The 144,179-nt window shown below is 41.6% G+C and overlaps 1 protein-coding gene, 1 long non-coding RNA gene and 1 pseudogene across 2 annotated transcripts; 1 reads left to right on the top strand and 2 right to left on the bottom strand.

Annotated features, from left to right (window-relative positions):
* Nucleotides 1–26,439: 26,439 nt before the first annotated feature.
* On the bottom strand, nt 26,440–38,196 carry LOC128444813 (uncharacterized). The gene is made up of 11 exons (XM_053427469.1): nt 38,088–38,196; nt 37,802–37,905; nt 37,417–37,689; nt 37,214–37,307; nt 37,051–37,118; nt 36,703–36,936; nt 36,297–36,440; nt 35,868–35,939; nt 35,606–35,704; nt 33,080–35,460; nt 26,440–31,900 (listed from the first exon to the last, which is right to left on the bottom strand). The coding sequence occupies exons 1-11, from the start codon at nt 38,194–38,196 to the stop codon at nt 26,440–26,442; spliced, it is 9,039 nt and encodes a 3,012-aa protein (XP_053283444.1).
* Nucleotides 38,197–56,926: 18,730 nt separating this feature from the next.
* LOC128445151 (uncharacterized) lies at nt 56,927–60,293 on the bottom strand. The gene is made up of 2 exons (XR_008339261.1): nt 58,660–60,293; nt 56,927–58,020 (listed from the first exon to the last, which is right to left on the bottom strand). It is a non-coding gene; the product is annotated as an uncharacterized LOC128445151 (long non-coding RNA).
* An 11,194-nt stretch (nt 60,294–71,487) lies between these two features.
* LOC128444982 (CTD nuclear envelope phosphatase 1A-like) lies at nt 71,488–72,222 on the top strand (annotated as a pseudogene).
* The last annotated feature ends 71,957 nt before the right edge of the window (nt 72,223–144,179 follow it).

Consider the following 144,179-nt stretch of genomic DNA (forward strand, 5'->3'; position numbering starts at 1 on the left):
GTTGATGACTAGATTGGTCCATGTCCCATCCACTAACCAGGAGGAGGTGGGATTTAGGACCATTATTGCACCCAGCCACCAGTTGATGATCAAAACATTTCAGTCATATCGCCCATCGTTGTATACAGTCTATGGTGTCTGATCTCAGCGGCCTGATAAGTGGCGGAATATACACCGCTGTTGTAACGACCGACTTATCCTTATCCTATAATAATCAATATTTGAATTATGTTCACATCTATCAGAATAAGGCTCATTTGAATTATGTTCACATCTATCAGAATAAGGCTCAATTCATACTGAGTATCCTATAAAAGAGCTAGTGAGGAACAATGTACAATAAAAAAGATAAATTACCAAACTTAAACTAGAACTGTTTATAAATTAGAATATACTTTCGAAATACTTCATTTACCACAATGATAGAATGACTAGTGTTCCTAAAATGAAATATATATATGATTTATTCACATTCGGAGCCTCAAGTGTGCTGAAATCAAATATATAAAGAGATGTAAAAGATAGTTATATAATACTTAGCATAAACTTTTAACTCAAAATTAAAGAAATTGGTCATCCAGGTCCTTGGATTCACATTCAATAGGAATGTGTAACACACAATTGTTATTTTTACAATGTATCCATACACTGTCAGAGGATGCAGTGCTAGAGAGGACTATAATTTCCGTGTTAGAGATGAATAAACTCAATCACTCAGCTAATTAATTGTGATAACAAACTGTCAACAGGGGATATTGAAAAAATGGTAAGCCTTGATTGCAAGCAATTAATCTAAATCATATAAAGTTTGAAACCCAACCCTCTCCTGTTCGATATCAATAGCTCGGAGCGTCTGTATTTTATTAATGGAGGGCTGCAGTCAGTCCACTTGGCCATTAATTATAATAAGGAGGCACACATTTCTCGTTGTATAAAGGGTACTTTCGAAGCACTGTAATATATTTCACATATAGAAAATATCTGATTGCAGCATTGTAAAGCAGCTGGGGTGACGTCAGCAGAGTGTGATGGGTAGAGCACCATGTTCCTGATGTTCTTCAAGCCCCATAACTGTCTTGCTTTTCAGCAATGATCCAGGGCACTGGCTTTTTGAATACTTCACCCTGTGCAACACAGAGTAAAACCTATAAAGTACAACATTGCCCTTTAGCCTAGTGTACAACATTTGTCTTCCTATTTCTCTCTCTCACACCAGTGAACTATGACTTACAAAACTCACACACATTTCTAATCGGAGTCATGAACGTATACTTGTACAAGGAATTGAATGTATAATCACATATGTTATGGGTAGAGGAGCCGTGATGGACATACCAAACTAGAATTATGCACACGCTGATGATTGCCTTAGTTAATACTTCTGTTGCTTATCAGTCATTTTAATTAGTGAGGCCAGTGTTAACAAGCAGGTTTAAATAGTTTCATGCTAAATTTCAGCCTCCACCACCATTAGCAACAACCTATAGGTAAATTATGAAGTGACAGCTTCTTATTTAACACAGTGCCAGCTCAGCCTATGTATGTCCTCATTTAGGACAACCATTGTCTATTTTAATGTGGGGATTAAGACAGTAACACATTCCACCCAACATGCTGCTCAAATGCATTACATTACTTTCAACAGTCACTTTTTCATTGAGACAGAAATGTAAGTAAATAAGTTAAATGCATTTTCTAAGAGCAATGTCCTGCAGTAAAGCAAAATTATACAATATCTTCCATGAATATAAGCATTCAATGTTACTTTTAAATGTTACATTTAAATGTAAATATTTTATATAAATCTCAATGTTAAGTCTAAATAAAAATATAAGAACCACATTTTACAAAGTGCACCCTACACACCTGTAGTTTGTATGATGGGAATTTTTATTTTCCCTAAAAGAAGGCCCAAAAGGGCAGAATTAATAATGAAAATATTAAATAGTGAAAAACAAATACCTTGGAATAAGACAAACTCGCTGGACACTTTCGCTGGTTGAGAAACAATTTCTTAGGAGAGCTCTAAGACTCACAGTATGACACACAGCCCCTTGTTATGTTCTGGATAAGTTGCCCGACAGAATTTCCACAGCTTGCTGCAAAAGCAAAGAGGTGTCTTTTGCCCTTTCCAACAACCTACATGTGTGAGAGCGGTTTTTCTACACTAGCGTACTTGAAGAATAAGTACAGGGCAAGGCTTGAACCAGAGAATGACATGAGACTGTCGCTGTCTACCATTTCGCCACGAATAGACATGCTGTGTGGACTTCACCATGCCCAGATATCACACTGATAGGTCTCCCCTCACTCCACACACACACACACTAGCAGTAGGTGTAATTTGCTGCTGGTGATCATGAGGTTAAACTTAAGTAGGCCTTAATTGTTGGTCTGATATTGTATGATTATCATTTGTGACATATTCTGCATTACTTTGTCAGCTTCCCTCTTCAGTTGTAGCCCCAGCTTATGTTGATTGTTATTGATAACCGTTACTTTAACATGCTCTCAACGTCATGTCATGTCAGCTACATGTCTGTACATTTAAGTCATGAACGTTATATATGATTGTACATATGGTTCTGCGAGGCAGTACAACTACAAATTGCATTTTAATTTTGTTTTCAATTCTTTAGCATTGAAAATCAACCGTTTTTGTTGTTGTTTACAAAGATTTTTCTAGATTTGTTTGAGGTTTTTAAATAAAACCAACATGGAAAACCAAATGTTAAAACTTCCTTCTATCCAAATGCACCCACGCACACAAGTAGTCATGCGCGTGCGTAGACCAGTTGGAAACCCCTGCCATAGTACCATGCCCACATTATAGACAGGATTTTTTTATGTGAACATTAACCATTGTAGGTTAACATCAGTAATCATGTTTAATGGGGTTGTGCATAATATTCCAATAGCAACGTTGTGTCTGGTAAGAGGGTTGATTGATGAACAGCAGCTGGTGTTGATAAAGCTGGAGATGAGCCTGTTATCTGAGATCGCTCACTGAGGCTGAGATGAGTTATGCAAAAGGGAAAAGTAGTATTCTCGCCTGGGAATGTAATTGGCTGGAGAGAGAATGAAACATGTGTTAATCAAGCAGAACTGGTTCAAACTACATTTTGTAAACCCTTCTTAAGTTTTTTTTATTCCGGAAGAACAATGTCTTGCCTGCTTTGTTTCATTTCTGAGGACAACGAGAGCATCCACTGTAACCGATCCATCTACCTTTAAAAACAGTACAGAGACAATGTTGAGGTGTATATAAATATATAATATAATTTGAAAGCAATCTAAGGCATAAGTGCACCAATGCTGCTTGCTTTCAAACCATGTACTTATATCCTCAGACAAAACCTTGTCCCATTTCATTTTGGGGGGACATTTTAAAGCTCAACAAGGTGTGCAAAAACCTGGGAGGAGCTAGTCAGGACTGTTCTCTACAAAACCCCAGCATTTTCTAGTGAGTGGAAGGTAGTCACTGCAAGTCAAAGATGTGGTTTTAGCTCTGCCAACTTCCCCATACAGCCACAGCATTGAGATCTCTTACATTTAATGATATTGCTGCCATGTCAGTTTATAAATAGTTCTGAGAGAGGTACTGGAATAAAAAGGTCATATACCTCCATACTTCTGTAGAAGATTTAGAACTCACCCCCACACTGAACACCTCTGATCCTCCTCTTTGCCCTCCTTCCACCCTCCTCTCACATCCGAAGACACTGAGTGCCAAACCTGCTTTCATGTGATCACAGAGAATAGAAATTGGTGTTGTGAGTGAGTCAATCCAGATGTAACCCCGGGCAAGATTGTATGTGTACTAAACAGCATCTGGAGCAAACAAAGGGATGTGCGATGTTGGTTGCATCCGTTTTATCACTCAATCTCGTCATTATTCGTACACTACTCTAGGCAAGAGAGACGGAGAGAAGACTGAACAGGGGGTTAGACTGAGAGATGGCTGTTGGAAGTAAGGAAGGTAAAAAGAGGGGGAGGTGATCAAGGCTTTGTAACTCGCTCATTGATCTCATTAAAACTCAAGCCTAAGACTGTTGTGTATCAGAAGTTTAAAAAAAATACACATTTCCCTCACTTTATCCTTTCATTGGACCCTAACGCCCCTCTCAAACACACAAACACACATCCCTCTTTACAAATCGAATTATGAACTTAATTAGATATTATATACAGACGTGTGTGTACGAGTGTGTTAGTTAGAACAGTCTGGAGCATGCTAGTGTAACTGTGAGACACATCATGTAAATACTTACTGTATATTTACAATGAGCAGCAGCAGAAGCCTCAGGGGTTGAGTTGTGGAAAAAAACCCGTCAAGCTGCAGGATTTAATTCTGGAGTAGAAACCACCTGCTCACAAAACAATGCTTATATAAGTTCATGCAATTTAAAAACAGGAAACAACATGATAGAGTAGAAGTTGTAGCATTTTTGGCGTTGAACTGTAGCATTTTTGGCTTTGAACATTCTATAACATGAGGTACCTTTGTGGTAACAAAGTACGTTTGCTGCAGGGACTTTGTTTCCACTTGCTACATCAGCTCCTAACTGCAGCCACCTTTACTTGTGTACTTTGCAGGAGGAACTCATTAAATAAATGGTCATTAAATAAATGATTAAAAAAATAAAGTTTAATTAAACTTGGGGATTCGCTTCAAACAGTCAAACCTGCAGGGTCCAATAGGATTAACTCGATTGGTGACTTATAGGGAAAGTTTCTCTCACCTGATTTAAGGGAGCTGTAATCTGGGGGCTGGTGATTTCAGCCCCTCCTCTGCACAGCAGTTAAGTGGTGCTTTAGATTGAGGATTATATTATCACTGACATTATTGACTCTTTTCTTGTCTCAATGCACAGGGACGTGAGCAATTGCTTCGCACGTCATTGATCTGTATAGACCTGCATAGGGACATGTAAAAAGAGACCGCCGTGTATGACTTAGCTTCAGTGTGTGTGTTAGATCATTGTCATATCTCCGGTTACTGAGTCATTCTCTGCTCCCTGTAAAAATATATAATAATAGAACAAAATATATGTTGTGCAATAGTAGGGGGACTCGACGTTGGCTAATTATCAATAATCATGGAATATGATTATTGAAACAATAAAGATTATTTATTAAACAAAATAATTAGATTATTAATTGAAGATGATCAGTAATCAAATAACAATAAAACCATTAATGAGTAAATAAGGAAGTTCAACAATTAAGAATTATTAAATCACTAATTTGAGAATGATAAAGTTTATTGATTAAGAATAATTAAATAATTAATGTAAACTTTAAGAATAATCAATCAATGAATAACAACTACTAATGAAAAACAAGTAATTATCAATTTAGAAAGTACAAGCTATCAATTAATAATGATAAGGTTATCAACCAAGAATAATGAAATAATTAGTCACAACAATAAAATCGTCAATTTAAGAATGCTACTATCTATATTAATACTCGAGAAGGGGCACCACCCTGGTTACAGGGACCAACAAGTCAGTCTATAAGTATCAGTCTCATCTGATAAAGTTAAATTAATAATCTCAATAGTTAATATTAGGGATTATATAATAAACGATGAAGGGTTTGAGTTCAAGCACTGGCTATCGTTATCCAACTGTGTTCACATAAACATGTACCAATAATCACAAGATTCAAATACTTTAAGTATAAAAGGGGTTTATTAAAAAGATATAAAAGTCAAAGTTGTTCCAAATGATTCTTCATTTAACACAATCCGCTATATCCAATACAGTCGCAGCACATTTATCACAATTGATCACACTGCAATCCTTCTGATAGGGCTGTGTGTGTGTTCGTGTGTGTGTGAGTGGGGGGAGGTGTATGTGTGTGTGAGAGAGAGAAGAAAAAGGGGGGTCGATGACTCACGAAGTTTAAGAGGGCCGGCTTAACCCTGGGGGTTTGACTACAAAATTGGTGATGTAATATACACCAGGACTACAACTCAAAATGGCGGAGTCGCCTAAGGAATTTAGAGTCCGAATGGAGGGCGGGCCTCGATGTGTATTGCAATCAATGGTCGAAGGACCACGTAACTTAGAGTCAAGATGGTCAAAGATGGCCGACTTAAACACACGTGGGACAAAGGTCGAGGGAGGACAAAGGGATTCTTTGTCTTAGCTTAGCTTAGCTTTAGCGCCGAATGGCGTCGAGGTGCGTTCAGGCCCTCCTTGATATCAGAATGACTATATGTAATGCGACTATGTGTGTGTGCGTGGGCGAGGATGTGTATGTCGGCGGATGTGAGAGAATACAAGAGAGAGAAAGAGAGAAACATATAGTAACACAGATCGGAGATGATCTTAAAAACGCCGTCAGAGGCGATCACACAGTGAGGCCGGCAATCCAGCTACGTGAGAGGTGTCTTTTAACAGATGCACGTCTTCTGTGAGATCGGCCTGACGGAAACACGAATCAAACAGGAAGCGCCGGATCGTCACCGCGCGCTTTTCACAATAAGATCGACACGGCGGTCTTTCTATAAAAGTACAATCATATAAAAAAAAACACGCTAAGTATTAAACTAGACTCTGCCCAGACATATGTCTCTTACTTCGTGTTGCTTCGCGGGGTTTCGTGCACGACCGGAGTAGCGCGAATCCCGGAAGGAGGAAGTGGATGATGTCCTGGCCTCGGGCCGCTGATCGCGGAGCCGCTGGGGGTGACGGCGAGATTGCGCTGGGCCGAATCGGAGAGAATTCTTCTCGTTCTCCTTGGCAAGGTCTTTGCCCGTCTCGGAGAGAATGCTTCTCGTTCTCCTTGGCAAGGTCTTTGCCCGTCTGCAGGAAGGAACAACCGTCACCGGATTGTCCGTGGATGGCGGGGAAAGTGTCTCTGTTCTCGGCCAGCGAGTGAGGGGGAGCTTCTGCCGCGCGCTATTCAGATTAAAAGCTTTAAGTAAAAATAGGAAAGAATAAGCTTACGATGTACTAAAAAAGGATAAGTTAAGCTTAAACTGGATTAGAAAAAGTAGCTTTAAACTAAAAGTGAAACTACGAAAAGATAAGTTTAAAATAAACTTATGAAAAATCAAACAGCTGTTAAGTTTGTTTCCTTTGTGTCCTGTGGATCACTGAGAACTAAACTGGAGATGCTAGCTCTAATGTGAGTGGAACTGGAAAGAACTATTTTCGGTGTGTTTGCCCTTAAATAGCACCTTGGAGGTGACTCCCGCCTTCTAGCAGGGTTAAGGGTCTTAGGCCAATAGGAGGGTCAGAGTTCAAAATCTGAGGCGCGGCTAGAGACACAGCAGGGGTCATTGACAGTTTCAACTGTAGCCTGCTCCCCCCCCGTACTTTAGGCTGGATTGGAATATTCCACCAGTCCTCATTTTATGGTTCTCTGTGGCTGTAGGTCCCAACATATATAAGCAGTACTGAAAATAGGAGATAATACAGTTAATTGAGGAATTTAAGCCGCCCCTCATTTTACTCCCCGCATCCTAATCTCGTAAACTTTACTCAGAGGTGATTTGGTTAAACATTTTCAAGGTCCCCTGTCATCTATTATTCAGCATGTGCGAAGTGTAATCGGTCAAACCAGCTGCTGCTTGAGGCACAATGTGAGGACATTTTCTAAGAACTTCAAATTAATGATGGACAGTTAAAACTGTGATTGATAGACTAAACCCAGCATATTGCTTCTCTAATTACAACTTTCCTCAATGTCAGATCTTTGAGAGGTGGGACCTTAATAATTGGATTTGGATTAAATTGTTGGTCCAAAACACTTCAAATCCAATTGGAAACATTTGTTTTCAGTATTGTAATCTACAAAAATCAGAATAAAAAAAAGGTCTAATTTCAACTGAGTTTATACTGGTATGTTCTTTGCCAGAGAGTCAGAGGACGTTAACAGCGCTTAACAAAATTAATTTGTTACGTAATTTATTGGATTCTGAACAGGCAAACTGAGTACCAACACTAACATTTAGATATAGGCCTAATGTGGTATTAAAGTGTGAGTGTTGACATTTATAAATCTCCCTTAACATGTTTTTGAAATAATTATTCTCCTCAGGCCAAGTAAATCATATAGCTCTGTATTTTCCTCCTCTCCCATGTTTATACTGTGTCCATAGTATAGGCAGTTCCTTCTCTGATATGTGTTCCAACACTTGGCAGTTTGAGTCTTTAGTTATGTGGTACTTTGTCAAGCAGAGTTAAATGTTTCCTTAATGGAGCTCCTACAAGTATTGCTATACACCATGCAGTTTTTAAGTATATTTGAATTTCTCATTGGTTTTATATGTTACTTTAATTGTTTGTCTTAATTATGCAGCTAGTGTGGGTTTCTGATCTGATCTATGCTACAGGTGCATGGAATATATATATCTTACTTTTTTACATCAAAACATTTAGTTTTAATCATGCAACCTGATTGTGGCACATATACCTGAGATTTTCTTCTATATGGTCTCCCAAGTGAACCATGAAAACTTAGCACTGTATCACACTGAAAAAGATCAGTGTTTTTTTTTAGATTGGAAATGTGTAATTTGTTTTTAAGGTAGGTTTATGATCAGCTGATGCAGGATCTGCTTTGGGACTGTTTGGGACCTTTGGGTTTGTTCACTTGTACTGGCCGTCACGTCTATAAGCCACTGCAGGAAGCCGGAGTTTCTTTTCATCAGTGTTGTTCGGAGCCTTTGCACCTGATGATCCACCACTATAAATCTTCCTCAGTTGGAGTGTAGCTCCGCTCACGCTCTCATCTTAACGTGTCACAGGCTATTAAACACTCTATTTGTCACTCACTCACACTCACTCATCCTCACCACATTTACAACCGTATCCCATTGTGGATGTTTGTCTTTTGTCTTATTGCTTTATGCTATTTCAATCAAACCACAAGTTAAGATGGATGCAAAAGCTTTATTTAGTAGACTTGATGTCGACACTGTTGATTAGTTAGAAGTGTGTGGAGTAGGGCCAGGTACGGAACATTGGTACTTTTAAAATGTATATGATACATGATAACACACTGAGTCAAATCACACTGTATATAAAGATGGATATTATGATAGTGAAGCCAAAGTTTTTGGCTGCAGTATGAGTCATAAATCCTGGCTCCACACCATGTTTGTGGATGGGAGATTTTTTATTTCTTATCACACTGATGTATGATTTTGTTTTAAATAGTTATGTGATGCTTTAAAAACAGGGTGATGCATCATGAATGAAACTGAAAGTGTATTGACAAGAAGATCAATAAAGGGAAGGTCCTGTAAGGACATCCTTTCTGCCCAAATGTTGAGTTAACATGGGTCAGGAGTGGTATGTGTCTTTCATTGGAAAAGCACTCGTCCAAGACTACGAAGTAGGAGGAGTTATGGGATTGGTTACTGATGAGCATTGTACAACATCATAAACTATCAAAAATAGCAGCATATAAAAGTATCTTCAAGTGCATCCTTGTATTCGGAGGAAGACAGTTGCACTCAATAAGGCCTTTGGAGCACAATCTTCTCTCTAAGTATCCTTGCGCACCTACACTTGCCAGAGCAACACATCTAACCTGTGAGAAGACACATCACATCCAATCTGACTCGTCTCTACAAACTTAGTATCACAATGTAACATCACCATCCACTGGCATAACTCTGAGAAATTGTCTATGGTCTCTATTTATATAGCGCTTTCTTGACGACCACTCAGAGCGCTTTACTGTTGTTTGCCACCCACCATTCACACAGTGCATCATGGGGAGCACTTTTTCCATGACAATGGCACAGTCGTCAAGCAGTTTGGGGTTCAGTATCTTATCCAAGGATACTTTGGCACGCGGAATGGGGACGACTGTGTTCCAACCGCTAACCCTCTGTTTAGACGACAACCCGCTATCCCCCCTGAGCCACAGCTCCTATATAAAATGTTATCTGTGGTGAAATTGCAATGAAATTACATTTGTGACTAAGCGAATGCTCAGGACTTTAGATGAGCTTTGAAGCAAGAAAACAATCAATGGGAAAGCAGCTGTTGACAGCTCTTACCAAATAAAGTGTCAGCTTGCTGGCTGTGTTTCAGAACAGCCACAGAGAGAGGATGAGCTACAGGACTTCTGAAAAGTCCATTTAAAGCAGACATTGCCCGGAGATTTGAAGCCCTGAGGTGGAGTTTTGTCTAGTTTATTGTGTATAAGCAATTTACAGCTATAGGTATGTGAAATGAACAGTGTTTCTTAAATCATAAGCATTCAAATATGATCAGTTTACTGTTGCGATCACAATCATGACTGATGCAAATAGACCAGCAGCACAAGCACAGTTTATTATTTAACATCAGCTCACCGTATTATGAACGGTCATCTCATCCTGTTTCAGTTAATATTTTAAAAGTTGAAGTTTTATTATGCTGCCTCTGTAGCAGGCCTTGTACATTATTAACTCGTGCAAAAGAAATTCCAGTGATTCTTTGATTTTTATGGGTGATGTTGTGTGATTGGACTACAGATGTTGCCATGTGCAGAAACCAGGGTAAAGCTGTAATAATGTACCATTATCGGACAATTGAGGAGCACATCAAATCAGCCCCCCCCGGCTCCTGGAAACATCCCCTCAGTGTACGTGTGAGGTTGTCAATGACACAAATTAAGATTAAGATTAAGATGCATTTATTCGTCCCAAACACATGCACAGTCATGCAAAGTCATGCAAAGGCACACTCATGCAGGTAGGGAAATTTAATCTCTGCTTTTGACCCATCTTGTGCAGTACACACAGAGCAGTGAGCAGCCGCGTACAGGCGCTCGGGGAGCAGATGTTGGGGGAGTAAGGTGCCTTGCTCAGGGGCACTAGACAGGGTAGGGAGACTCTTGGATTTTTGGACAGATCAATCCAGGTTCGTCTTTTGTTGTCTCTCCGTGGAGTCGAACCAGAGACGAACCAGAGTCCTTCTCTGCCCATAGTCCAAGTTTCTGCCACTAGACCACCGCCTCTCCTCACCTGTTAGACGGTATAACCACTGTCATTTCCTCTATATAGCCGTGAAACACACCACACAAGCAAACCAATCAGCTTGATATAGTTTTCGCTCATCCTCGTAATGTGTCTCTGTAGCATCTCTGGCGGTCAGGTTACTCAGATTGTGTGTGCTTGGTGGTAATTTTCCAGTCTTCTCTCCCCCAACCTCTCCACTGACAACACATGGGGCCGTTTACTGGGAGCGCAGCCAACCTGGCTCGTGGCTCATCTCAAACAAAAGGTGCTTCTCTGTAGATTTTGTAAAGCCCCAGGTGGAATTGACAGTGACGGTCACTTCGAATAGTCGTGACTGAGTGTGTGCTGTTGACAGAAAACCAGGGAAGTACAATGCTGTGATTTAATTTCAAATCTTCGAAACATGATTGTAGGAGAATGAGTGTGAACGAGAGAAAAAAACTGATTAAGTGTTTCTCAGTTTCAATATGAGGCAAGAATATATATGATAACTGGCAAAAACTCTTTTGGAATCCATTTTTTGTACTGGAGAAACTTTTGACTCACATGATAAAAGAAGCTTGTCGGACAGTGTATGACATTCAGGAGAAGATAGTGCTAAAGCTGCAAATATAACAAACCTGTTGTTATGAAACAAAATCAGGGTTTATTGCCAAGTAGGTTTACGCATGAGAGGAATTTGCTCTGGTGAGTTTTTTGCAAGCATAAATATAACAATATAAAAATAGTGAACAATATAAAATATAACATAAATAATCATTGCAATGCAAAATTGTGACACTGATGCTTTTCATGATCATTAAATCAGTAAATGTCAGGACCGATGAATAATTATGAATTTTACATGAAACAACTGGAATGGCTTCCTTTCATTTGTAGTAAATATATTTGTTATTTTCGTGTGGTTGAAACTCAGCATGTTGATGCACACAGCTGCAGTGTGCCTCCCTGACACACTGGCACTATGATTGATATGTCAGCGCCCTGCAGCCAGGAGAACTGAAGCAGTAATTGCTGTTCGAGTCATAGTGTTCCAGTCAATAATATTATTTTCACAACTCCTGGGTGTGCTTATTGTTTTCTAAATTATTTCAGGATAGCCTCATAGTGATGCAACTCCTCTCCTGCAGTTTCATCTGTGAAACCCGAGGCAAACTGAAACCGCGCCAAGGCAGATAAGACAGTATATCAAACCAAAGTGTACATTACCTTTCCACACAGTGAAGATTTTTCACTTAACTTTAAAACATGACATCTTTTACTAGAAAATAATATGAATTTGATATAATTTGATGGTTTATATCTTCATCTTCTTCAGGAATTTGTGTGTTTTTATCTGCGCTTGTCTTTGAACCCATTACATTTTGGTTTAGATCCGTATCAGGGGGGTGAACGCAGGATTTTTTTTCAGTTTCCTTAACATAGGGTTTTTTCCAACATATTGATGTCTCAGAGAATAATTCATGGATGCTGGCGGGGGAATTTAATTTTTAAGACCTGGGCCACACTGTGCAGACATGACGTGACTGTCTCGCCAATCTGTTGCATCTTTCAAGCGTGCCTGCTTCAGAGCTGCATGTTTCTGGTATATACAGTATTTCCTCAAATAGAAATGGGTCTAAATGCTCAATCACATACAGGACTGTATGGTATGAATCCGTTCATCTTCTGATCCTTCATTTACAATTAAAAACCTTGTTTAAACAAATGAATGGATTCAGACAACATGAAGGGTCAATGCTTTTACATTTAAATGGGTGCAGGAAGTGTAAGTGCAGGAATATTTAAGTCTGCGACATATTAAACAAACAGACACTGAAACTGTGGTGAAAGATAATTGTTACTGTTTATTTTGCAAAAGCAAGACCCAGGCTTCCAGTGTTGCATGGGCATTAGTTTCATTCTAGGTTAATAATAATAACATTTTTAGTATTTTTATATATCAACAAATGATGTGTCTTGATATCATCAAAATACACAGATCATTTTATTTAGGTTCAAAGATCATTAAATTGACGTCTGGGTAAGTTTCATTCTTGACTTCGGAGGCAGTAGTTTGAGAAAAAAGATGAACTCAAGTAACCCCTTTCAAAAACACCTCAAGCCCAGTTGTCAATTAGAGACCTTACACTGTAAATATGGCTTCCCTTTATCTTAATTATTTCATGAATACCCAGTTATATAAACCACACCAATAGTAATACAGTGTCATCCACATCATACATTGTCTCAAACCAAGGAGCAAGGAAGTGCCATCCTGTGCTTGTCTTCTCAAATAGAGATGATTGATAACCTCCTCAAATCATTCTTATAATTAATAGAACAAATGATGTCTTTCTCCCTCTGGGTGAGTTTTCTCAGGTTACTTCGGCCATAGTCCTGAGATACGTTAGAGACTCTTAAATAACCGTAGGTGTGATTGGTTGCTTGCCTCTGTATGCTGGCCCTGTGATAGATGAGCAACCTGTCCAGGGTTTTCTCCACCTTCCACCCAGCAGGGATTGGCCCCAGTGCCCCTTATAAAGATAAGCGTTATAGATCATGGAGGGATACCGGAGTTTTCTCATGAATTATTATTATTAGATTATAAAATCCTTATTCAGACGTGTCACATAATTATGAGATTAAAACTATTTATCTTTCTATTCCTTTGGTAAATCCATAGCACCTCCACATAAATGTTTATATTATAGCCTTTATTATTCTCCTATTTTACAAAAGCAACGAGGACACTTTAGCCAATGTTAATTCTCCTTTTTTATTTTATGTTAGTATTTTCAGCACAGGGTGGAGGTGTGTGAGATCAACTCTCATTAAACAACAAGTGGCTATGTGTCCGGTAGTGCAGCACTACAATTTGTAAATGTGTTTTAATGCAAGCCTATTTCATGCATGACTCTTATCTTCTGTTCACCGTACACCTAAAGGCTTCAAGCCCCAAAATCAGCTGATAGAGATAACTAAGAAGATGTTTGTTTTTTGTCACTCACATTTACCCTCCAATGGGAGCAGTGTCAATCCAAAAGGACCAAGAATCTTGCAAAAGTGTGTGTTCCATAGTATGAAACTGATGAATGCAGTGTTTTTTCTATACATCATCTTAAATTAAGCATTTTTAATGCACATGATATTGACTTCAATATGTGCATCTGTCTTGCTGCAGGGCCGTGCTCTTACAGGACCTCTCCATTAAAACAAAACCACTTTTAACGTCCTAAAATGAGCGAATTACAGGCCATGTTTATGGATGAGTGGGTAAGATGGCTGGCTGATTCACAGGCACACCGATTGGCTGAGTGCTTGAATGGATGACTGGCTAAATAAATTGGCCAGATGACTGAATTCCTAGCTGACTGTATGCATGCATGCTCTGGACAAATTGCAGAGTGGAACAGCGCACGGCATGAAAATACACCTTCCTCTTGGGACAAATTATTGTCCGTTTTTCATTCTCCATTTTCTACTTGGCTTCCTTGGAATTAGTAGGAATTTATTACAAGCTGAAATGTATCTGAGCCGCTCACAGAGCTATATCCTGAGACTGCAGAGATGCACCAGGTTAAAGTGCATGATGGAGTGACTGGCTCCCTTCCTGAGTGACTGGCATGACTGGTTTTTAGATTATAGCGCTCACTTCCCTGTGAGTGACGCAGCAGCTGGCTGCTCGATTGACTGTCTGAAAAGATTGACTAGGGGGACATTGATTGACATTTGACTGTTCAGCTTACTTGATGGATGAATTAATAGAGCAACACAACAGCAGTGGAGCTCAACTCTTTATTTACTAAAAAAATACTTACAACAATTAAAATAATTTGCTATTGGTTCTTTTGTTGCTGTTTAGACTATATCTGTTGGTGAAGATATTTCTGTGACCCGTGGTCTTTGCTGCTTTTAGACATGAACTAAAATCCGAATAATCTCCTCAAATTAACAAGAGGGGCTATACGTGAGAGCAAGAATGTCAGAGTCAGTTCTAATCTTTATGAACAGATTTTTAGGGCCCGAGCACCGAATGGTGAGAGGCCCTATTGAATCTGTAAGGATTTTTATTATTAGGGCCCGAGCACCGAATGGTGAGAGGCCCTATTGAATCTGTAAGGATTTTTATTATTATTATTATTATTATTATTTCCCTTCGGGGGGCTTTTTCAGGGTCTAGACATGCTCAAAAAGTTGTGAAACTTTGCAGGAAATTCAAGGTCTGCGGACAATTTAGTATTCTGGAGTAATTTGAATTGGGCGTGGCAAAATGGCTCAACAGCGCCCCCTGGAACCAGCCCCTAGGTTTCCACATAAGCGATTTTCCCCAAAATCTAGACACTGGTGTAACGTGACTAATCATAGAAAAAAGTCTATTGGAGCATTATGAAAAATGCAACAGGAAGTCCGCCATTTTGCTTTTAGTGGCCATTTTGGCAATATCCCACATTTTTACTTTTACGTACTTGTCCCAGGGCTTTCATCAGATCAACTTCAAATTCAGATGAGTGTCATCACAACAAGATGGAGATAAAAAATGATTGAGGGATTTTTTTTTTATCACACCGTGTGACCGTGGCATGGCGTTAAAAATTGGTTACACGCCATCAAAACACGGGCATCTGTATCTCGGACATACATGTTCCAATCAAGTCCAAACTAGACATGTAAGACAATAGTCCCCGCCTGATGACATCTATGCATAAATGATGACTTAAAACCGCAGCGCCCCCTGGTGGCAACAGGAAATGTCTTGTTTTTTGCTTGTCTTACACTTGGATGAATTTCTCCTCATCCACTGACCTCAACCATGTCAAACTGTATCAAATGGGTCCCAAGACATTGACAATGAAGACATAAGATTACCGTGACTTTTCGTCAAACGCCATATGAATGGCGTGGCATTAAAGTTCATCAACTCGCCGTGAAACACGAAATTGCTGTAACTTCAGTGTTCATGATTCTATCTCTCTCAAACTACATGTGTGTAACAACAGCCCCCCCCTGAAGATATTCATATGGTTTTAAGAAATGGGCGTGGCAAAAAAACTGACCAGCGCCCCCTATAGGGCAACCCCGGCACTACGATGGCCGACATTTATACAAATCTATCGGGACATGTGTCGTTTCATAACAAACAAAAAAATATCTTGGATAGGTATGCTTGACCAAACAGGGAGGCCGCCATTTTGGATTAAGTGGCCATTTTTTTTCCATATTCCACATTTTTACTTGATGCACTTGTCCCAGGGCTTTCATCAGATTAACTTCAAATTAAGATCAGTGCCATCACAACAAGATGGAGATAAAAAGTGATTAAGAGATTGACCTTTCGTCACACCGTGTGACCGTGGCGTGGCGTCTTGAGTTTGATTAAACGCCATCAAAACACGAGGTTCTGTATCTCGGACATACATTGTCCAATCGAGTCCAAACTAGACATGTAAAACAAGGGTGCCATCCTGATGACATCTACACAGAAATTATGACTTGAAATTACAGCGCCCCCTGGTGGCTAAAGGAAGTGACATGTTTTATACTTTGACTTTTCGTCAAACGCCATATGAATGGCGTGGCATTAAAGTTCATCAACTCGCCGTGAAACACGAAATTGCTGTAACTTCAGTGTTCATGATTCTATCTCTCTCAAACTACATGTGTGTAACAACAGCCCCCCCCTGAAGATATTCATATGGTTTTAAGAAATGGGCGTGGCAAAAAAACTGACCAGCGCCCCCTATAGGGCAACCCCGGCACTACGATGGCCGACATTTATACAAATCTATCGGGACATGTGTCGTTTCATAACAAACAAAAAAATATCTTGGATAGGTATGCTTGACCAAACAGGGAGGCCGCCATTTTGGATTAAGTGGCCATTTTTTTTCCATATTCCACATTTTTACTTGATGCACTTGTCCCAGGGCTTTCATCAGATTAACTTCAAATTAAGATCAGTGCCATCACAACAAGATGGAGATAAAAAGTGATTAAGAGATTGACCTTTCGTCACACCGTGTGACCGTGGCGTGGCGTCTTGAGTTTGATTAAACGCCATCAAAACACGAGGTTCTGTATCTCGGACATACATTGTCCAATCGAGTCCAAACTAGACATGTAAGACAAGGGTGCCATCCTGATGACATCTACACAGAAATTATGACTTGAAATTACAGCGCCCCCTGGTGGCTACAGGAAGTGACATGTTTTATACTTTGATGAACTGCTCCTGGCTGATTTACAATATACAGCTCAAATCAGATCAGTCAAGTCATTAGATCATGGTCAGAATTGTGACGTTTCCTCAAACCGTGTAAACATTGATGTGCGGCGAAGGATTTTCCTTCGCCAAAGGACACGATGTTATCATAACTCCACTGTGCATTGTCCTATCACTACAAAACTTCTGTCACATAGTCAGAGTCCAAGCCTGAACAGCTCTATGTGTCAATATTTCCTCAGTGTCATAGCGCCACCTACTGATTCGCCAGGAAACAGGAAGTACTTTGTTAATCCACTCTGCATTATCCAACCGGCTCCAAACTACTGACCTATGATCACAATACTGATCTGAACAGCTCCACATATAAATATTAGATCAGGGTCATAGCGCCACCTACTGATCAGTGTGAAAATTAAGTTGTGTTAACATTGTCCAATTGACACAAAATTGCTCACGCTACATCAGAGCGCCTACATGAACAGATATATATGTCTGTGCGTAATAATAGTGATGGCGCCACCTACTGGCAAACCTACTGCCGCAGAGCGCAAAACGCATGCAACGTGGAGAAGTGCATGCTCGATCGATGATGTGCGCTTGATCATCGATCGCTCTCTCCACCGACCGCAACAGGCTTCAACGTGCGGGTGCTCGGGCCCGCAAGTGCTACAACGTAGCCCTAGTTATTATTATTATTATTATTTCCCTTTGGGGGGCTTTTTCAGGGTCTAGACATGCTCAAAAAGTTATGAAACTTTGCAGGAAATTCAAGGTCTGCGGATATTTTAGTATTCTGGAGTAATTGGAATTGGGCGTGGCAAAATGGCTCTACAGCGCCCCCTGGAACCAGCCCCTAGGTTTCCACATAACGGATTTTCATCAAAATCTGGATATAGGTGTATCGTGACCAGTCATGAAAAAAAGTCTCATGGAGCATTATGAAAAACGCAACAGGAAGTCCGCCATTTTGCTTTTAGTGGCCATTTTGGCAATATCCCACATTTTTACTTTTACGTACTTGTCCCAGGGCTTTCATCAGATCAACTTCAAATTCAGATGAGTGTCATCACAACAAGATGGAGATAAAAAATGATTGAGGGATTTTTTTTTTATCACACCGTGTGACCGTGGCATGGCGTTAAAAATTGGTTACACGCCATCAAAACACGGGCATCTGTATCTCGGACATACATGTTCCAATCAAGTCCAAACTAGACATGTAAGACAATAGTCCCCGCCTGATGACATCTATGCATAAATGATGACTTAAAACCGCAGCGCCCCCTGGTGGCAACAGGAAATGTCTTGTTTTTTGCTTGTCTTACACTTGGATGAATTTCTCCTCATCCACTGACCTCAACCATGTCAAACTGTATCAAATGGGTCCCAAGACATTGACAATGAAGACATAAGATTACCGTGACTTTTCGTCAAACGCCATATGAATGGCGTGGCATTAAAGTTCATCAACTCGCCGTGAAACACGAAATTGCTGTAACTTCAGTGTTCATGATTCTATCTCTCTCAAACTACATGTGTGTAACAACAGCCCCCCCCTGAAGATATTCATATGGTTTTAAGAAATGGGCGTGGCAAAAAAACTGACCAGCACCCCCTATAGGGCAACCCCGGCACTACGATGGCCGACATTTATACAAATCTATCGGGACATGTGTCGTTTCATAACAAACAAAAAAATATCTTGGATAGGTATGCTTGACCAAACAGGGAGGCCGCCATTTTGGATTAAGTGGCCATTTTTTTTCCATATTCCACATTTTTACTTGATGCACTTGTCCCAGGGCTTTCATCAGATTAACTTCAAATTAAGATCAGTGCCATCACAACAAGATGGAGATAAAAAGTGATTAAGAGATTGACCTGTCGTCACACCGTGTGACCGTGGCGTGGCGTCTTGAGTTTGATTAAACGCCATCAAAACACGAGGTTCTGTATCTCGGACATACATTGTCCAATCGAGTCCAAACTAGACATGTAAGACAAGGGTGCCATCCTGATGACATCTACACAGAAATTATGACTTGAAATTACAGCACCCCCTGGTGGCTACAGGAAGTGACATGTTTTATACTTTGATGAACTGCTCCTGGCTGATTTACAATATACAGCTCAAATCAGATCAGTCAAGTCATTAGATCATGGTCAGAATTGTGACGTTTCCTCAAACCGTGTAAACATTGATGTGCGGCGAAGGATTTTCCTTCGCCAAAGGACACGATGTTATCATAACTCCACTGTGCATTGTCCTATCACTACAAAACTTCTGTCACATGGTCAGAGTCCAAGCCTGAACAGCTCTATGTGTCAATATTTCCTCAGTGTCATAGCGCCACCTAATGATTCGCCAGGAAACAGGAAGTACTTTGTTAATCCACTCTGCATTATCCAACCGGCTCCAAACTACTGACCTATGATCACAATCCTGAATAGAACAGCTCCATATATGAATATTAGTTCAGGATCATAGCGCCACCTATTGATCAGTGTGAAAATTAAGTTGCGGAAACATTGTCCAATTGACACAAAATTTCTCACGCTACATCAGAGCGCCTACTTGAACAGATCTATATGTCTGTGCGTAATAATAGTGATGGCGCCACCTACTGGCAAACCTACTGCCGCAGAGCGCAAAACGCATTTAACGTGGAGAAGTGCATGCTCGATCGATGATGTGCGCTTGGTCATCGATCGCTCTCTCCACCGACCGCAACAGGCTTCAACGTGCGGGTGCTCGGGCCCGCAAGTGCTACAACGTAGCCCTAGTTATTATTATTATTATTAGGGCCCGAGCACCGAATGGTGAGAGGCCCTATTGAATCTGTAAGGATTTTTATTATTATTATTATTATTATTATTATTATTATTTCCCTTTGGGGGGCTTTTTTAGGGTCTAGACATGCTCAAAAAGTTATGAAACTTTGCAGGAAATTCAAGGTCTGCGGATATTTTAGTATTCTGGAGTAATTAGAATTGGGCGTGGCAAAATGGCTCTACAGCGCCCCCTGGAACCAGCCCCTAGGTTTCCACATAACGGATTTTCATCAAAATCTGGATATAGGTGTATCGTGACCAGTCATGAAAAAAAGTCTCATGGAGCATTATGAAAAACGCAACAGGAAGTCCGCCATTTTGCTTTTAGTGGCCATTTTGGCAATATCCCACATTTTTACTTTTACGTACTTGTCCCAGGGCTTTCATCAGATCAACTTCAAATTCAGATGAGTGTCATCACAACAAGATGGAGATAAAAAATGATTGAGGGATTTTTTTTTTATCACACCGTGTGACCGTGGCATGGCGTTAAAAATTGGTTACACGCCATCAAAAGACGGGCATCTGTATCTCGGACATACATGTTCCAATCAGGTCCAAACTAGACATGTAAGACAATAGTCCCCGCCTGATGACATCTATGCATAAATGATGACTTAAAACCGCAGCGCCCCCTGGTGGCAACAGGAAATGTCTTGTTTTTTGCTTGTCTTACACTTGGATGAATTTCTCCTCATCCACTGACCTCAACCATGTCAAACTGTATCAAATGGGTCCCAAGACATTGACAATGAAGACATAAGATTACCGTGACTTTTCGTCAAACGCCATATGAATGGCGTGGCATTAAAGTTCATCAACTCGCCGTGAAACACGAAATTGCTGTAACTTCAGTGTTCATGATTCTATCTCTCTCAAACTACATGTGTGTAACAACAGCCCCCCCCTGAAGATATTCATATGGTTTTAAGAAATGGGCGTGGCAAAAAAACTGACCAGCGCCCCCTATAGGGCAACCCCGGCACTACGATGGCCGACATTTATACAAATCTATCGGGACATGTGTCGTTTCATAACAAACAAAAAAATATCTTGGATAGGTATGCTTGACCAAACAGGGAGGCCGCCATTTTGGATTAAGTGGCCATTTTTTTTCCATATTCCACATTTTTACTTGATGCACTTGTCCCAGGGCTTTCATCAGATTAACTTCAAATTAAGATCAGTGCCATCACAACAAGATGGAGATAAAAAGTGATTAAGAGATTGACCTTTCGTCACACCGTGTGACCGTGGCGTGGCGTCTTGAGTTTGATTAAACGCCATCAAAACACGAGGTTCTGTATCTCGGACATACATTGTCCAATCGAGTCCAAACTAGACATGTAAGACAAGGGTGCCATCCTGATGACATCTACACAGAAATTATGACTTGAAATTACAGCGCCCCCTGGTGGCTACAGGAAGTGACATGTTTTATACTTTGATGAACTGCTCCTGGCTGATTTACAATATACAGCTCAAATCAGATCAGTCAAGTCATTAGATCATGGTCAGAATTGTGACGTTTCCTCAAACCGTGTAAACATTGATGTGCGGCGAAGGATTTTCCTTCGCCAAAGGACACGATGTTATCATAACTCCACTGTGCATTGTCCTATCACTACAAAACTTCTGTCACATGATAAGAGTACAAGCCTGAACAGCTCTATGTGTCAATATTTCCTCAGTGTCATAGCGCCACCTACTGATTCGCCAGGAAACAGGAAGTACTTTGTTAATCCACTCTGCATTATCCAACCGGCTCCAAACTACTGACCTATGATCACAATACTATTCTGAACAGCTCCACATATAAATATTAGTTCAGGGTCATAGCGCCACCTACTGATCAGTGTGAAAATTAAGTTGTGTTAACATTGTCCAATTGACACAAAATTGCTCACGCTACATCAGAGCGCCTACATGAACAGATATATATGTCTGTGCGTAATAATAGTGATGGCGCCACCTACTGGCAAACCTACTGCCGCAGAGCGCAAAACGCATTTAACGTGGAGAAGTGCATGCTCGATCGATGATGTGCGCTTGGTCATCGATCGCTCTCTCCACCGACCGCAACAGGCTTCAACGTGCGGGTGCTCGGGCCCGCAAGTGCTACAACGTAGCCCTAGTTATTATTATTATTATTATTATTTCCCTTTGGGGGGCTTTTTCAGGGTCTAGACATGCTCAAAAAGTTATGAAACTTTGCAGGAAATTCAAGGTCTGCGGATATTTTAGTATTCTGGAGTAATTGGAATTAGGCGTGGCAAAATGGCTCTACAGCGCCCCCTGGAACCAGCCCCTAGGTTTCCACATAATGGATTTTCATCAAAATCTGGATATAGGTGTATCTTGACCAGTCATGAAAAAAAGTCTCATGGAGCATTATGAAAAACGCAACAGGAAGTCCGCCATTTTGCTTTTAGTGGCCATTTTGGCAATATCCCACATTTTTACTTTTACGTACTTGTCCCAGGGCTTTCATCAGATCAACTTCAAATTCAGATGAGTGTCATCACAACAAGATGGAGATAAAAAATGATTGAGGGATTTTTTTTTTATCACACCGTGTGACCGTGGCATGGCGTTAAAAATTGAATACACGCCATCAAAACACGGGCATCTGTATCTCGGACATACATGTTCCAATCAAGTCCAAACTAGACATGTAAGACAATAGTCCCCGCCTGATGACATCTATGCATAAATGATGACTTAAAACCGCAGCGCCCCCTGGTGGCAACAGGAAATGTCTTGTTTTTTGCTTGTCTTACACTTGGATGAATTTCTCCTCATCCACTGACCTCAACCATGTCAAACTGTATCAAATGGGTCCCAAGACATTGACAATGAAGACATAAGATTACCGTGACTTTTCGTCAAACGCCATATGAATGGCGTGGCATTAAAGTTCATCAACTCGCCGTGAAACACGAAATTGCTGTAACTTCAGTGTTCATGATTCTATCTCTCTCAAACTACATGTGTGTAACAACAGCCCCCCCCTGAAGATATTCATATGGTTTTAAGAAATGGGCGTGGCAAAAAAACTGACCAGCGCCCCCTATAGGGCAACCCCGGCACTACGATGGCCGACATTTATACAAATCTATCGGGACATGTGTCGTTTCATAACAAACAAAAAAATATCTTGGATAGGTATGCTTGACCAAACAGGGAGGCCGCCATTTTGGATTAAGTGGCCATTTTTTTTCCATATTCCACATTTTTACTTGATGCACTTGTCCCAGGGCTTTCATCAGATTAACTTCAAATTAAGATCAGTGCCATCACAACAAGATGGAGATAAAAAGTGATTAAGAGATTGACCTTTCGTCACACCGTGTGACCGTGGCGTGGCGTCTTGAGTTTGATTAAACGCCATCAAAACACGAGGTTCTGTATCTCGGACATTCATTGTCCAATCGAGTCCAAACTAGACATGTAAGACAAGGGTGCCATCCTGATGACATCTACACAGAAATTATGACTTGAAATTACAGCGCCCCCTGGTGGCTACAGGAAGTGACATGTTTTATACTTTGATGAACTGCTCCTGGCTGATTTACAATATACAGCTCAAATCAGATCAGTCAAGTCATTAGATCATGGTCAGAATTGTGACGTTTCCTCAAACCGTGTAAACATTGATGTGCGGCGAAGGATTTTCCTTCGCCAAAGGACACGATGTTATCATAACTCCACTGTGCATTGTCCTATCACTACAAAACTTCTGTCACATGGTCAGAGTCCAAGCCTGAACAGCTCTATGTGTCAATATTTCCTCAGTGTCATAGCGCCACCTACTGATTCGCCAGGAAACAGGAAGTACTTTGTTAATCCACTCTGCATTATCCAACCTGCTCCAAACTACTGACCTATGATCACAATCCTGAATAGAACAGCTCCATATATGAATATTAGTTCAGGATCATAGCGCCACCTATTGATCAGTGTGAAAATTAAGTTGCGGACACATTGTCCAATTGAGACAAAATTTCTCACGCTACAGCAGAGCGCCTACTTGAACAGATCTATATGTCTGTGCGTAATAATAGTGATGGCGCCACCTACTGGCAACAGGAAGTAAGCTTTGTTTTATAAATATCATCGATTTACTTAAACTTTTCATAAACGTGTGTCAACTAATGTTGAGACAAATTTTGTTCAAGATTAAGAGTAAAATCAGCTATGAAAGTGTATATTTTGTGTTTCACATTAGTACTTCAAATACTTCATCCACTATTAAGTAAATCCGTCACATTTTACTAAAGAATAAGTCACACTGGTCTCAATGGGTTTATTTAAAGGACACAAATATGCACATAATGAATCACTCAACACAAATGTGCATAGAAAACATTCTGACATTTGTGTAGTAGAAAATCAATGCACATGTGACAGCATTAAACAAACTTGCCTAAATAACATTTACGATGGAAATGATAGTGCACAATCAGCTGCCACCATGATCAGGATCCTCCAGAACATTCAGATGCCACCATAGCCCATCGTTAGATCCACTGCCACCATCAGGATCCAATTTTGTTCAAGATTAAGAGTAACATCAGCTGTGAAAGTGTATATTTTGTGTTTCGCATTAGTACTTCAAATACTTCATCCACTATTAAGTAAATCCGTCACATTTTACTAACATTCAACTAAAGAATAAGTCACACTGGTCTCAATGGGTTTATTTAAAGGACACAAACATGCACATGTGACAGCATTAAACAAACTTGCCTAAATAACATTTACGATGGAAATGATAGTGCACAATCAGCTGCCACCGTGATCAGGATCCTCCAGAACATTCAGATGCCACCATAGCCCATCGTTAGATCCACTGCCACCATCAGGATCCAATTTTGTTCAAGATTAAGAGTAACATCAGCTGTGAAAGTGTATATTTTGTGTTTCGCATTAGTACTTCAAATACTTCATCCACTATTAAGTAAATCCGTCACATTTTACTAACATTCAACTAAAGAATAAGTCACACTGGTCTCAATGGGTTTATTTAAAGGACACAAACATGCACATGTGACAGCATTAAACAAACTTGCCTAAATAACATTTACGATGGAAATGATAGTGCACAATCAGCTGCCACCGTGATCAGGATCCTCCAGAACATTCAGATGCCACCATAGCCCATCGTTAGATCCACTGCCACCATCAGGATCCAATTTTGTTCAAGATTAAGAGTAACATCAGCTGTGAAAGTGTATATTTTGTGTTTCGCATTAGTACTTCAAATACTTCATCCACTATTAAGTCAATCCATCACATTTTACTAACATTCAACTAAAGAATAAGTCACACTGGTCTCAATGGGTTTATTTAAAAGACACAAATATGCACATAATGAATCACTCACAACACAAATGTGCATGGAAAACATTCTGACATTTGTGTAGTAGAAAATCAATGCACATGTGACAGCATTAAACAAACTTGCCTAAATAACATTTATGATGGAAATGATAGTGCAAAATCAGCTGCCACCATGATCAGGATCCTCCAGAACATTCAGATGCCACCATAGCCCATCGTTAGATCCACTGCCACCATCAGGATCCACCATCACAAGGGATGAAAGACAAAGACGATGGATTACAAAAATGCTCTAATGCTCTTAACGGACAAAGACACTTACTTTGAATATATCACAGTGTACATTGTATTTGTGACTAATTAACTACCATTACTGCTAACTGTGCTAAGTGTAGATTGCAAAATGCATACCTTTGTTTAATCAGCTGCCACAACGATGATGATCCAACACCACAATCAGAAGCCACCATAGTCCACAATCCATCATCTTGATCCACTGTCACCATCAGGATCCACCCTCATGAGGGATGACAGACAAAGAACATATGAGTAGAAAAATGCTCTAATGCACAAAGACATGTAATTTTGCTATGCATTGAATATACAGTGGACATTGTATTGGTAACTTATAAAATACATTGACTGCTGAATGTAGTTTATAAAAATATATACACTTTACTTTGGTTAATGAAAGCAAATACTTAACTTTGTAAGCAAAGTTTTAAAATTTAAATAAAAAAAAGGCCTTTAATGTAAATGCCAAGTCATCAAGTCAGGACACCGCAGGGAATCGAACCCTGTCACCAGTAAACTGGGAATTCCATCCGGAGCCTTTTACTTTTTGACATCACAATCAAGGTATAGCAAAACCTGCATCATAAAAGCTTTTGTGTAAACATTGTTTATTACAACAAACCTACTAAATTTTTTCCAATAGAAGTAGCTGCAAACTTAGTGCAGTTTTTAATATGAGACTTTTGTTTGTCAATAAATGTTAGAAATGCTTTTATGATACAGGGAAAAAAACCTTCAACAATACAACCATTAAAATGACATGCAAACTACAAACTAACTACAATGCAACCACCTACAGCTGTTCTACTCCAAGGTCCATGTCCATCGACCTAGATGTAAAAGAACATGTAATCCCCTCGTGGTCACTAAAGTATGTTGGCGAAACTACAGTTTCTATGTCATAAAATGTAGTTTTAATATAGATGTGGTCAATTAATGTACCCTTCTCAGTTGTTGCTTGGGTGACATATTGGATATATCCTTTCTCTGCCATAAAGTTCGAAATACTAGAAGATTTGAAAATATTATCATTGAAATCTCCTATTACAGCAACTGTGGTACTTATTGGCTCTAACCAATTAATTAACTTGGTCAGATTGTCTTTTAATTGAGACATAGGATAAGATGGCGGCCGATAAACGACTGCTATCAGTATCCTGGATGTTGTGTAGTTGTACACTAAACATTCCAAACTCAAATGCGGTACTTTGATGACCTCATATGGTAAACTATCTAAACTATACATGCCAACTCCACCATGTTGTTGTTCTTGTATGTTTGCCAATGTGTGGTTACTGCTACTATAAGACGAACTACGTGGCTGGTTTTGAAAGCTGTAACCTTGAATCTTTACAGATTCGCTTGAGAAAGCTTCAGGCAGCCATGTTTCTGTAACAGCAATACAGTTAAGCTGCAAATGCTTTGTACATGACACCAAATCTGTAATATGTCGGCTTAAATTTTGCACATTAATCAAAAACAATGTGAAACTATGCGTGTTTGCATTTGTGAAGCTTTGCCTTGAAATACTTTCGACCAAGAAGGGAGGCATGTTTTTAATTGCATCTTTAATGTCATCCTTGCAATATATGACCTTATCTTCAAAATCCTGTATCACCAACCCTGACAAACTTCTAACACGGCTTAATGCCACATATGCCTGTCCAGGTGCAAAGATTCTTTTGAGACACACTACAGCCTCATCAACAGTTAGACCCTGTACTTTGTGTACAGTACAAGCCCAAGCAAGTTTCAGTGGAAATTGCCGGCGCAAACCGCCCTTAGTGGTTACTCTTTCCTCCTCTGGTCTAATACCAGTAGAGCCCATCTCAACTGCTACAGAATACGCACAGCGTTTCCTCATCTCTGCACCGACCTGATTGTCATCAAACTTAACATACACTGTGTCAGGGAAGTTTCTACTATCACTCGGGTAAACAATATGGGTTACAGTGCCACATACTCCATTTACCAGTCCGTCTGCTACGTCTACATTCTTAATAAGCATGACACGAGCATCTATCCCCAAAGCCAGTGATTCATCCAAACACGTGTTCTGAACTCGTGAATGATGCCCACTCATCAACTTCAACTTGCCTGTTGCCTTACAATTGACAAAATCTTGAGCCTTTATCTCAACAAAATCAGGACAAGTCTTTGCAAGTTGGACAACATTATGCTCATTTACCTGTTTGTTGGTAGAAAAAATGTGTAAAGCTGAGCTGACTTCACCAGTTTCACATCGTTTTAAAATCTCAATGTCACCAGCTAACATTGGGGTCCCTTTTGAACGAGTTCTAACTCTGTTCAACAACTGAGCAAAAGCATCATCTTGTTGCCGTACTACTGTATGTAACTCTACAACCTTGAATATGTTCATCCACAAATCAAAACCAATGTTGTTTACATACAGGGGTTTCCCTCTAACAGGAGGCAACTGGAAAAAATCTCCAACCACAACTACACTGACATTACCAAAAGGAGCTAAATCACGACTTTGTTTCATCTGACGTAATCTTCCATGGATATAAGCCAACAGGTTATGACTCACCATGGAAATTTCATCAATGATCAAAATCTGCAAACTTCTATATTTGGCACGCAAGGAGTTCACCTTCTCTTCACCTAGAGGTATGTAAGGTAAGCGTACATCCACCCCAATGCTTAAAGCACTGTGAATGGTACTAGCGTGTAAATTATGGGCAGCTATCCCAGTCGGAGCTGTCAACAACACACAAATATCATCTGGTTGACGACTCACTGTTGACAATAGCCTCGTTGCTTCGTACTGAATAGCCTTTATTAAATGGCTTTTACCAGTACCAGCACCACCTGTAATGAACACGTGTAATGGGTCTGGCTTCTCCCCCATTACCTTAGCTAAGCACCACTGCCTAATCTGATAAAAAATACACATCTGTGTCTCATTCAGAGATCTTATCAAAGCCAGACCATCATTTCGACACATGACGTTAGCTCTCTTTTCTAAATGGGCCACTTGCTCCCGAGTTACTGCTAAATCCGGAATAAGATCGGTGTGCTCATCCACTACCTGATTCTCATCTGCACGTAACTGCACACACTCTAAACGATCCATTTCTGCTTCTGGACACAATTTGCACCAGGCGTCTTCTATAATGCCATCCCTGTCAATGGTGTTTTGGATGTCGTCTAACACATCTGCATCCATTTCATACAACTTTCTATTTACATCAACAACTGACTTGACTGAATGCAGCCATCCATCATCTAACTTAACATGACCTCCTCTGTAAAACTCCTCAAATGTCACAAAACCTTCTGGTCTCAACTGCACATCCATCCGATACGGCAAAAACATTTGCAGAATGCTCTGATGAAACAATTCTGGACTCTTGGTTTCTGAAAATCGTACATAACGAATGACGGCCGGTTGGGTTCGAGTTCTTCTCAAAATAAACCCACAATCATTGCTCAATGCAATCCTATTTGGGGACCGTTCATTCTTTGACAATATGCGATACTCTGACGCAAATGTTGCCAAACACATGTCATTAAAAGTACTGTCTTTTGGTCTACTCCTATACCTGTCAACCAAGCTAGTCATCCACATGTCTTCTGTGCTGAGGTCCTTCGATGATGCCTTCTGTTTTAACACACTTAAAGGCAAACTCATTTTAACAGCATTTTCCCCTACTGGCACGAATACGACCTTTCTTGAACACTCCTTCAGATGCATGTTTGCTAACCTATATACAGCCTCCTGAGCACAAACATCTCTGTTGTGTAAATACACACTCCCTAGATTCTTTAACGTATCTTTTGCACTAGCATTCCCTTCCTTGGCTGCCTCCCTCTGTGCATTTGCCAGTAACATTCCCATTTCTCTTTCCCCTTTTGAAATATACGAAATGATGTACACAACACAAGCATAAGCATCAGAAACAAATTGGATGTCAATGTTTGCATTCCATATTTTGAGCAGTACTTTGCTGTAGTGATTAATCCAGATCGCATCAATCCGCCTCTTCAAAACCACCTCCGTTTTCCTACCATAAGACCTACAAGCAGCTTGCAAATCTGCTTGAGTTATACCTACTTGCGCAAACAACTGTTGGACAGATACACCATCTGCTTTACCATCCAAAATAGCAGCCTTCAGATCATTTAGGATTTTCACTGCATCCTCCTTTCTCATATCTGACTTCTCATCATCTGCACCAACACCACGAGATATAAATGTTTCTAAAGATGGCAACCTAGGAAAAGTGAAACGACAAACTGTACCCTTCTTCTTACACGTTTTGGAATGACGCTTTGAGTGTGTTTGCACAGCTGTAACAATCTCTAACAGTGTCTCATCCTCTGTAGGTAATTCACAAGTCACGTACTTATCAATAAATGCAACTACCTCCTCATCTGTGTTTCTGTCAATGACAGGTGCATCTTCTATCCAAAACAAACCATGAATGTGTGGTGAGCCACGTTGCTGGAATTCCACACGATAGTAATAATCGGTAATCTTACCAATAGGATTATATCGAGACATCAAAACTTCCCTCAAAAAACAATGCCATCGAAAATCAAACAGTCTTGCCGCAGTGACAGGATTACGACGTAAAAGTTCACACCTTTCCGCCCATTCTAGTTCCTCGACCGTTTCTGTTCTACCTTCCTGTGTCAAAATACTAGTCAGAAGGTTCTTCCACCGCATATCAGCACAGGAAAATGAGGCAAACCATGTAGGAATACCAAGTTGACGAACACAAGCCAACAGTTCACGTTGCGCTCCCTGCCAAAAAGATGGGGTTCCTCTAATCGGTTTAAGAAAACGAAACCCATCATCATATTCCAACAACCTCTTCAAACCCTCCTCATTATTCAATACATCTCCAGGAACTTTTTGGAATTTGCCACCTCGTCCTTTCCTCAATGCTATAGATACACACGAGACAACTTGTTCTACCTCTGACATATACAGAGCAAAAAAGATATACTCCACATTCCGCGCAAAACGACCATCAGCATGTAAGATGCGATTATTAAAATAGCGTGACGATGTCAATCGATGTTGACGAAAATCCCGATATGTAGGGCAGCCTTTTGGAAACAAAACAGGGAAACATTTGGCCTCATTTGTATCATCAGATAACAGTCGCACAGGATTGTTCCCTTCAGCTGGAGCCAAGTTCAAGACATTGTCAAAAGACTGATCCAGTGCTTCCTGACCAATGTCCACTGGCATCAGACATGTGTCCTGATACATACAATGCTGCTGTCTGTCATGCAGGAGCTCGTCCTCACCATTATCAGCAGATACTCCAGCACCATCTCCAGTGCAATCAGTGTCCTTTTCTGACACATCAGAATGTGTTTCCTTACAAAAATCATTCGACCAATCCTCATTGAACACCACATCTTTATAATGCACATTAGTGTCTTTTAACAACTTCAATGCCTTTCGGATATGCATGTCATCAACAAATTGATACTCGTAATGACCTTTGTAAGTAAGCTTTCGCTTCAACTTCACTGGCAACAATGATCCTTCCATACTAGAACGTGGCAACAAATTGCTAGTTTGCACAATATTTGCTGGAACACACGTTACAGGACCATGGACTCCATTTTGCCCTCCTTTGGGTAACGCCAACATCTTCATGAACGGAATATTTAAAGCGATTAAATGCTGCTCTAAACTGTTCAAACACGCCAACTCAGCCGGAATGGGATCAACAGCCATATTATTCATTGCACATTCAGGAGGCAATACACCTTTGTTAATCTTACCATGGCAAGTGTAACAGATCCACAACTGACTCCTAGGTGTATCCATCAACCGACATGGCAACACACAATCACCACTGCATTTGTGCACGTACTTCTCATTGATACATTTATCAGCAAGAGAAGCTATTGCAGTACTCTTATTGTAGTGCCCTCTTTTACAAAGTAAAACTTGATGACAAAATAACATCCTATGGCAGACGCAACACACAAAATCCGGTCCGTCTTTCACTTTATCCAAAAACTGCTGCATAACAAAGTCAATTTCTTCTGACTTAACTTTCTTTTCCTGCCTTTTACGTTTGTTACCTGCTGCAACACGCATTTTATATTCATGATTTACATGATATTCCCTTTGATTCCTGGTTCTCACATTTTGCCTATGCATTGGATTCAACCAATATTTCCTTTTGTTTAGTGCCTTAATCTCTAACCTATGCAACGCGTTGTCTTTATATTTCCCTATGCTTCTTTCCTTAACGTTCTGCCTATGAACAGTATTTATTTTATATTTTCCTATGCTGCTCTCCTTTGCTTTCTGTCGATGAACTACATTATCCCTATATTTCCCTATGCTGCTCTCCATTGCTTTCTGTCGATGAACTACATTATCCCTATATTTCCCTATGCTGCTCTCCATTGCTTTCTGTCGATGAACTACATTATCCCTATATTTCCCTATGCTGCTCTCCATTGCTTTCTGTCGATGAACTACATTATCCCTATATTTCCCTATGCTGCTCTCCATTGCTTTCTGTCGATGAACTACATTATCCCTATATTTCCCTGTGCTCCTGTCCTTAACATTTTGCCTATGTAACACATTTACTTTATATTTCCATATGCTTGATTCCCTAACTTTCCATCTATATGACTTGCTGTCATATTTCTTTATGCTCCCTTCCTTAACATTTTGACTACTATGTCTGCCATTTGAAATGCTGATGTCCCTTCTACACATGTATTTTGTCTCAGATGTACCAACGTCACACAACCCAGTGCAATTAAGCTGTTCTTTGCTTTTGACACACACAACTTGCTCATAATGATTATTATCGCACTGCTTCAAATATATCCCTTCATCAAACACTTTACTTTTACAAGTAAATGACTGCCAAGTCCCTACACCAAAGCAATGTATATCTAAACCAAATGCATTTGCGGTAGCTTGAATTTCCACATTCGTGGCACTATGTCCGACATATTTCACTTTTGTTTTGGTAATGTAATCTGACAGTGACTTATATTCTCTATCCACCAACTGCAGAAGATCACCACCATTCTTTTCCATATACTGTACTACAGCACGCCTGACCTTCAGGTGACGTTTCTGTGAGCCACTGATAACTTGTGCTACTGCCCTAAAAAAACTATTGCCATCTTTAACAATGCTTTCTGTCTTACAGACATCACCCAAGTACTCAGACACTTTCGCTCCTTGTACATCTGGTTTTTCAAAGTCTATATCACACTTGTTACATAATGTGCGTGCAACTTTTAATGTCAATGGCTTAAATCTTAAGTCGCTATAGTTACTAGCAGCCACTGTAGTTGGTTCGTGTTTAATCAAATCCAACGTATCAGCTGCATGTGTGAATGTACTAGTTGATGGGAAAACTGCATGTACATGCTCACCATCTACACAGTGATCTTTTCCCTTAGCCCGCTGTCTTAAAGCACGACCTGTGACAGAAGATATGGTTTCCTTGCAATAACCATAACAACTTTGCCCATGAAGCTGTTGAACACAAACAACTGTTTCATAATGATTGCCATTACAGTTTTCGAGATAAATCCCCTGATTTGACAACACATTATTCAAAGAACTGTATTTAATCCAGCGGTTGTCATGAAATGTGAAAACATGTACTCCAAAACAATCTGAAACAGCTTGAATCTCAATTTCTGTAGCCCAACTACCAACATACTTCATTTTAGAAATTTCGAGATACTGTTGCATTGAATCATATCCAGATCTTAATAAACTGTTATACGCCCCATCGCTGTTTTGCAAATGCTTACACACAGACGCGCGTATTTTTTTATGATGTAACTGTGTCCCACACACAGCGTGACTAACTGCCCTGAAAAAACAATTGCCATCAGCAACTATGTTCACGTTCTTGCACGGAACACCCAAGTCCCCAACTTGTACTGATTGTGCATCAACCTTTTCTGACAGTACATTTAACTTTGTACACAAAGTTTGAACAACATCACTGCAAAGTGGGTTGAACTGCAGTGTTTTAGTTATGACTTCACTGACAACAACATCATCTTCATCAGATGCATGTAGAGTAGCATCATCATGAATTGATTGCACCTTTTCAGAATCACAATACGCCATTGCTGCATCCTTTGACATTGTATTTGTGTTTTTGTGACTCTTAACAAAGACGGTTTCCTGAGCCAAAGTACGTGGGACTTCATCCTCATTGACTTGTGGAATGGTTATTGGATCAAAGAACATGCAAACCTCCTCACTTGACTCTTGCTTACTGACACAAGCACCTGTAATCTCAAACACTCTCTGACCTTCAGACAAATGTCTTGAAAACAGCCAAATGTGATCAAACAAAAAATCAAGACAAGAAAAATACACGACGACACTTTTCCCATCACCATCCATCATCCCATCTTCGTTGCGTGCATGAGAATCAATGACTGCATAACATCCATTGTGACCTATGATGGCAGATGTATTACCACCTACTGTGAAAAAGCATGCGTCATATTTCACACACATCTCTTGAAGTCCACATTTTAAAGGGCATTGCACACCGGCATCAATCAACTCTCCTGCAACAACATCAACATGGCCAGATACACAATCTCCATACACAAATGCCAAATTGTGTCCATCAACAGCAAACTGTTTTGGAAGATCTGGAATGCACAACAGCTCAGATTTCCCACTAATCCTGCCGCCATCCCTCAAATCTGTATACAGCTGATCACCCAAAAGTAAAACCTTGTCAAGCTCAGCCGTCGTCCACGAAAACACGCTGTCAAACGTATGTCTTGCTATTCCAACCAGACTGATAGCCATACACTGTTGTCCACCGTACATGAAACGATCATCACCCTGATGAAATGATCCAATGACAGGCAGTAAAAGGCCTTCCTGGGCAGCAACAAAACAATCCTCTACATCCTCAGATCTACTGTCAATGTCAATGATGCTGTCTCCACCAAATCTCACACTCTCTGTGACAACTGTCATTTCATCTGTGGTGACAGAAACGCTATTGTCCCTACACACTGCCACACTCTCTGCGACAACTGTTACGTCCTCTTTTGTGACAGAAATGTTGCTGTCCCTACACACTGTAGCACCCTCTGTGATATCAGTCACATCATCTGCCTTCACAGACAGGCTGCTGATTCTGTAGATCTTCGCTCGAAGCTCTTGTCTCACAGCACGGATATGGAGCATCAGGTCATTGAGGTTTGTATTAAAAACAGCCACACTACTGCCATTCCTCCTTGGCAAGCCAGACTCACTGCATGCTCCACAATCAACTACAACGTAGTAGTCTTGGTGGTGGATGATAACAACAGTTGAACCCTGAATTTCCAGCAGACACATGCCATCACTCAACAGCATTTCTTGCAGATCCTCATACAACTTACATTCTTGATTCATGTCAAAGACCTCCATCTTTGGTGGACCAACAGACACACTCTGCATCCTGCCAAACAGTCTTTGGTGTTCAAGTAGCTTGCAGAACCGTTTGCGGTTAGCTGAACTTTCCCACCAGTACTCAACAACACGTTTGCTCAACTTTATCCCTGTAACCTGTATCTCATCTACATCACTTTCATCCCAAGTGCACACAGGAACAGACACATGCTTCATAGCAGCCACAACACTACAAACAAGAGAACCACGCACTTTACCATTTGATGCTCTTGTTGCCCCAGCACACATCCCTGTCAGCACCGCCATCGGAGACTTAACAGCACACCTGCAATCAAAAGGGTTAGCAATAACCTCACCATTGTCGGATCTTGGCCTGCGGCGCTTCCGCACACCCATCTCTGGCACCTGCAATAAAGGGAGACTACAATTGAATAAATCCGTCATGAGTGTGATAAAGTCAAAACAAAATATGTTTGCTTTCACTACATGAATGGCAATACAAATACATCATTCCGCATAGAAAAAAAACAAAACAAACACTTTCCGCTACCTCATCCTCCACAGCAGGGGCAAGTGCAGACGCAGGGGCTGCCTCAGCAGACCCAAGCTCCGGCTCCACAGACATCGGCAGGCTCGGTGTAACTTCCATCTAAACAATAATTTCAAAAAACAATTAAATGAACTGCAAAGTGAATTAAAATTATTGTTTCCACCCATGGTTTCACAAATTAATACAGACACATATGCAAGTCTCAAACCTTACAAACAATTCTGAATTCTTTGCATGCACAATTCCATTAAAAAACACATACCCGGTCTGGAAAGTCCTCTTTCACATCAGAGGAGGGTGACGCCTTCAACACCTCCACAACACTTGCCTCCGCCTAGAAAATATTAAATAAATAAACAAACTGAATTAGCTGCATCCACTGAATTATTTTTTCCTCCATTGTGTCACACTAAATACTTCAAACATGAGACTTTGTGGCTAACTTTCATCAAGCTGTAAAAAACTATGAAACAAAATAGATGAAATATTGCATCAAACAAACCTGCCGCAAGGGCACTCTCTTCTTGGAGGCAATGGCTCTACGATGTTCCACTTTTGATTTCTAATGAAAGAAAAATAAACAAAATTGTTTTGAAGCCATTATCAAGCACAGCTCCTCATGGTCATTTTAACCAGTATTGAATATTTATTCAGATGGTATAACCAACACTTTAGACTTGCATGCAATTACCTTTGTAACTTGTGGAACATCTGTCCATGAAGGGCTGGAAAGATGCGATGGAACAACATGATCCATCGCATCCAGCACAGCACTGCTGAACCTGCGAGGATTCAGCGGGATGGAACACTCCTCCAGGCCTGAAGTTGTGTCCACCTGTGAAATGAAATGCAGAAGGCCAATCAGTGAAAATGCATCTTTTTAAAAAGGCAAACCATACACATACATATCAATAAGCAGCTATAGTTAAGAATGATGCAAACCTGCTGCTCATCCATCCTGCGCTTTCTCTTCATTGCACGGATGGACTGCTGTAATGAGAAATATTATAGATTGTATTAATTAACAATTGATGATTACTAAGAAATTGCTTAAGAAATATTACTTTTCATAGTCTGTACAAAGAGAAAATGATTACCTTGCTGCCATTCCCAACAATCGTCCATGCCAAAGGGTTTCGTCTTGGTGGAACGATGACCTCCCCCTTAACAGGCAGGCTAACAACCAGTCTTGGAACAATGCTGGAAGTAGGAGGAGATGATGCCCTCGGAGAAACCTGTGGCTTTGGTAGAGGTGGCCATACTTCCTGAAAGGAAGCATCCCACAGTACCTGAACCAGAATGCCCATACCTTCGCGATCGCTAAGGTGGACCTGTAAAAACAATTATTGAAAATGTGCTTAGAAAACAGAAATGTTAATCTATGAATTGTCCTGACAACATCAACTAAAAACAGTTAATTTGTCATTTCATAGCATCATACTTACACCATCTCTACTCCACAGGTCAGTGTAATCCAAAGGAAAGCGCTCAGCTATGGAGTAGTACTTCACGCCTTTAAATCAAACAAACGCACATTAACTACTGAAATTATATATTCAAAATGTTGATGCATGTAGCTAATTAGACCAAAAGCCTTTCTTTACATACCAGCCTTTGCCGCCACACGATGGAACTCTTGGCGATAAAATTCCTGCTGATCCTCCTCAATGGTAAGGCGTGGAGGAAAGTCCAGGACAAACACCTAACAACAACAGTGGTTATTTACGACAGTATTTTTTTCTTAAAAAATTATTTTACTTTGAAGAACAACTACACTAATATTAAATGATATTTTTTTTAATTAAACGTACCTTTGGCCAGCGACTGCGGACAGCATCCAGGTACAGGCCAAACTCAACACCTGCATCGCAAGGCGTCTTGCTGGCTGTCAAGTTGTTGCTAGGAGCCAGTACACACACAGCATCAGGGGACCGAGGCACTACAGCATGAAGCACCTCGGTCCTCAACTGTGACGCACAAGCCCCCGGCGTTGACATGACACCAAAGGAAAGCGGCCCCTCTGGCATCTTGACAAATCCATCTACGATGGCACGTAGATGGGAGTCCCCAACAATCAGAACAAACTGGAACAGAAACAGATCCTTTGATTATAACTATCCCTACTTATTAAAAAAAAAAATAAAAAAAAAAACAGAACACAATAAGTTTTGTTTATAAATTGTGAAATAGAATTACCTTCTTGTCAGGGCACTCAGCAGGAAGGACCAATTTGTGGCTTTTATCGGTATGAGCCGAAATCGGCCATTTCAGCACTGCATGCCTACGCCCTGTACCATGGCCTATAGGTAAAACAATCAAGAAAAACATTTACTTCACTTTTACAGATCTTCACAAAGTAATTTTGTTATTCACAAACAGAACAAAAACCTGATAAAACATTGCATTGAGGAAACCAATAACTGTCTTGCATAAAAAACCTATACAACATTAATTTGACACGTGAATAAAAACAACAACATACGTGTACAGCTCTCCGATCGCTGATTGTGTGGTCCATGAAGCAAAATGCTCCGCTGTTCCAACTGGCGCCTGGCATAGTCAGAACGCCACTTGGACTTGAGACGGGGCATCTAAAAATATGTAAGCACATTCAATTAGTAGTCAAAAAAAGGGAAGACTTCTAGCCACAACAATTTAATAACTACATTTTTTTAAAACATCTGTAAGCAACATCCCTTTTCAGGGCAACTGCACATATATTTGATGCAGCCAACTAAGTTCCAGCTGAAAATACATTACTGCTGACCATTTTAATTGAAATGTGCACATTTCATTATGCAATAAGTAAAGGACAACAGCAGTACTTTTGTAATTCATGCGTTTTATTTATTTATAGAAATCTACAAATCAGTTGAATAATATTATAATAAAAAATTATCTTTCATTCCAGTTTCCGATAAATGTTTAATTCTGACTAGTCTTAAATATGACACCATACAAACTAGTTCAAACTTGGATTATGACAAGTCAGAATTAAATTCTAGGTATCTGACGATGAAATTATAGTCATAAAATGTCTGTAATACAAGTAAAAACATCACTGTACAAGAGTAACTGCTGGAAAGGTTAAAAAGTAGCTTTCTGTCAATTTTTTTTAAACATATTAATCGATTATTATTAATCACTGTAAATCATGAAATGTAAAAAGGGGCTCATTTTACCCTTAACCCTTATCAGTGCTTCCAACACTATCATTTAACCATATGATTCACCCAAATGTATTTGGCGTTCACTCAGTCAGCTCATGTTTCCACTCACTCACACACACAGCTGCACCACGCCTAGCACGGCACACGCCTACGACACGTGGTAGCTGCATCACCTGACCTTCACACATCACACGCCTAATATGCGTGTGCTTTGGAGTATCTTTACAAGAAAAGTCTATAAAAAAATTGCGCAAAATAATAAGTGCACATTTAGGGTGTTATCAGCAACTATTCTAAACAAGTAAAGAAGACGCTGTTACATGCTTAGGGCGTCATGCTTCGACCTCCACTAGGCCGCTAGCTGTTTTCCCGGTCCAACCAACCCAATTGCGATTCTACTGAAGTCATGACCAGACTACAAACAGCTTAAATCCACAGCCATATTTTCTCAAAACTAGTAGTTGCAAATAACGTCGTAATCCACATAAATAAATGAAAGCCAGCTAAAATCGATGCAGGCAAGGAACACTCACTATAGGTGAAATACTGCCTCGTCACCATTACCTCTCCTCTGAGCACATAGTCTCAACAAAATTACATTAAAGTTAATAGTATAAAACCCTTTCATTGAGCCAGGGCCAGGTTTTATTAGTCATTTGTTAAAAGATAGTTATACACGCATGCATACTGTTCACGGCTAACGGCATTAGCATGCTAACAACGGCATTAGCATGCTAACAACGGCATTAGCATGCTAACAGGCGAGCCCCTCTCAACACTGAATAAATATAGAATAAACTCACCGTGTCCAAAACAAGTCCTGGACGATGTCTCTCTCTGTATCTCTGTATCTCTCTCTCGCTGTATCTCTCTCTCGCTGTATCTCTCTCGCTCTTTCTCTCGCTCTCAATGTACCTCAGACCTCACGGTGACCCAGAAGGCAGAAGTGAGAATTTCGCTTCTCACTGCGTAGTTATACCATGCATCAGGTGCAGATTCAAATCAACCAATCAGAGCGCCGTTTCGGAACTGTGGCTGTTGAAATGATTCAAAGAACCGAAGGGTGAAAAGAACATTAACACATTACTTCAGGTATCGGAAATATTATGTATTGCCATATTAATAATTTCGACTTTTTATATTTTCAGATATGAATTTATTGTGTGTTTCGTTTTTGTTTTTGACGGATAGCCTATCCGATATCGCACACTAAATGGTCCAGTCCTATTTACATACACGGCATCTGTAGAATCAAGGTAAAACCAGTCTATGGGCCAGAAAAAGGAAGTTGTCAAAATAAGAGCGATTATATTTTCAATTATAGATATAACAGGAAGTGAATTCAGCGTCACTGTGGGGAGGTGGATGTGAACGCCTTACATTCATCTTTCAGAAAAGATGAATACAAAAGAGTCACAATAACAATTGAACACTTTAGAAAAGAAGAATAAACATTTCATTTGATTAAATACTAACACCTAGTGGTATAAAAAAAGCATGACAGGTCTTACCATGACCAACTTCAACAAAATGGCATCTCACTCATTATCAACTTTTTGTGAATGGAAAAAATGACTGTAAAAGATTACTTAAAATACTTTAAGATAAGCCATTTTCATAAGAGAGACTGCATACATTTAAATGTTTTGGAATAGAACATTTTCATAAAAAGTATTTCTTTTAAATTGAGATCAACTGTTATAAAAACTCATTATCAATCCCTGCTCTATATAATGACATTGCATATGTATGGGGTTTACTCCTAAGACGTCTACATGCCCTAAGATGTTAATTTGATGCAAATGGAGATACTGTACTATTACAACATATCATGTACCAAAATGGTGATTTGTTTACCACATTCTGGTACAAAATACTAAATGCAAAATAAATCCATATTATATGTGTAGTGGAGACCATCTCTCCCACCCTTGCATACAAAGATATTACAATATTAAAATGAGAAATTCACACATCTAAGCAAAATAACACTTAACAGAGTACTCAAACAAGAATCACACGAAACACATGAATATTTTTCAAATTTATTTAATGTGTTCCTCCTCCAACTTCTCCACCTTCTCCTCCTTCTCCTCCTTCTCCTCCTTCTCCTCCTTCTCCTCCGTCTCTTCCATCACATCTGGACAAATGAATAACCAGTTTACAGTAGTAACAAACTCAATGTAGGACATTTCTAAATCAAATTCATTATTATAAAAAATTATTCATTTTAAACGACTAACCACTAGTTGTAAATTCCAACCCACCAAAGTACCCGTTTAGTGTGTTGCATTTAAAAAAGACTGGAACCTGCTATACTGCAGTGAAACCAAAAAACACACACACACACACACACACACAATAAACATAATACACAACTCAAATTGTGAAACAAGACACTTACCATCGTTGCTGAACACAGCACAGGCCTGCAGCACCTCCACCTGCTGCAAAGCCTCTTTTAAGCTGCCCTTCATAGCAGCAAGCTGCGCCTTGTAAGACGCAGCTTGCTGCTGGGCAGCTCGCCGGAGCCGCACATTTTTTATCAGGCAACTCATTGCCTGATCACTTGCCTGAAGGTTAAGGGCATACACCTCCCTCCTGTCGACCCCATCGTCCCGACAGGTATACTACAAATAGAAAATACATATGTATATATGGATTTAAGAACACCATGATGAAGTCAGTTTTTTCTTAACCCTTATCAGTGCTTCCAACACTATCATTTAACCATATGATCAAATTGTTCACCCAAATTTATTTAGCGTCCACTCAGTCAGCTCATCATGTTTCCACTCACTCACACACACACACACACACACACACACACAGCTGCACCACGCCTCACACAACACACGCTAACCACGCGTGTGCTTAGGAGTATCTTTAAAAGCAAGGTCTATTAAAAAATCGCGCAAAAATAAACAGTGCACATTTAGGGTGTTATCAGCCACTACTCTAAACACGTAAAGTCAGTTTTTCACTGGAATGTGCCATTTAACGCAATCACATTTTAATAAACCTTTACTAAACCTATATCTATCCACAGTCACATCAGATAACGGTCTTATTTTCAATTTCATTACTTATTCAGTATTAATAACTTACAGCGGCGATCATGAGGGCTCGCCGCACTCCCTCCACCTCCGTGTCGTCTATTGACGGCAGCTTTGTCGGTGAGGGTTTCTCCATTTTCTGTAAAACATAAAACAGTTCAAATTGTACCATGAACATACTAATTCTTAATTAGTTAATTGTCAAAATACAACATCAAACAAGGGACAACCACAAAAGTAGAAAATAAAAATACTCCTGCTTACCTCCACGTCCTACCGCCTACCGACACTGAACAGAAGAGAATGAGATTAACGCGGTAAATTCCAGAAACAGCGCATGCGCACAAAGATCCACCTCCACCTGCAAGCGGCGTGATAACTTCGTGTTGTTCGCTGCGACCATAGGCTGTGACACAGCGCATGCGCACAAAGATCCACCTCCACCTGCAAGCGGCGTGATAACTTCGTGTTGTTCGCTGCGACCATAGGCTGTGACACAGTGCGGGGGCGGGGGGGCGTTGCAGGAAGACCATCGTTTTTAGCAGGAAGCCAGGAATCGATTTCTCCCTTTTTTTTTAAGTAAGATATCAAGGCATTGAAATGAGGTCAAATACAACCAAAACAATGCACATTATGCACTAATGACATGAATTAAATTAGTAAAGATGACAAAAATAATTTACAAACAATGATTATAGTCAGTGTCGTTTCTGGCCACGTTGGGCACTGCCCCACCAGATGGCGGTGTTGTGCAGAAACCTCAATACAGCTGTACTTTGTGGAAAAATTTATTTTATTTTATTTTATATGCAGAGTAGGGTGAATGTGTGTGTGAATAAACTTGACTCACAAGCATTATAGTCTTGTTTTGAAGTCATTTGATTCGTTTGTGTTTCTGTCTGTGTGCTTGCTCTGTCAAAAGCTTCTCTCTTGCCGTCCGTCTCTGCTCTGGGGCAGCGGCCCACACTTAAGAATGTTGCCATGGAAACACCAATGAGCATGAACCACACAGTTAACGTTGGGTGTTAACACTTGTCAACCCATTTGACTTGACTACGTTACACAGATTATTATTCTGCAGAAACTGATTTACTGTGATCAACTGAAACGTGAGCATTTAAAGTCACATCTGCATTTTAAGAGCAGTTGTTTTAAAGTTGCATTACGTCTCCTAAAGCTCTTTATTCAGAGTATTGATGTTGACGTTGATGTGAAGCTATGTGTCTGTCTAATCTTTTTACTTTGCTGCAATCATTTTACTTTAATGCTGTATTATAGTCAACATATTGAATAAATGGCGTGGCATCAAAGTTCATCAACTCGCCGTTAAACACGAAATTGCTTTAACTTCAGTGTTCATGGTTCTATCTCACTCAAACTACATGTGTGCAACAATATCCCCCCCTTGAAGATTTTCATATGGTTTTAAGGAATGGGCGTGGCAAAATAACTGACTATCGCCCCCTAACGGGCAGCCCCGGCACTACGATTGGCCGACATGTACAAAAATCGATTTGGGCATGTGTCTTTTCATAACACACAAATAAGTCTCTTGGATAGATATGCTAGACTAAACAGGAAGCCCGCCATTTTGGATTTAGTGGCCATTTTAGCCATATTCTACATTTTTAGTTTGATTTACTTGTCGTAGAGCTTTCATCAGATCAACTTCAAATTCAGATGAGTGTCATCAGAACAAGATTGAGATAAAAAGTGATTTAGGGATTTTTTTTCCTTCACACCGTGTGACTGTGGCGTGGCGTTAAAGTTTGGTTACACGCCATCAAAACACGAGCATCTGTATCTCGAACATACATGGTCCAATCAAGTCCAAACTAGACATGCAAGACAAGAGTTCCGGCTTGATGACATCTACACAGAAATTATGACTTGAAATCACAGCGCCCCCTGGTGGCACCATGAAGTGACATGTTTTATTCTTTGATGAACTGCTCCTGGCTGCTTTAAGATATACAGCTCAAATGAGCTCAGTCAAGTCATTGAATCAAGGTCAGAATTGTGACATTTCCTCAAACCATTTAAACATTGAGGTGCGGCGAAGGATCATCCTTCGCCAAAGGACACGATGTTTTCATAAGTCCACTGTGCATTGTCCTATCACTACAAAACTTCTGTCACATGGTCAGAGTCCAAGCCTGAACAGCTCTATGTGTCAATATTTCCTCAGTGTCATAGCGCCACCTACTGATTCGCCAGGAAACAGGAAGTACTTTGTTAATCCACTCTGCATTATCCAACCGGCTCCAAACTACTGACCTATGATCACAATCCTGAATAGAACAGCTCCATATATGAATATTAGTTCAGGATCATAGCGCCACCTATTGATCAGTGTGAAAATTAAGTTGCGGAAACATTGTCCAATTGACACAAAATTTCTCACGCTAAGTCAGAGCGCATACTTGAACAGATCTATATGTCTGTGCGTAATAATAGTGATGGCGCCACCTACTGGCAAACCTACTGCCGCAGAGCGCAAAACGCATGCAACGTGGAGAAGTGCTTGCACGATCGATGAAGTGCGCTTGGTCATCGATCGCTCTCTCCACCGACCGCAACAGGCTTCAACGTGCGGGTGCTCGGGCCCGCAAGTGCTACAACGTAGCCCTAGTTTTATTTATTTTTTATTTGCCTTTATTTAACCAGGTCGGTCCCGTTGAGATACAATGACCTCTTTTCCAAGGGAAGCCTGGCCAAGACCGCAGCATACAAAAAATGTCAACAGTCACAAGACACACAAAAATCACATAACACAGATCAAATAAGATAAGTTCCCTGTTCCCTTAAGATAAGGCAACAGGACTAAAGCTCCGGATTCCCACCAAAACAAGAACAAGTGCGGTATGAAGCCGCTCCAATTTCTCTCACACGAGTCTTCAAAGTTTCAAGGTTTATGAGCTCCTTTAACTTAAGAGTTTTTTGCAGTGCATTCCAAGCAGCAGGTGCAGCGAACTTAAAACAGTGCTTACCAAATTCAGTGTTTACTTTGGGCATAACTAATAAATAAAGCTCATTTGAACGTAAGCAGTAATTGCTCTGGGATTTAAAGATGTACTTACATAAGTAGTGGGGGAGCAGACCCAAGATAGCTTTATAAATAAAAATATGCCAATGTATAAGGCGGCGTGCTGCCAGAGATGGCCACTCAACTCGAGCATATAAGATGCAGCGGTGAGTGAGGGCTTTACAACCAGTGACAAACCTTAAGGCACCATGATATACAGTGTCTAGAGAGCGCAGACAGTTATCTGGGGCAGATTTGAAATATTAATATGCAGAATCGTTGGATGCCTGCAGGTAAACAGTCCGTGTGTAGAGCAAAAGTGGTGGAACATACATTAACAAACTAGGGCTACGTTGTAGCACTTGCGGGCCCGAGCACCCGCACGTTGAAGCCTGTTGCGGTCGGTGGAGAGAGCGATCGATGACCAAGCGCACATCATCGATCGAGCATGCACTTCTCCACGTTAAATGCGTTTTGCGCTCTGCGGCAGTAGGTTTGCCAGTAGGTGGCGCCATCACTATTATTACGCACAGACATATATATCTGTTCATGTAGGCGCTCTGATGTAGCGTGAGCAATTTTGTGTCAATTGGACAATGTTAACACAACTTAATTTTCACACTGATCAGTAGGTGGCGCTATGACCCTGAACTAATATTTATATGTGGAGCTGTTCAGAATAGTATTGTGATCATAGGTCAGTAGTTTGGAGCCGGTTGGATAATGCAGAGTGGATTAACAAAGTACTTCCTGTTTCCTGGCGAATCAGTAGGTGGCGCTATGACACTGAGGAAATATTGACACATAGAGCTGTTCAGGCTTGGACTCTGACCATGTGACAGAAGTTTGGTAGTGATAGGACAATGCACAGTGGAGTTATGATAACATCGTGTCCTTTGGCGAAGGAAAATCCTTCGCCGCACATCAATGTTTACACGGTTTGAGGAAACGTCACAATTCTGACCATGATCTAATGACTTGACTGATCTGATTTGAGCTGTATATTGTAAATCAGCCAGGAGCAGTTCATCAAAGTATAAAACATGTCACTTCCTGTAGCCACCAGGGGGCGCTGTAATTTCAAGTCATAATTTCTGTGTAGATGTCATCAGGATGGCACCCTTGTCTTACATGTCTAGTTTGGACTCGATTGGATAATGTATGTCCGAGATACAGAACCTCGTGTTTTGATGGCGTTTAATCAAACTCAAGACGCCACGCCACGGTCACACAGTGTGACGAAAGGTCAATCTCTTAATCACTTTTTATCTCCATCTTGTTGTGATGGCACTGATCTTAATTTGAAGTTAATCTGATGAAAGCCCTGGGACAAGTGCATCAAGTAAAAATGTGGAATATGGAAAAAAAATGGCCACTTAATCCAAAATGGCGGCCTCCCTGTTTGGTCAAGCATACCTATCCAAGATATTTTTTTGTTTGTTATGAAACGACACATGTCCCGATAGATTTGTATAAATGTCGGCCATCGTAGTGCCGGGGTTGCCCTATAGGGGGCGCTGGTCAGTTTTTTTGCCACGCCCATTTCTTAAAACCATATGAATATCTTCAGGGGGGGGCTGTTGTTACACACATGTAGTTTGAGAGAGATAGAATCATGAACACTGAAGTTACAGCAATTTCGTGTTTCACGGCGAGTTGATGAACTTTAATGCCACGCCATTCATATGGCGTTTGACGAAAAGTCACGGTAATCTTATGTCTTCATTGTCAATGTCTTGGGACCCATTTGATACAGTTTGACATGGTTGAGGTCAGTGGATGAGGAGAAATTCATCCAAGTGTAAGACAAGCAAAAAACAAGACATTTCCTGTTGCCACCAGGGGGCGCTGCGGTTTTAAGTCATCATTTATGCATAGATGTCATCAGGCGGGGACTATTGTCTTACATGTCTAGTTTGGACTTGATTGGAACATGTATGTCCGAGATACAGATGCCCGTGTTTTGATGGCGTGTAACCAATTTTTAACGCCATGCCACGGTCACACGGTGTGATAAAAAAAAAATCCCTCAATCATTTTTTATCTCCATCTTGTTGTGATGACACTCATCTGAATTTGAAGTTGATCTGATGAAAGCCCTGGGACAAGTACGTAAAAGTAAAAATGTGGGATATTGCCAAAATGGCCACTAAAAGCAAAATGGCGGACTTCCTGTTGCGTTTTTCATAATGCTCCATGAGACTTTTTTTCATGACTGGTCACGATACACCTATATCCAGATTTTGATGAAAATCCGTTATGTGGAAACCTAGGGGCTGGTTCCAGGGGGCGCTGTAGAGCCATTTTGCCACGCCCAATTCCAATTACTCCAGAATACTAAAATATCCGCAGACCTTGAATTTCCTGCAAAGTTTCATAACTTTTTGAGCATGTCTAGACCCTGAAAAAGCCCCCCAAAGGGAAATAATAATAACTAGGGCTACGTTGTAGCACTTGCGGGCCCGAGCACCCGCACGTTGAAGCCTGTTGCGGTCGGTGGAGAGAGCAATCGATGACCAAGCGCACATCATCGATCGAGCATGCACTTCTCCACGTTAAATGCGTTTTGCGCTCTGCGGCAGTAGGATTGCCAGTAGGTGGCGCCATCACTATTATTACGCACAGACATATAGATCTGTTCAAGTAGGCGCTCTGATGTAGCGTGAGAAATTTTGTGTCAATTGGACAATGTTTCCGCAACTTAATTTTCACACTGATCAATAGGTGGCGCTATGATCCTGAACTAATATTCATATATGGAGCTGTTCTATTCAGGATTGTTATCATAGGTCAGTAGTTTGGAGCCGGTTGGATAATGCAGAGTGGATTAACAAAGTACTTCCTTTTTCCTGGCGAATCAGTAGGTGGCGCTATGACACTGAGGAAATATTGACACATAGAGCTGTTCAGGCTTGGACTCTGACCATGTGACAGAAGTTTGGTAGTGATAGGACAATGCACAGTGGAGTTATGATAACATCATGTCCTTTGGCGAAGGAAAATCCTTCGCCGCACATCAATGTTTACACGGTTTGAGGAAACGTCACAATTCTGACCATGATCTAATGACTTGACTGATCTGATTTGAGCTGTATATTGTAAATCAGCCAGGAGCAGTTCATCAAAGTATAAAACATGTCACTTCCTGTAGCCACCAGGGGGCGCTGTAATTTCAAGTCATAATTTCTGTGTAGATGTCATCAGGATGGCACCCTTGTCTTACATGTCTAGTTTGGACTCGATTGGACAATGTATGTCCGAGATACAGAACCTCGTGTTTTGATGGCGTTTAATCAAACTCAAGACGCCACGCCACGGTCACACGGTGTGACGAAAGGTCAATCTCTTAATCACTTTTTTATCTCCATCTTGTTGTGATGGCACTGATCTTAATTTGAAGTTAATCTGATGAAAGCCCTGGGACAAGTGCATCAAGTAAAAATGTGGAATATGGAAAAAAAATGGCCACTTAATCCAAAATGGCGGCCTCCCTGTTTGGTCAAGCATACCTATCCAAGATATTTTTTTGTTTGTTATGAAACGACACATGTCCCGATAGATTTGTATAAATGTCGGCCATCGTAGTGCCGGGGTTGCCCTATAGGGGGCGCTGGTCAGTTTTTTTGCCACGCCCATTTCTTAAAACCATATGAATATCTTCAGGGGGGGGCTGTTGTTACACACATGTAGTTTGAGAGAGATAGAATCATGAACACTGAAGTTACAGCAATTTCGTGTTTCACGGCGAGTTGATGAACTTTAATGCCACGCCATTCATATGGCGTTTGACGAAAAGTCACGGTAATCTTATGTCTTCATTATCAATGTCTTGGGACCCATTTGATACAGTTTGACATGGTTGAGGTCAGTGGATGAGGAGAAATTCATCCAAGTGTAAGACAAGCAAAAAACAAGACATTTCCTGTTGCCACCTGGGGGCGCTGCGGTTTTAAGTCATCATTTATGCATAGATGTCATCAGGCGGGGACTATTGTCTTACATGTCTAGTTTGGACTTGATTGGAACATGTATGTCCGAGATACAGATGCCCGTGTTTTGATGGCGTGTAACCAATTTTTAACGCCATGCCACGGTCACACGGTGTGATAAAAAAAAAATCCCTCAATCATTTTTTATCTCCATCTTGTTGTGATGACACTCATCTGAATTTGAAGTTGATCTGATGAAAGCCCTGGGACAAGTACGTAAAAGTAAAAATGTGGGATATTGCCAAAATGGCCACTAAAAGCAAAATGGCGGACTTCCTGTTGCGTTTTTCATAATGCTCCATGAGACTTTTTTTCATGACTGGTCACGATACACCTATATCCAGATTTTGATGAAAATCCGTTATGTGGAAACCTAGGGGCTGGTTCCAGGGGGCGCTGTAGAGCCATTTTGCCACGCCCAATTCCAATTACTCCAGAATACTAAAATATCCGCAGACCTTGAATTTCCTGCAAAGTTTCATAACTTTTTGAGCATGTCTAGACCCTGAAAAAGCCCCCCAAAGGGAAATAATAATAATAATAATAATAATAATAATAAAAATCCTTACAGATTCAATAGGGCCTCTCACCATTCGGTGCTCGGGCCCTAACTAGGGCTACGTTGTAGCACTTGCGGGCCCGAGCACCCGCACGTTGAAGCCTGTTGCGGTCAATGGAGAGAGCGATCGATGACCAAGCGCACATCATCGATCGAGCATGCACTTCTCCACGTTGCATGCGTTTTGCGCTCTGCGGCAGTAGGTTTGCCAGTAGGTGGCGCCATCACTATTATTACGCACAGACATATATATCTGTTCATGTAGGCGCTCTGATGTAGCGTGAGCAATTTTGTGTCAATTGGACAATGTTAACACAACTTAATTTTCACACTGATCAGTAGGTGGCGCTATGACCCTGATCTAATATTTATATGTGGAGCTGTTCAGATCAGTATTGTGATCATAGGTCAGTAGTTTGGAGCCGGTTGGATAATGCAGAGTGGATTAACAAAGTACTTCCTGTTTCCTGGCGAATCAGTAGGTGGCGCTATGACACTGAGGAAATAATGACACATAGAGCTGTTCAGGCTTGTACTCTTATCATGTGACAGAAGTTTGGTAGTGATAGGACAATGCACAGTGGACTTATGAAAACATCGTGTCCTTTGGCGAAGGATGATCCTTCGCCGCACCTCAACGTTTAAATGGTTTGAGGAAATGTCACAATTCTGACCTTGATTCAATGACTTGACTGATCTGATTTGAGCTGTATATTGTAAATCAGCCAGGAGCAGTTCATCAAAGTATAAAACATGTCACTTCCTGTAGCCACCAGGGGGCGCTGTAATTTCGAGTCATAATTTCTGTGTAGATGTCATCAGGATGGCACCCTTGTCTTACATGTCTAGTTTGGACTCGATTGGACAATGTATGTCCGAGATACAGAACCTCGTGTTTTGATGGCGTTTAATCAAACTCAAGACGCCACGCCACGGTCACACGGTGTGACGAAAGGTCAATCTCTTAATCACTTTTTATCTCCATCTTGTTGTGATGGCACTGATCTTAATTTGAAGTTAATCTGATGAAAGCCCTGGGACAAGTGCATCAAGTAAAAATGTGGAATATGGAAAAAAAATGGCCACTTAATCCAAAATGGCGGCCTCCCTGTTTGGTCAAGCATACCTATCCAAGATATTTTTTTGTTTGTTATGAAACGACACATGTCCCGATAGATTTGTATAAATGTCGGCCATCGTAGTGCCGGGGTTGCCCTATAGGGGGCGCTGGTCAGTTTTTTTGCCACGCCCATTTCTTAAAACCATATGAATATCTTCAGGGGGGGGCTGTTGTTACACACATGTAGTTTGAGAGAGATAGAATCATGAACACTGAAGTTACAGCAATTTCGTGTTTCACGGCGAGTTGATGAACTTTAATGCCACGCCATTCATATGGCGTTTGACGAAAAGTCACGGTAATCTTATGTCTTCATTGTCAATGTCTTGGGACCCATTTGATACAGTTTGACATGGTTGAGGTCAGTGGATGAGGAGAAATTCATCCAAGTGTAAGACAAGCAAAAAACAAGACATTTCCTGTTGCCACCAGGGGGCGCTGCGGTTTTAAGTCATAATTTATGCATAGATGTCATCAGGCGGGGACTATTGTCTTACATGTCTAGTTTGGACTTGATTGGAACATGTATGTCCGAGATACAGATGCCCGTGTTTTGATGGCGTGTAACCAATTTTTAACGCCATGCCACGGTCACACGGTGTGATAAAAAAAAAATCCCTCAATCACTTTTTATCTCCATCTTGTTGTGATGACACTCATCTGAATTTGAAGTTGATCTGATGAAAGCCCTGGGACAAGTACGTAAAAGTAAAAATGTGGGATATTGCCAAAATGGCCACTAAAAGCAAAATGGCGGACTTCCTGTTGCGTTTTTCATAATGCTCCATGAGACTTTTTTTCATGACTGGTCACGATACACCTATATCCAGATTTTGATGAAAATCCGTTATGTGGAAACCTAGGGGCTGGTTCCAGGGGGCGCTGTAGAGCCATTTTGCCACGCCCAATTCCAATTACTCCAGAATACTAAAATATCCGCAGACCTTGAATTTCCTGCAAAGTTTCATAACTTTTTGAGCATGTCTAGACCCTGAAAAAGCCCCCCAAAGGGAAATAATAATAATAATAATAATAATAATAATAATAATAATAATAATAAAAATCCTTACGGATTCAATAGGGCCTCTCACCATTCGGTGCTCGGGCCCTAATAACTAGGGCTACGTTGTAGCACTTGCGGGCCCGAGCACCCGCACGTTGAAGCCTGTTGCGGTCGGTGGAGAGAGCGATCGATGACTAAGCGCACATCATCGATCGAGCATGCACTTCTCCACGTTGCATGCGTTTTGCGCTCTGCGGCAGTAGGTTTGCCAGTAGGTGGCGCCATCACTATTATTACACACAGACTTATAGATCTGTTCAAGTAGCCGCTCTGATGTAGCGTGAGCAGTTTCGTGTCAATTGGAAAATTTTACCACAATGTAATTTTCACACTGATCAGTAGGTGGCGCTATGACCCTGAACTAATGTTTATATATGGACCTGTTCAGATCAGGATTGTGATCATAGGTCAGAAGTTTGGAGCCGGTTGGATAAGGCAGTGTGGATTAACAAAGTACTTCCTGTTTCATGGATAATCAGTAGGTGGCGCTATGACACTGAGGAAATATTGACACATAGAGCTGTTCAGGCTTGTACTCTTATCATGTGACAGAAGTTTGGTAGTGATAGGACAATGCACAGTGGACTTATGAAAACATCGTGTCCTTTGGCGAAGGATGATCCTTCGCCGCACCTCAATGTTTAAATGGTTTGAGGAAATGTCACAATTCTGACCTTGATTCAATGACTTGACTGAGCTCATTTGAGCTGTATATCTTAAAGCAGCCAGCAGCAGTTCATCAAAGAATAAAACATGTCAATTCATGTTGCCACCAGGGGGCGCTGTGATTTCAAGTCATAATTTCTGTGTAGATGTCATCAGGATGGCACCCTTGTCTTACATGTCTAGTTTGGACTCGATTGGACAATGTATGTCCGAGATACAGAACCTCGTGTTTTGATGGCGTTTAATCAAACTCAAGACGCCACGCCACGGTCACACGGTGTGACGAAAGGTCAATCTCTTAATCACTTTTTATCTCCATCTTGTTGTGATGGCACTGATCTTAATTTGAAGTTAATCTGATGAAAGCCCTGGGACAAGTGCATCAAGTAAAAATGTGGAATATGGAAAAAAAATGGCCACTTAATCCAAAATGGCGGCCTCCCTGTTTGGTCAAGCATACCTATCCAAGATATTTTTTTGTTTGTTATGAAACGACACATGTCCCGATAGATTTGTATAAATGTCGGCCATCGTAGTGCCGGGGTTGCCCTATAGGGGGCGCTGGTCAGTTTTTTTGCCACGCCCATTTCTTAAAACCATATGAATATCTTCAGGGGGGGGCTGTTGTTACACACATGTAGTTTGAGAGAGATAGAATCATGAACACTGAAGTTACAGCAATTTCGTGTTTCACGGCGAGTTGATGAACTTTAATGCCACGCCATTCATATGGCGTTTGACGAAAAGTCACGGTAATCTTATGTCTTCATTGTCAATGTCTTGGGACCCATTTGATACAGTTTGACATGGTTGAGGTCAGTGGATGAGGAGAAATTCATCCAAGTGTAAGACAAGCAAAAAACAAGACATTTCCTGTTGCCACCAGGGGGCGCTGCGGTTTTAAGTCATAATTTATGCATAGATGTCATCAGGCGGGGACTATTGTCTTACATGTCTAGTTTGGACTTGATTGGAACATGTATGTCCGAGATACAGATGCCCGTGTTTTGATGGCGTGTAACCAATTTTTAACGCCATGCCACGGTCACACGGTGTGATAAAAAAAAAATCCCTCAATCACTTTTTATCTCCATCTTGTTGTGATGACACTCATCTGAATTTGAAGTTGATCTGATGAAAGCCCTGGGACAAGTACGTAAAAGTAAAAATGTGGGATATTGCCAAAATGGCCACTAAAAGCAAAATGGCGGACTTCCTGTTGCGTTTTTCATAATGCTCCATGAGACTTTTTTTCATGACTGGTCACGATACACCTATATCCAGATTTTGATGAAAATCCGTTATGTGGAAACCTAGGGGCTGGTTCCAGGGGGCGCTGTAGAGCCATTTTGCCACGCCCAATTCCAATTACTCCAGAATACTAAAATATCCGCAGACCTTGAATTTCCTGCAAAGTTTCATAACTTTTTGAGCATGTCTAGACCCTGAAAAAGCCCCCCAAAGGGAAATAATAATAATAATAATAATAATAATAATAATAATAATAAAAATCCTTACAGATTCAATAGGGCCTCTCACCATTCGGTGCTCGGGCCCTAATAACTAGGGCTACGTTGTAGCACTTGCGGGCCCGAGCACCCGCACGTTGAAGCCTGTTGCGGTCGGTGGAGAGAGCGATCGATGACTAAGCGCACATCATCGATCGAGCATGCACTTCTCCACGTTGCATGCGTTTTGCGCTCTGCGGCAGTAGGTTTGCCAGTAGGTGGCGCCATCACTATTATTACACACAGACTTATAGATCTGTTCAAGTAGCCGCTCTGATGTAGCGTGAGCAGTTTCGTGTCAATTGGAAAATTTTACCACAATGTAATTTTCACACTGATCAGTAGGTGGCGCTATGACCCTGAACTAATGTTTATATATGGACCTGTTCAGATCAGGATTGTGATCATAGGTCAGAAGTTTGGAGCCGGTTGGATAAGGCAGTGTGGATTAACAAAGTACTTCCTGTTTCATGGATAATCAGTAGGTGGCGCTATGACACTGAGGAAATATTGACACATAGAGCTGTTCAGGCTTGTACTCTTATCATGTGACAGAAGTTTGGTAGTGATAGGACAATGCACAGTGGACTTATGAAAACATCGTGTCCTTTGGCGAAGGATGATCCTTCGCCGCACCTCAATGTTTAAATGGTTTGAGGAAATGTCACAATTCTGACCTTGATTCAATGACTTGACTGAGCTCATTTGAGCTGTATATCTTAAAGCAGCCAGCAGCAGTTCATCAAAGAATAAAACATGTCAATTCATGTTGCCACCAGGGGGCGCTGTGATTTCAAGTCATAATTTCTGTGTAGATGTCATCAGGATGGCACCCTTGTCTTACATGTCTAGTTTGGACTCGATTGGACAATGTATGTCCGAGATACAGAACCTCGTGTTTTGATGGCGTTTAATCAAACTCAAGACGCCACGCCACGGTCACACGGTGTGACGAAAGGTCAATCTCTTAATCACTTTTTATCTCCATCTTGTTGTGATGGCACTGATCTTAATTTGAAGTTAATCTGATGAAAGCCCTGGGACAAGTGCATCAAGTAAAAATGTGGAATATGGAAAAAAAATGGCCACTTAATCCAAAATGGCGGCCTCCCTGTTTGGTCAAGCATACCTATCCAAGATATTTTTTTGTTTGTTATGAAACGACACATGTCCCGATAGATTTGTATAAATGTCGGCCATCGTAGTGCCGGGGTTGCCCTATAGGGGGCGCTGGTCAGTTTTTTTGCCACGCCCATTTCTTAAAACCATATGAATATCTTCAGGGGGGGGCTGTTGTTACACACATGTAGTTTGAGAGAGATAGAATCATGAACACTGAAGTTACAGCAATTTCGTGTTTCACGGCGAGTTGATGAACTTTAATGCCACGCCATTCATATGGCGTTTGACGAAAAGTCAGGGTAATCTTATGTCTTCATTGTCAATGTCTTGGGACCCATTTGATACAGTTTGACATGGTTGAGGTCAGTGGATGAGGAGAAATTCATCCAAGTGTAAGACAAGCAAAAAACAAGACATTTCCTGTTGCCACCAGGGGGCGCTGCGGTTTTAAGTCATCATTTATGCATAGATGTCATCAGGCGGGGACTATTGTCTTACATGTCTAGTTTGGACTTGATTGGAACATGTATGTCCGAGATACAGATGCCCGTGTTTTGATGGCGTGTAACCAATTTTTAACGCCATGCCACGGTCACACGGTGTGATAAAAAAAAAATCCCTCCATCGTTTTTTATCTCCATCTTGTTGTGATGACACTCATCTGAATTTGAAGTTGATCTGATGAAAGCCCTGGGACAAGTACGTAAAAGTAAAAATGTGGGATATTGCCAAAATGGCCACTAAAAGCAAAATGGCGGACTTCCTGTTGCGTTTTTCATAATGCTCCATGAGACTTTTTTTCATGACTGGTCACGATACACCTATATCCAGATTTTGATGAAAATCCGTTATGTGGAAACCTAGGGGCTGGTTCCAGGGGGCGCTGTAGAGCCATTTTGCCACGCCCAATTCCAATTACTCCAGAATACTAAAATATCCGCAGACCTTGAATTTCCTGCAAAGTTTCATAACTTTTTGAGCATGTCTAGACCCTGAAAAAGCCCCCCAAAGGGAAATAATAATAATAATAATAAATAATAATAAAAATCCTTACAGATTCAATAGGGCCTCTCACCATTCGGTGCTCGGGCCCTAACTAGGGCTACGTTGTAGCACTAACGGGCCCGAGCACAGGCAATTTCTATTCTGTTGCGGTCGGTGAAGAGAGAACGTTCAATGACCAAGCGCTCGTCTCTGCGTTGCATGCGTTTGTGCACTGCGGCAAGGATTATTGCTTCACTTCCTGTAGCCAGCAGGAGGCTCTATGAACTAGAGGTAAGTAACCTTGAAACCATACAACCAAACCTATTGCTTTAACTATCACCATATACTTACATGCCTCAAGGCTTTTTTAATATAAAATTGTTATAAAAGTTAGTTTATTTAACACGTCTAATGAACACATTGAAGCAAGTTAACTGCAGAGTCGTATGTTTGGCTGTGACTTTGTTTTATTTTAATAAGTTAATATCAATACGCTACATGTGTAAGTTGCATGTGATAATAACTATGTTTCACCATTATTCTGATACAGGCTGATATATCCACCATTACTATTTTCACATCGTTAATTTAGTCTGTCATGGAGTTGTAGAGTCAATTAGACAGTATAGATAAGATTATAATGTCCACACATCAGTGTTGTAAACACTTCTCCAGTTAATTATATAATTATGTTTTCACACTCAGGGAAGTGGAGAGACTTGATGTGGACTGTTATCAACAGCTCTGTGGGAGATCATCACCTTGAATATTACAGATGAGGTAGAAAGACATTTTATCTGTGTACAATGTTGTATTTCTTTCTCACGTTTTATCAAAAGCGATTTAAAGTATGTGCATTTAACCATTAGTATACAAACCCAGAGCCCAGTACATCGGTTCTATCTGAAATATGTGGTGCTTCATACACAACACAAAACATTCATAACAGTGTGCTTCTGCTCCTCATTAATGCAGCTCCTGATGTCCTCAGCAGCAACATGGTGGAGATTTGCAGCTTCATGCTGGTCAACTGGAAGACAACTGATCAAGATTAAAAGATTAAGATTAAGATCCATTTATTCGTCCCAAACACATGCACAGACATGCAAAGGCACACTCATGCAGGTAGGGAAATTTAATCTCTGCTTTTTACCCATCTGGTGCAGGACACACAGAGCAGTGAGCGACCATGTACGGCGCTCACGGAGCAGATGTTGGGGGAGTGAGGTGCCTTGCTCAGGGGCACTAGAGAGGGTAGGGAGACTCTTGGATTTTTGGACAGATCAATCCAGGTTTGTCTTTTGTTGTCTCTCCGTGGAGTCGAACCGGAGACGAACCAGAGACCTTCTCTGCCCATAGTCCAAGTTTCTGCCCTCTACACATCACTCCATACGTTGCTCCCTTAACTACAGATGGCCTGCGAATGTCATGGAGTTTTACAGTGAATTAGACAGTTTAGATATGATTTTAATCTCCACACATCAGTGTTGTAAACAGTTCTCAAATTAATTATATAATTATGTTTTCACACTGAGGGAAGTGGAGAGACTTGATGTGGACTGTTATCAATAGCTCTGTGGGAGATTATCACCTTGAATATTACAGATGAGGTAGAAAGACATTTTATCTATTTTTACAATGTTGTATTTCTTTCAGTACTTTTATCAAAAGCGACTTAAAATATGTGCATTTAACCATTAGGATACAAACCCAGACCACAGTACAACGGTTCTATCTGAAATCTGTTGTGCTTCATACACAACTCAAAACATTCTTTAACAGTGCGTTTCTTCTCTTCATAGATGAGGAACTGCAGCACCTGACGTCGTCAGCAGCAACATGGTGGTCAACACGTGGACGACTGCATCATCATCAGAAGCTACACAACACTTCTAAATTCCTCCCTTAAATAAAGATGGCCTGCAACTGTTTGGTGGTGGCAGTCATTGCTAAGTGGCATGGATAAGAATTCATTTCTATCTTCATTATGGTTGGTTAAAATAATAAAAACTTATAACAACAATGTGTATCTTTTGCTTTCTGATTTGATACACTTTAGATAAGAACCCAGTGTTTAATATTTCTGCTTTGCCATAAGAGACAAAACATGGTCAATTGGTCATCACAGCTGTGTCCTTCAGGCTCGTCCGTCCCTAATAAAATGAGAGGAAACATAAAAATAATCAGATCATAATCATTTCATCTTAGGAAATAGGTAGTGTACATCATTTTCAAATTCTCTATGAACACTGTCTGTTCTAGTAAAGTTCACGGCTATAATGTATTTATATTTAACAAAATAATTCAGGGAAGTCTGCCTGAGATTAACGATGTAAACACTAGTAGACACGGTTATTTTTCACTGTAACACGTGACAGGACATCAACACTGTGACTCTGAATAAAGAGCCTTAGGATACGTAGTGCTCCTTTGCACAGCTGCTCTTACAATGTGTAGCAAGTGCTAAATCTCCATTAGTATAATAGTAATGAAAATCACCCTTCACATAATTGAACATATATTTTCCATGTGAACCGCTTTAACACAGTTCAGTTCCGGAGCAAAATGTAACTTATACAGTATTTATTAGAGTTACATATGAACAAAGTGTGTATTCTTATTTTCGGTGGATATTCAACTATGTATTTGAATATGCTTTTGGATTAAAACGTGCACTACCATGACAATGAATGTTTAGTATGGAGCTATTTCACATTAAAAGTATTGCATTATAATTTAACACATTATGTATTATGTGCAATACTTTGTAAGTAATGAAAACAGGTCTGTACCTGGAGTCAGTGTTCAGTCTGGTTGGATTCAAGTTGTGTCTCACGCTGGACATCCTAGAGGAACATTGAACACAAATACACAGATATGTTAAGTCATACATGTGCCATGTTATCTGCTTAACAGACTTTTACATGGTAATAATAAAATATTAATTCAAAGTTAATCAGATCATAATCATTTCAGCTTAGGAAATAGGTAGTGCATATTAGCCTACAATTCTGTATGACACTGTCTGTTCTAGTAAAGTTACAAGGCTATGATTTACTCATATTTAACAAAAGAATTCAGTGAAGTCTGTCTGAGATTAACGATTTAAATACTGAAGGTGGGAGACACGGTTACTTTTCACTGTAACACGTTACAACACTACTCTGAAGAAAGAGCTTTAGGACACGTAATGCTCCTTTGAACAGCTGCTCTTGCAATGCAGATGTGACTTTAAACACTCAGGTTTCTCAGGTTTCAGTTAGCATCGCTAGCCCGCTAGCGAAACTAACTTACAAGCCGACACACAGTCTCCTGTCTCAGAGTCATCCGCATAAAGTAACGCTTATATCTGCTGGGTGGACCCGCTCATGTCGTTTCATGTCGGTGTTTGTCGGTAATAACCCCAATCGAATCGAAGAACAGTTACTGCACCCATTCGAAGATATTGTTAGCTTGCTTGTTAGCGAGCTAGTTAGCCTCCGGCGCTAGCGAAAATGAAGCCGACACACAGTCTCCTGTCTCAGAGTCATCCTTATAAACGAACGCTTATCTCTGCTTGGTGGACCTGCGTTCATGGCGGTTGTTTCGGTAACAGCTGGCATTCGCATCGAACCCGTTGATATACACTGAGCTGGTATGTAGCTCCCGGATTAGCGTCCCGTAGCTATCACGGCTGATTCAAAGGCACCCTGCGAATCACATCGAAATAAAATACTTAACGTGACTTACCACAGAAACGGAGGCGCAGACATCGTTACCGTGACCGTCAGGAGAAGGAGCAGAACATCAAAGTGTGTAATTTACCGGGTATGTGGGTGTAAGCCATTTCATGAGGCGTTCACGTGTAACTGGTGAAAGCCGAACTCACAACACACAGCACAGCTTACACTGTGACGTCACGTGAATTTCAAACATCTATATCGCTTAAACAAGGGAGTTAAAATAAAATACACCCCCCTCAGAGTTGTCATGAAGGAAGAACTTAGCGATTGAGACTAAAACCAAAGTTTGAGCAATGCTGTAAAAGGTTTAATTCTCCTCTAAAGTTGGCCACCCTGTAAACACAGTCTGTTAATGCATAGATAACACAAAGCATGGTCTGACACTGCCATCTAGTGACTAAATATTGCAGCACATCTGCCAGATATAGATGTTTTCATTCCTCAAACTGGAAGCCACACCACGGTCACACAGTATTATGAAAAGTTGCAATTTCGTTAACTTTAGATCTTCATCTTGTTTTGAACACATGCATCAAATTTTTACGTTGATTTAATGAAGGCCCTACGAGTAGTGAATCAAACTATAACACATAGAAAAACAAGACATTTGCTGTTGCCACCAGGGGACGCTGTGATTTTAAGTCACGATTTCTGTACCGATGTCTTCAGGTCGCGACTCTTGTCTTATGTGTATAGTTTGGACTCGATTGGACAAAATATGTCCAAGATACAGGAGCCCGTGTTTTGATGGCGTTTAATCAAACTTTGAGGCCACACCACGGTCAGACGGTTTTGCTAAAACTTAATCCTTCAATAACTTTAGATCTCCATTTTGTTGTGATGACGATCGTCTAAATTGTAAGTTGATTTGATGAAAGCTGTAGGAGGAGTACTTAAAACAAAAAATATCGAATATGACCAAAATGGCCACTAAAGTCAAACTGGCGGGCTTCCTGTTGCGTTATTCATAATGCACTGATGGACTTTTTTGTGCATCTAGTCATGATACACAATAGTCTTTGTTTTTTTTGAAGATCGGTGAATGCTAAATGAGGGGCTTTTCCGTAGGTGGCGCTCTTGAGCCATTTTGCCACGCCCTTTTCAAAATACTCCAGAATACGTAAATTTTCGCCGCCTTCGAATTTACTGCAAACTCCTACAACTTTTTGAGCACATTAAAGCCCTCAAAAAGCCAAGTCATTTAAGCTAAGAAAAATAATAATAATAATAATAATAATAATAATCATTTCAATTTCAATAGGGCCTCCCACCGATTTCGGTGCTCGGGCCCTAATAATAATAATAAAAATCCTTACAGATTCAATAGGGCCTCTCACCATTCGGTGCTCGGGCCCTAATTAGCCAAAATGCTATTAGGATCTAAAACGTCACCGAAAGTAATTGCTCTTAGTGTTTTGAGGCGTAAACAGAAGATGGAGTCTTGGCCTGGATACCACTGTTTACATTAGAAGCCCCAAAATAAAGAGCATTGCCCGCAGAAGCTGTCATCCGACCATAGCCCATGTTCTCTAAAATCTGACCAGCTCATATCATGGCAGCCACCTCAAGCTCATTTCACTCTCTTAGCAAACTTTAGGAAACACTAAAAGACTGCAGCCACGCTCTTAGCTTAGAGACATGAGGCTCAACAATCAACTCACTGCACATTTCACTTCCTCAAAAGAATATTAGCATTAGGATAAATATATGTGAAGGAACTGTTCATTGGATGCATGTGACGCACACAGCTACATGAGCAGTGTGCATTGTTGACATATTTCAGTTTGAATCAGTGTGACGCTCACCTCAGCGTACAAAGAGCAATCTTTCTGAAGCATCCAATTAATTCTCTTTTGTGTCCAGGCAGGAGAAATCAATGCAACAAAAGGAACTGCATGCACTTCAAACAAAAATGTATTTAAACTAAGTCTAGTCTGCTGGCTATAACCATTGTAATGGAGTGGAGTACAACTGCAGCCCTTTTTGTCGAGAAGAGTTGATTAGGGAAACACCCCTCGCCAACCCAATGTCATCTGGTATGGATAAGGTATGAGTTACACAGATTTTAATTGTCTAGGAAGCTGTAGAAATGTATTGGTCAACAATTTTTTGTACATTGTTTTATCTACTGAGGTGCACAGATTTTATTTTACTCACATAAACATCAGACACAATTTCAGCCAGATAAAAGCTATTTAATGATCGTTCATTCAGCCATCCAACATCTGTTATACCAGACACAACAGAGCGACGCTGTTCCGCAACAATGCTCTGCCATTCTGTCTGGAGTTTGTCAAAGACAACACACACAAAAACACACCCTTAAATGTGCAGACCGAGGCAAGACTGTCACACATTCATAAGGAAGAAACTTTACACCTGCGACCACAAAGGTGTGAATACTGGTATTTTACTGCATCATCAACACAACAAACAGACACACGCAAACACACCACAAGCACAGTATCAGTCAATTTACCATGAATGCCATGTTGTACATACTTTCCTCCTAGACTCGGGGCTCAGGAAAGAACACAAACATGCACACATCAGATACATAAACACACTCCTCAAACGCACAATGTCCCTAACTCAACAGAGGGATGTGTCTTGCTCTGATGCTCTCAATGTTCGTGTGCGGGACTCATTTTGTTACATCTTTAGGACCTTTTCCAGCATAAAGAATGATCTTGTCAGGAGCAGTAATGGTCTTGGTTAAGGTTAGGGGGCAGATGTAAATTGGGATATAATAAGGATAGCTGTGCAAACCTGTGTGTTTTGTGTGTGTGTGTCTGTGCTGTCACGTCAGGTCGTGCATCAATATTCTGCTGTAATTTGACAAGCACTTCTCAACCCCTGAGATACACTGACACACACACACACAAAAACACACACACAAATACAGAGAGACAGTGGGTAATAAAAAAATAGAAGAGGGGGAATGAACAGAACAAAGAGGATGAGGAGTAGAGAGTGAGGTTGGTAAGAGAAAGCTGAAAGCTGTCTGGTACACTCACATTGCTCCAACCCATCCCAGAGGGAAGTGCAATTCATCCACCATTTCCAAACCCTCCCGAAGGGAAAGTATCATTTTCCGCTGCATAATAAACAGCAGAGTGGAGGAGAGACGGCAATAACACTTACAGAATAGAAATCACTGCAGGAAGAGCTTGGCGGTCTCAATCCCTCTGTCTCACTCACACATGCACTCACCTGTATGGCTGTAGTTTTGAGGCCTTTCGAGATTTAAGAGAGCGAATGTGTTGTGGGAAAGACGCACGTTTTATTTACAATTTGAATTAAATGGAAGAAGACATTGAGTCATATGTGACCTCAATGCAATAGCGCTGTGGCATTCTGAGTCCTGTGCCACATACTGAGACAAATTGGAGACATATCAGATGATTCACAGTGGGACTGATTCGTTGGTGGGGCCTGCTGATGGTGCTGCTGGGCAATCAAGAGGAGTGAATTGATTGTTGCGAACAACCAAAGTGCACAAAAATTGAGCAGCCACAGATTAATCTGCAAGTTTATGTGAGCTCTGCAGCAGGCCTGTAGTTGACATGAATTGACAGTGAAAGTACAAATTGATCATTCGGGAATCGTCCCCTCCAGCAGATGATCACCTTGTATCCTGTGTGAATGTTGGTCAGTCTCAACTCCATTCAGTATGATGATGGTTATGACAAAATAATTGTTGGAGGAATGGTATCAATATAGTGACCATTGATTACCACGGATTAGCTCAAGCTCCCTCCACAACTTTCAAAGAACCGGCTGCATGGATAATGGTTTGAGAGATGGATGGCAGTGGAGTACAATTCACCAAAGTTTTGAATAGTTCATGCTGGTGGGTGGTCATTGTCACTAAACACTACTAGTTCAAATCAGATAGTGGGTAATGGAGAAGTCGGGGGATCACTGAGATACATCAGCTGAGAGACAGTCTTGACTAAAGTGGTGAGCGAACCCACATGGCCACCCTCAGAGATGTATGACCATGTGCAATGGCCTCTCACTCGCAAAAAGCAGCAAAAAACAATAGAACATAGGGATTCGCACACCATCACACACCTGCATCTTCTGTGAAGTGTTTGGTGCTGTTGCTTCATTGTAGAGCTGTCTGCAGTGCTCTTTCCGGCGCTGTCTGTCTGTCTGTCTGTCTGTCTCAGAAAACGTGGACGTCTGTCGGACTTGCCATCAGCATCTGTGGCTCAGCGGACAGTCAAAACATCAAGAAAGTGTTTAGTGTCCTGTGCAGGCAGACAGACTTCGGCGTAACAACAAATCTATTGTCACTTTGCACATGAGAGTGAATTGTGTTCCTGTTCAGTGGGCAATCAAATTATCAACCCTCATTAGCAGGCAAGAATTGGCCTGTAGGCCGGCATGTTTACAGATCTCTATTCAGAAATAGTAACATGTCAACATACATGTTAGTATTGTGCAGTCTGTTAACTGTGAGGCGGTCATGGATCAGCAGGTAGAGCAGGTCGTTCATTGATATCAAGGATACTGTTACTGAGAAACTTTTCTTCCTGAGCTCGCTCTCTCTCTCTCGCTCTCTCCTCAGCAATTTGTTTATTTTAATGAAGTGTATAATGAAGATTTGTGGCCTTGTGCCATGTGAGAACAGGTGGTCGTGGGCTGCTGAGCCACTTCACACTGGGTCAAGGACGCAGACCCTGTGATTTCAGTTGGAACCAAGAGGTAAAATGCCACGAGGTGCCAAGAGCCCCAGCCATGACTTGGCAGACGTACTACAGGTACACATAGCCTCAGCGTAATGAACCTGGGAAGAAAGAGGGATGAAGAGAGGGAGAGATGTACAGATAAAGTAAAGACAGATTTTACAAATTATGGCTTGAAGGTGTCCTCATCCTCTCCGCAGATGGCTTTAAATATTTGTAAATATGAATCTATATTATTCATCCAACAGTACCACCTTTACACTATTATAGTTACATACAAAAAAAATTATGTTTAAAACAGAGTGATGAAATGAGCACAGAACAATATCAGCACAAAAGAAGCTGTGAAGGAAGATATAGTGAAACCTCAAGAGGCCTTGAGAGAAACCATTCAGTGATGGCTTTATTGTTTTGCTTGCAAATATACACATTTATAGGTTGAAGAGTAATTTTATTATTTTTACTACAAGTGTGAGCTAGTTTACCCCATGGTTTATAGAGTAGATACAGATCACCACCAGAGGGGGCAGACATTATGTTATTATGCCCGACCTGAGTTACAGAGTAACTGTAATGTAAGTAATAAACTGAAGCACTGAGTTTGTGTTATCCTTTCACGCAGTTGTTGTTACCATGAACACCAATTGTGTCTTTATCCTATTACACATGTGTGCACCTTCTTAAATGCCAAGAGCGTTATCTCCCCCAAGAAGGTACATTTTTGGGGGTTTGTTGGATTGTTTGTTAGTAAACAAGATTACACAAAAACACCTGTTTCCCAGGGATAGATACATGGTTATTTGTGAAAAAACTTAAGGGAGGGCGACACTGTGGAATGGTGATTAGCACGGTCGTCTGTGTTAGCCACTTTCAGAAGAAGGGAGCCAGTTTGCATCCCGGCTCGGCCAGGATCTTTCTGTTTGGAGTGCATGTTTTCTCCTTGGTAGCCTCCCATTGTCCAAAGAAATGCAGATTGGAATTAGGTTAATGGAAGACTTTGAATTGACTGTGGTGTGAATGTGAGTGGGAATGGATATGCGACCAGGGTGTGCCATTCCTCTCGCCCAGCTTGGGATTGGGTCCAGCTTCCCCTGCGTCCCTCCAAGGATACGGGGTATAGATGATGGTTGGATGGACATTTAAGAGACTGATATTTATGAATGCATGAAATTTGAGAATGATGACAGTTGGAACATTTGTTTGCAAAAACTACCTAACCGCTTTCCACTAAACTTGGTGAAGGGATAGGGCCTAAGTGCTAATATTATATTATATTTTTAAAATCCTGGAGATGTGACGAAGAATTTTCACTTCAATATTGTTCATGGTGCACCTTACTGTCTGCATGTCACGTTTCAGACAGTTTTACTGTAGAAGTTTGGAGAAAGATTAAGGGAAAATAACTTTGGGATTATGGCACTCAAAACTTGCTGATTTTAAATGTTATTTTTAAAAAGTCATTGAGAGGATACACAGATATTTCATCTCACTCTTGTCCATGGTAACCCCCACGGTCTGCATTTCAAGTTTCAGAAGGTTTTACTGTCGAAATTTGGAGAAAAATTAAGGGGAAGTATTTCGTATTAATTGAAACAGTGGTGACACAGATATTTCACCACACTCTTGTTCATGGTGTCTGTGTAAAGTTTCAGAACGTTTCACTGTTCAAAAATTTGAAGAATATTGTGCGCTTGACTTTGTCATATCGATTTAATTGCTTTGCTACATTAAATCACCAGTGCAGTGGTTGTTTATTGTTATTATGGCTCATTTTTGTCCATTTGGTTTATTTAGGATTCTTTGGTCATTTAAATAACATGGGAAGCTCATTATGCAATGAATGTCGTTTTATAATAATATCACACCCCTCAAATATGCAAATAATTTTTTTAATTGGCCTTTTAAAATTTAAAAAAGTCCTGTTTTCAATTTTCTTTTTATATTGAAAATGGATTGATGGTAGATGGGTTCACAGGTGATGATTAAACAAACTAATTTAATGACTTGAGACATTCCTTTGTTAACACAATGCCTTAATACAATGACAGAATACATTTTTGTTGTACTAGAATTGTGGCAACAGGCACACAGGTAAATTGTACCCGTTGACGGTTTTAGGTATAAAGAGCGATCTTTGATTGTTCTAGTTTAAAAAAAGAAAATTGCTAACTTTAAAAAACTAAAGTAAAACCACTCTAACAACCCCATGGGTGTAGTGTAGCATAATAGTTGTGAATACAGTTTTCAGTTTGTGTGTGTGTGCGCATGTGTGTACTCACTAAATATCAAAATATTAAATTACCCATCAGCGTTTGAGATGGATGTTCCACCACACGGCAAACATTTTCCCTCATCCATATTATCCATATTAATCTGTTAATCCCTTCATCTACTTAAACATTCTGATGCCCGCAATGTCATTCACATCACACACAAATACGAATAGACACTGATGCCTCTAGCAGTTGACCAGACACAAACGGCCACAATATCCTCTCTCTCTCTTTCTCTCACAAACACACACACAAACACACCATATCTTTGTCACTAAGTTGGCACACGTTGTGGCAGCAGAGAGTCTATATCGCTCTTTTTCTCACAGACACACAAACATGCGCACACACACAATATATTTAAGCTTGGGAACATCAGGTGGGACAGAGACAGAGCAAACACAGACGAGGCTTCATATTACAGACAAACAGTCAAAAGCAAATACAGTGGTTTGCAGTGCAGATGATTCTTAATAAGAAAACTGGGTTTTCAGCCCAGAGTGAAGAAAAGATGCGTTATTGATGTCTCACCCAGTTGACTTGGCTTTCTGTCTATTATCCACCTGGAACGAATTTCCATCTATCCTCACCCTCTGGGGTCTTCTCATAGATGTATTTATGCAAATGCAGCAGGTAGAAAATGTACTTCTCATTTTATATTAACACACCTCAGTCTTCTTTTCATTCACTAAAGAAGCAATGCCATGGTTTTACGTATTGGGTATAATGTAAAATAAATGTTGTACATGATTGTTCTGGAAAACAGTTCTATAACTGGTTACGTTGGAATTTAAATCAGTAAGAATATAATCTGTTTGATAATATTGAATATAATAAAAGAATAAATAAATAAGACAAACAGAATCTGAAATCATAGTGTAAATTTTGGCTGCAATGTGTAATTCAAATAATGCCTTTAGAATGCAATGGGAGCTAAGACACTCATACCTACCTCCCCAATCTCTCAATTACAATTATTGTGATAACATTGTTAATACAAAGACACACACAACATACATTTTTATATTCCCTGGAAAAATCCAATTAAAGACGATAACTATATCGACTGTGCCCTATGTGATTTTATAGGGAAAACCAGAGCCTCCTTTTTTAAGTCACTCTGATAGAAATCAACAGCCATAGCGGAGATAGAGAAAAGATCCTGGTGCCGGCCATGCTTCACTCTGGAGTTTCCTGACAGCCGTCCTAAGCCCCTTAAACTGCTGGCACAGGCGCCCCCGTGGTCATGGCCTCCAGGAAACTCCACGGGCGCAATAATATGCGTCTGGGGAAGCAGGGGAAGAAGCAGTCGTGCCATAGGATATGAACGGATGACCGGATGGAGGACTTCTCTTTTTGTTCATATGTATATAATATTAATAACATAGGGAAGAATCCAAAGGTTTGACTCTATCCATAATTTAGTTTACGACTCAAAACATCTACATATGCAGTATCTGTTTATTAAGAGCTGTCAATACTGGACAGTTACAGATGAAAGGTTTGACCTCCGGAGTTTTTAATCTGAGCCTTAATAATGAACATGTAACTATTCACATTCCACTTTTCGGGAGATCATATCACTCTTTGATATTTGTTTGTCAGTTGGGCGGAAACAAATCAGCAATCTGTCATCAGAGAAACACCGACAGGATGAAAGAGAGTCAGTATGATCCTCTGCTTCTTCGACTCGTCTCAGACGTCAAAATGAATGAACTGAATTCTTCCACAAAATGCTCCGTTGCGGGTTTGATTCCAGGTTTACAAAAATACTTCTTGTAATGTTCTCCGTGATATGCGGCGGCACCTTTGTCACGAAGTCCTTTCAGGTCTCAGTGTGAAAATAACCGTGCTGCGCAGTGACAACAAGGACGTTTAATCTGCGCTGAGGAGAGGCCCCCATTGTTGCTTGATGTTTTGTTCTTTGTTATTCGCTCTGAAAGACGGCATCACTGACACCAGCCTTTTTCTGGTGCATGAGAGAACCAGAGAGATAATCAGTTTCAATGATACAGAGACAGAATAAGGGAACAGCAGAGAGACAGAGTGAGATTGAAGGCCAAAACAGTGTGACTATAAACCAGAGGACTGAGCCAAAGAGCTGGCAGCTGGCTCCGGTCCACAGAACCGCCTAAACCGTCCCAAAGGGAACTGCAAAGTTTCCATCTGCAGTGTTTATGTTTCCACTGTATGTGTGTACTTTTGTGTAAGCTTGGTGCCAATCCCCTGTTAGACTATGGCTCGGGTTAAACAATGTAACTACTGTGTGTTCGTGTGGTGGCACAAACACAGACTGATCATTGTTCGTATAAATCCTCTCTCCTCTATTAACCCAAGTGATAAAACTTCATGTCAGATCTATAGCTGGTGTTGTATTTCTTATTTTGTTCATGTCCTTTTACAAAATAGCTGCAAGAATGTATTAAAACTTGTTGTAAAAATGTTAAAATTGGTCAGGAGTCAATTTAACACTGTAACCTCTAATATCCAGAGTTGTGAATAAGTTGTTTAGACTTGTGTTGTATTTATGTGTTAATGGCAAGCAAAGAAAAATATCAGATCAGATGTGACAGGCATGTAAATAATTTAAAGTGTTTATGTCAATCACAACAAAAATCTGTATTGGCTAAAAAGTAAGATGTTAGGTGCTTGTGAGAGGTGGACATGGAGTTTTGTGACAAAAAGTGTAACATTTGTTAAATTAAAATTAAAAGCTGCCATATTGAGCTGATTGTACGATTGTGTTAATTGGTCTATTACTGATTACGTCAGCAACCGACTTAAGGTTTTTTCAGTTGAGAACGGATTTGTCCAATTGTTCCAACACCAAAATAACACACAAATTCTGAATCTAAAAGTGATGGCAATTGAGGCATCTGCCTTTGATGCCACACTGTTTGGAGGCAGCTTTCAAAGTTGCCATTGTTTGGGGGCAGTTGCCACTGGCCTAACAATACATTCAGTGCAATGTAATAATGATGTCCTCAAAAGTTTAATGTTTAGGTTCCACATTTAAAATCAGACCAATCATCCCATAACACTGATGGTCTGTAAATCAAACCAAAGTGTAGTTGATCTGTTGGACATGTTGACACTGGGGTTATTGATCATTTCCTCAGTCAAGTCTGTTCAATGCCTCTTGTTCAGTGATTTCATGGACACATTCACTTTATCCATACAATGAGTTTGTTTTAACTTCCATCTCACATGTGGAATAGTAAAGAACAAATAATCATCTCATTGATTATGATCTGGATCAATACAGTTTATAAAAGAAAACTAAAGCTAAATTAGTTTCTTCAAACACATTCATGTCAGTCTATTTATAGATTTCTATCTTTACAAAGGTAGAACTGAATATCTGTGATAAAAGAAGGTCTGTGTTTGATTGACAGCTGATCTCTGTGTTGAGCAGAAACGTCAGGACGGCAAACTTTGAGCAACAAATACAGAGACAAAAGAAGTTCAAGATTTAAACACCAAATCTTAATCACTGCTTTTAATGACTCGAGTCTATTTGAGTTTACACACCTCAGCTGTGACTCCATAACAATAAACCCTAACTCCAGCATAGAGAGGCTGAGTGAATGTTGTGTGGACTATGTGGAGGAGAGTCATGGTGTCAGAGATGCAGTAGAAGGATAGAACACCTGCACTGTGATCCAGGTACACTCCTATTCTGGAGGACAGAGGACCTGACACTGGAGTCATTTTGTTGTAAAAAAATATAACTCTCTCCAGAAAAATGCATAGCCCAAGATTTATCATTTACTCCAAATACACATTCAGTCATTGAGTTCCCTGCTCTGTTGATATTCTTGTATGTGACTGCTACACAAATTCCTCCTACTATCCCCTTCATCTCCACCTCCCAGTAACAACGCCCAGTCAGACTCTCTCTACTCAGGACCTGAGACCTGTCCATGAATCTGTCTGGGTGATTAGAATAAGACTGTTCTTCTGTCATTCGTGTTACCTTTCTTTTTCCCTCAGCAAATAGCAGATATCTGTATGCAGTGTTTGGATCCATTGTGATTTCCTGTGCAAAATCCAAGAAGTCAGCTCTAGTCTTGGGCTCCGGTTGTGGCAGGAAAAAATCCATTTGAGGCCTTGAGGTGAAGGTCAGTCTACACTGAGGGCAGCTGTAGATTCCTCTCTCATCCTCATTGTCCCAGTGGGTTTTAATATAGCTCATACAGTAGCTGTGTCCACTGTCAAATGACAAAGGATCATTCAGATCCAGACACACGATTTTCCTGCTGCGCCATGTCACCTGATGCCAGTGACTGTAGAATAGTTTCACTCTGAAAAGAAACAGATCGCTGCTCCTTCTGCTCTTGTTCACAATCCTCTTTTTACCAAGTCTTAACAAACTGTTGAAAAGAGCAGCAGTATAGTTTTACTGCTTACTGCAAGTATTTAAAGGTAGCTGCATTTGCTCCCAAACTGTTTAGAGGCACATGCCTTTGATGCCACACTGTTTGGAGTCAGCTACCTTTGATTCCACACTTCAAAGACATTCAAACTGTGTAAATAACCACCTTTAATTTTTCTATGTTTGAGTCTGAGTAAGCACAAACATTAATTAGCTAATGATGCATTAATAACAGCTTCTCACCATCATTATTTGAGACAGTAGACTAAAGTTATAGCAAATTTGATTATTTCTATGTAACTCATTGAAAAGAAAACTGCATCTAAAGTGAATTGGGCCACCAGTGCGCGGAGGGAGGAACGCACACGTTTTTCGCTTGGCCTCTGCTTAATCTGAATCGCTAGTTGTTGGCGACTGTTGCTAAAGACGAGGTCTGACTCACTAGCAGGCAGGTTTCCTCTGCAGTTCAACCCCAGAGCAACCTGGGGGCAAAACAACCTTGCTGTCGACCGAGGATTGAAGTTTGCCTGACTGTGGGGGTCCATTCCTGCTCATCACCATGCTTAAGACCAGGAAGTGTTTACTTGGCATCCGCACTTTTCTCAGCGGCACGTGGAGAACATGAGACTTCATCATGTGCATCCTCAGGAAGCACTTACGGACGATAATCCAGTATCAGACGGTGCGGTACGACACTTTGCCTCTGATGCCAATCTCCAGCCTCAATGCAGTAAAGAGGATGATTCTGGTTCTGGACCTGGACGAAACGCTGATCCACTCTCACCACGACGGGGTCCTCAGACCCACAGTGAGACCTGGCACGCCGCAAGACTTTATATTTAAAGTCATCATTGATGAGCACCCAGTCAGATTCTTTGTACATAAAAGGCCACATGTTGACTTCTTTTTAGAAGTGGTGAGCCAGTGGTATGAGCTGGTGGTTTTCACAGCCAGTATGGAGATCTATGGCTCAGCAGTGGCAGACAAACTGGACAACAACAGGAGCTTCCTGAAACGCAGATACTACAGACAGCATTGTACATTGGATCTAGGTAGTTATATTAAAGACCTGTCTGTAGTACACAACGATCCGTCCAGTATTGTCATCCTGGACAACTCGCCTGCTGCTTATCGTAGCCATCCAGACAATGCAATACCCATCAAGTCCTGGTTCAGCGACCCTAGTGACAGAGCACTTCTTAACTTGCTGCCTATGCTGGACGCACTAAGGTTCACTGCTGATGTGCGCTCCATCCTTAGTCGAAACCTCCACCAGCACCGACTCTGGTGATTGGCTGCATCAAGAGTGGGGAGGACTTGTTGACCAGCCTCTTCCTCTCTGCCGGCTTCCTTCCCGCCCTCCGTTCCCACGCAGACAACCCGCCATCCCTCTCTCAGCCCTCTCAGATGTAACCTGATGAGATGAGGGCTGTGGTGAGAGCGCCTAACACGGGATGAACACTGCGGGATCACCAGAGCCCAGAAACTACTAGGAAGGTAGAGCTAGTGTTGTAATATTGCAGACGCTGAGACCGCTTAGCGAAAGAAGCCTATTTGCACGCTAGGAGTCCGCAAGTCCAAAAGCCTTCAACAGGTGAGCCTTCAACACACCGTATTTATCATGCTCCGGGGGATTCCCCAGTAGGCTCACCACTCTGCCCGCTGTTGCTCTATTTAGAGCTGCAACAACATAATAATACTTTTTGATATCCGCTGTAATGTCTCTGAGCGCAAACTGCGCCCCTGTCTGAGCAAACCTTTCCGAGGCTTGCGATTCCCAAAACTCTGGTAGCTTAAGCGAGACTGCGTTTGTCGCCATGCCCGTCCAGAGAGAATCAAGGTCACCAATGTAGAAGTCGATGGGATGAAGAAGTCAGGAGATTTCTTGTTTTTTAACTTCGTCCGAAGGCTCTCTGCCACAGTGTTTTTGAGCCCAGATGTAAACCGGGGCCCCGGTCAGAAGAAATGTCAGATGGAATGCCAAACCGAGTGACCAAGGTGATGATAGGGATAGGGAAACCCAGGCGTTTATCTACATTATGTGCTGACTAATAAACTTCTTTTTCCATGGAGACTGGATTTCTTTGGCTTTTAAAATAATATATTATTATGTAATTTGTTCTGTGTCGCTGTTAGGAGTCTGAAGTGTGGCACAGGCACAGCTTAAAAAAGATCAGTAGACAAAAATAAAATAATGAACATGGCAAGGACCCATAAAATGCTAAAGTGAACTCTGTCAACTTAATGTGAACAACTGGGTCAGTGTTACACTTTCAGAGTAGGTGGTATGTTGACTGGGTAAACTCCAGGCAACATACATATAGGATAACTAAATAGAAGAGAAAGCTTTTAGACACAAAGTGCATAACCAAACCCCTTCACTTAATTTATTTTAAGAGAAGGCAAAAAGTCGTGCAATATGCTGTATAGGTCAGACTTTGGTTTTGAAGATTGACATAAAAAAGAGGTATATGGAAAAACTTTGGACTTGATAGAAGGTCAGGTCAAGACAACAAGTTGCGAAGCATGCTCTCTGCTGCCAGAAAAAAACAACTCAAACTCGTCTCTGCTCCTTTACATGTGAAACCCTGCCAATAAGGCCAGCATGTAGCGTAAGGGAAAGATATTGAGAAAGTTGCTAAAACGGCACCTAGGGAGTTTCACCTCCAGGATATATTAATATATGTTAAGTGCAACAGCACAGGTTCGAAAAATCACAGGGGCAAGAGACGTGTTTCAACTCACTTTAATATAAATCAAATACATATAACCAAGAACCCAATGAACAACACACAAAACACGAGTTAACACATGAATAAAAATACTTGACAACGGACCAGGGCTGGGACTTACCTCGGCGACGAGAACCAAAGAAAAGGGGGAGGGATTAATAAACAAAACCACCCGTGACACTTCAAACCAAACAAAACGGGTCGTGAAGAACCCCCCCCAACCAGGAATTGTGTCACCACCTCCGGCCCACACCAACTGACCACAATAAAAAGAAGATTAAAACAGGTCAAGATTGAAAATGAGTTAAACCAAACTACAAACAACAAAATAAACCACATACCAACCTATATAAACACAATATAAATGGGGTTAAAGGTTACTTTAAAATCGGGCGTCACCCCGACGTGATCCCTCCACGCGCCGTGAAGGTATAGCATGGAGTCACAGTGGAGACTAGGATATCTCTAAAAGCAGGTCCGTCCGAGGCACGGTGGCCAATGACGGCCGACGAGGAGCAGGGCCTCTATGAAGGCAGATAAACAACTTTAGTAATAAATATTACAACCTTAATTTTAGGAGTTAATGTGACAATACGCACCACCCTATCAGGCCAAGCCACCGTCCCAGCAAACTTGAGGGAGGGAGTCTCCCCAGCTGTAGCCGAGCCCCGCTGTGGTGTCACATAACGAGTCAGCTGGGGGGAGGGCGAGCGTCACCACAACCGGTGGAGCGCCCCGCAGCAGCAGGGAGGCTGCACGCATCTGGCTTCACACCAGGGGTGGACTGGGACAAAAATTCAGCCCTGGCATTGTCTGTCCAGACCAGCCCACTACATTATCAGCCGACATCACATAGAAGTCCACAAATCTCGCGGCGTCTTCTCTCATGCATACTACTGTTACCACCTAGCTCAAAGATGGCAACAAGAAGGGAGGCCACACACAAACCTCTCAAGCCAAAAGTAAATTTATTTAAATCCAAATCAAGATAGCTCTAACTACGTAGTGGGATGTGTAAAATATGTTACGCGTCAGTGGTGTTAACAGTGTTTGGATGTGTGAAAATAAGGTGTGATGTATGTTGTAAGGTGCAGAAGCAAAGAAAAACAAAGGCTGAGGGCAGGGGCGCCGCTAGGGATTTTGGGCCCCATGAAAAGAATCTTTACAGGGCCCCCAACACAGCGGCAACACTTTTTGATGCTATTTTACATACAATTATGCATTTTAATGGTATTTTTGACTATCATTACCATATTTGTGAAAGAAGAACAGCATGACAGTTGACATGTACAGTAGGGGAAGAACTGAGCACTCTGAATACAATGGAATTAATTTTGAGTCATTTATTTGCTGCACCACTGATTCTTAAATTGGAAATAAACTCTTCCATGAAAAAATAGCAATTATAATCAGTGGAGAGAAAAAAATCTCAGCAAAAACAAAAACGCCATCAGAATACAAAATGGCCATATATGATTTCTCATCATTTAAGTAGAACTTAATATATGAAAGAATGGCAAATATATATATAATATAACGTTGCCGACTGAGTCAAGCTTCCTTTTGCAACCTTTCAATCACTGGTCCTTGCTCAACTCTTCTTACCAAAAGCCCAACGCCGAGCCTTCTCATGTGCAAAATCACTTATCAGGTCTTTGAAGTCCAGCTTTCTAGCCAACTGACTCTCAATTGACAGCATGGCAAGACTGCAAAGTCTTTCCTGAGACATTGTGGACCTCAAATAGTTTTTTATCATTTTTAGTTTACTGAACTCTCACTGTCATCTGTACCCTCTTCCATCTCTTCCTCCACTTCCTCCACACCCCTCCCTGACAAACCAGAAGAGGGTCCTGGACCTGGCTCTGTAGAGTGTACATGACATACATTAATTATATAGGATTTCCTATAATATAACTATTTGTAATAGCATAGTCACCAACATGTAAACTTCTCTGATTGGACTGAGAGCAGTCACCCCAGTCTGCTGCACACACCACAGATGTTCTCCTCTGTTCTTACTGCACGTCTTCTGTTTCATTTTTTAAAAGGGTTTATGCTTTTTAAACCATTAAAATTGTTCAAAATGCCTTTTATTTAATTCATTTTAATTAATGAATTACCTTCATCTTTGTATTGTTTTGAGACTGTAGTAAAATGTATTATATTTTGTATTATATTATGTATTATTATTATTATTATTATTATTATTATTATTATTATTATTTCAACACACACAGCTGCTCACCTCCTTCCTCATGTGGGGGCACTGGGGCTGATTCAGGGGGAGTTGGGGGCTGACAGACAGCTGCTGCAGCTTCTGGTGCACTTGACTCTGTTCAGAATGAGGCATCATTTTGACAGAGGGGAGATCAACTATTATTGAATAAGAACAGCTTGATAAATGTTTGACTGGATGATTATTTAACTAATATAGCAATAAAATGTAAAAATCCAGAGTTTTCTTGAGCTAACATGGTGAGAAAAGTGAGCTAGCTTATAGACCACAGACAGGGACAAAGTTAATATCCATAACTTTCCACCACAACAAACCCACCTTTTTTTTGGAAATACTGGGTGACATATTGTCGACCCTTCAACTCCTTCTCCTCTCTTAATTTATTTTCCTTTCTTTTTTGGCTGCCTGATTTTTGAGGCATACTGCTGTCTCCTCCGCTTTGCCCGCTGTGGCACGCTGTCTGTGACAAATCGCCAGTGCACTACCGGCTGCAGCTGATCCAGTCGGACTGAACCATTTTACGTAAATAGAGGGGGGGAAGGGGGGGCCCTGCAGGGGTTGATGCTTCCAAAACAAATAAAGGAATTGTTACCAGGACATGGAAAATAAAACATGTGTGATTATATGTTAGTTAATAACTTAGTGTCATTATTTTTTCTGTATTATAATTTCATCATCATTAGGGGCCTCTCTGGGCCCCCCTCCATCATGGGCCCCTAGAATCCGTCTCCTTTACCCCCCCTTTTCGGCGCCCCTGGCTGAGGGCCCCATGCCCCTGGAAGCAGCCTTTAGATCTGCAGCTGAAACCCAGCCCAAAAGGGCAGGCCATGGGTGACGCCCCTGCCAGCTCTACCTGTGTCTGGAAAACAACTCCTCAGGCTCTCACATGTCAAGTGGTCAACCTGAGAAGGACATGGATACATTATAATGTCTCTAATCATCACATATTAAGTATGATTTCATAAAACATGATAAACTCACCAGACTAGAGGAGACTCAACAGACATGGTACAGTGAAGGCAGAGAGTGGAGGCAGACAGAGAGCAAGTCCTCGAACATGGACAGAGGGGGAACAACTCCTCAGGCTCTCACATGTCAAGTGGTCAACCTGAGAAGGACATGGATACATTATAATGTCTGAAAAATAAAGAAAATGTTTTCCTCTGTCCTGCACCTAGAGTTGAGAACTTTTTGGATATGTGTTTCTTTTAAAACCTTTTGAAAATTATTATAATTGTGAAGTATGAATTTATACATTAAAAAATACATGATAAACTTACCAAATTCTAACAGTGTTCCCAAATGTCCACATATAAAACAGAGGGAGAACGACTCCTCAAATATATCACAACAACCTGTAATAATTGATCATTTAGTGTACATGATCACACCATTAAGGATCAACACATAAGCACAATAAAACTTCTGAAAAGAATTAGCTTGATTCTGCATCTCTATTTACAGCTCAGAAAGTTTACTGTTGCTATGGCAACAGTAAACGACGTTAGCAGCTTTTACTTAGCTTAGCTAAATCATCTGAACAATAATAACCCATAATATCACATTTCGGCATATTAAAACAAATCAAAAACGTTTTCTACTTTGTTTTGGACATGTCTAAAAAATGTAGCCTAGCCAGCCCCAGGCCAGCGTTACTTACCATGTCTGCCTCCACTCGCTCATCATTGTCGAGTCCTCCTCGCTCGTCTCCCGGCGCACCTGCTGCTGCTGGGCTGGTGAACCCGGCACCAAATAGCTCCGTCAGTTTGGCACATTTAGCAGCCTCCACCTCCAGAGACTTCAGCTTTTTCCCGATGCTTCTCAGCGCCACCCGGGCGTTTTTACTCTTATTATCCATTTTAAGTTTCTGTCTCAGCAGCAGCCCGTCCCGCGACTCCCCACGCCAATGCCATGAGGTCCCGCCCCACCCTGGTTTGTGTTGTGATTGACAGCACTGTCAGGGCTCTCTGAGCCTGTCAGCCCATGACTGATTGACAATGACAAACAATAGACCAATAATATGTGTCGATGCTGGCAACACACTGCTAGCCATCTGTAGCCAATTGGCCGGCCCAATTGGAGGGAATTTAGAGAGGAAGAAGAGGAAAAAAAACGAAAAAAAAAACATAGCGGACCAGACCGGCCCACATTGGGTCAACGGCCCACCGGGACGATGCCCGGTATGCCAGATGGCCAGTCCACCCCTGCTTCACACTGAAGTTTGGATTTCCAGCACGCTCTGTGAAGTTACCCGATTCTGCCCATTCTATCTCCTATTTGGAAGGTCACCGAGGCTACCTATTGACTTAATGTTTGGTTTGACTCCTGAGACAGGAACTGCAGAACATCAGGAATATATGAGAAGATGGAAACAACAGATTCAAGAGGCATATTAGATTACAGCAGGAAATGCAAAGAAATGCGCAGAGAGGAGCAAGAGAAACTATGACTGTAAAGTAAGGAGTTCTGTGCTGCACGAGGGTGACCGTGTCCTCGCTCGGAATCTGACACCCAGAGGTGGGACGGGAAAGCTTTTGAGTTTCTGGGAAGAGTTCATTCATTAAGCCAACCGTCAGGTGGGAAAAGACCATATATGAAGTACTGCCGGAGCAAGGTAAAGGGAGAGGAAGAAGGATACTACACCGTAATCTCCTGTTGCCATGTGACTACCTACCACTTGAGATCCAGCTAAAAGCTGCAACATAAAAGAGACAAATAACAGCTCGGACCAGCAGAGACAAAAAGGAACCTCACCAAGAAGAGTAGGATAATGATAGTGACGACGATGACTGTGGCTAATATCATATGCTCAGAGAGCAACTTCAGGTACTGGTGCCCGCCAGGATCCTACAGAGCAATGCAAGGAACAAGTACTTGGATGGCTCCTGTGCAGCATTTTAGCTACCTGCCTGTTGTTCCTCACCGAGAAGGCATATGTACACATGCCCCACATACACTCATGGACTGTTGAGAAAGCTGAGTGTTCCAAAAAGCTTTATGAGATGATGAACTTTCTAAAAAGCAGAGGGTTTGTACGTAGACCACATGTGTGGACCTCTGCATTATGGAACAGTTGCAATATATGCCCTTGCTGACTACTTATAAACATTGATATTTGATGTTACTGTTGGCTATGATGTCGGAACGACAACTGTAGCGGAGTGTGTGGTGGATGTGTCATTTTCTACTGTTGTTTAAATTATCGTTGATGTCTGCCGTCTGTTGCTTTGGTCTTTGGGTTGTTATCACACTGGTGTTCCGGGTTTGGACAGTAGAGGGGGCGGCTCGTTCATTAAACTTTGGATTTGAAGCCAACAATCAATTAATAATTTTAATTTTTGAATATAGGACTAGATGGCAAATATCCCATGTGATTATCAGTTTGTGTGTGAAGAGCACACACACACACACAGACTGAAACACTCAAATATGCATTTCTGTGGTTGTGACATATTACTTGTTTAATAAATGGTATAACAGCCTATCTGGTATAAATAATGTCATTATCTAGAAAGTTTTCCTCCATGACCAAAAAGAGTAACAATGCAACAATAACACATTCTGTATAATAGTTGCTACCTTTCAGCAAGCCAGTGGTCCATTTAGGCCTGGTGACCTTTTAAGACACCTTGTGAAGGATGCCTACATTTAGACAAGCAATTACCTGTAAATTATTATCATAATCAATCTTCTTCAATTCAAAACAGCTATCTTGTTGATTGAGGGTTTGTCTGATCTGTCTCGATGGGCTAGATGTGTGATTAATGAAATGTGAGAGGGATCAGTTACAAATCAGCAATTTCCGTGGTGTCAGGCCAGCTGTTGACTGCCATTATAAGGGCCCGACCACTGACAGTGGGAGGCCCTATTGAGATTGTAATGATTATTATTATTATTATTATTATTATTATTATTATTCAGGCAAATGAATTGGCCTTTTGAGGCCTTTACCATTCTCAAATTCTTACCGAAAGTCGTGAAAATGTACGTATTCTGGATGAATTTTCAATGGGTGTCGCAAAATGTCTTAATGGCGCCCCCCATGACCCCCGGAACGTATTCACTAGAGATGAGCCGGATACTCGGCTGAAACGAGTATCCGGTACGGATAAAGCACTTTTGCCGAGCACGAGTATTATACGAGTAATACGAGTCATTATCTGTGCTCGGACTGAATGAAAATCCTCACACAGCGTCACAGCGCTCCTCCCCTTCACACACCGCTCTGCTCACTCACGCACAGAACAGCTCTCTGTCTCTCAGTCACTCAGGTTCGCGGGTCTTTTCCGTTAACGTTTAGGGTTTCTTCAGCTTGAAGTTTGTTTTTATTTCAGTTTGTACTTACTTATTAACCAGTAGAGTTCTGTTAAACGTGTGTTCGTTCAGACGTGGTGCTGGTAGAAAGCGACTCGCGTTGCGTCTCTGCCTGTCGGAGAATTTTTTTTTTTTACTTCACGCATTGAGTGTCTGGCTTCTCTCTCTGGCTTCTCTCTCTCTCTCTCTCTCTCTCTCTCTCTCTCTCTCTCTCTCTCTCTCTCTCTCTCTCTCTCTCTCTCTCTCTCTCTCTCTCGCGTCTCTCTCTCGCGTCTCTCTCTCTCTCGTCTCTCTCGCGTCTCTCTCTCTCTCGCGCGTCTCTCGCGTCTCTCTCTCTCTCTCGTTGGATTTTTTTTTTTTTTTAAACCGTCAGTAGGCTCTAACCAGTTTTATTTTACTTCACGCACTGAGTGTCTGACACGTTGTAGGTAGTAGTGGTATAACAAATATTACAAATTAAGCTACACACACACACACACACACACACACACTCCCCCTCTCTCTCTCTCTGTCTCTCTCTTACTCACTCATACACACACATAAACATACACACACACACACACACACACACACACACACCTGGTGTGGAAATAAATTTAAAAAAAAATAAAAATACAAAAATCATAAAAAAATGTCAAAGTTAAAAAAGAAGGTTATGTTGATTATGAAAATACTTGTTATTACATTTCACTTCATAATTGCAACAGCATGTGTTGTATTCATTGTTGCAAAACTTGTTCTGTAAATAGTTCATTTGCTATTGTGATCAAAATCATTGATCTGAAGCTCAATGCTGATGCTGCTGTGTATAGTTCTCTAATCAGCAATAAATATAACAATTTTTGATCAACCCATATCAATTGCATGCTTAAAATAACATACTGGTTAAAGCCCCGCCCGTTTCAAGACAACCCGGCCTACTTCCGGGTTAAATCCCGCCCACTGCCTGGTTAAATCACACCCACTTCCGGGTTAGGCCCCGCCCACACCGAGTACGGATACGGATACAGATAATTCATATGGTTAACAGATACAGATACAGATACAGATAATGCTGTACTCGCTCATCCCTAGTATTCACATTGACCAATCTTCACAAAAATCGATACACCAGTGCATCATGACCAGACAAACCAAAAAGTCCCAGGTGAAATTGGAAAAACACAACAGGAAGCCTGCTATTTTGCATTTAGTGGCCATTTTGGCCATATTCCACATTTTTACTTTGATATACTTGTACTTGGGCTTTCATCAGATCAACTTCAAATTGAGATCAGTGTCATCACAACAAGATGGAGATAAAAAGTTGTTAAAAGATCGATTCTTTCTCCCTGCTTCCCTGCTTCCTCTAAGTTCCTTCTGACCCTTTATCACCATCAGACTGAGCACTGGAGAAATCTATTCCTGATGACAAATTTTAAGAAATTAAATGGAATATGGAACATGTATATCTATGGATAAGATCATAAATATTTGGTGCTATATAAAAAATTAAATAAAATTGATATGAATAGGTGAGGCTCTTAATGCTACCAGCCCTGGTAACCAAGGTCCACGTCAGGTGATGGCGAACCAGCGCCACCTATCGAGAAGCAAACTACTAGGGGCAGACATTTGTGATCTTGGGCGGAGAATAAGGAATTTTTGGAATGCTACTATACAATAGGCAGAGGATGTGGGATCAATGCAGTTTCTGGAGAATGAGAATCTGAAAGACAGCACAGAGGCACAAATCATGGCAGCGCAAGAACCTTTACACAAATAGACATACTTATAATTCACACACAGCTACACACACACACAAATGTGTGCATGTATGTGTACATAGATCATATATATATTTATTAGAGCTGTGAAAAATAACGCGTTAACGCGTTATGATTAAATTACAGGATTAATTCGTTTTTTTTTTTAACGCATTTAACGCATGCGCAGAAGGACCTTCCAAATCCGCCGCCTCTGCACTAGTCGCCGCTTTAAACGCCGGGTTCACACCGGACGCGGAAGCGACGCCGAAGCGAGGCGTAAGCGCAGCGCCAATCCTCTGGCTCCCATCCACTCCCATGTTAAACCGCAGCGCTGAACACACCGGAGGCTGAAGCGTAGCGTTGTGCCGCGGCTGCCTAGCGCCGTGAAGCGATCGTTTCGGCGTGGAGTCTATTTTTTCCGCTTGACGCGAGCGTATCGCGACAGGAAACACACTGAAAAATGATTTTAAACGATATAGATGACATATTTTATATGATATAAATGATCAAATATGCATCCCATACTTTGTATTCACGTTCTGTTGTCTTGGAGTTTTAATTTTACCACTTTTACCAACCACATTATTTAATGTCCCCCTCTGCCCATCCACTACAGCCACACAAGCAGTCATAAAGATAAAAAGAGAGGGGGGGGGCTACGTATTCTCCACATAGGCTTGAGTGGAGAATACGTAATTTACCCTCGACACCCGACATTTACCGGAGCTAACAGCGGAGAAGTTCTTCAACATGGATGACATTAAATTAATCATTGAAGTGGAGAAGTAACTTGAGTTGTTGATTCTCAGCATATGTTGTATAAAGACAACACCAAAAAAGACACATGTTGGGACGCTGTTGCAGTTAATGTTGGAGCAACAAGTAAGTATATGCTTGAAAAAAATGATTAAATGCCGTTTTTACTGCAGGCTGATAACAGCAGAAGTATGTGATATTATAAGTAATGCGCGGCGCTTCGGCGGCGCTACCGCGTCCGGTGTGACCAGCCAAGCGCCGGCGCGCCAGGGATTAGCGCTTACGCCACGCTTCGGCGTCGCTTCCGCGTCCTGTGTGAACCCGGCGTAATGCAGTCAGACGGCAGCTGCCATTCAAACAAACAAACAACATGGATAATTCTGATGAACCTGAGGACCTTCTGGACGGGAGGATCGTGTTCCAAAAAAACAAAGATCGAACATCCAGTAAAACCAAGGTGATATGCACACTCTGCGAGAAGACGTTATCGTTTCACCGTAGCAATACCCGCCTAACCACCGCAACGCGAAGCATGTGTTGGTCGGTGAGGGGCGTTCAAGTGGAATGCGCCAAACCAGACTCACTCGCCGGACACATTGTGCAAAAGAAGCGGTCAGCTTTACTGTCAGAGAATTTGAACAAGTTATTTTGCCTCACCAACTGGCTAAAGACCGAGTAGCTAAGAGGGTCTTTAGAGGCATTAGATTGTATCATGGTGTGGTTAATGGTTGTGTGACAAAAAATATAAAAAATGTCAACCATCCTATGGCTAAGAAGCTCAAATAATTTCTGTTTAATTTTTAAAAAAAAGTTTTATTCAACCACACAATGGCTAAGGAACCCGAATTCTGTTTAGGATGAAGATTATATTAATGTTCCATATGGAAAAGCAATGATAACTGCTGAAGAACTGCTGAGTTGCAGCACAAAAGAAAAGTTAAATGTCATAAATCTTGTTTTCACAAAAATATTCCGAAAAAATCGGTAATGTGATTAATCATGATTAATCCATAGAAACCTGTGATTAATTTGATTAAAAATTTTAATCATTTCACAGCCCTAATATTTATGGAAGCTTTGTTGTTTTGTCAGGATCCCCCCCAACACCTGCTTGTTGGGAGGTATACTTTGCTGCTGTCATGTTGGATTTGCAAGGAACACTCTTAAGTCAAGTGGTTAAACACAGGGAATCATTTATAAATATTGATTCCTTCCATGTAATGTAAAATTTATTACAGGGATGAACTTCAATCCAAATATTAACTTGTTCCCAGCAGGAGCCGTCTGCAATGTCTGCAGGGACCGCTTTCAGTCCATTTACAGTGCACCGTGGCAAAGTGGAGTCTGGAGCGTGACAGAATGACAAAATATGGTGTGGAGTTGACTCGGGAGAAAACATTAAGTACAGAACGGTTTCAGCACCAGATTGAACGTCAAGAAATTTGAAAGGGAGTCTGCAATTTCAAGATTGGAATCAGTCTTGCAGAAGAAGTTTGAACTTCCTATTTAATTAAATTTTTTCCCAGTTCTTTCAACATTCAATATATCAGGATTCATGGTGACAGTGACAGGGAAGATAGAAGAGTCAGACCTGAACCAGTAACATTAGAGGTTTATGATGTTTGTCCACCAGGATGTGATTTTTAAAATGTAATTTATGCTGTATTGTTTTCAATAGAAAATATAACGAAATAGCGTCCGTAATTATTTATCTAGTTGTCAAGACACAAAAAAAGTGGTGAGAGCAATAAAATATATAATATCTCTAAATGCTGCAAGTTTGTTTTCAGTGGTGAAAGGACACTTTGCCAGACAGCTAGTAATCACAGTTCACTTTTTTTTTAATTAGAGGTAATAATTAGCTCTGTACACCATGTAAAGGGGCTTGAGTCCTCTTGAAACAGACAGGTTCGATTCGGATCCTGTCATTTTCTGAATGGTTTCTCTGCCCTTTTTCTCCTATCAAAAATCCCAAAATGTGTTATTAGTTATTATTATTCAATATGTAAATGACATAAATAGCTAAAGATAATCAAGAGTATTTCTACCCAATTATTTGAGCTTTTCACTTAAACGATGTGTGCATATATATATTTTTTTTTTTTTCTTTAGTTATTGGATTTTCCATTCAGAAAATGTATAGAGCCTTACATTAATGTCCTGAAAGATGGCGCTGCGACCGGCTGCCACGGTGTGTTGGTGCGCACTTCTGTGTTTGTTTTTAGTATTTAATTCTGTTAATTGTGACCCAACTCGGATTACTTTCACGATGGACGAGCTTCTTAACATCAGGGACACAACACCATCTGATTTATGTCCCAACTTTCTCGCCTCTTCCGTGGATTTAGTGGACTTACTGATTAAAGGTGCGGTGTTCCTCGGACACGCAGCTAGACTGAAGCGGAGACGGAGAGGTAAGCGCTCCGGGGCTCTGGTGCGCTTCAGGGAGAGAGGATTACGCTCACCTCTCCCGAGCATTCTCCTCTCCAATGTTCGCTCGCTGTGCAATAAGATGGACGAACTGCGCCTTCTCATCCGGACAAATAGAGACTTTTCCCTTTCTTCTGTCTTGTGTTTTACGGAATCGTGGCTGACCGAAGCTACACCGGACTCCGCTGCACAGCTGACCGGCTTTCACCTGTTACGCGCGGACCGCGACCCGATCCTCTCACGCAAGGCAAAGGGCGGAGGGATTTGTTTTTATATAAACCATGGCTGGTGCAGCGACGTGAAAGTAATTTTACAGTCCTGTTCTCCGGACCTGGAAACTTTTTTCATCACCTGCAGACCGTTCTACTCTCCCCGTGAATTCACCTCTTTCATCCTGGCCGGAGTTTACATCCCCCCGCAAGCTGACGTGCGCGAGGCTCAACGACAACTCGCTGAGCAGATACTGGGAGTGGAGAGAAGGAGAGAGAACACATATTCCCCCGTTATTGTTCTTGGGGACTTTAATAAGGGGAACTTATCCAAAGAGCTCCCAAAATACAAAGAGTTAATAAAATGCCCGACCAGGGGGGATAACACCCTGGACCACTGCTACAGCACCATCAGCAAGGCTTATCATGTAGTTTACCGCGCTGCCCTGGGTCTATCCGACCACGCTCTCATTCACCTGATCCCGGCTTACAGACAGCTGCGTGACTGCCTTGACAACACTGACTGGGACATTTTTAGAACTGCTTCTAACAGCCAGAAACTGCTTCTAACAGCCTGGACGAATATACAGATGCTGTGACGTATATACAGATGCTGTGACGTCTGTGCTAAAAACTTCTCTGCGCTCCCTCTGGGACAGTCACACAACCCCATAGAGATTGTGTCTGTCCACCGTCCGAATCCACACAATAATCTAATACAAATTAACACAACCTCTGAAACAACACAGGAAACCAAGACTTTGAAATGTGGTCTTTTAAACATTAGATCACTGTCATCAAAGGCTATTTTAGTTAATGAACTAGTCTCAGACTACAACATAGATGTATTATCCCTCACTGAGACGTGGCTGCATCCTGATGAATATGTCAGTCTAAATGAATCTACTCCCTCCAGTCATATAAATTCACAGGTTCCCAGAGAATTCGGACGAGGAGGTGGAGTTGCTGCTATTTTTAACCCCAGTCTATCAATTAATCCTAAACTAAACTATAACTCATTTGAATGTCTTGTTCTTCCACGCCAATCCAGGAAACACCAACAGCCAATCATATTTGCTGTAGTTTACCGTGCTCCGGGGGCTTAAACTGAATTATTTACGGAATTCCCCGAGTTTTTTTCAAACCTAGTCCGAAAGACCTATAACATAATTATTGTTGGTGACTTTAATATTCATGTTGACAATAATAAAGATAGCCTTAGTGTAGCATTAATTTCGATACTAGATTCAATTGGTTTCAGTCAGTGTGTACACCAACCTACTCATTGTTGTAACCACACACTTGACCTTGTATTATCATACGGTGTCGGAATTGAACATTTAACAGTACTCTGATCACCCAGGATCAGTTTACCAAAATAATCTCAGGTTCTAAACCAACAACCTGTATCTTAGACGACATTGCCCTTGCTTTCAATGAAACAGTCAGGAACTGGTGAGTGATCTTCGATCCTGATTTGTCCTTTAATTCTCACCTACAACTAATTTCTAGGACCGCCTTTTTCCACTTGCGTAATATCTAAAAAATCAGACATGTACTTCGCAAAAAGATGCAGAAAAACTAGTCCACGCCTTTGTTACATCCAGACTGGACTATTGTAATTCATAACTATCATGCTCCAGCAGTAAGTCGTTAAAAAATCTGCAGCTTGTCCAAAATGTTCTTCAATGATACTGAAACAACCCTTAAGATATAGGCTTGTGTTTATATACACGGTATATGCATATAGATCTATATATCTATATATATATCCCCTGATGCTGTCAGAACACATGAACCTGCTGAATGTTGCATCAGTAAAGATACAGACACTGATGCACATGTTTTTATCTCATTACACCAGGATCACTGGTCTTATTATAAAATCTGTACAACAGAGAACTTCTGTCTCACGTTTCTTCTTTATTCTATTCTACTTGTTTTCATGTTCATATACAGTTCTTCCGCCATCTGCAGGCAGACGTCACCACTGACTCGGATTCTTTCAGTTCATGAGGAGTTTGTTTTCAATGTGTTTCTCTATAATTTGTTTAAGTCTTGACATTTTAAGTAAAAAGCCTTGATATTATGTATATTAGGATTTGGCTCTATTTGTAACCGGTCTATCCTTTGTGGTCTACCTGCGTTGTGTGTCAGTTTGTGAAGTAGAAGACCGGGACAGGACTTGTATCACTACTGAATTTGTCTGTTATGTTGAAGCCACAGTTCATGTGATTGAACCGTTTTTTTATTTAACACAAGTACTGAGTACATTGTACAAAGACCTTTTCCTTATAAATCAAACACGACACTTTGGTGAATTAAGGTTTTCAGTCATCAAATGTTGTCTTAGACACATAATGAGATTATTGACTCATATCTTAACAATCAATGATTGATTGGATTCAAACCAAAATGTAAAAGCCCTGTGATTAATTTCAAATTACAACAAAACATTCATCAAAGTGTTCTTGTGTGATTACAATACTGTGCGTGTTGCTGCTGGGACTTTCTATATCATATCTGCCAGTCGTGCACATTACAACAGAATTTACTGATGCAACATTCAGCAGGTTCTTGTGTTCTGACAAGATCAGGGAATATATATACATATAGATATATAGATCTATATGCATATACTGTGTGTATATACACACAAGCCACTAAATATGATTTTATTAAATATTGAAATTGAAAATCGTTATTTGTATATCCCATATTCACAAATCACAATTTGTCTCATAGGGCTTCAACATGGTCTGACATCCTCTGTCCTTAACCATCAGCAAGAGTAAGGAAAAACTACTAAAACCCTTTTACAGGGTAAAAATACGTAGAAACCTCAGAGAGAGCCACATGTGAGGGATCCCTCTCCCAGGACTGACAGAAGGGCAATAGATGTCAAGTGTACGAAAACATCATCAAGATTAAAGTTTTTAGCAGCATTAGTGAGGGTAAACATTTTGAAGGATAACTTCAAAACTATATGTCAAGCAGTCCTGCTGCAACTAAATGCTTCCTAGTTTAGAACATAGGACAAGTAACGTTCTGCCGCACTAATTAGCTCTAACTATAAGCTTTATCAAATAGGAAGGTTTTAAGCCTACTTTTAAACATACAGATGGTGTCTGCTTCCCGAACTGAAAGTGGTAGATTATTCCACAGCAGAGGGGCTTGATGGCTGAAAGCTCTGGCTCCTACTCTACTCTTTAAAACATAGTCAAATGAAGCAGCAGTTTACAGGGTGAAGGAGTGGGGAATATTAAATTAAATAATATGAATATATGTGAAGTAAGTGTATTTGTATGAGTGGGGGAGCAGAATGTATATGGTGACTGTTCAGAGGGTCAGTGTTGATTGTTCAGAAGCCTAATGGCCTGGAGGAAGAAGCTGTTTGTGTGTCTGGTAGTCCGTGCTCGGATGCTCCGGTAACGTCTGCCAGACAGCAGCAGTGTGAGAAGTCCACAGCCTGTGTGGCTCTGGTCCTTGATGATCTTCAGTGCTCTTCTCAGGCATCTTGTGCTGTAGATGCCTTGCACGGAAGGGAGATGGCAGCCGATGATACCAGGTCAGGTCATCTGTGATGAACACACCGAGGAGCTCACCACCTGGGGTCTGCTCGTCAGGAAGTCCAAGATCCAGTTACACAGGGGGGTTTTAAGACCCAGGCTCCTGAGCTTGGGGACGAGCTTGGCAGGCACAATTGTGTTGAATGCGGAGCTGTAGTCCACGAACATGATCCTCACATATGTGTTGGCCTTCTTCAGGTGGGAGAGGGTGGTGTGTGTTGTCGGGGCGATGGCATCGTCCGTGGATCGGTTTGGGCGGTGAGCAGATGTGGCTTTTGACCAGCCGCTCGAAGCACTTCATGATGGTGGAGGTCAGTGCTACAGGGCGGTAGTCGTTTAAGCAGGTGATGGATGATTTCTTAGGTATGGGGATGATGGTGGCCTGCTTGAAGCAGGAGGGGACTGTCGAGAGATTTAGGGAGAGGTTGAATATGGAGGTGAAGACCTCCGTTAGCTGGTAATAGAGCAGTAATGCTGGTTATGATTTATGACTTTTAATCATAATACTTAATTAGGTGGATTTTATGCTCGCCACAATAGAGCCACCTCCTCGTGTCATAACTAAACTGCAAATTATATTATTTCTATGGTCAGAATCTTGGTCATGTCATTTATTTGTATCAATATATATATTTATTTAGTCAATAAAGTAACATTTTAGTTTTGAGAGCTCAAGATGATCTCTAAACTTATTTTGAGACTGACCAGTGATCCAAAACTCAAAGACGAATCATTTAGAAAATAAACAGACATTAAGAGGAGATCAGGAATTCTTCACTTTTCAATATTCTAACGAAATGCTTGATTGATAATTTAATCAACAAGCTTTTGCTTCTGGATTTTCTAAATGATTATTTTGTCTCCCAAGCCAGCAGTTCAGAGCAAGCTGGAAAGAAAACAAAAGATCACAGACAATTCATCTACACATGTAAAAGATAAGACTGGCAAATTAAAAAATATTAATATCTGACATGGGAAAAATTGTATTTCACATTAGTGAGTCATGAAATTGGATTTTATTCTGAAAGCATCATCAGTCAGAAACTTCAACAGTGGTCAAAATCAGTTTTGGATTTTCCTTCTTTTGGCCACTAGGGGGTAGGCATGTTCCATCATAATCTGGTAATTTTGTGAAAAGGAGTTTCCAACAGAACCCTCTATTCCTCTCTTTTCTTTTTCTGTTCAGTGCTTTTTGAACATGAGAAAACTTTCACAGGTGGGTGTTGGATTACAGAAACTGTATTTTAGAAATGTTTAACACTTTACTCTCTCCTTTTGGTCATTTGACCTATCTATCAGATTCTAAATCTTAGAATAAGATATATTAAAAAATAAAGTTTCCTTCACAGTGTTTTTCTTCTATACATTGTAATTATTCTGTCTAACTTCAGTACATTTGACCTCCAGTCGCTGCAGCAGTCACATGTATTGATCTGGACCTCAGATATATCTTATCTCCACAGAGCTGCAGCTGTGATCAGTCCCTTCAAACAAACACACTTTAAACAGCCTGATTGGCCTCTGCTCAATAAAACCCTGTGTGTGAAACCTGTGGAGCAAGTGGACTTTCCCTTTCAAACACGAGTCTGAATTTTGATGGGTTGACAGGGACAATTTATATAATTTACGAGACTTAGCCTGGAATAACTGAAATATCACCTGTTTAAATAAAGCAGAGACAAAATGCAGACATTAATGTAAATCATCTCTGAAATGCCAAAAGAGACAAGTGGTGATCCGACAGAGGGATAGAGAATTGAAAAATAAGATGACAACTGCAACAAGCATGTAAACTAGATTCAAACTGGCAAAATAAGATGAAAGCACAGCTTCTATGAGAGAGCCACTGCTTTCCCCCTCACTGTAGAGACTGAATCAAAGCAGCCTTAGACAAATCCTCCTTCTGTCTGTAGGCCCAAGTGCTTTGTGTTCTATTAAAGCCCATGGAAATCTACACTCTGTACGTTGTTTGATGTTGCCAACTTGTCATCTCTGTATCTCCGCAGACTTCACACATGGGCTGTTTTCTATATATAAAACTCTGTCCGAGTTGTTTCCTCTTTACCTGTGTACATACATGTATATGTAAGGGGGGGGGGGGGGTGTACCACCACTCGAGGGCTGGTGATAAGATAACTGGAAAGTTTTCACATTACAACGTGATCATATTTCACGTTATGATGATCCGTAACACGTTAATTATGCTCAGAAGATTGCATGTGTGTTGTGTATGTTTTGTATGACCGCTGTATGTGTGTGTTCGTATTCTGTCTGTTGTAACAATGTGTTACTGCCTTCTTGGCCACATCTGTCTTGTGAGAGATTTAACTCAATGAGATCTTTACCTGGTTACAGAATGTCCATGGAGTTAACTATTCTAATGTTCAAAGTTTTTTTCATAAACCAAACTAATGATGCTCTGCCATGGCAGCACATTCAAGTTACTTTAGTTCATCGTAACACTTACAAGCCTTCTTTTGTAAAAGCTTCTCATTAATTAAGTCTAATTGGCTCCTGTATATCAAACATGTTTTGTTTTTTTTGTTTTTTTTTTACTGAATTCTCATTTAGATTTGATGTTCAGTTCAGGAAGTACTTTTGTCAAATGTTGTCCCAGAAATTCTCCAGTCATCTGTGCTTATCATTGATTATTGGGAAAAGGGGAAATGTATAAGTTGTATTTCCCACATGTGTTTTAATTGAAATGTGAGGGCAGCTGCATGCAAGACATTAAAACACCCAAATAAAATTTAAAACATTTTATTCATTAGTCGACAACATATTATAAACCCCTAACAGAGTAAAGACTTGTTCAGGGCATGATGTCACCCAGTGTACATTATACAGAGTAGGAGCAGGGGTTGCAGTAGGGGGTTTCTGTCCATTTACAAATATCTCTGTATAAGTTTTATAAGTGTATGAGTTGTATTTCCCACATGAGTTTTCATTAAAAACTTAGTGGGGGTGGAGCCTGCCCTCTTCCGTGCATCCACTGTGTCCTTCAACAAAAGGGAGAGCCTTGGTGCCCTCTTCCCTTCCTCTGCGATGAACCTCAGCTGGTTATAGTAGGAGTCCAGAGACGTGACCACCTCCAGGTCCTGCTAGATGAGCTGGAGGAGCTCACAGAGGCTCTCCAGAGATGGCCCGTCTCCGTTCTGCAGCAGCCTCCTGATGCAGCAGTACATGGCTTTCTCCTCCAGAACCTTTGAGAGGAACAGCTCCCCAATAAACTTGATGCTATTGAGGAGGCGTCCGGAAGGTTTTGCGTTGAGTTGCTCTTCCCTCAGCCGGTCGATGACCCTCACGTCCCTGACTGGCTCCAGGCAGGACCCACTCTTCCGATAAATGCCCTCCCTTTCAAAGTTCTTCCTGAACTCTGCCTGGCAGTGTTTGACCAGCAGAGACCTGAAGGAGACGCTGGCTGACCAGTCGGACAAGGATTGGACCTCCACCTGAAGAGGAGAAAACCATAAGGAAATATTAACATTAATGCTACTCACATACATACATAGTGATCAGTGTGTTCTGATTTGAGGATTAAATCAGCACACAAATGAATGAAAATAAGTGAACTCATTATTTGAATAAGACAACATGGGTCAAAAGTGACCCCACTCAGTATTTATTATTTATATCTTTGCAGTAAATTATTTCCGTCATTTAGTATTTCAGGTATTTTTCAAATAACTGTTTTTTTCACTTCCCTTCTAATTCACAACATGGGTCAAAAATGTTGTATTGTAAAATACATTCTTATTAAGTCTTATTTACAATATATTACTAGTGAGAAAGATAATTTATAATTTACCCAAGGGGTTTGCATAGCTTGTTTATCAAAAGGCTAAATTAAGGTTACAACCTGCATACAAAAGATAAGCTGTCCAACTAATTAAGAAACAGGATAAAGTAGCTTCCAACGCAACATGGCGCCGTACTAACGGGTGCCTGTCGTAGCAGCTCCTGGTACTACTGTCGGTTTTTTTGTGTTTTTATAACGTTTGCGATTTGTTTTTTATATTTATTTTTGCACTGCTCTGTGCATCTCCGTCCCGCACAATGACGAGATGCTTTTGAAATTTATTGGACACTTTTTATAACTTTTAACCGCACTTCGGTCTCTTCGGATCACTGGGAGAATGCCTGCAACACACGCCGGCATTGTTTACACCCGCGACCAGCTGATCGCCCTGAGGCACACTACCCTCTTGGCCGGAGAGAGACCCACCATCCCGGAGGAACTAAAGAGGAGACGGCGGGGCTGCAGAGCGGGGCTTAAACGGAGGAAGGAGAAGAGGAAGTTTAAGCCCTTCATCCCTGCAGTAATCACTGGAAACGTGAGGTCGCTGGCAAATAAAGTGGACGAACTGGAAGCGCTCATCAGGACACAGAGGGAGTACAGGGAGTCCAGTATTGTGTGTCTCACGGAAACGTGGTTGCACGAGCAGATACCGGACTCCAACGTCACCATTCCTGGCTTCCAGACGGTTCGAGCCGACAGAGACACCATCGCGACCGGCAAGAAGAAAGGAGGGGGACTCGCCGTGCTCGTGAACAACAGGTGGTGTCACCCCGGGCACGTCACCGTTAAACATCGTGTCTGCAGCCCGGACATCGAGCTCGTCGCCGTCGGACTTCGTCCATATTATTTGCCGAGGGAGTTTACCAGTGTTTTCGCCATCAATGTTTACATTCCTCCATCTGGGAACGCAGAAGCAGCGTGTGACGTCATCCACACTGTGACTGCAGGATTACAGACACAACACCCCGGGGCCTTCATCATCATCACAGGTGACTTTAAACATGCTTCCCTCTCATCCACACTCCCAACCTTCTTCCAGTTTGTAAAATGTGCCACCCGGGAAAATAAGACTTTGGACCTATATGCAAATGTTAAGGATGCATACAGCTCCACTGCCCTGCCACCACTGGGCAGGTCAGACCACAACCTAGTCCTGCTCTCACCATCTTACAAGCCTGTGATTCAGCAGCACCCAGTCACAGTGAGGACAGTGAGGAAATGGTCTCATGAGGCCATGGAAACACTGCGTGGGGCCCTGGAGGCCACAGACTGGGATGCTCTGTATGAGCCACATGGTGAGGACATTGATGGCCTGACTGACTGTGTCTCTGAGTACATTGGGTTCTGCATCGATAACACCATCCCCACTAAAGAGGTCCGCTGTTACCCAAATAACAAGCCGTGGGTTACAAGCGACCTGAAGGCCCTTCTCAATGAGAAGAAGAGGGCCTTTAGATCACGGGACAGAGCAGAACTCAAACGGGTTCAAAGGGAGCTCAAGCGCAGCATCAGGGAGAGCAAGGACAACTTCAGAAGAAAACTGGAGCACAAACTGGAGGAAAACAACACCAGGGACGTCTGGAGTGGTATGAAGGAGATCACTGGTTTCAAGAGGAGAGATGGGGGAGCAGCTGGGGATGAACGACGTGCGAATGAGCTGAACACGTTCTTCAATAGGTTCAACTCCAACCCCCCAGCCCCCAGCGGACCATCCACTGCCTCCACTGACTCTACGACTGCCTCTACTGCGTCTCTGAGCAACAACCCCCCACCTCCCCCCACCACCCCAGTCACCATCTCCCCCCACCCCCCCGCTGGCCTTTACCACAGACCTTCTCACACCTCCCACCCCCAGGACATCCTCACATCCCCCACAGCCCCCCACCACCTCCTGCAACACAAACATCTCTGCACCACCCTCAAACCCATCGCTGACATCCCCCACCCCCCAGTCTGGACTCCACATCACAGCCAGCCAGGTGAGGAGAGAGCTGGAGAGGCTCAAACCGAGGAAAGCTGCGGGGCCGGACCGCATCAGCCCTCGTTTGCTGAAGGCCTGTTCCAGCCAGCTCTGTGGAGTTCTCCAGCACCTCTTCAACCTGAGCCTACACCTTCAGAGAGTGCCAGTGCTCTGGAAAACATCCTGCCTGGTCCCAGTGCCCAAAAAAGGACGTCCTGCTGCACTGGAGGACTACAGGCCGGTGGCACTGACCTCTCACATCATGAAGGTCATGGAAAGACTGGTCCTGGCCCACCTCAGACCGCTGGTGTGCCCATCACAAGACCCCCTGCAGTTTGCATATCAGCCCCATGTTGGGGTTGATGATGCAATCATCTACCTGCTGCAGAAGGCTTACTCCTCCCTGGACAGACCCAACACCTCAGTCCGGATCATGTTTTTCGACTTCTCCAGCGCCTTCAATACCATCCAGCCCACTGCTGAAGGCCAAACTGGAGGGCACGCAGGTGAGTGCTCCCCTCATCGCTTGGGTCGATGACTATCTGACGGGCAGACCACAGTTTGTGAGATTACAGAACTGTGTGTCTGATCATCTGATCAGTAACATCGGGGCCCCCCAGGGAACTGTGCTGTCCCCCTTCCTCTTCACCACATACACTGCTGACTTTAAGCACTGCACAGAGACGTGTCATCTGCAGAAGTTCTCTGATGACACGGCCATTGTGGGGTGTGTTGAGGGCGGAGGGGAGGCTGAGTACAGGGACCTGGTTGACCGCTTTGTGAAGTGGTGTGGGGAGAACCGCATGCAGCTCAACGTGGCGAAGACGAGGGAGATGGTGGTGGATTTCAGGAGGACCAAGCCCCTGCCCTCTCCTGTCTGCATCGGTGGGACGGCTGTGGAGGTGGTCCCTGCTTACAAGTACCTGGGTGTCACACTAGACAATAAACTGGACTGGTCCACCAACACAGAGGCCGTCTACAAGAAGGGCCTGAGCCGGCTTTATTTCCTGAGGAGGCTCAGGTCCTTCAACGTCTGCAACAAGATGCTGCAGATGTTTTATAAGTCTGTTGTGGCGAGCACCATCTTCTTTGCTGTGGTGTCCTGGGGTGCGGGCATCAAGGCTAAGGACGCCAACAAACTGAAAAAACTGATTAGGAAGGCAGAGTCTGTGGTTGGCTCTAAGCTTGTCACCCTGGAGGAGGTGGTGGAGGACAGGATGCTGGCAAAACTGCTGGCAATCATGGACAATCCCTCTCACCCCCTCCACAAAACACTAGACAAGCTAAGGAGCAGCTTCAGCCACAGACTCATTCAACCCCGCTGCTCTAAGGAACGATACAGGAAATCGTTCCTCCCAACCGCAATAAGACTATACAACTCATCTACCTCTGTCAGAGCCACCATCACAGAACTGCACTAAATATACCTGTCTCAATTCATCATTTTATACAATAATATTGTCTTTTGCACACTCTGTCTACATATTCTTACACTCACAGTATATTATATTATCTATTGTATCGCCAAATACTTATATTTATACCCGTACTATATATCATATATTATATCATACTCTTTGTATATTCTTTGTATATATAAGTCTATATACACATATTTTATTTATACATGTGTACATGTTATTAATATTATATTTTACTATTATTATTATTATATATACTGTTGCTGCTATTATTACTATATACTGCTATTATATTGGTATAATTACTATCATATATAAATATATATTATATACTATATATACTGTACTATTTTTGATATACTGTCTAACAATAACATTACCATCATATCATCAGTACTATTACCATCATCTGCCACTGCACCTTATCTACCTATTTTATCTTGTGTTTCTGTTTTTATTCTTTCTACCGCAATATTTTATATTTTATATTTTATTCTATTGTATTGTATTTTATTGTATTCAAATGTACCGGCTGCTATGACGACTTAATTTCCCCTCGGGATGAATAAAGTAATCTATCTATCTATCTATCTATCTATCTAGATGCATCACTTACTGTTGAGAGGTGCTGGCACAGCTCGGCGAAGACTGCAGCAGAGTGTGGCTTCTGCACGGCCCTCTTGAAAACGAGCTCAACCATTTCCTGCAACTGCTCCGCTATGGAGCCAGAACAGTCTCAAAAGGATTAAATGCACACAGAAATGAATACATGCGCAAAAAAGATCCACAAATACATTTTCAACGCCGCTGGCTCAACACACTTGTCACACTAATCAGCGGCGTTGTCCGGCTGACTGTGGCTGGTTAGAGCACTTCATGTGTGTACGGTCACATACGGTTATAACGAACTTTGATAACGGGGATAGCGGGCTAGCCACCATGCTAACTGCGGTGGGAACAGCGCCAAAACCCGCTGACTTAATCCCAAGGCTCTCATGACACTGTTTCTCAAACACCGTCAGGTTAGAAGCAAACACTTGGTAGTAGTTAGTATCGGGTGTCCGTGCTGACTGTGTGTGGAAGCTGGGGGGGAAGCTAGCTGCCTCCGTGTAGCTTCAAGCTGTTGCAGCTGTTGAATTAGCAACGCAGTTTGGAAACAAGACCGGGGAACCGCTGCGTTAAGACACGATAACATAAGCACTTTGACCCGCTGGGTGTCACTTTATTTCAGCAAAACTGTCGCGTCATCAACAGCCCTTTTCTGTTGTCATCGTTCACTGTGTGTGAGGAGCCGGGGATCAGCGTCTACTAATTCTATGTCTATTGGCTGGCGGGCTAAAAACCTCCAGGCTGCCTGCGGGCGTTTTAATGACGTCGTGTAATGGCACTCACGTGATTGGCTGTACAGGAGTGAGACATCTGATTGGCTACAGACGATCCCCTCTTAGAAAAAATGCATTCGTGAAACAGAGTCGCGTCAGGGGAGTCTCAAAAGTCTCAAAAGTCTCACACACAAATGCAGCGAGGTTTACAAATTAAAAGCACTTTGTAAATGCAGGTCCAACAGTTTATATATGAATGTAACAAGCTCCAAATATGTATTTGATGAAGATTGCAAATACTTTTACATGCATATATTTGTGAATTTTTTTTCTATTTGTGTGTGCATCGGAAATATGTTTATGAATCTTATATTTTACATGTGAATTTTTTTTACTTATATATGGAATGAAACATTTGTGTGTGCATTGAAAATGTATTTGTGGATCTTTTTTGTGCATGTATTCATTTCTGTGTGCATTTAATCCTTTTGAGACTGTTCTGGCTCCATACTCCTCACCGTCCAACTCCTCGTGACTCAGATCCGTCATGAAAGCTTGAAAGTTTTCGGTGAAGCAGCTGACGGACTTCTTCCTCATCTCTCCCAGCAGAAGAGGAGCTGGCTTGCAAGTTAATTCCACGCTTTTATTTTGTTTTGGGATCATGTTGATTCCAATAAATCGAAGTTGTCTTCAAGGCAAATCCAAAGAAACAAGTTCCGGTGCAAGAAACAAGTTCAGGAGCAAGAAACAAGTTCAGGAGCAAGAAACAAGTTCAGGAGCAGGAAACAAGTTCCGGTGCAACCAGCCAATAGTGAGAAGACAACTGAGTGAAAAATGAAAACTGACGTTTAAGTAACGACAGACTTCAAAGGTATAAGGCTGTTGCCTTGGTGACCTGCAGTGACATACGTCAAAGGAACAAAGCCTGATAATGTAAAAAATAATAATACAGAAAATGCTTCTTTTTTTTTAAATGTAAAAGAAGTTTCATTAAATTCAAACTTAATAACGGTTTGAGTGAAAAATCCTAGAAGACGTTTCTGAAACTTAAAAAATAAATTATATTCAGAAGTGTTACAAAAAGGCTATCATACGCTAATAAGGAATGATAATGAGCTCTTTAAGGTATGAAAAAAACTGCGCGCGCACATCCTGCGGCGCACATAAATAAAAAATAAATACAATTAAATCAAATTAATAAAAAAACTGTGCGCGCACATCCTGCGGCGCACATAAATAAAAAATATATTTAAAAATAAAACATAAAAAATAAAAACAATTGTATCAAATTAATAAAAAAAGTGTGCACATTCTAAATAAAAAAGCATGAAATGGCGTACGCCAAAGCTAATTCCGATTTACAAAACCATGCGCACGCAAAACCTCAACTCCAAATCCGCCCTCCACAGCCCCAATTTCTACTATAAATGGTCAATGCAAAGCACGTCACGAATATTAAATTATGAATCCGACCAATGGGTTTCCACCGTGAGTCCTGACCGAGGCACGGCATCAAGCTATGTGAAGAGGAAGTGAAACTTTCTGACACTGACATCGAGTTGTTTGTTAGTGAGGTGGAGGTGAAGAGCGACTTTATGGGACAGCAGTGATGTCACTAATAAAGAAAATACACTGATACTCTGCCGCTGCTGCTGTGTATAACACAATGTGGGAGATCAGAAATCGCTGAACCCTCGCTTCCTCCTCCTCATCCTTCCATTCGCATGCACAAATCGTGCAGAACCCCGCATCGGTGTCACGGCAGTATTTATCCATTTAGAGCATCTGACCGATTCCCTCACATCAGTGGATCCAGTCTCTCAGCACGTGTCACCAAGTACGACATGAAGTGTTGTGAACTCAGTCTGTTGATATCAATCCTCTTCCGCTCCTCTCCTCTGAAGCAGAAGGAGCAGACACCAACACGCGCGGCTAGACCCGCTACGTCTTCCTCTGTATCTGACGCGTTGATGATGAAATGAAACAACTAACCTAAAACGACTTCTATAACAAATGTTATAACTTAGTCACACTTTAAAAGTATGACTAAGATATACGTGAGGAAGTGTCTGCTTAACCTCTGATATTAAAATGTTGAAGCCACAGTTTATGTGATTGAAGCGTTTATTTGTTTAACACAAGTCTGAGTAGATTTTCTCCCATGTATTTTCAACCCTAACTTCATAAACACTTGTATAGACATCATATATCAGAGACTTCATTTCTTCTCAACCTCTAATCTCAGATTCCTGTGTTCTGCAGCTTCTTCTGAATCAAGAGGAACGAGAGCTGTTTGTGGGACTCGTCTCCAAGAGGACAGGAAGAGACATTCAGAAGAAATCTGTCTCAATCAACCTTGTAGACTTTGAGTGGAGTTTCATATAGGTCAGTGAGAGCTCTCTCCCTAGGTCATTTGTCAATTTGTCTCTTTAATTTTGTACATGTAATCATATTGTTCTTCTCCTGTCCACTAAATATTAATCAATTCATTTCCAAATATGGGTATGCTTCCTTTCCATGTACACAAAAGGGAACATGCTCCCTTGTCCAAGGGCACGTAATCCAATGTAGGATTTGATCTCTTTATTTCTCTCTGTTAGAAATTAGGATCAGTTATTGGATGTATTTACTTCATGAATGTCACTTGTTGATCTTCCATGTAATCAAGTTGCAGAGCTTGTGTTGTTGAATTAATAGTTTTAAAGAGATTCGTCTGATAGAGGCAGTCTTATTTGACCAGGACCATTCAAAATGAATAAAGAAAGGAATATTTCATGTTGTTTTTAATTATCACGTGTTATACATTCTCTTTGTGGGATTAATGTTTTGTCCTGATACTTGCATCATTTCTCCAAGTGTTTTACAAGGTTCATTTGTTTTATCAAATGTAATGAACAGACTGATAACTGTCATGTTCTGAAATCTACATCAGTAATGGACAACTTTGTTTCTAACAACAAAAAAACAGCAAGTATTTCAGTAGCTGCATTTCATACCGTAATCATTCAGTATACGTTGTTCAGAATATCACATCAACACATGGAACCAAGGTTTTGGTAAAGATGAGTTTAATTTATAGGAACTGACAGTCATCATGCTGCTATTACATTAAATTAATAAGACCGTGTCCTCGCCGCCGGTCTACGGGGAGTATAAAGTGAGCGGACGGACGGAAGTTGCATCCGCGCAGGAGTCAGGACATCAGCTTCATGCAGCTCGTCCAGGGCCTGATGTCGGCATGTGGCGGAATGTGCACCGCTGTTATAACGACCGATGTAAACTCCCTCGGGATGTAATAAGGTCGGCATCTGATCACGAGCTGCTCCAGGTCCGGAGAACAGCCCGAAGAAATAATCTCCACATCTGAGCACCACACATTGTTCTCCATGCAGCAGACACCTCCTCCCTTGCTCTTCCCAGAGTGTGTTGTCCGGTCCTGACGCTGAATGGAGACCCCCTCGGGAACCATGGCGGAGTCCGGGATCGAGGGGTCGAGCCAAGTCTCCGTGAAAACCATCACGTTACAAAAAGTCAGACTGCGGTTCAGAACTGTTCCTTGTAAAGTGTCTTAAGATCTTCTTGTTGATGTTCCAGCCCGATTTGGGGGGTGGGTATCAACTGAGTTGAACCCATGTTTTCTCCTGGATTACAGAAGAGGGCCTATAGTTTTTCGTATGACTGAAGATTACAGCGCTCATTTATACGCTGGCTCGCAACAAACAATTTGCGTCCTCACCTGCTGCGGCCACGCTGCACTTACTCACACACACAGAAACGGCAGTGGAGAGAGAGAGAGAGGGCGAGAGGGAGCGCTACGGTGTCCCTAAATAGATGTCGCCAAAGCCCTGCAGCCTATAAGAATCACTGTCCTGTCAGGTAAATTAAAATATCAGCAGAACGGGAAACGCGCCCGCACATCCTACGGGCGCGTCCTGCGGCGCATATCCTGGGGCGCACATAAATAAAAAAAAATATATAACAATTTAATTAAATCAAATGAATAAAAAAACTGTGCGCGCACATCCTGCGGCTGCCGCAAATCCTAAATAAAAAATAAAAAAATTAAATTAAATCAAATTTATATAAAAACTGCGCGCGCACATCCTACGGACGCGTGCTGCGGCGCATGTCCTGGGGCGCACATAAAAAAAAATATATATATATAATAATTTAATTAAATCAAAGTAATAAAAAAAACTGTGCGCGCAAATCCTGCGGCGCACATAAATAAAGAATATATTTAAAAATAAAAACCATAAAAATGTAATTTATCAAATTAATAAACAAACTGTGCGCGCACATCCTGCGGGCGGTGCACATTCTAAATAAAAAAGCATGAAATTGAGTACGCCAAAGCTAATTCCGATTTATAAAACCATGCACACGCAAAACCTCAACTCCAAATCCGCCCTCCACCCCCCCAATTTCTACTATAAACGGTCAATGCAAAGCACGTCACGAATATTAAATTATGAATCCGACCAATGGGTTTCCACCGTGAGTCCTGACCGAGGCACGGCATCAAGCGATGTGAAGAGGAAGTGAAACTTTCTGACACTGACATCGAGTTGTTTGTTAGTGAGGTGGAGGTGAAGAGCGACTTTATAGGACAGCAGTGATGTCACTAATAAAGAAAATACACTGATACTCTGCCGCTGCTGCTGTGGATAACACAATGTGTGAGATCAGAAATCGCTGAACCCTCGCTTCCTCCTCATCCTTCCATTCGCATGCACAAATCGTGCAGAACCCCGCATCGGTGTCACGGCAGTATTTATCCATTTAGAGCATCGGACCGATTCCCTCACATCAGTGGATCCTTGCCTCCACTCTGGGATATTATTTGGAAAGTTTCTACATTTCTTGTTAGTGATCTCCTGTGCGCTCTATGCGCTCTGCGCTGGGTGGCTCTGCGCGCTGGGTCGCTATTACATGTGTAGCGGGTCAGTTCTTAATAAAGTTTTATACTTTTAGCAGTGTCATTTTCCCCGCTCTGGATGTGTTAATTAACCTGACAGGACGGCAACTCCTATAGGCTGCAAGGAGGCGGAGGAGTTTATTTAGGGACACCTTAGCACTCTCCCTTGTCCTCTCTCTCTCTCTCCCCACTGCCGGTCCTGTGGGTGTGTGCGGAAGTTTAGCGTGAGCGCAGCACGTGTGGTCGCAATTGTTTGTCGCAGTAAGTTGCTGGAAGTTATATAATGTTAACGGCGATCACAGAGAAAGTGTCCGCAAATTGTAACTGAAGTTTGTCCTTAGAGCCCAGCGTGAAGCTGTGTCTGTGTGCGACTGTGACGGCGTCACCGTGGATGCACGCTGTCCCTGCTTTATTTTAATGAATTAAAAGTATGAGATAAGGATGTGTTTTTATGTTTGTAAATGTTTTTAAATATTATAAATGTGTTTAAATTGTGTGACCTAACTATAACATGTTTGTTTTATAGGGCTGCCTCCAGCTAAATAGTTACGGTCACGGTTTTTTCCCACTTTAGATTTTATTTAGATTATTTGGTTTGATTATTTGTTTCTTTGTGTTTTGTTTTGTTCTATTGCAAGGTGCAATATATATGGTTGACTGGGACTGTGCAATTCAGCGGTAGTGACTTTAATGGTGGTGAATTATTGGCTCCATAAAGTAGAGGCCCTCTTTTGTCATTTTGTTGTTGTATATCGTTTGCAGTGATTTTCTTAAAGTGTGTTGTGTTTGGTTTTTAATGCATGATATTTCAGCATTGTACAATTGGGTCTGGAGCCTCTAATTTCTCTCTATTTTAAACTGTCATTTATATCAAGTCCAGGCCAGCCTTTCCAACCTTTGCACATGTCACTTTACTGTTTGAGCAGTCTGTTTTAAATCATTTGCATTTATTAAATAAATTGTATTTTGTATTGATATCTCAGCCTCCCGTCCCGTCTTATTCTGGATACTTGTTGAACCGAATTGACATTAACTGTCATCTCTGAACCATTTTTAATCACTACACATGCTTGCATTGTTACGATTCTTAAAGTGTGCTATGGTTGTTTAATGTATGATATATTAATGTAATGAACCGACTGATAACTGTCATGCTCTGAAATCTACATCAGTAATGGACAACAAAACCAGTATTAGTATTTCAGTAGCTGCATTTCATTTACCGTAATCATTCAGTATACGTTGTTCAGAATATCACATCAACACAGGGAACCAAGGTTTTGGTAAAGAGGAGTTTAATTTATAGGAACTGACTGTCATCATGCTGCTATTACCTTAAATTACATTGTACAGTATTTGGGATTATGTTGAATTTTATTTAAAACAATAATAAACAGACAAGTTAATTTACATGACAATTGTTTACAGTGCGGAAGTTACACTGTAACAGACTGCGTCACACTCGCGCTGTGGGTTTTATGCGGTGTCCTCGCCGCCGGTCTACGGGGAGTATAAAGCGAGCGCACGGACGGAAGTTGCATCCGCGCAGGACATCAGCTCCTGTGGGAACACACAAGCAAAGCGGAAGCGCATTGCTCCGCGCCCGTCAGCCCGTGATTCTGCTTTCTCCGCTGGTTGTGTATGCTCCGTTCAATGAAGGGGTTCGGGGTAAATGATGATCTTCATAGCATTTAATCATGTTCGGGGAAACACTCGGGGATATTGAAACTCCAGGAGAACCGCAGGGAACTCTAAAGTACGGGACACATATTTTAACATTTAAATATAATATGTCATTAATATCGTTTAAAATCATTTCCCAGTGTGTTTCCCCGAACTATGCCCCGAAACCATCGGTGCCGAACGCGATCGCAGCCGAAGTGAACAGCGCCACTGAGTTACATGGGGGCGGGCGTGAATGTTACGGGGTCAATTCTGAATAAAGTTTTATAGTTTTGGCAGTATTATTTTCCCCGTTCTGCTGATGTTTTAATTTACCTGACAGGACGGTGATTCCTATAGGCTGCGGGAAGTCGGCGCAGTCTATTTAGGGACACCGTAGCTCTTCCCTTCTCCCCCTCTCTTATTGTGTCCGTGACATTAAGTTAAGTTGTCTTTTCCTGTTTTAGTAATTGTTCTCAAGACAACAAGGACGGGGTGGGTCCCTGCTTTATTTGAATGAATTAAAGGTATGACATAATGATGTGTTTAATGTTTGTAAATGTTTTTGAAACATTTTGATAAACTGGTTCAAATTGTATGACCTAAATACAACATGTTTGTTTCTGTTGAGTTGTGTTGCACTATTGCTGCAGCTACCGTTGCATTCGGAGGAAAGAATAAATGATGGCGTTATCTTTAGCCGTTGTTGGCGTATTTATTAACAGGCTGCTGACACATCAGTCTCACGGTCAGAGCTACTTTAACTGACACACTAACATATAGCAGGTTGGCTCTTATAGCCTGTACCTTGGCGCCATCCTGTGGCGTAACCATATATACATATTACAATACAGCATTACATATACATCTGAGTACATAATGAATATATCTCAACACCCCCACTTGTACTCAGGTTGCTATACTTCAAGCAAAAGAAACACAGGAAAACAGAATGAATGTGAACCTCTGTCATACACATATCAATCTCCAAAAAGAGCATTTGCAAACTTCTTCAGTTTCAACTTATTTACAGGTTTGGTCATTACATCAGCAACCATGTCATCAGTAGAACAATACATCAAAATCACCCTTCCCTCAATCACAGTTGACCTGATAAAGTGGTACTTTATGTCAAAGTGTTTACACCTCTGTCTGTGTACAGGGTTTTTGGCAAGAGCTATTGTCCCCTGATTGTCCTCATGTACAATAGTTTGTGTGTAATTGTAGTTATCTATACCCCCTAGTAACTGCTCCAGGTATAGACACTCCTGTATGGTTGAAGCCAGTGCCATATATTCTGCCTCGCAGGTTGATAGCGCAACTGTGGGTTGTTTTCTAGTCTTCCACGAGACTAGAGAGCTGTTCTGACTAAGACTGACAGAGTATCCTGTGGTACTGCGTCTGTCACTTGTATCAGCCGCCCAGTCAGCATCACTGTAGGCTTGTATACCTAGCTCCTCACTGTCGTTTCTCTTAAAGCTTAACCCTTTCTCTGCAGTGCCTTTGAGATACCTTAAAACATGCTTCACAGTGACCCACTGCTCCTCTGTAGGCTCAGCAAAATACTGTGATAATCTGCTCACCACAAAACTTAAATCCGGTCTGGTACAAGTAGTCAAGTATATAAGACTACCAACAGCCTCCCTGTACATCCTGACATCTTCCATCTTTACTGCATCTTCAGTGTACTCTAGCTTCTGCTCACAGGGTGTTTCTCTGGTCCTACAATCTTGCATATTAAAACGCTGTAGTATCTTGTTAGTGTATCTTTCCTGTGACATCTTTACACATCCATCTGATTGACTGAAATCAATACCCAGAAAATGTTTGAGTTTGCCTAAATCTTTCATCTTAAACTTTTCTGCGAGCATCTCTTTCACCTTTTTCAGTCTTTCTTCATTGCTTGCTGCAATGATCAAGTCATCGACCCATGTGATTATGATCACCTTCCCTTCATTTGACTCTTTGGCATAAACACAGTGGTCGGCTGGGTTTTGTAATATTATGTTTTTTTTAAACCATTTCATTTATATTGCTGCCTCAACGTGATGCTGACACGGACACGTTAACTCGGGATGGGTTTTTGTAGGATTTTTATTTCAGCGAGACCTTCAGTAGATCACCACACTTCACTCACAAGCGCTTTGTGAAAATGACGAATCTGCCACCGGCTCTGCAAATGACCCTCAACATCTGGAAAAAGGTAAAGAAATCGCCAATGTCAGGCCATGTGTGTTCTGTTATTGTCCGGAGACTCCGCCCTCTGTTGCTTCCCGCTCTTTTTGTCCCTCACCTGTTCCCGGTCATCAACCTGATTGTTTGCCTGATTTGTTCACCTGTGTCTTGTCTTTGTTCCCCCTTCTATTTAAGCCCAGTCTTCCTGTTGTCCCCTGTCGGATTGTATCGTTTGTTTGTGAGAATCTATGTAAAGATTCTGCCGTGTTTGAACCTTGTTTTACCTGGTATGGTACTAGACTCAGATTTTTGATCCTCTCTGTTTTTCCCTTTTGGAATTCTGTTTTTGAATTGGACTCTCTGTTTTTTGCACTTGTGTTTTTTGCCTTTTTGGATCCTTGTTTTTTCTATTTTTGGTAATAAATAAGTATTTTTTTGCATCTTGGTCTGCGATTTAGTCCTTACTCTGAGAAAGGAGAGGCACTGTCTAACGCCGAGTTTACCCCGGGGCGTGGAAGCGCAGTGCAGCGCCAAGGAAATCAAGCGCCTCCTATCCACCCCCTGTTAAACCTTTGTGCGGTGCACATCGGATGCGCTGCGCCGCGCTGCTTCACTCGCGCCCTGAACCAATGGTTTCGGCGTAGAGTCTATTTTTTTCACTCGCCGGAGCGTAACGCGCCAAGAAACAAACTGAAAATGATTTTAAACGATCTGTTGTCCTAGAGTTTTAATTTCCCCAATTTTCCCAATCACATAATTAAATTCCCCCCTGCCCATCCACTACAGCTACACAAGCAGTCATATGGATACAAATAGAGGGGGGGGCTATGAGACCATCATCATATACCCCCAAACGAGTACATTGAACGGGTTACATTCAACAGCAAGCGGAGAAAGCAGAATCGCGGGCTGACCGTCGCTGAGAAATGCACATCCGGTGTGAACAGCCGGCGCCGCACTTTCCACCTAAAAACGATGAAATGAACTGAACTATGAAGTAGTTCAGGTTTGAATGGTGAACTATGAACGTGAACTATTCATGTTTACTTGTATGAACTGAACTTTGAACTAGTTCATGAGAGGTGTGAACGTGCACAACACTGTTCAAATCGTAATTCACGTCGGCAGCAACGACTCCCGGCTTCGCATGTCGGAGGTCACTAAAGTTAATGTTGAGTCGGTGTGTGCTTTTGCAAAAACGATGTCGGACACAGTAATTTTCTCTGGCCCTCTACCTAACACAACAGATGACATGTTGTCTTTTAACCTCTGGCTGTCGAGGTGTCCTGTAAACGGTGTGGGCTTTGTAGATGACTGGCAAACTTTTTGGAGGAAACCTGGACTTGTTAGGAGAGACGGCGTTCATCCCACTTGGGATGGAGCAGCTCTCTTATCTAGGAATATTACTCAGTCTATTACATGACAACCCAGAGTTGGGACCAGGAAGCAGAGCTGCAGTGCTAAAAACTTCTCTGCGCTCCCTCTGGGACAGTCACACAACCCCATAGAGATTGTGTCTGTCCACCGTCCGAATCCACACAATAATCTAATACAAATTAACACAACCTCTGAAACAACACAGGAAACCAAGACTTTGAAATGTGGTCTTTTAAACATTAGATCACTGTCATCAAAGGCTATTTTAGTTAATGAACTAGTCTCAGACTACAACATAGATGTATTATCCCTCACTGAGACGTGGCTGCATCCTGATGAATATGTCAGTCTAAATGAATCTACTCCCTCCAGTCATATAAATTCACAGGTTCCCAGAGAATTCGGACGAGGAGGTGGAGTTGCTGCTATTTTTAACCCCAGTCTATCAATTAATCCTAAACTAAACTATAACTCATTTGAATGTCTTGTTCTTCCACGCCAATCCAGGAAACACCAACAGCCAATCATATTTGCTGTAGTTTACCGTGCTCCGGGGGCTTAAACTGAATTATTTACGGAATTCCCCGAGTTTTTTTCAAACCTAGTCCGAAAGACCTATAACATAATTATTGTTGGTGACTTTAATATTCATGTTGACAATAATAAAGATAGCCTTAGTGTAGCATTAATTTCGATACTAGATTCAATTGGTTTCAGTCAGTGTGTACACCAACCTACTCATTGTTGTAACCACACACTTGACCTTGTATTATCATACGGTGTCGGAATTGAACATTTAACAGTACTCTGATCACCCAGGATCAGTTTACCAAAATAATCTCAGGTTCTAAACCAACAACCTGTATCTTAGACGACATTGCCCTTGCTTTCAATGAAACAGTCAGGAACTGGTGAGTGATCTTCGATCCTGATTTGTCCTTTAATTCTCACCTACAACTAATTTCTAGGACCGCCTTTTTCCACTTGCGTAATATCTAAAAAATCAGACATGTACTTCGCAAAAAGATGCAGAAAAACTAGTCCACGCCTTTGTTACATCCAGACTGGACTATTGTAATTCATAACTATCATGCTCCAGCAGTAAGTCGTTAAAAAATCTGCAGCTTGTCCAAAATGTTCTTCAATGATACTGAAACAACCCTTAAGATATAGGCTTGTGTTTATATACACGGTATATGCATATAGATCTATATATCTATATATATATCCCCTGATGCTGTCAGAACACATGAACCTGCTGAATGTTGCATCAGTAAAGATACAGACACTGATGCACATGTTTTTATCTCATTACACCAGGATCACTGGTCTTATTATAAAATCTGTACAACAGAGAACTTCTGTCTCACGTTTCTTCTTTATTCTATTCTACTTGTTTTCATGTTCATATACAGTTCTTCCGCCATCTGCAGGCAGACGTCACCACTGACTCTGATTCTTTCAGTTCATGAGGAGTTTGTTTTCAATGTGTTTCTCTATAATTTGTTTAAGTCTTGACATTTTAAGTAAAAAGCCTTGATATTATGTATATTAGGATTTGGCTCTATTTGTAACCGGTCTATCCTTTGTGGTCTACCTGCGTTGTGTGTCAGTTTGTGAAGTAGAAGACCGGGACAGGACTTGTATCACTACTGAATTTGTCTGTTATGTTGAAGCCACAGTTCATGTGATTGAACCGTTTTTTTATTTAACACAAGTACTGAGTACATTGTACAAAGACCTTTTCCTTATAAATCAAACACGACACTTTGGTGAATTAAGGTTTTCAGTCATCAAATGTTGTCTTAGACACATAATGAGATTATTGACTCATATCTTAACAATCAATGATTGATTGGATTCAAACCAAAATGTAAAAGCCCTGTGATTAATTTCAAATTACAACAAAACATTCATCAAAGTGTTCTTGTGTGATTACAATACTGTGCGTGTTGCTGCTGGGACTTTCTATATCATATCTGCCAGTCGTGCACATTACAACAGAATTTACTGATGCAACATTCAGCAGGTTCTTGTGTTCTGACAGCATCAGGGAATATATATACATATAGATATATAGATCTATATGCATATACTGTGTGTATATACACACAAGCCACTAAATATGATTTTATTAAATATTGAAATTGAAAATCGTTATTTGTATATCCCATATTCACAAATCACAATTTGTCTCATAGGGCTTCAACATGGTCTGACATCCTCTGTCCTTAACCATCAGCAAGAGTAAGGAAAAACTACTAAAACCCTTTTACAGGGTAAAAATACGTAGAAACCTCAGAGAGAGCCACATGTGAGGGATCCCTCTCCCAGGACTGACAGAAGGGCAATAGATGTCAAGTGTACGAAAACATCATCAAGATTAAAGTTTTTAGCAGCATTAGTGAGGGTAAACATTTTGAAGGATAACTTCAAAACTATATGTCAAGCAGTCCTGCTGCAACTAAATGCTTCCTAGTTTAGAACATAGGACAAGTAACGTTCTGCCGCACTAATTAGCTCTAACTATAAGCTTTATCAAATAGGAAGGTTTTAAGCCTACTTTTAAACATACAGATGGTGTCTGCTTCCCGAACTGAAAGTGGTAGATTATTCCACAGCAGAGGGGCTTGATGGCTGAAAGCTCTGGCTCCTACTCTACTCTTTAAAACATAGTCAAATGAAGCAGCAGTTTACAGGGTGAAGGAGTGGGGAATATTAAATTAAATAATATGAATATATGTGAAGTAAGTGTATTTGTATGAGTGGGGGAGCAGAATGTATATGGTGACTGTTCAGAGGGTCAGTGTTGATTGTTCAGAAGCCTAATGGCCTGGAGGAAGAAGCTGTTTGTGTGTCTGGTAGTCCGTGCTCGGATGCTCCGGTAACGTCTGCCAGACAGCAGCAGTGTGAGAAGTCCACAGCCTGTGTGGCTCTGGTCCTTGATGATCTTCAGTGCTCTTCTCAGGCATCTTGTGCTGTAGATGCCTTGCACGGAAGGGAGATGGCAGCCGATGATACCAGGTCAGGTCATCTGTGATGAACACACCGAGGAGCTCACCACCTGGGGTCTGCTCGTCAGGAAGTCCAAGATCCAGTTACACAGGGGGGTTTTAAGACCCAGGCTCCTGAGCTTGGGGACGAGCTTGGCAGGCACAATTGTGTTGAATGCGGAGCTGTAGTCCACGAACATGATCCTCACATATGTGTTGGCCTTCTTCAGGTGGGAGAGGGTGGTGTGTGTTGTCGGGGCGATGGCATCGTCCGTGGATCGGTTTGGGCGGTGAGCAGATGTGGCTTTTGACCAGCCGCTCGAAGCACTTCATGATGGTGGAGGTCAGTGCTACAGGGCGGTAGTCGTTTAAGCAGGTGATGGATGATTTCTTAGGTATGGGGATGATGGTGGCCTGCTTGAAGCAGGAGGGGACTGTCGAGAGATTTAGGGAGAGGTTGAATATGGAGGTGAAGACCTCCGTTAGCTGGTAATAGAGCAGTAATGCTGGTTATGATTTATGACTTTTAATCATAATACTTAATTAGGTGGATTTTATGCTCGCCACAATAGAGCCACCTCCTCGTGTCATAACTAAACTGCAAATTATATTATTTCTATGGTCAGAATCTTGGTCATGTCATTTATTTGTATCAATATATACATTTATTTAGTCAATAAAGTAACATTTTAGTTTTGAGAGCTCAAGATGATCTCTAAACTTATTTTGAGACTGACCAGTGATCCAAAACTCAAAGACGAATCATTTAGAAAATAAACAGACATTAAGAGGAGATCAGGAATTCTTCACTTTTCAATATTCTAACGAAATGCTTGATTGATAATTTAATCAACAAGCTTTTGCTTCTGGATTTTCTAAATGATTATTTTGTCTCCCAAGCCAGCAGTTCAGAGCAAGCTGGAAAGAAAACAAAAGATCACAGACAATTCATCTACACATGTAAAAGATAAGACTGGCAAATTAAAAAATATTAATATCTGACATGGGAAAAATTGTATTTCACATTAGTGAGTCATGAAATTGGATTTTATTCTGAAAGCATCATCAGTCAGAAACTTCAACAGTGGTCAAAATCAGTTTTGGATTTTCCTTCTTTTGGCCACTAGGGGGTAGGCATGTTCCATCATAATCTGGTAATTTTGTGAAAAGGAGTTTCCAACAGAACCCTCTATTCCTCTCTTTTCTTTTTCTGTTCAGTGCTTTTTGAACATGAGAAAACTTTCACAGGTGGGTGTTGGATTACAGAAACTGTATTTTAGAAATGTTTAACACTTTACTCTCTCCTTTTGGTCATTTGACCTATCTATCAGATTCTAAATCTTAGAATAAGATATATTAAAAAATAAAGTTTCCTTCACAGTGTTTTTCTTCTATACATTGTAATTATTCTGTCTAACTTCAGTACATTTGACCTCCAGTCGCTGCAGCAGTCACATGTATTGATCTGGACCTCAGATATATCTTATCTCCACAGAGCTGCAGCTGTGATCAGTCCCTTCAAACAAACACACTTTAAACAGCCTGATTGGCCTCTGCTCAATAAAACCCTGTGTGTGAAACCTGTGGAGCAAGTGGACTTTCCCTTTCAAACACGAGTCTGAATTTTGATGGGTTGACAGGGACAATTTATATAATTTACGAGACTTAGCCTGGAATAACTGAAATATCACCTGTTTAAATAAAGCAGAGACAAAATGCAGACATTAATGTAAATCATCTCTGAAATGCCAAAAGAGACAAGTGGTGATCCGACAGAGGGATAGAGAATTGAAAAATAAGATGACAACTGCAACAAGCATGTAAACTAGATTCAAACTGGCAAAATAAGATGAAAGCACAGCTTCTATGAGAGAGCCACTGCTTTCCCCCTCACTGTAGAGACTGAATCAAAGCAGCCTTAGACAAATCCTCCTTCTGTCTGTAGGCCCAAGTGCTTTGTGTTCTATTAAAGCCCATGGAAATCTACACTCTGTACGTTGTTTGATGTTGCCAACTTGTCATCTCTGTATCTCCGCAGACTTCACACATGGGCTGTTTTCTATATATAAAACTCTGTCCGAGTTGTTTCCTCTTTACCTGTGTACATACATGTATATGTAAGGGGGGGGGGGGGGTGTACCACCACTCGAGGGCTGGTGATAAGATAACTGGAAAGTTTTCACATTACAACGTGATCATATTTCACGTTATGATGATCCGTAACACGTTAATTATGCTCAGAAGATTGCATGTGTGTTGTGTATGTTTTGTATGACCGCTGTATGTGTGTGTTCGTATTCTGTCTGTTGTAACAATGTGTTACTGCCTTCTTGGCCACATCTGTCTTGTGAGAGATTTAACTCAATGAGATCTTTACCTGGTTACAGAATGTCCATGGAGTTAACTATTCTAATGTTCAAAGTTTTTTTCATAAACCAAACTAATGATGCTCTGCCATGGCAGCACATTCAAGTTACTTTAGTTCATCGTAACACTTACAAGCCTTCTTTTGTAAAAGCTTCTCATTAATTAAGTCTAATTGGCTCCTGTATATCAAACATGTTTTTTTTTTTTTGTTTTTTTTTTACTGAATTCTCATTTAGATTTGATGTTCAGTTCAGGAAGTACTTTTGTCAAATGTTGTCCCAGAAATTCTCCAGTCATCTGTGCTTATCATTGATTATTGGGAAAAGGGGAAATGTATAAGTTGTATTTCCCACATGTGTTTTAATTGAAATGTGAGGGCAGCTGCATGCAAGACATTAAAACACCCAAATAAAATTTAAAACATTTTATTCATTAGTCGACAACATATTATAAACCCCTAACAGAGTAAAGACTTGTTCAGGGCATGATGTCACCCAGTGTACATTATACAGAGTAGGAGCAGGGGTTGCAGTAGGGGGTTTCTGTCCATTTACAAATATCTCTGTATAAGTTTTATAAGTGTATGAGTTGTATTTCCCACATGAGTTTTCATTAAAAACTTAGTGGGGGTGGAGCCTGCCCTCTTCCGTGCATCCACTGTGTCCTTCAACAAAAGGGAGAGCCTTGGTGCCCTCTTCCCTTCCTCTGCGATGAACCTCAGCTGGTTATAGTAGGAGTCCAGAGACGTGACCACCTCCAGGTCCTGCTAGATGAGCTGGAGGAGCTCACAGAGGCTCTCCAGAGATGGCCCGTCTCCGTTCTGCAGCAGCCTCCTGATGCAGCAGTACATGGCTTTCTCCTCCAGAACCTTTGAGAGGAACAGCTCCCCAATAAACTTGATGCTATTGAGGAGGCGTCCGGAAGGTTTTGCGTTGAGTTGCTCTTCCCTCAGCCGGTCGATGACCCTCACGTCCCTGACTGGCTCCAGGCAGGACCCACTCTTCCGATAAATGCCCTCCCTTTCAAAGTTCTTCCTGAACTCTGCCTGGCAGTGTTTGACCAGCAGAGACCTGAAGGAGACGCTGGCTGACCAGTCGGACAAGGATTGGACCTCCACCTGAAGAGGAGAAAACCATAAGGAAATATTAACATTAATGCTACTCACATACATACATAGTGATCAGTGTGTTCTGATTTGAGGATTAAATCAGCACACAAATGAATGAAAATAAGTGAACTCATTATTTGAATAAGACAACATGGGTCAAAAGTGACCCCACTCAGTATTTATTATTTATATCTTTGCAGTAAATTATTTCCGTCATTTAGTATTTCAGGTATTTTTCAAATAACTGTTTTTTTCACTTCCCTTCTAATTCACAACATGGGTCAAAAATGTTGTATTGTAAAATACATTCTTATTAAGTCTTATTTACAATATATTACTAGTGAGAAAGATAATTTATAATTTACCCAAGGGGTTTGCATAGCTTGTTTATCAAAAGGCTAAATTAAGGTTACAACCTGCATACAAAAGATAAGCTGTCCAACTAATTAAGAAACAGGATAAAGTAGCTTCCAACGCAACATGGCGCCGTACTAACGGGTGCCTGTCGTAGCAGCTCCTGGTACTACTGTCGGTTTTTTTGTGTTTTTATAACGTTTGCGATTTGTTTTTTATATTTATTTTTGCACTGCTCTGTGCATCTCCGTCCCGCACAATGACGAGATGCTTTTGAAATTTATTGGACACTTTTTATAACTTTTAACCGCACTTCGGTCTCTTCGGATCACTGGGAGAATGCCTGCAACACACGCCGGCATTGTTTACACCCGCGACCAGCTGATCGCCCTGAGGCACACTACCCTCTTGGCCGGAGAGAGACCCACCATCCCGGAGGAACTAAAGAGGAGACGGCGGGGCTGCAGAGCGGGGCTTAAACGGAGGAAGGAGAAGAGGAAGTTTAAGCCCTTCATCCCTGCAGTAATCACTGGAAACGTGAGGTCGCTGGCAAATAAAGTGGACGAACTGGAAGCGCTCATCAGGACACAGAGGGAGTACAGGGAGTCCAGTATTGTGTGTCTCACGGAAACGTGGTTGCACGAGCAGATACCGGACTCCAACGTCACCATTCCTGGCTTCCAGACGGTTCGAGCCGACAGAGACACCATCGCGACCGGCAAGAAGAAAGGAGGGGGACTCGCCGTGCTCGTGAACAACAGGTGGTGTCACCCCGGGCACGTCACCGTTAAACATCGTGTCTGCAGCCCGGACATCGAGCTCGTCGCCGTCGGACTTCGTCCATATTATTTGCCGAGGGAGTTTACCAGTGTTTTCGCCATCAATGTTTACATTCCTCCATCTGGGAACGCAGAAGCAGCGTGTGACGTCATCCACACTGTGACTGCAGGATTACAGACACAACACCCCGGGGCCTTCATCATCATCACAGGTGACTTTAAACATGCTTCCCTCTCATCCACACTCCCAACCTTCTTCCAGTTTGTAAAATGTGCCACCCGGGAAAATAAGACTTTGGACCTATATGCAAATGTTAAGGATGCATACAGCTCCACTGCCCTGCCACCACTGGGCAGGTCAGACCACAACCTAGTCCTGCTCTCACCATCTTACAAGCCTGTGATTCAGCAGCACCCAGTCACAGTGAGGACAGTGAGGAAATGGTCTCATGAGGCCATGGAAACACTGCGTGGGGCCCTGGAGGCCACAGACTGGGATGCTCTGTATGAGCCACATGGTGAGGACATTGATGGCCTGACTGACTGTGTCTCTGAGTACATTGGGTTCTGCATCGATAACACCATCCCCACTAAAGAGGTCCGCTGTTACCCAAATAACAAGCCGTGGGTTACAAGCGACCTGAAGGCCCTTCTCAATGAGAAGAAGAGGGCCTTTAGATCACGGGACAGAGCAGAACTCAAACGGGTTCAAAGGGAGCTCAAGCGCAGCATCAGGGAGAGCAAGGACAACTTCAGAAGAAAACTGGAGCACAAACTGGAGGAAAACAACACCAGGGACGTCTGGAGTGGTATGAAGGAGATCACTGGTTTCAAGAGGAGAGATGGGGGAGCAGCTGGGGATGAACGACGTGCGAATGAGCTGAACACGTTCTTCAATAGGTTCAACTCCAACCCCCCAGCCCCCAGCGGACCATCCACTGCCTCCACTGACTCTACGACTGCCTCTACTGCGTCTCTGAGCAACAACCCCCCACCTCCCCCCACCACCCCAGTCACCATCTCCCCCCACCCCCCCGCTGGCCTTTACCACAGACCTTCTCACACCTCCCACCCCCAGGACATCCTCACATCCCCCACAGCCCCCCACCACCTCCTGCAACACAAACATCTCTGCACCACCCTCAAACCCATCGCTGACATCCCCCACCCCCCAGTCTGGACTCCACATCACAGCCAGCCAGGTGAGGAGAGAGCTGGAGAGGCTCAAACCGAGGAAAGCTGCGGGGCCGGACCGCATCAGCCCTCGTTTGCTGAAGGCCTGTTCCAGCCAGCTCTGTGGAGTTCTCCAGCACCTCTTCAACCTGAGCCTACACCTTCAGAGAGTGCCAGTGCTCTGGAAAACATCCTGCCTGGTCCCAGTGCCCAAAAAAGGACGTCCTGCTGCACTGGAGGACTACAGGCCGGTGGCACTGACCTCTCACATCATGAAGGTCATGGAAAGACTGGTCCTGGCCCACCTCAGACCGCTGGTGTGCCCATCACAAGACCCCCTGCAGTTTGCATATCAGCCCCATGTTGGGGTTGATGATGCAATCATCTACCTGCTGCAGAAGGCTTACTCCTCCCTGGACAGACCCAACACCTCAGTCCGGATCATGTTTTTCGACTTCTCCAGCGCCTTCAATACCATCCAGCCCACTGCTGAAGGCCAAACTGGAGGGCACGCAGGTGAGTGCTCCCCTCATCGCTTGGGTCGATGACTATCTGACGGGCAGACCACAGTTTGTGAGATTACAGAACTGTGTGTCTGATCATCTGATCAGTAACATCGGGGCCCCCCAGGGAACTGTGCTGTCCCCCTTCCTCTTCACCACATACACTGCTGACTTTAAGCACTGCACAGAGACGTGTCATCTGCAGAAGTTCTCTGATGACACGGCCATTGTGGGGTGTGTTGAGGGCGGAGGGGAGGCTGAGTACAGGGACCTGGTTGACCGCTTTGTGAAGTGGTGTGGGGAGAACCGCATGCAGCTCAACGTGGCGAAGACGAGGGAGATGGTGGTGGATTTCAGGAGGACCAAGCCCCTGCCCTCTCCTGTCTGCATCGGTGGGACGGCTGTGGAGGTGGTCCCTGCTTACAAGTACCTGGGTGTCACACTAGACAATAAACTGGACTGGTCCACCAACACAGAGGCCGTCTACAAGAAGGGCCTGAGCCGGCTTTATTTCCTGAGGAGGCTCAGGTCCTTCAACGTCTGCAACAAGATGCTGCAGATGTTTTATAAGTCTGTTGTGGCGAGCACCATCTTCTTTGCTGTGGTGTCCTGGGGTGCGGGCATCAAGGCTAAGGACGCCAACAAACTGAAAAAACTGATTAGGAAGGCAGAGTCTGTGGTTGGCTCTAAGCTTGTCACCCTGGAGGAGGTGGTGGAGGACAGGATGCTGGCAAAACTGCTGGCAATCATGGACAATCCCTCTCACCCCCTCCACAAAACACTAGACAAGCTAAGGAGCAGCTTCAGCCACAGACTCATTCAACCCCGCTGCTCTAAGGAACGATACAGGAAATCGTTCCTCCCAACCGCAATAAGACTATACAACTCATCTACCTCTGTCAGAGCCACCATCACAGAACTGCACTAAATATACCTGTCTCAATTCATCATTTTATACAATAATATTGTCTTTTGCACACTCTGTCTACATATTCTTACACTCACAGTATATTATATTATCTATTGTATCGCCAAATACTTATATTTATACCCGTACTATATATCATATATTATATCATACTCTTTGTATATTCTTTGTATATATAAGTCTATATACACATATTTTATTTATACATGTGTACATGTTATTAATATTATATTTTACTATTATTATTATTATATATACTGTTGCTGCTATTATTACTATATACTGCTATTATATTGGTATAATTACTATCATATATAAATATATATTATATACTATATATACTGTACTATTTTTGATATACTGTCTAACAATAACATTACCATCATATCATCAGTACTATTACCATCATCTGCCACTGCACCTTATCTACCTATTTTATCTTGTGTTTCTGTTTTTATTCTTTCTACCGCAATATTTTATATTTTATATTTTATTCTATTGTATTGTATTTTATTGTATTCAAATGTACCGGCTGCTATGACGACTTAATTTCCCCTCGGGATGAATAAAGTAATCTATCTATCTATCTATCTATCTATCTAGATGCATCACTTACTGTTGAGAGGTGCTGGCACAGCTCGGCGAAGACTGCAGCAGAGTGTGGCTTCTGCACGGCCCTCTTGAAAACGAGCTCAACCATTTCCTGCAACTGCTCCGCTATGGAGCCAGAACAGTCTCAAAAGGATTAAATGCACACAGAAATGAATACATGCGCAAAAAAGATCCACAAATACATTTTCAACGCCGCTGGCTCAACACACTTGTCACACTAATCAGCGGCGTTGTCCGGCTGACTGTGGCTGGTTAGAGCACTTCATGTGTGTACGGTCACATACGGTTATAACGAACTTTGATAACGGGGATAGCGGGCTAGCCACCATGCTAACTGCGGTGGGAACAGCGCCAAAACCCGCTGACTTAATCCCAAGGCTCTCATGACACTGTTTCTCAAACACCGTCAGGTTAGAAGCAAACACTTGGTAGTAGTTAGTATCGGGTGTCCGTGCTGACTGTGTGTGGAAGCTGGGGGGGAAGCTAGCTGCCTCCGTGTAGCTTCAAGCTGTTGCAGCTGTTGAATTAGCAACGCAGTTTGGAAACAAGACCGGGGAACCGCTGCGTTAAGACACGATAACATAAGCACTTTGACCCGCTGGGTGTCACTTTATTTCAGCAAAACTGTCGCGTCATCAACAGCCCTTTTCTGTTGTCATCGTTCACTGTGTGTGAGGAGCCGGGGATCAGCGTCTACTAATTCTATGTCTATTGGCTGGCGGGCTAAAAACCTCCAGGCTGCCTGCGGGCGTTTTAATGACGTCGTGTAATGGCACTCACGTGATTGGCTGTACAGGAGTGAGACATCTGATTGGCTACAGACGATCCACTCTTAGAAAAAATGCATTCGTGAAACAGAGTCGCGTCAGGGGAGTCTCAAAAGTCTCAAAAGTCTCACACACAAATGCAGCGAGGTTTACAAATTAAAAGCACTTTGTAAATGCAGGTCCAACAGTTTATATATGAATGTAACAAGCTCCAAATATGTATTTGATGAAGATTGCAAATACTTTTACATGCATATATTTGTGAATTTTTTTTCTATTTGTGTGTGCATCGGAAATATGTTTATGAATCTTATATTTTACATGTGAATTTTTTTTACTTATATATGGAATGAAACATTTGTGTGTGCATTGAAAATGTATTTGTGGATCTTTTTTGTGCATGTATTCATTTCTGTGTGCATTTAATCCTTTTGAGACTGTTCTGGCTCCATACTCCTCACCGTCCAACTCCTCGTGACTCAGATCCGTCATGAAAGCTTGAAAGTTTTCGGTGAAGCAGCTGACGGACTTCTTCCTCATCTCTCCCAGCAGAAGAGGAGCTGGCTTGCAAGTTAATTCCACGCTTTTATTTTGTTTTGGGATCATGTTGATTCCAATAAATCGAAGTTGTCTTCAAGGCAAATCCAAAGAAACAAGTTCCGGTGCAAGAAACAAGTTCAGGAGCAAGAAACAAGTTCAGGAGCAAGAAACAAGTTCAGGAGCAGGAAACAAGTTCCGGTGCAACCAGCCAATAGTGAGAAGACAACTGAGTGAAAAATGAAAACTGACGTTTAAGTAACGACAGACTTCAAAGGTATAAGGCTGTTGCCTTGGTGACCTGCAGTGACATACGTCAAAGGAACAAAGCCTGATAATGTAAAAAATAATAATACAGAAAATGCTTCTTTTTTTTTAAATGTAAAAGAAGTTTCATTAAATTCAAACTTAATAACGGTTTGAGTGAAAAATCCTAGAAGACGTTTCTGAAACTTAAAAAATAAATTATATTCAGAAGTGTTACAAAAAGGCTATCATACGCTAATAAGGAATGATAATGAGCTCTTTAAGGTATGAAAAAAACTGCGCGCGCACATCCTGCGGCGCACATAAATAAAAAATAAATACAATTAAATCAAATTAATAAAAAAACTGTGCGCGCACATCCTGCGGCGCACATAAATAAAAAATATATTTAAAAATAAAACATAAAAAATAAAAACAATTGTATCAAATTAATAAAAAAAGTGTGCACATTCTAAATAAAAAAGCATGAAATGGCGTACGCCAAAGCTAATTCCGATTTACAAAACCATGCGCACGCAAAACCTCAACTCCAAATCCGCCCTCCACAGCCCCAATTTCTACTATAAATGGTCAATGCAAAGCACGTCACGAATATTAAATTATGAATCCGACCAATGGGTTTCCACCGTGAGTCCTGACCGAGGCACGGCATCAAGCTATGTGAAGAGGAAGTGAAACTTTCTGACACTGACATCGAGTTGTTTGTTAGTGAGGTGGAGGTGAAGAGCGACTTTATGGGACAGCAGTGATGTCACTAATAAAGAAAATACACTGATACTCTGCCGCTGCTGCTGTGTATAACACAATGTGGGAGATCAGAAATCGCTGAACCCTCGCTTCCTCCTCCTCATCCTTCCATTCGCATGCACAAATCGTGCAGAACCCCGCATCGGTGTCACGGCAGTATTTATCCATTTAGAGCATCTGACCGATTCCCTCACATCAGTGGATCCAGTCTCTCAGCACGTGTCACCAAGTACGACATGAAGTGTTGTGAACTCAGTCTGTTGATATCAATCCTCTTCCGCTCCTCTCCTCTGAAGCAGAAGGAGCAGACACCAACACGCGCGGCTAGACCCGCTACGTCTTCCTCTGTATCTGACGCGTTGATGATGAAATGAAACAACTAACCTAAAACGACTTCTATAACAAATGTTATAACTTAGTCACACTTTAAAAGTATGACTAAGATATACGTGAGGAAGTGTCTGCTTAACCTCTGATATTAAAATGTTGAAGCCACAGTTTATGTGATTGAAGCGTTTATTTGTTTAACACAAGTCTGAGTAGATTTTCTCCCATGTATTTTCAACCCTAACTTCATAAACACTTGTATAGACATCATATATCAGAGACTTCATTTCTTCTCAACCTCTAATCTCAGATTCCTGTGTTCTGCAGCTTCTTCTGAATCAAGAGGAACGAGAGCTGTTTGTGGGACTCGTCTCCAAGAGGACAGGAAGAGACATTCAGAAGAAATCTGTCTCAATCAACCTTGTAGACTTTGAGTGGAGTTTCATATAGGTCAGTGAGAGCTCTCTCCCTAGGTCATTTGTCAATTTGTCTCTTTAATTTTGTACATGTAATCATATTGTTCTTCTCCTGTCCACTAAATATTAATCAATTCATTTCCAAATATGGGTATGCTTCCTTTCCATGTACACAAAAGGGAACATGCTCCCTTGTCCAAGGGCACGTAATCCAATGTAGGATTTGATCTCTTTATTTCTCTCTGTTAGAAATTAGGATCAGTTATTGGATGTATTTACTTCATGAATGTCACTTGTTGATCTTCCATGTAATCAAGTTGCAGAGCTTGTGTTGTTGAATTAATAGTTTTAAAGAGATTCGTCTGATAGAGGCAGTCTTATTTGACCAGGACCATTCAAAATGAATAAAGAAAGGAATATTTCATGTTGTTTTTAATTATCACGTGTTATACATTCTCTTTGTGGGATTAATGTTTTGTCCTGATACTTGCATCATTTCTCCAAGTGTTTTACAAGGTTCATTTGTTTTATCAAATGTAATGAACAGACTGATAACTGTCATGTTCTGAAATCTACATCAGTAATGGACAACTTTGTTTCTAACAACAAAAAAACAGCAAGTATTTCAGTAGCTGCATTTCATACCGTAATCATTCAGTATACGTTGTTCAGAATATCACATCAACACATGGAACCAAGGTTTTGGTAAAGATGAGTTTAATTTATAGGAACTGACAGTCATCATGCTGCTATTACATTAAATTAATAAGACCGTGTCCTCGCCGCCGGTCTACGGGGAGTATAAAGTGAGCGGACGGACGGAAGTTGCATCCGCGCAGGAGTCAGGACATCAGCTTCATGCAGCTCGTCCAGGGCCTGATGTCGGCATGTGGCGGAATGTGCACCGCTGTTATAACGACCGATGTAAACTCCCTCGGGATGTAATAAGGTCGGCATCTGATCACGAGCTGCTCCAGGTCCGGAGAACAGCCCGAAGAAATAATCTCCACATCTGAGCACCACACATTGTTCTCCATGCAGCAGACACCTCCTCCCTTGCTCTTCCCAGAGTGTGTTGTCCGGTCCTGACGCTGAATGGAGACCCCCTCGGGAACCATGGCGGAGTCCGGGATCGAGGGGTCGAGCCAAGTCTCCGTGAAAACCATCACGTTACAAAAAGTCAGACTGCGGTTCAGAACTGTTCCTTGTAAAGTGTCTTAAGATCTTCTTGTTGATGTTCCAGCCCGATTTGGGGGGTGGGTATCAACTGAGTTGAACCCATGTTTTCTCCTGGATTACAGAAGAGGGCCTATAGTTTTTCGTATGACTGAAGATTACAGCGCTCATTTATACGCTGGCTCGCAACAAACAATTTGCGTCCTCACCTGTTGCGGCCACGCTGCACTTACTCACACACACAGAAACGGCAGTGGAGAGAGAGAGAGAGGGCGAGAGGGAGCGCTACGGTGTCCCTAAATAGATGTCGCCAAAGCCCTGCAGCCTATAAGAATCACTGTCCTGTCAGGTAAATTAAAATATCAGCAGAACGGGAAACGCGCCCGCACATCCTACGGGCGCGTCCTGCGGCGCATATCCTGGGGCGCACATAAATAAAAAAAAATATATAACAATTTAATTAAATCAAATGAATAAAAAAACTGTGCGCGCACATCCTGCGGCTGCCGCAAATCCTAAATAAAAAATAAAAAAATTAAATTAAATCAAATTTATATAAAAACTGCGCGCGCACATCCTACGGACGCGTGCTGCGGCGCATGTCCTGGGGCGCACATAAAAAAAAAATATATATATAATAATTTAATTAAATCAAAGTAATAAAAAAAACTGTGCGCGCAAATCCTGCGGCGCACATAAATAAAGAATATATTTAAAAATAAAAACCATAAAAATGTAATTTATCAAATTAATAAACAAACTGTGTGCGCACATCCTGCGGGCGGTGCACATTCTAAATAAAAAAGCATGAAATTGAGTACGCCAAAGCTAATTCCGATTTATAAAACCATGCACACGCAAAACCTCAACTCCAAATCCGCCCTCCACCCCCCCAATTTCTACTATAAACGGTCAATGCAAAGCACGTCACGAATATTAAATTATGAATCCGACCAATGGGTTTCCACCGTGAGTCCTGACCGAGGCACGGCATCAAGCGATGTGAAGAGGAAGTGAAACTTTCTGACACTGACATCGAGTTGTTTGTTAGTGAGGTGGAGGTGAAGAGCGACTTTATAGGACAGCAGTGATGTCACTAATAAAGAAAATACACTGATACTCTGCCGCTGCTGCTGTGGATAACACAATGTGTGAGATCAGAAATCGCTGAACCCTCGCTTCCTCCTCATCCTTCCATTCGCATGCACAAATCGTGCAGAACCCCGCATCGGTGTCACGGCAGTATTTATCCATTTAGAGCATCGGACCGATTCCCTCACATCAGTGGATCCTTGCCTCCACTCTGGGATATTATTTGGAAAATTTCTACATTTCTTGTTAGTGATCTCCTGTGCGCTCTATGCGCTCTGCGCTGGGTGGCTCTGCGCGCTGGGTCGCTATTACATGTGTAGCGGGTCAGTTCTTAATAAAGTTTTATACTTTTAGCAGTGTCATTTTCCCCGCTCTGGATGTGTTAATTAACCTGACAGGACGGCAACTCCTATAGGCTGCAAGGAGGCGGAGAAGTTTATTTAGGGACACCTTAGCACTCTCCCTTGTCCTCTCTCTCTCTCTCCCCACTGCCGGTCCTGTGGGTGTGTGCGGAAGTTTAGCGTGAGCGCAGCACGTGTGGTCGCAATTGTTTGTCGCAGTAAGTTGCTGGAAGTTATATAATGTTAACGGCGATCACAGAGAAAGTGTCCGCAAATTGTAACTGAAGTTTGTCCTTAGAGCCCAGCGTGAAGCTGTGTCTGTGTGCGACTGTGACGGCGTCACCGTGGATGCACGCTGTCCCTGCTTTATTTTAATGAATTAAAAGTATGAGATAAGGATGTGTTTTTATGTTTGTAAATGTTTTTAAATATTATAAATGTGTTTAAATTGTGTGACCTAACTATAACATGTTTGTTTTATAGGGCTGCCTCCAGCTAAATAGTTACGGTCACGGTTTTTTCCCACTTTAGATTTTATTTAGATTATTTGGTTTGATTATTTGTTTCTTTGTGTTTTGTTTTGTTCTATTGCAAGGTGCAATATATATGGTTGACTGGGACTGTGCAATTCAGCGGTAGTGACTTTAATGGTGGTGAATTATTGGCTCCATAAAGTAGAGGCCCTCTTTTGTCATTTTGTTGTTGTATATCGTTTGCAGTGATTTTCTTAAAGTGTGTTGTGTTTGGGTTTTAATGCATGATATTTCAGCATTGTACAATTGGGTCTGGAGCCTCTAATTTCTCTCTATTTTAAACTGTCATTTATATCAAGTCCAGGCCAGCCTTTCCAACCTTTGCACATGTCACTTTACTGTTTGAGCAGTCTGTTTTAAATCATTTGCATTTATTAAATAAATTGTATTTTGTATTGATATCTCAGCCTCCCGTCCCGTCTTATTCTGGATACTTGTTGAACCGAATTGACATTAACTGTCATCTCTGAACCATTTTTAATCACTACACATGCTTGCATTGTTACGATTCTTAAAGTGTGCTATGGTTGTTTAATGTATGATATATTAATGTAATGAACCGACTGATAACTGTCATGCTCTGAAATCTACATCAGTAATGGACAACAAAACCAGTATTAGTATTTCAGTAGCTGCATTTCATTTACCGTAATCATTCAGTATACGTTGTTCAGAATATCACATCAACACAGGGAACCAAGGTTTTGGTAAAGAGGAGTTTAATTTATAGGAACTGACTGTCATCATGCTGCTATTACCTTAAATTACATTGTACAGTATTTGGGATTATGTTGAATTTTATTTAAAACAATAATAAACAGACAAGTTAATTTACATGACAATTGTTTACAGTGCGGAAGTTACACTGTAACAGACTGCGTCACACTCGCGCTGTGGGTTTTATGCGGTGTCCTCGCCGCCGGTCTACGGGGAGTATAAAGCGAGCGCACGGACGGAAGTTGCATCCGCGCAGGACATCAGCTCCTGTGGGAACACACAAGCAAAGCGGAAGCGCATTGCTCCGCGCCCGTCAGCCCGTGATTCTGCTTTCTCCGCTGGTTGTGTATGCTCCGTTCAATGAAGGGGTTCGGGGTAAATGATGATCTTCATAGCATTTAATCATGTTCGGGGAAACACTCGGGGATATTGAAACTCCAGGAGAACCGCAGGGAACTCTAAAGTACGGGACACATATTTTAACATTTAAATATAATATGTCATTAATATCGTTTAAAATCATTTCCCAGTGTGTTTCCCCGAACTATGCCCCGAAACCATCGGTGCCGAACGCGATCGCAGCCGAAGTGAACAGCGCCACTGAGTTACATGGGGGCGGGCGTGAATGTTACGGGGTCAATTCTGAATAAAGTTTTATAGTTTTGGCAGTATTATTTTCCCCGTTCTACTGATGTTTTAATTTACCTGACAGGACGGTGATTCCTATAGGCTGCGGGAAGTCGGCGCAGTCTATTTAGGGACACCGTAGCTCTTCCCTTCTCCCCCTCTCTTATTGTGTCCGTGACATTAAGTTAAGTTGTCTTTTCCTGTTTTAGTAATTGTTCTCAAGACAACAAGGACGGGGTGGGTCCCTGCTTTATTTGAATGAATTAAAGGTATGACATAATGATGTGTTTAATGTTTGTAAATGTTTTTGAAACATTTTGATAAACTGGTTCAAATTGTATGACCTAAATACAACATGTTTGTTTCTGTTGAGTTGTGTTGCACTATTGCTGCAGCTACCGTTGCATTCGGAGGAAAGAATAAATGATGGCGTTATCTTTAGCCGTTGTTGGCGTATTTATTAACAGGCTGCTGACACATCAGTCTCACGGTCAGAGCTACTTTAACTGACACACTAACATATAGCAGGTTGGCTCTTATAGCCTGTACCTTGGCGCCATCCTGTGGCGTAACCATATATACATATTACAATACAGCATTACATATACATCTGAGTACATAATGAATATATCTCAACACCCCCACTTGTACTCAGGTTGCTATACTTCAAGCAAAAGAAACACAGGAAAACAGAATGAATGTGAACCTCTGTCATACACATATCAATCTCCAAAAAGAGCATTTGCAAACTTCTTCAGTTTCAACTTATTTACAGGTTTGGTCATTACATCAGCAACCATGTCATCAGTAGAACAATACATCAAAATCACCCTTCCCTCAATCACAGTTGACCTGATAAAGTGGTACTTTATGTCAAAGTGTTTACACCTCTGTCTGTGTACAGGGTTTTTGGCAAGAGCTATTGTCCCCTGATTGTCCTCATGTACAATAGTTTGTGTGTAATTGTAGTTATCTATACCCCCTAGTAACTGCTCCAGGTATAGACACTCCTGTATGGTTGAAGCCAGTGCCATATATTCTGCCTCGCAGGTTGATAGCGCAACTGTGGGTTGTTTTCTAGTCTTCCACGAGACTAGAGAGCTGTTCTGACTAAGACTGACAGAGTATCCTGTGGTACTGCGTCTGTCACTTGTATCAGCCGCCCAGTCAGCATCACTGTAGGCTTGTATACCTAGCTCCTCACTGTCGTTTCTCTTAAAGCTTAACCCTTTCTCTGCAGTGCCTTTGAGATACCTTAAAACATGCTTCACAGTGACCCACTGCTCCTCTGTAGGCTCAGCAAAATACTGTGATAATCTGCTCACCACAAAACTTAAATCCGGTCTGGTACAAGTAGTCAAGTATATAAGACTACCAACAGCCTCCCTGTACATCCTGACATCTTCCATCTTTACTGCATCTTCAGTGTACTCTAGCTTCTGCTCACAGGGTGTTTCTCTGGTCCTACAATCTTGCATATTAAAACGCTGTAGTATCTTGTTAGTGTATCTTTCCTGTGACATCTTTACACATCCATCTGATTGACTGAAATCAATACCCAGAAAATGTTTGAGTTTGCCTAAATCTTTCATCTTAAACTTTTCTGCGAGCATCTCTTTCACCTTTTTCAGTCTTTCTTCATTGCTTGCTGCAATGATCAAGTCATCGACCCATGTGATTATGATCACCTTCCCTTCATTTGACTCTTTGGCATAAACACAGTGGTCGGCTGGGTTTTGTAATATTATGTTTTTTTTAAACCATTTCATTTATATTGCTGCCTCAACGTGATGCTGACACGGACACGTTAACTCGGGATGGGTTTTTGTAGGATTTTTATTTCAGCGAGACCTTCAGTAGATCACCACACTTCACTCACAAGCGCTTTGTGAAAATGACGAATCTGCCACCGGCTCTGCAAATGACCCTCAACATCTGGAAAAAGGTAAAGAAATCGCCAATGTCAGGCCATGTGTGTTCTGTTATTGTCCGGAGACTCCGCCCTCTGTTGCTTCCCGCTCTTTTTGTCCCTCACCTGTTCCCGGTCATCAACCTGATTGTTTGCCTGATTTGTTCACCTGTGTCTTGTCTTTGTTCCCCCTTCTATTTAAGCCCAGTCTTCCTGTTGTCCCCTGTCGGATTGTATCGTTTGTTTGTGAGAATCTATGTAAAGATTCTGCCGTGTTTGAACCTTGTTTTACCTGGTATGGTACTAGACTCAGATTTTTGATCCTCTCTGTTTTTCCCTTTTGGAATTCTGTTTTTGAATTGGACTCTCTGTTTTTTGCACTTGTGTTTTTTGCCTTTTTGGATCCTTGTTTTTTCTATTTTTGGTAATAAATAAGTATTTTTTTGCATCTTGGTCTGCGATTTAGTCCTTACTCTGAGAAAGGAGAGGCACTGTCTAACGCCGAGTTTACCCCGGGGCGTGGAAGCGCAGTGCAGCGCCAAGGAAATCAAGCGCCTCCTATCCACCCCCTGTTAAACCTTTGTGCGGTGCACATCGGATGCGCTGCGCCGCGCTGCTTCACTCGCGCCCTGAACCAATGGTTTCGGCGTAGAGTCTATTTTTTTCACTCGCCGGAGCGTAACGCGCCAAGAAACAAACTGAAAATGATTTTAAACGATCTGTTGTCCTAGAGTTTTAATTTCCCCAATTTTCCCAATCACATAATTAAATTCCCCCCTGCCCATCCACTACAGCTACACAAGCAGTCATATGGATACAAATAGAGGGGGGGGCTATGAGACCATCATCATATACCCCCAAACGAGTACATTGAACGGGTTACATTCAACAGCAAGCGGAGAAAGCAGAATCGCGGGCTGACCGTCGCTGAGAAATGCACATCCGGTGTGAACAGCCGGCGCCGCACTTTCCACCTAAAAACGATGAAATGAACTGAACTATGAAGTAGTTCAGATTTTGAATGGTGAACTATGAACGTGAACTATTCATGTTTACTTGTATGAACTGAACTTTGAACTAGTTCATGAGAGGTGTGAACGTGCACAACACTGTTCAAATCGTAATTCACGTCGGCAGCAACGACTCCCGGCTTCGCATGTCGGAGGTCACTAAAGTTAATGTTGAGTCGGTGTGTGCTTTTGCAAAAACGATGTCGGACACAGTAATTTTCTCTGGCCCTCTACCTAACACAACAGGTGATGACATGTTGTCTTTTAACCTCTGGCTGTCGAGGTGTCCTGTAAACGGTGTGGGCTTTGTAGATGACTGGCAAACTTTTTGGAGGAAACCTGGACTTGTTAGGAGAGACGGCGTTCATCCCACTTGGGATGGAGCAGCTCTCTTATCTAGGAATATTACTCAGTCTATTACATGACAACCCAGAGTTGGGACCAGGAAGCAGAGCTGCAGTGCTAAAAACTTCTCTGCGCTCCCTCTGGGACAGTCACACAACCCCATAGAGATTGTGTCTGTCCACCGTCCGAATCCACACAATAATCTAATACAAATTAACACAACCTCTGAAACAACACAGGAAACCAAGACTTTGAAATGTGGTCTTTTAAACATTAGATCACTGTCATCAAAGGCTATTTTAGTTAATGAACTAGTCTCAGACTACAACATAGATGTATTATCCCTCACTGAGACGTGGCTGCATCCTGATGAATATGTCAGTCTAAATGAATCTACTCCCTCCAGTCATATAAATTCACAGGTTCCCAGAGAATTCGGACGAGGAGGTGGAGTTGCTGCTATTTTTAACCCCAGTCTATCAATTAATCCTAAACTAAACTATAACTCATTTGAATGTCTTGTTCTTCCACGCCAATCCAGGAAACACCAACAGCCAATCATATTTGCTGTAGTTTACCGTGCTCCGGGGGCTTAAACTGAATTATTTACGGAATTCCCCAAGTTTTTTTCAAACCTAGTCCGAAAGACCTATAACATAATTATTGTTGGTGACTTTAATATTCATGTTGACAATAATAAAGATAGCCTTAGTGTAGCATTAATTTCGATACTAGATTCAATTGGTTTCAGTCAGTGTGTACACCAACCTACTCATTGTTGTAACCACACACTTGACCTTGTATTATCATACGGTGTCGGAATTGAACATTTAACAGTACTCTGATCACCCAGGATCAGTTTACCAAAATAATCTCAGGTTCTAAACCAACAACCTGTATCTTAGACGACATTGCCCTTGCTTTCAATGAAACAGTCAGGAACTGGTGAGTGATCTTCGATCCTGATTTGTCCTTTAATTCTCACCTACAACTAATTTCTAGGACCGCCTTTTTCCACTTGCGTAATATCTAAAAAATCAGACATGTACTTCGCAAAAAGATGCAGAAAAACTAGTCCACGCCTTTGTTACATCCAGACTGGACTATTGTAATTCATAACTATCATGCTCCAGCAGTAAGTCGTTAAAAAATCTGCAGCTTGTCCAAAATGTTCTTCAATGATACTGAAACAACCCTTAAGATATAGGCTTGTGTTTATATACACGGTATATGCATATAGATCTATATATCTATATATATATCCCCTGATGCTGTCAGAACACATGAACCTGCTGAATGTTGCATCAGTAAAGATACAGACACTGATGCACATGTTTTTATCTCATTACACCAGGATCACTGGTCTTATTATAAAATCTGTACAACAGAGAACTTCTGTCTCACGTTTCTTCTTTATTCTATTCTACTTGTTTTCATGTTCATATACAGTTCTTCCGCCATCTGCAGGCAGACGTCACCACTGACTCTGATTCTTTCAGTTCATGAGGAGTTTGTTTTCAATGTGTTTCTCTATAATTTGTTTAAGTCTTGACATTTTAAGTAAAAAGCCTTGATATTATGTATATTAGGATTTGGCTCTATTTGTAACCGGTCTATCCTTTGTGGTCTACCTGCGTTGTGTGTCAGTTTGTGAAGTAGAAGACCGGGACAGGACTTGTATCACTACTGAATTTGTCTGTTATGTTGAAGCCACAGTTCATGTGATTGAACCGTTTTTTTATTTAACACAAGTACTGAGTACATTGTACAAAGACCTTTTCCTTATAAATCAAACACGACACTTTGGTGAATTAAGGTTTTCAGTCATCAAATGTTGTCTTAGACACATAATGAGATTATTGACTCATATCTTAACAATCAATGATTGATTGGATTCAAACCAAAATGTAAAAGCCCTGTGATTAATTTCAAATTACAACAAAACATTCATCAAAGTGTTCTTGTGTGATTACAATACTGTGCGTGTTGCTGCTGGGACTTTCTATATCATATCTGCCAGTCGTGCACATTACAACAGAATTTACTGATGCAACATTCAGCAGGTTCTTGTGTTCTGACAGCATCAGGGAATATATATACATATAGATATATAGATCTATATGCATATACTGTGTGTATATACACACAAGCCACTAAATATGATTTTATTAAATATTGAAATTGAAAATCGTTATTTGTATATCCCATATTCACAAATCACAATTTGTCTCATAGGGCTTCAACATGGTCTGACATCCTCTGTCCTTAACCATCAGCAAGAGTAAGGAAAAACTACTAAAACCCTTTTACAGGGTAAAAATACGTAGAAACCTCAGAGAGAGCCACATGTGAGGGATCCCTCTCCCAGGACTGACAGAAGGGCAATAGATGTCAAGTGTACGAAAACATCATCAAGATTAAAGTTTTTAGCAGCATTAGTGAGGGTAAACATTTTGAAGGATAACTTCAAAACTATATGTCAAGCAGTCCTGCTGCAACTAAATGCTTCCTAGTTTAGAACATAGGACAAGTAACGTTCTGCCGCACTAATTAGCTCTAACTATAAGCTTTATCAAATAGGAAGGTTTTAAGCCTACTTTTAAACATACAGATGGTGTCTGCTTCCCGAACTGAAAGTGGTAGATTATTCCACAGCAGAGGGGCTTGATGGCTGAAAGCTCTGGCTCCTACTCTACTCTTTAAAACATAGTCAAATGAAGCAGCAGTTTACAGGGTGAAGGAGTGGGGAATATTAAATTAAATAATATGAATATATGTGAAGTAAGTGTATTTGTATGAGTGGGGGAGCAGAATGTATATGGTGACTGTTCAGAGGGTCAGTGTTGATTGTTCAGAAGCCTAATGGCCTGGAGGAAGAAGCTGTTTGTGTGTCTGGTAGTCCGTGCTCGGATGCTCCGGTAACGTCTGCCAGACAGCAGCAGTGTGAGAAGTCCACAGCCTGTGTGGCTCTGGTCCTTGATGATCTTCAGTGCTCTTCTCAGGCATCTTGTGCTGTAGATGCCTTGCACGGAAGGGAGATGGCAGCCGATGATACCAGGTCAGGTCATCTGTGATGAACACACCGAGGAGCTCACCACCTGGGGTCTGCTCGTCAGGAAGTCCAAGATCCAGTTACACAGGGGGGTTTTAAGACCCAGGCTCCTGAGCTTGGGGACGAGCTTGGCAGGCACAATTGTGTTGAATGCGGAGCTGTAGTCCACGAACATGATCCTCACATATGTGTTGGCCTTCTTCAGGTGGGAGAGGGTGGTGTGTGTTGTCGGGGCGATGGCATCGTCCGTGGATCGGTTTGGGCGGTGAGCAGATGTGGCTTTTGACCAGCCGCTCGAAGCACTTCATGATGGTGGAGGTCAGTGCTACAGGGCGGTAGTCGTTTAAGCAGGTGATGGATGATTTCTTAGGTATGGGGATGATGGTGGCCTGCTTGAAGCAGGAGGGGACTGTCGAGAGATTTAGGGAGAGGTTGAATATGGAGGTGAAGACCTCCGTTAGCTGGTAATAGAGCAGTAATGCTGGTTATGATTTATGACTTTTAATCATAATACTTAATTAGGTGGATTTTATGCTCGCCACAATAGAGCCACCTCCTCGTGTCATAACTAAACTGCAAATTATATTATTTCTATGGTCAGAATCTTGGTCATGTCATTTATTTGTATCAATATATACATTTATTTAGTCAATAAAGTAACATTTTAGTTTTGAGAGCTCAAGATGATCTCTAAACTTATTTTGAGACTGACCAGTGATCCAAAACTCAAAGACGAATCATTTAGAAAATAAACAGACATTAAGAGGAGATCAGGAATTCTTCACTTTTCAATATTCTAACGAAATGCTTGATTGATAATTTAATCAACAAGCTTTTGCTTCTGGATTTTCTAAATGATTATTTTGTCTCCCAAGCCAGCAGTTCAGAGCAAGCTGGAAAGAAAACAAAAGATCACAGACAATTCATCTACACATGTAAAAGATAAGACTGGCAAATTAAAAAATATTAATATCTGACATGGGAAAAATTGTATTTCACATTAGTGAGTCATGAAATTGGATTTTATTCTGAAAGCATCATCAGTCAGAAACTTCAACAGTGGTCAAAATCAGTTTTGGATTTTCCTTCTTTTGGCCACTAGGGGGTAGGCATGTTCCATCATAATCTGGTAATTTTGTGAAAAGGAGTTTCCAACAGAACCCTCTATTCCTCTCTTTTCTTTTTCTGTTCAGTGCTTTTTGAACATGAGAAAACTTTCACAGGTGGGTGTTGGATTACAGAAACTGTATTTTAGAAATGTTTAACACTTTACTCTCTCCTTTTGGTCATTTGACCTATCTATCAGATTCTAAATCTTAGAATAAGATATATTAAAAAATAAAGTTTCCTTCACAGTGTTTTTCTTCTATACATTGTAATTATTCTGTCTAACTTCAGTACATTTGACCTCCAGTCGCTGCAGCAGTCACATGTATTGATCTGGACCTCAGATATATCTTATCTCCACAGAGCTGCAGCTGTGATCAGTCCCTTCAAACAAACACACTTTAAACAGCCTGATTGGCCTCTGCTCAATAAAACCCTGTGTGTGAAACCTGTGGAGCAAGTGGACTTTCCCTTTCAAACACGAGTCTGAATTTTGATGGGTTGACAGGGACAATTTATATAATTTACGAGACTTAGCCTGGAATAACTGAAATATCACCTGTTTAAATAAAGCAGAGACAAAATGCAGACATTAATGTAAATCATCTCTGAAATGCCAAAAGAGACAAGTGGTGATCCGACAGAGGGATAGAGAATTGAAAAATAAGATGACAACTGCAACAAGCATGTAAACTAGATTCAAACTGGCAAAATAAGATGAAAGCACAGCTTCTATGAGAGAGCCACTGCTTTCCCCCTCACTGTAGAGACTGAATCAAAGCAGCCTTAGACAAATCCTCCTTCTGTCTGTAGGCCCAAGTGCTTTGTGTTCTATTAAAGCCCATGGAAATCTACACTCTGTACGTTGTTTGATGTTGCCAACTTGTCATCTCTGTATCTCCGCAGACTTCACACATGGGCTGTTTTCTATATATAAAACTCTGTCCGAGTTGTTTCCTCTTTACCTGTGTACATACATGTATATGTAAGGGGGGGGGGGGGGTGTACCACCACTCGAGGGCTGGTGATAAGATAACTGGAAAGTTTTCACATTACAACGTGATCATATTTCACGTTATGATGATCCGTAACACGTTAATTATGCTCAGAAGATTGCATGTGTGTTGTGTATGTTTTGTATGACCGCTGTATGTGTGTGTTCGTATTCTGTCTGTTGTAACAATGTGTTACTGCCTTCTTGGCCACATCTGTCTTGTGAGAGATTTAACTCAATGAGATCTTTACCTGGTTACAGAATGTCCATGGAGTTAACTATTCTAATGTTCAAAGTTTTTTTCATAAACCAAACTAATGATGCTCTGCCATGGCAGCACATTCAAGTTACTTTAGTTCATCGTAACACTTACAAGCCTTCTTTTGTAAAAGCTTCTCATTAATTAAGTCTAATTGGCTCCTGTATATCAAACATGTTTTTTTTTTTTTGTTTTTTTTTTACTGAATTCTCATTTAGATTTGATGTTCAGTTCAGGAAGTACTTTTGTCAAATGTTGTCCCAGAAATTCTCCAGTCATCTGTGCTTATCATTGATTATTGGGAAAAGGGGAAATGTATAAGTTGTATTTCCCACATGTGTTTTAATTGAAATGTGAGGGCAGCTGCATGCAAGACATTAAAACACCCAAATAAAATTTAAAACATTTTATTCATTAGTCGACAACATATTATAAACCCCTAACAGAGTAAAGACTTGTTCAGGGCATGATGTCACCCAGTGTACATTATACAGAGTAGGAGCAGGGGTTGCAGTAGGGGGTTTCTGTCCATTTACAAATATCTCTGTATAAGTTTTATAAGTGTATGAGTTGTATTTCCCACATGAGTTTTCATTAAAAACTTAGTGGGGGTGGAGCCTGCCCTCTTCCGTGCATCCACTGTGTCCTTCAACAAAAGGGAGAGCCTTGGTGCCCTCTTCCCTTCCTCTGCGATGAACCTCAGCTGGTTATAGTAGGAGTCCAGAGACGTGACCACCTCCAGGTCCTGCTAGATGAGCTGGAGGAGCTCACAGAGGCTCTCCAGAGATGGCCCGTCTCCGTTCTGCAGCAGCCTCCTGATGCAGCAGTACATGGCTTTCTCCTCCAGAACCTTTGAGAGGAACAGCTCCCCAATAAACTTGATGCTATTGAGGAGGCGTCCGGAAGGTTTTGCGTTGAGTTGCTCTTCCCTCAGCCGGTCGATGACCCTCACGTCCCTGACTGGCTCCAGGCAGGACCCACTCTTCCGATAAATGCCCTCCCTTTCAAAGTTCTTCCTGAACTCTGCCTGGCAGTGTTTGACCAGCAGAGACCTGAAGGAGACGCTGGCTGACCAGTCGGACAAGGATTGGACCTCCACCTGAAGAGGAGAAAACCATAAGGAAATATTAACATTAATGCTACTCACATACATACATAGTGATCAGTGTGTTCTGATTTGAGGATTAAATCAGCACACAAATGAATGAAAATAAGTGAACTCATTATTTGAATAAGACAACATGGGTCAAAAGTGACCCCACTCAGTATTTATTATTTATATCTTTGCAGTAAATTATTTCCGTCATTTAGTATTTCAGGTATTTTTCAAATAACTGTTTTTTTCACTTCCCTTCTAATTCACAACATGGGTCAAAAATGTTGTATTGTAAAATACATTCTTATTAAGTCTTATTTACAATATATTACTAGTGAGAAAGATAATTTATAATTTACCCAAGGGGTTTGCATAGCTTGTTTATCAAAAGGCTAAATTAAGGTTACAACCTGCATACAAAAGATAAGCTGTCCAACTAATTAAGAAACAGGATAAAGTAGCTTCCAACGCAACATGGCGCCGTACTAACGGGTGCCTGTCGTAGCAGCTCCTGGTACTACTGTCGGTTTTTTTGTGTTTTTATAACGTTTGCGATTTGTTTTTTATATTTATTTTTGCACTGCTCTGTGCATCTCCGTCCCGCACAATGACGAGATGCTTTTGAAATTTATTGGACACTTTTTATAACTTTTAACCGCACTTCGGTCTCTTCGGATCACTGGGAGAATGCCTGCAACACACGCCGGCATTGTTTACACCCGCGACCAGCTGATCGCCCTGAGGCACACTACCCTCTTGGCCGGAGAGAGACCCACCATCCCGGAGGAACTAAAGAGGAGACGGCGGGGCTGCAGAGCGGGGCTTAAACGGAGGAAGGAGAAGAGGAAGTTTAAGCCCTTCATCCCTGCAGTAATCACTGGAAACGTGAGGTCGCTGGCAAATAAAGTGGACGAACTGGAAGCGCTCATCAGGACACAGAGGGAGTACAGGGAGTCCAGTATTGTGTGTCTCACGGAAACGTGGTTGCACGAGCAGATACCGGACTCCAACGTCACCATTCCTGGCTTCCAGACGGTTCGAGCCGACAGAGACACCATCGCGACCGGCAAGAAGAAAGGAGGGGGACTCGCCGTGCTCGTGAACAACAGGTGGTGTCACCCCGGGCACGTCACCGTTAAACATCGTGTCTGCAGCCCGGACATCGAGCTCGTCGCCGTCGGACTTCGTCCATATTATTTGCCGAGGGAGTTTACCAGTGTTTTCGCCATCAATGTTTACATTCCTCCATCTGGGAACGCAGAAGCAGCGTGTGACGTCATCCACACTGTGACTGCAGGATTACAGACACAACACCCCGGGGCCTTCATCATCATCACAGGTGACTTTAAACATGCTTCCCTCTCATCCACACTCCCAACCTTCTTCCAGTTTGTAAAATGTGCCACCCGGGAAAATAAGACTTTGGACCTATATGCAAATGTTAAGGATGCATACAGCTCCACTGCCCTGCCACCACTGGGCAGGTCAGACCACAACCTAGTCCTGCTCTCACCATCTTACAAGCCTGTGATTCAGCAGCACCCAGTCACAGTGAGGACAGTGAGGAAATGGTCTCATGAGGCCATGGAAACACTGCGTGGGGCCCTGGAGGCCACAGACTGGGATGCTCTGTATGAGCCACATGGTGAGGACATTGATGGCCTGACTGACTGTGTCTCTGAGTACATTGGGTTCTGCATCGATAACACCATCCCCACTAAAGAGGTCCGCTGTTACCCAAATAACAAGCCGTGGGTTACAAGCGACCTGAAGGCCCTTCTCAATGAGAAGAAGAGGGCCTTTAGATCACGGGACAGAGCAGAACTCAAACGGGTTCAAAGGGAGCTCAAGCGCAGCATCAGGGAGAGCAAGGACAACTTCAGAAGAAAACTGGAGCACAAACTGGAGGAAAACAACACCAGGGACGTCTGGAGTGGTATGAAGGAGATCACTGGTTTCAAGAGGAGAGATGGGGGAGCAGCTGGGGATGAACGACGTGCGAATGAGCTGAACACGTTCTTCAATAGGTTCAACTCCAACCCCCCAGCCCCCAGCGGACCATCCACTGCCTCCACTGACTCTACGACTGCCTCTACTGCGTCTCTGAGCAACAACCCCCCACCTCCCCCCACCACCCCAGTCACCATCTCCCCCCACCCCCCCGCTGGCCTTTACCACAGACCTTCTCACACCTCCCACCCCCAGGACATCCTCACATCCCCCACAGCCCCCCACCACCTCCTGCAACACAAACATCTCTGCACCACCCTCAAACCCATCGCTGACATCCCCCACCCCCCAGTCTGGACTCCACATCACAGCCAGCCAGGTGAGGAGAGAGCTGGAGAGGCTCAAACCGAGGAAAGCTGCGGGGCCGGACCGCATCAGCCCTCGTTTGCTGAAGGCCTGTTCCAGCCAGCTCTGTGGAGTTCTCCAGCACCTCTTCAACCTGAGCCTACACCTTCAGAGAGTGCCAGTGCTCTGGAAAACATCCTGCCTGGTCCCAGTGCCCAAAAAAGGACGTCCTGCTGCACTGGAGGACTACAGGCCGGTGGCACTGACCTCTCACATCATGAAGGTCATGGAAAGACTGGTCCTGGCCCACCTCAGACCGCTGGTGTGCCCATCACAAGACCCCCTGCAGTTTGCATATCAGCCCCATGTTGGGGTTGATGATGCAATCATCTACCTGCTGCAGAAGGCTTACTCCTCCCTGGACAGACCCAACACCTCAGTCCGGATCATGTTTTTCGACTTCTCCAGCGCCTTCAATACCATCCAGCCCACTGCTGAAGGCCAAACTGGAGGGCACGCAGGTGAGTGCTCCCCTCATCGCTTGGGTCGATGACTATCTGACGGGCAGACCACAGTTTGTGAGATTACAGAACTGTGTGTCTGATCATCTGATCAGTAACATCGGGGCCCCCCAGGGAACTGTGCTGTCCCCCTTCCTCTTCACCACATACACTGCTGACTTTAAGCACTGCACAGAGACGTGTCATCTGCAGAAGTTCTCTGATGACACGGCCATTGTGGGGTGTGTTGAGGGCGGAGGGGAGGCTGAGTACAGGGACCTGGTTGACCGCTTTGTGAAGTGGTGTGGGGAGAACCGCATGCAGCTCAACGTGGCGAAGACGAGGGAGATGGTGGTGGATTTCAGGAGGACCAAGCCCCTGCCCTCTCCTGTCTGCATCGGTGGGACGGCTGTGGAGGTGGTCCCTGCTTACAAGTACCTGGGTGTCACACTAGACAATAAACTGGACTGGTCCACCAACACAGAGGCCGTCTACAAGAAGGGCCTGAGCCGGCTTTATTTCCTGAGGAGGCTCAGGTCCTTCAACGTCTGCAACAAGATGCTGCAGATGTTTTATAAGTCTGTTGTGGCGAGCACCATCTTCTTTGCTGTGGTGTCCTGGGGTGCGGGCATCAAGGCTAAGGACGCCAACAAACTGAAAAAACTGATTAGGAAGGCAGAGTCTGTGGTTGGCTCTAAGCTTGTCACCCTGGAGGAGGTGGTGGAGGACAGGATGCTGGCAAAACTGCTGGCAATCATGGACAATCCCTCTCACCCCCTCCACAAAACACTAGACAAGCTAAGGAGCAGCTTCAGCCACAGACTCATTCAACCCCGCTGCTCTAAGGAACGATACAGGAAATCGTTCCTCCCAACCGCAATAAGACTATACAACTCATCTACCTCTGTCAGAGCCACCATCACAGAACTGCACTAAATATACCTGTCTCAATTCATCATTTTATACAATAATATTGTCTTTTGCACACTCTGTCTACATATTCTTACACTCACAGTATATTATATTATCTATTGTATCGCCAAATACTTATATTTATACCCGTACTATATATCATATATTATATCATACTCTTTGTATATTCTTTGTATATATAAGTCTATATACACATATTTTATTTATACATGTGTACATGTTATTAATATTATATTTTACTATTATTATTATTATATATACTGTTGCTGCTATTATTACTATATACTGCTATTATATTGGTATAATTACTATCATATATAAATATATATTATATACTATATATACTGTACTATTTTTGATATACTGTCTAACAATAACATTACCATCATATCATCAGTACTATTACCATCATCTGCCACTGCACCTTATCTACCTATTTTATCTTGTGTTTCTGTTTTTATTCTTTCTACCGCAATATTTTATATTTTATATTTTATTCTATTGTATTGTATTTTATTGTATTCAAATGTACCGGCTGCTATGACGACTTAATTTCCCCTCGGGATGAATAAAGTAATCTATCTATCTATCTATCTATCTATCTAGATGCATCACTTACTGTTGAGAGGTGCTGGCACAGCTCGGCGAAGACTGCAGCAGAGTGTGGCTTCTGCACGGCCCTCTTGAAAACGAGCTCAACCATTTCCTGCAACTGCTCCGCTATGGAGCCAGAACAGTCTCAAAAGGATTAAATGCACACAGAAATGAATACATGCGCAAAAAAGATCCACAAATACATTTTCAACGCCGCTGGCTCAACACACTTGTCACACTAATCAGCGGCGTTGTCCGGCTGACTGTGGCTGGTTAGAGCACTTCATGTGTGTACGGTCACATACGGTTATAACGAACTTTGATAACGGGGATAGCGGGCTAGCCACCATGCTAACTGCGGTGGGAACAGCGCCAAAACCCGCTGACTTAATCCCAAGGCTCTCATGACACTGTTTCTCAAACACCGTCAGGTTAGAAGCAAACACTTGGTAGTAGTTAGTATCGGGTGTCCGTGCTGACTGTGTGTGGAAGCTGGGGGGGAAGCTAGCTGCCTCCGTGTAGCTTCAAGCTGTTGCAGCTGTTGAATTAGCAACGCAGTTTGGAAACAAGACCGGGGAACCGCTGCGTTAAGACACGATAACATAAGCACTTTGACCCGCTGGGTGTCACTTTATTTCAGCAAAACTGTCGCGTCATCAACAGCCCTTTTCTGTTGTCATCGTTCACTGTGTGTGAGGAGCCGGGGATCAGCGTCTACTAATTCTATGTCTATTGGCTGGCGGGCTAAAAACCTCCAGGCTGCCTGCGGGCGTTTTAATGACGTCGTGTAATGGCACTCACGTGATTGGCTGTACAGGAGTGAGACATCTGATTGGCTACAGACGATCCCCTCTTAGAAAAAATGCATTCGTGAAACAGAGTCGCGTCAGGGGAGTCTCAAAAGTCTCAAAAGTCTCACACACAAATGCAGCGAGGTTTACAAATTAAAAGCACTTTGTAAATGCAGGTCCAACAGTTTATATATGAATGTAACAAGCTCCAAATATGTATTTGATGAAGATTGCAAATACTTTTACATGCATATATTTGTGAATTTTTTTTCTATTTGTGTGTGCATCGGAAATATGTTTATGAATCTTATATTTTACATGTGAATTTTTTTTACTTAAATATGGAATGAAACATTTGTGTGTGCATTGAAAATGTATTTGTGGATCTTTTTTGTGCATGTATTCATTTCTGTGTGCATTTAATCCTTTTGAGACTGTTCTGGCTCCATACTCCTCACCGTCCAACTCCTCGTGACTCAGATCCGTCATGAAAGCTTGAAAGTTTTCGGTGAAGCAGCTGACGGACTTCTTCCTCATCTCTCCCAGCAGAAGAGGAGCTGGCTTGCAAGTTAATTCCACGCTTTTATTTGTTTTGGGATCATGTTGATTCCAATAAATCGAAGTTGTCTTCAAGGCAAATCCAAAGAAACAAGTTCCGGTGCAAGAAACAAGTTCAGGAGCAAGAAACAAGTTCAGGAGCAAGAAACAAGTTCAGGAGCAGGAAACAAGTTCCGGTGCAACCAGCCAATAGTGAGAAGACAACTGAGTGAAAAATGAAAACTGACGTTTAAGTAACGACAGACTTCAAAGGTATAAGGCTGTTGCCTTGGTGACCTGCAGTGACATACGTCAAAGGAACAAAGCCTGATAATGTAAAAAATAATAATACAGAAAATGCTTCTTTTTTTTTAAATGTAAAAGAAGTTTCATTAAATTCAAACTTAATAACGGTTTGAGTGAAAAATCCTAGAAGACGTTTCTGAAACTTAAAAAATAAATTATATTCAGAAGTGTTACAAAAAGGCTATCATACGCTAATAAGGAATGATAATGAGCTCTTTAAGGTATGAAAAAAACTGCGCGCGCACATCCTGCGGCGCACATAAATAAAAAATAAATACAATTAAATCAAATTAATAAAAAAACTGTGCGCGCACATCCTGCGGCGCACATAAATAAAAAATATATTTAAAAATAAAACATAAAAAATAAAAACAATTGTATCAAATTAATAAAAAAAGTGTGCACATTCTAAATAAAAAAGCATGAAATGGCGTACGCCAAAGCTAATTCCGATTTACAAAACCATGCGCACGCAAAACCTCAACTCCAAATCCGCCCTCCACAGCCCCAATTTCTACTATAAATGGTCAATGCAAAGCACGTCACGAATATTAAATTATGAATCCGACCAATGGGTTTCCACCGTGAGTCCTGACCGAGGCACGGCATCAAGCTATGTGAAGAGGAAGTGAAACTTTCTGACACTGACATCGAGTTGTTTGTTAGTGAGGTGGAGGTGAAGAGCGACTTTATGGGACAGCAGTGATGTCACTAATAAAGAAAATACACTGATACTCTGCCGCTGCTGCTGTGTATAACACAATGTGGGAGATCAGAAATCGCTGAACCCTCGCTTCCTCCTCCTCATCCTTCCATTCGCATGCACAAATCGTGCAGAACCCCGCATCGGTGTCACGGCAGTATTTATCCATTTAGAGCATCTGACCGATTCCCTCACATCAGTGGATCCAGTCTCTCAGCACGTGTCACCAAGTACGACATGAAGTGTTGTGAACTCAGTCTGTTGATATCAATCCTCTTCCGCTCCTCTCCTCTGAAGCAGAAGGAGCAGACACCAACACGCGCGGCTAGACCCGCTACGTCTTCCTCTGTATCTGACGCGTTGATGATGAAATGAAACAACTAACCTAAAACGACTTCTATAACAAATGTTATAACTTAGTCACACTTTAAAAGTATGACTAAGATATACGTGAGGAAGTGTCTGCTTAACCTCTGATATTAAAATGTTGAAGCCACAGTTTATGTGATTGAAGCGTTTATTTGTTTAACACAAGTCTGAGTAGATTTTCTCCCATGTATTTTCAACCCTAACTTCATAAACACTTGTATAGACATCATATATCAGAGACTTTATTTCTTCTCAACCTCTAATCTCAGATTCCTGTGTTCTGCAGCTTCTTCTGAATCAAGAGGAACGAGAGCTGTTTGTGGGACTCGTCTCCAAGAGGACAGGAAGAGACATTCAGAAGAAATCTGTCTCAATCAACCTTGTAGACTTTGAGTGGAGTTTCATATAGGTCAGTGAGAGCTCTCTCCCTAGGTCATTTGTCAATTTGTCTCTTTAATTTTGTACATGTAATCATATTGTTCTTCTCCTGTCCACTAAATATTAATCAATTCATTTCCAAATATGGGTATGCTTCCTTTCCATGTACACAAAAGGGAACATGCTCCCTTGTCCAAGGGCACGTAATCCAATGTAGGATTTGATCTCTTTATTTCTCTCTGTTAGAAATTAGGATCAGTTATTGGATGTATTTACTTCATGAATGTCACTTGTTGATCTTCCATGTAATCAAGTTGCAGAGCTTGTGTTGTTGAATTAATAGTTTTAAAGAGATTCGTCTGATAGAGGCAGTCTTATTTGACCAGGACCATTCAAAATGAATAAAGAAAGGAATATTTCATGTTGTTTTTAATTATCACGTGTTATACATTCTCTTTGTGGGATTAATGTTTTGTCCTGATACTTGCATCATTTCTCCAAGTGTTTTACAAGGTTCATTTGTTTTATCAAATGTAATGAACAGACTGATAACTGTCATGTTCTGAAATCTACATCAGTAATGGACAACTTTGTTTCTAACAACAAAAAAACAGCAAGTATTTCAGTAGCTGCATTTCATACCGTAATCATTCAGTATACGTTGTTCAGAATATCACATCAACACATGGAACCAAGGTTTTGGTAAAGATGAGTTTAATTTATAGGAACTGACAGTCATCATGCTGCTATTACATTAAATTAATAAGACCGTGTCCTCGCCGCCGGTCTACGGGGAGTATAAAGTGAGCGGACGGACGGAAGTTGCATCCGCGCAGGAGTCAGGACATCAGCTTCATGCAGCTCGTCCAGGGCCTGATGTCGGCATGTGGCGGAATGTGCACCGCTGTTATAACGACCGATGTAAACTCCCTCGGGATGTAATAAGGTCGGCATCTGATCACGAGCTGCTCCAGGTCCGGAGAACAGCCCGAAGAAATAATCTCCACATCTGAGCACCACACATTGTTCTCCATGCAGCAGACACCTCCTCCCTTGCTCTTCCCAGAGTGTGTTGTCC

The sequence above is a fragment of the Pleuronectes platessa genome, chromosome 7, assembly GCF_947347685.1.
Source record: "Pleuronectes platessa chromosome 7, fPlePla1.1, whole genome shotgun sequence".
Taxonomy (NCBI): domain Eukaryota; kingdom Metazoa; phylum Chordata; class Actinopteri; order Pleuronectiformes; family Pleuronectidae; genus Pleuronectes; species Pleuronectes platessa.

Coding starts and splice junctions, on each gene's coding strand:
- LOC128444813 (XM_053427469.1), bottom strand. CDS start 38,196: ATGCCCCGTCTCAAGTCCAAGTGGCGTTCTGACTATGCCAGGCGCCAG. Junction 36,441..36,702: donor TTGTTGGGAATGGCAGCAAG/GTAATCATTTTC, acceptor TTCATTTCACAG/GTGGACACAACTTCAGGCCT. Junction 35,940..36,296: donor ATGTTCCACAAGTTACAAAG/GTAATTGCATGC, acceptor AATATTTTCTAG/GCGGAGGCAAGTGTTGTGGA.